This window comes from Phocoena sinus, chromosome 14, assembly GCF_008692025.1.
Source record: "Phocoena sinus isolate mPhoSin1 chromosome 14, mPhoSin1.pri, whole genome shotgun sequence".
In the NCBI taxonomy this organism is placed as follows: Eukaryota; Metazoa; Chordata; class Mammalia; order Artiodactyla; family Phocoenidae; genus Phocoena; species Phocoena sinus.
Window position 1 is genome coordinate 15,917,493 of NC_045776.1, and position 144,179 is coordinate 16,061,671.

The 144,179-nt window shown below is 42.9% G+C and overlaps 1 protein-coding gene and 1 pseudogene across 2 annotated transcripts; one reads left to right on the forward strand and one right to left on the reverse strand.

The window, feature by feature from the left end:
- Positions 1-40,179: 40,179 nt before the first annotated feature.
- On the reverse strand, positions 40,180-99,957 carry MALT1 (MALT1 paracaspase). Of its 2 annotated transcripts, XM_032654273.1 has the most exons (17): positions 99,546-99,957; positions 89,881-90,047; positions 80,777-80,898; positions 76,172-76,331; positions 74,540-74,718; positions 74,027-74,123; positions 73,401-73,433; positions 70,494-70,520; positions 68,728-68,760; positions 63,026-63,229; positions 54,895-55,072; positions 53,688-53,762; positions 53,022-53,149; positions 49,089-49,238; positions 47,779-47,936; positions 46,307-46,432; positions 40,180-45,057 (listed from the first exon to the last, which is right to left on the reverse strand). In XM_032654273.1, exons 1-17 carry the CDS (start codon positions 99,818-99,820, stop codon positions 44,617-44,619), a joined length of 2,553 nt encoding a protein of 850 aa, XP_032510164.1. In that variant the 5' UTR covers positions 99,821-99,957; the 3' UTR covers positions 40,180-44,616. The 2 variants fall into 2 exon arrangements, with proteins under 2 accessions (XP_032510164.1, XP_032510165.1); XM_032654274.1 differs by lacking the exon at positions 73,401-73,433.
- Positions 90,030-91,954, forward strand: LOC116765095 (annotated as a pseudogene).
- Positions 99,958-144,179: the final 44,222 nt, after the last annotated feature.

The window sequence follows — 144,179 nt, forward strand, 5'->3', positions numbered from 1 at the left end:
AATTCTCCAAGCGCTCGAAAGACTTCTCTCATTTGAGCTGTAGCTCCGTCTGCGGGCTCTTACTTCTAAAGAACCACTTCTGGATGCTCTTCTACAAAGCATTTTAAAATGCGGTGTTGGTCTCTTTTTTTCTGAACCACATCAAAGAGCACATATTGTTTCCTTTCTGAGAACAGAACTCTTTAATGACAAGAAAGAACAAGAGACGGAGCGGCCAACCATCCCTATCAGAAAAGATACTGGTTACCCTAACTGTGACAAAGGATCCTCTTCTCCAATTCGTAGTCACTTTTTGAAATGTAAGCCCAAGTATAGTAATTATGTCCTGGCATATATGTCTTTAAAATGCAATCACATTTTTCCACTTTAAACACTCTTTGTCAACCTGAATTAAAAATTAATCCTCACAGGGCAGTTTAGTAATACCTATCAAGTATTCAACATGAAATATTTAGCAAAATCACAAAGATTCTTGTTCTTTGATTCAGAAATGTCACTTGTAGGACTTTATACTACATATGTCTATACATAATATATAGCTTATGTGTATGCATATGTGCAAAATGACAGATATAAAAGGTCATTTGTTGCAGCACTATTTTTTTTAATTTTTTTTGTTTAACATGACAGCATTTCTTGGGTAGCACTCTTTTAAGAACAAAATATTGGAACCTACCTGAGGCTCAAATATGGCCTTCATGTTCCATCTATCCAGTGGAAAACTATGCAGCTGTTTTTTAGAAAGGGCATTCTCATACATTGGTATGGAAGGACCTTTGAAATATTGTGAGGTTAAAAAAAAAAGCAGGTTGGGCTTCCCTGGTGGCGCAGTGGTTGAGAGTCCGCCTGCCGATGCAGGGGACGCGGGTTCGAGCCCCAGTCTGGGAAGATCCCACATGCGGCGGGGCGGCTGGGCCGGTGAGCCATGGCCACTGAGCCTGCGCGTCCGGAGCCTGTGCTCCGCAACGGGAGAGGCCACAAAAGTGAGAGGCCCGCGTACAAAAAAAAAAAAAAAAAAAAAAAAAAAAAAAGCACGCTGCAGGGCAAAGCATATGCCATGGTTCTTGACTCCTCTGGATGCACAGTGGAATCACGTGAGGAATGTTTTAAATGCTGATGGCTGGGTCTCCCCCCGGAGAGTCTGATTTACGTGTTCTGGAAGGTTCACTGTATAGCCAAGGTGAAGAGAAGTTGATCTATAATATGCTTCCATTTGCTTAAAGAAAAAGAAAAGAAATACGGATTTGCTTTTATAAGCTAAAACTATCTCTAGAAGGATACCCAAGAAAGTAGTGTTCATGGCTACACCAAGGGTGGGAACTGGGTATAACTTTTCATCTGTATACTTTTCAACCATTTGGATTTCTTTTTTTTTTTTAATAACTATTTATTTATTTATTTTTGGCTGTGTTGGGTCTTTGTTGCTGCGCATGGGCTTTCTCTTGTTGCAGCAAGTGGGGGCTATTCTTCGTTGCGGTGTGCGGGCTTCTCATTGCGGTGGCTTCTCTTGTTGCAGAGCAGGGGCTCTAGGCACGCGGGCTTCAGTAGTTGTGGCACGCGGGCTCAGTAGTTGTGGCGCACGGGCTTAGTTGCTCCGCGTCATGTGAGATCTTCCCGGACCACGGCTTGAACCCGTGTCCCCTGTATTGGCAGGCGGCTTCTTAACCACTGCGCCACCAGGGAAGCCCACAATGTTCCTCCTCTTAAGGAGATGAGTCAGGCTGGGGAGAAAGAAATTTTAACCAATCATAACCATAATTCAAAGTGACGAGGGCTCCAACAGATATGCACAGCATATTTTGCTTTGTTAAATATTTGCAATTCTCCTGCACCTGATGAAGACGTAAAAGTAGGAAAATTCATGGATAGGGATTTTCAAGTTTACTGACACCACGTGTTTTCCTACTCGGGACAAGTACCAAGGGGGTTGGTATGTATGGGAGGGGGCATGCTCATAACAGGCAAGGAGCATGGGTGTTATTTCTACCTCAGAATATCTCCCCAATTCATCAATTGGCCTCTCAATGCTGACAGGATCTCCATGTTCATAAGTATGAATTAGATTAAGTTTATCACTGACTCCAACACAATTTCCTCTTCTCTCCTTTTTTCTGGGAATTCCAAATTCAGATGATTACTCCGTAATGCATTCTCAACAATTCATTTCTATTTAGCTCCCAGTTACTGAGTGTCTTTTTATTTGAGGCACTGTGCTGGACACTGGGAGAGGAAACTAAATAGGACATTGTCTTGTAGCAGGAGAGACGGGCAGTTAGGCACAATTCAATGTGCTGAATACGACACTCTAATCGTTCATTCTGCCCACATCCTCCTTCTGAGAAAACAGGCAGTTCTTAAAGCAGAGTTCATCCAAGGTACCAACAAACATGTCAGATGTCCTGAGGAGGGAGCGATTACTTTAGGGTAGAGAGTGAGTTTGGGGTAGAGGTCAGTGTGGGATCAACCAAGGTGGTATTTGAATTTGGGTTGAGGAGTGTACAATTTCATAAAGACATGCTACAAAGAGTGAAAAATATTTGTGAGAACTCGAAAGTATGCCTGTACAGGGAGTACTGGAGTCATGGTAAATGACTATTGAATATCATGTAAGGTTTGGGGGACAGAGAGCTGGAGATGAGGTAAGCTGGAAAAATAGGTTGGGGCCAGATTGTGAGGTAAATTTGGACGTATTCTATTGCAGTGAGGAGTCATCAATGCTTCATAGGCTTCAGACGACATTATAGATACACTCTTCCCTCGGTATGGGGGTGGGGGGGTACCAGGACCAGTGGCAGATACTCAAATCCGCGGATGCTCAAGTCCTGCCGTCGGCCTTCCTTCCGTATCCTCAGTTCGTATTAGCGGTTCCAACCCGCAGATTCAACCAACCGCGGATCTACTAGGTTTACAGTCCCAGGTTGGTTGAATCTGCGGACATCGAACCCACGGCTACCGAGTGCCGACTGTATGTTGTTTTTTTGTTTTTGTGGTACGCGGGCCTCTCTGTTGTGGCCTCTCCCGTTGCGGAGCACAGGCTCCGGACGCGCAGGCTCAGTGGCCATGGCTCACCGGCCCAGCCGCCCCGCCGCATGTGGGATCTTCCCAGACTGGGGCTCGAACCCGCGTCCCCTGCATCGGCAGGCGGACTCCCAACCACTGCGCCACCAGGGAAGCCCGCGACTGTATGTTTTTGAAAGAAAAGTCTAGTCTCAGTAAGAAGAAAGGAATGTAGTTTGTAGCTGTGAGGCACAAGGAGGCAAGATTAAAGGCTGAACAACCTGATGAGCTATTGTAGTAGTTTTGAGGACCTGGCCTGGAGTTTCATAAATGGGAAGAGATCAAGATAATCAACTGGACCTCGGAGAACTGTGAGGGACCAGTGTTCACTTTTGTGGCCTTGTGATGACCGACCACAAAGACGATGGAGCTGGGGCGCACTGCAGAAGTAAGCTTGAGGGGGAAGTCATTATCTTGGTTTTGATCCGGTCGAGTCTGAAATGTTTGTGAAACACCCAGGAGAGGGCTGTTAAGTATATGAGTGTACAGAGCGGCATGAACGACCCCCTCTTTCCAAGCAGCCTGTTAAGTCTTACATTGCACCCAATTGGAACGCACTTGCTTCTCTGCTTTCTCCGCTCACAGTAGATTTCAAAAATAAAACGACAAATTTGAAAGGAAATGCTGACCTGATGGAAGCAGGAAACTAGGGAGGAGACAGAGGAAAACTGGAAAAACAGACAGAAGCAATAGACAGCCAAGTAGGTGACTACATTTAGTAACTTATTGAACCAGTTTGGGGCTGGTAACTTTACAGGTCTGGCTGCACTTCATTCTAGATGATGATGTCGACCCTCAGGAGAGGTTTAGGTTATGACTGGTATGCTCTGTGTAAGAAAACAGGGCTGTGTGTCAATATGGTGGAGAAAGTTTCCATTAAAAACAAATATGTTCAAGATTTGGCACTTAAAGGGATAGAGCAAAAAATTTTTTAATTAATAATTTTATTGCAGTAAGTAAAGCATAACATTTACCATTTCTACCGTTTTAAGTGTACAGTTCAGTGGCATTAGGTACATTCACAGTGTTGAATTACCATCACCACTGTTTCCAGAACCTTTTCATCATCCCAAAGAAAAACTTTGTACCTATTAAACAATTACTTTCCATTTCCTCTCTCCCAATCCCCATTTCATTTTCTGTCTCTATGAACTAGACTCCTCTAGATAGCTCATATAAATGGAATCATACAATATTTGTCTTTTTTGTGATTGGCTTATTCACTTAGCATAATGTCCTCAAGCTTCATCCATGTCATAGAATGTATCAGAATTTCCTTCCTGAATAATAACTCTCTCTCTCTCCATATATATATATGATATACATAATAATCCTATATAAATATATATATCACATTCATCCATCGATGGACACTTGGGTTGCTTCCATTTTTTGGCTATTGTGAATAATGCTATGAATATTGGTGTACAAATATCTGAGTTTCTGCTTTCAGTTCTTTTTTTTTTTTTTTTTTTGCGGTACGCGGGCCTCTCACTGTTGTGTCCTCTCCCGTTGCAGAGCACAGGTTCCGGACGTGCAGGCTCAGCGCCCATGGCTTATGGGCCCAGCCGCTCCACCGCATGTGGGATCTTCCCGGACTGGGGCACGAACCTGTGTCCCCTGCATCGGCAGGCGGACTCTCAACCACTGCGCCACCAGGGAAGCCCTGCTTTCAGTTCTTTTGGATATGTAACCAGAAGTGAGATCGCTGGATATATGATAATTCTATTTTTAATTTTTTGCAGAATTGCCATACTACTGTCTAAAATAATTCCTTTGATCTTTTTCTGTACTGAACTGATCCCCATCCTTCAAGGTCCTCACTGAGTTCTGTCTATTCCAGGAGGTCCTCAATGGTCTCCTCCACTCCTTCTACTTGTATATTTTGTGCCACACGATTTGGCACCTGACTAAATACTCCCCTGTGTTCTTTGGTCTTGCTCCCCCCTGTGTTAGTTGTATATCCCAGTTTAGATAGTAAAGTCCCCATTTTCAATCATGTTGTGTGCAGGACTGTCCTCCTTCCCCACTGCATGTAGCCCAGAGAAGAAGATCTGGTAAATACTCAGGAAAAACCACTGACTGATTGTCTGAAGTACCTTTAGAAGGAAGTACAATACCATAAATCTTCATCTCTCATATTTTAGGGGATTTGCTGGACAGCAAAGCTGTTTTGGAAGAGAACCCAGGAGAAGCTCCCACACGAACAGTGAGGTGTAAATGGCAGGGGCTGAGACAAACAGATTGAGGTTGGGTTGACATGGGCATTGAGTATTAATGAAACAAAGCTTATTGCCTAGTAGTGTGGCTTTGTGGCCTTGGACAAATTATTAACTTCTCTGAGTCTTAGTTGCCCATCAGCAAAATGAGGTTGACATAGTATTACTTTATAAACCTTGATGAAGCTGGTCTGGAGAATGTCCAAAGTAGGAAAGCGTTGGTCGCCTGCCCTTCTTCACAGGTTCCCCCTTTCTCTGTCTTCTGGGTTGAAGTGGTAGTCATGGGTTTTAGTGTTTCTTCTTTCTTGCTTGCTTCCTGGGAGTGTGTCTGAGAGCAGTGTTGGTGTTTTAAAAAGTGTAGACTTTGCTATTATTCAGGGATGATGAGACCAAAAGATGTGGAGACGACTGCCATTGAAGTGATAGTTCATTACTCCAATTCCCTCAAAACAGGAGGCACGTGACGCCATGCAGGGCCACACAGGGAAGCACCAGGGTTGGTCAGGAGGGATAAAGAGTGAAGGCAAAGCATGGAGGAGAGCCTTTACTGTGGTTTTCCTGGGAAGGAAGGGTGGATGCAGGGTAAGCAGGACAGACAGCTTTTGGCCTAGCTAATCTGAACAATTTCCATGGGCTCTGTAATATAGGGGCTGTCTCTGGTCGTTTGGTACCTGACCCTGGGATGATTAGGGCAGAGAAATATCGCCTCCTGGAGGGTAAGAGCCACTTGGAGGAGGTGCTTTGATGTATAGGCTTGGGTTGGGTTAGTTGCATACGAAAGGACCCCTCCCAGATGAGTAGTTTGCTATCTCTAAGTAGTGGCTAGCCCTGGGAGAGGCTGTCTTTGCCCAGTCAGCAAAGCCTCAGATGCTAGAGCATCAAGAATACAGAAAATTAGGGCTTCCCTGGTGGCGCAGTGGTTGAGAGTCCGCCTGCCGATGCAGGGGACATGGGTTCGTGCCCCGGTCCGGGAAGATCCCACATGCTGTGGAGCGGCTGGGCCCGTGAGCCATGAGCTTGCGCGTCCGGAGCCTGTGCTCCGCAACGGGAGAGGCCACAACAGTGAGAGGCCCGCGTACCGCAAAAAAAAAAAAAAAAAAATCCTCCTGCCAATGCAGGGGACACGAGTTTGAGCCCTGGTCTGGGAAGATCCCACACGCCGCAGAGCACCTAAGCCTGTGTGCCACAACTACTGAGCTTGTGCTCTAGAGCTCGTGCGCCACAACTACTGAGCCCATGTGCTGCAACTACTGAAGCCCACGTGCCTAGAGTCCGAGGTCTGCAACAAGAGAAGCCACTGCAACGAGAAGCTTGCACACCACAATGAAGAGCAGCCCCTGCTCTCTGCAACTAGAGAAAGTCCGCGCACAGCAACGAAGACCCAATTCAGCCAAAAATTAAAAAAAAAAAAAGAATACAGAAAATTAGAAAATATACTACATTTGGTGTGTGAGGAATGCAGAGTAGCTCTCAAATACAGAGGTCATGATTCCTTTGCTCCCAGGACCCTTGGCCCAAACCTGCCCCTATGGCTAAGGAACCACTCAATCTACTGGCCTGAGAATAATAGTCATTAGAAAAATAGCCTTTCTTTCCCCCAAATCCCCAAGGATTCTGACTTTCCTAGGCCCTATCAGCTGTCTTCTCTAAGCTCCCTTTACACAGAAAGGTTTTAAAGTCTTAAAGATAAATATCTCTGAGCGGTTAAGAAAATGACCTCAATGGGAAGAAGTGAAATCCTCCCTGGAAAATTTCACGGCGGGAGAGGGATGGCTCTTTTCCAAAGAGGAAACCCGAAAAAAAAATTAACAAGAATACTCATAAACATCATACTATTTTCAAATGAGGGTTGCGACTCAGCTGTAAGACTTCACTGAAGTCTAATCTTGAAAAAAGACTTTGAAATAATAAACCTCGCTCCAAATTAGGAAGGCCTGCAAATGTAGTAATTTCTACCTAAGAGGCTTTGTGTCCAAACATGTCATTTGAGAGCCCAGGCAGACAAAGGAGAATGGCCTTGGAAACAAGGCTGCCATTCAGCCCGGCAGCCCCAGGGCATTGGATTTCCTCCCTGGGCTCCATAACATTTTCAGCCACATTAAGCACCAGCTTCAAACCTGGTGGGAAGCAAATTTAAGTGTCTCTTTTAGTGAAAAACAATGAGAATGCTGTATTTCACAAAAGAAAGGAATCCTATCACTCTTGGATTGGCAGATCTGGACTCCTAACAATTAAATTTGACAGTAGTTTGTGCTCCTAGATGTTGAATTTTAAAGCCGCCTTTGGGCTGGCAAAACTTACCCCAAGGGGGAAATGCCCTAGATCCTCTACTGAGCATGGGTTCTTCAATGACCTAGGGGAAAACCTTTATCCTGTTCATATTTATCTTTGTATTTCTAAGGATATGTGAACAAATGAAGGATCCTATAACCAGAAGGCAGCCTTGTGGTACTGATACTAAGGAATAATAGGAGATTAGAAAAGCATAGGTGACTCAAATTCACCCGTGTATTCATCCACTCACTCCTGCGTTCAAGTAACAGGTATATGCTGAATGCTACCGTGTGCCAGGCGCCTGAGGTACAGAATTAGATCTATGGTGAGCAATAGGAATAGTGGCATCTGGGGTGGAGAGTGGGAGACTCTCAAGCCTGCAGGTGGAGGAGAAAAAAGACTTTCAGGAGCTGCAGAAGAGACGAGAAGGGAGGGAGGGAGCCATGGGCACGGATTAAAGAACACAACGGGTAAAAGGAGATCAGATCGGGGGCGGTGGGATTTCTGGTCACAAAAAGAAAAGACTGAGAAACTAAGGGTTGAGGGGGAATTCCCTGGTGGTCCAGTGGTTAGGACTCTGCGCTTTCACTGCCGAGGGCGTGGGTTCGATCCCTAGTCGGGGAACTAAAATCCTACAAGCCATGCAAGCATGGCCCAAATAAAAACAAACAAAGGGTTGAGAAGTGAATGGAAAAGTTTTACTATCAAGCAAGGACCCCAATCCAGCCCAGGTCTAAGCTCTAGGGGAGGAGAAATGAGCATCTTTTAAAGCTGAAAGATCATGAACCATCTTGGTCTCAGTTTAGGAGAGCAAAGTCTCTGAGTGTGGCTGATGAGCTTGTCAGTTATATAAGCCCTGGACTTGCTAGAAGTGATCAGCTGTGGGTGTTGGGGACATCCAGTTTCCTCTGCCGTGTATGTGAGGTGCCCAAATTGGGATCATGCTGCCCAGTTAGGTCTACATAGTTGTCAGCAGGTCAGGAGGCCAGGTCAGCATTTGTCACGCTTAGGATGGGGGCAGAAACTGCATGGGTGGAGATCCTACCTCCAACAGTTTCTTGCTCCTTTGTGTATTCTGAGACCCTTGTGGTATGAGGAATCATAAAAATGCCCCTTCCCCCTGCCCCCACCGAGATTTCCTGTCCTAATCCCAGGGTCTGGGAATATGATGCAACACCTTGCCCTAATTGTGTTACATTACATGGCAAAAAGGGAGTTTGCAAATGTCATTAAGGTTACTGATCAGTTGACTTAGAGTTAACCCGGAGATTATCTGGGTGGCCTAACTGAGTCACAAAGGAGTGGTCATGCTGGGAAAAATGCAGAATGCTTTAGAGTAAAACCTCCTGAAAAGCACAGAGTTTTATCTGCTGAGCAGAGGGGAAAGTCAGAGAGACTGACAGTGTAAGAAGGAGTTGATGCACTTTGCTAGCTTGAAGATGGAGGGGGTCCCATGCAAGGACCAAAGAGCAGCCTCTAGGAGCAATTAGTGACCCCTAACTGACAGCCAACAAGGTAACAGGCACTTTAGTCTTACAGCTGCAAGGAGCTGAGTTTTGCCAACAATCTGAATGAACTTGGAAGTGACTTCTTCCCCAGAGCCCAGGAGAGGCTGACCTCTTGTTATCAGCCTTGTGGTACCCAGAGCAGAGAACTCAGTTGAGCCTATACTACAGAACTGTGAGTTAATATAGAGGTTGCTGTTCTAAGTGGCTAAGGTGTGGCATTTGTTACACAGCAATGGAAACGAGTACAACCTTGTCCAGTGGTGGACGCAGGGCTGCATAATATAAGACACTGTCGCTGCCTTCAAAATCTTTCATCTGTGGGGGACAACAAATGCAGGCTGGTGCGGAGAAATGCAGGATTAAATTGGGGCATGGAAAAATCACTACTGAGATGTTCTGAGAAGAGAGGGGGCTGTGGGCTGTGATGATGAGCCATGGCATCAGGGATGAGGTGGGTGGCTCCAGCTATAACATAAACCCCAACATTTAGGTGGTCCTGGGGCCCCAAAGGTGCTCTGGGAAGGGATGGCTATGCATATGGGAGCAATTTCCCTCTCTCTTTTTGCTGTCAAAATCAATGGGAAAACAATCAAGAAGTGAGAATTTAGTTAAGGAAAGGATACAAGGACGAAAATGCCACTTGTTGCTAAAAATGAATGGGTTATCCGCTACGGTGTTTATCACAGATACTATTACTATTAGTACTATTACTAATACTATGTCTCTATTTTGCTGTAAGAGATGACGCTACTGTCCAATTATCCAAAATTCTGTTTCTTTTCAACAGTACGTTATAAAAAGGTAGTACCTTAAAATAAAAGGAATGTTCAGGAACCCAGGGGAGATTAAGCTGTCAGCCAGCTGAGGCAGGTCCTCTCTTGGGGAGAGATTCATTCCTCCTCTTTTAATCTCTGCAGACTCTTCCCCAGGACCCCATTGGATGAGGATGTCAGTGAAGAAAATGCACCTCCTGCAGATTTCTCCCTCTCTGAAGGGTGGGAGGTAGGGGGTGGTGTGGGCAGTGGCAGATGGGAGGGGGAAGGGAAACAATGCTTATTAATGCGTGGCCTGAGAGGCCCCCAGAAACAACACTCTCCGAGGGGGTCATTTGCATCCTTCCAATTAGTGTCTCCAAAGATCTTGATAAATGAATGGGAAAACATCCATTGGCTTTTGTCTTGCAATGTTGCCACATTGACAGCCTGCCTTTTTTTTTTTTTTTGGCCATGCCATGTGGCTTATGGGATTTTAGTTCCCTGACCACAGATTGAACCCTGCCCCTAGGTGGTGAGTGCAAGGATTCCTAACCACTTAACAGTTTCCTTTGCCATGACTATGTATCTCCTTCAGATTCATTGAACGTTTGCCCTTTTCCTTCCCAGCCTAAGAGGTGAAGGATTGGAGACTCAGACCACGGAGAAATAATCCAGTGACAGAAAATATTTACAACTGCACAAATCCATTTCTTGGCTTTCATTCACTTGAGTATTGCTATGGGCTGAATGTTTGTGTCCCCCCCCCCCCCCCCCCCCCCCGCCACCGCCCTCAGCCAAATTCATATGTTGAAATCCTAACCCCCAAGATGATGGTGTCAGGAGGTGGGGCTTTGCGATGATTAGGTCATGAAGGTGCAGCCCTCGCAAGTAGGATTGGTATCCTTCTAGAGGAGACCTGAAATAGCTTCCTTGTCCCATCTGCCATGTGAGGACACAGCGAAAAGATGACTATCGGTGACATTGAATCTTCTGGGGCCTTGTTCTTTGACTTTCCAGCCTCCAGAACTGTGAAAAATAAACGTCTGTTGTTTATAAGCCACCTAGTCTGTGGTATTTTACTATAGCAGCCTGAACACACTAAGACAAGTACCATGGAACCTATCTTGGGGTTTGGATATGGGTGGGAAATTGAGGATGGACCTGGTGCTGATTCAGTCACTGTGGTATGATTATCTCCTTGAAGGTGCCCTTGCCTTCCCTTGAAGGCATCCTGTGAGTACTTTTGTGCAGGATGTGTGCTCAGCCTTGCTGCAATGGCTTGCTCATTTGCTACCTGCAGGGAAGTTTCTACATCGTGGGCCTGCCATCACTTGCACCTGGCCACCTGTCTGGTTTCATATTTGGAATTCTTCCCTCCATACTGATAGCTGCAGCCACTCCGGGCTGTTTTCTGCTTCCTAGATACCCTGGGCTCTCTCTTCTCCTTTGTTAGAGCATTCTCTCCGTCTAGAAGCCTCTGGACACCTCCTCCTCTCTCTTCTAGGCAACCTCCTTATTCTTCAAGTCTCAGTGCAAACTCCAGCTCTATTACACTTTCCGTGATGCTCTGAAACACTCAGGAACTGGTTTCTCCATGCTCCCACCACAGCTTGACTGGTACGTGGTACTGTAATTGTCTGTTTGCCTGAAAGGCTCTCCACTGGACTCAACTACTTGAGGGAGAGATTCTGTTTTGTTTTGCATATTTTCAAATTTGTATCACTAACATTATCTTACTTGCATAATAAATATTCGCTGACTGAGTATAGAGCTTACGGAGTGTTGTGTAGGTGTAAAGCGCCCTGTGGAATAGTGACCTCCTCCACCACAGGTGTTCATTCAGTGTTGGGCATCTTGTGGGAAAGGAGTGGTCATGCTGGGAAAAATGCAGAATGCTTTAGAGTAAAACCTCCTGAAATGCCAACATACCTGGGGGGGAGGGTTTACTTGAGGTGGAAAGAAAACAATGAAGACTTTGGAAAGTACTTGTGAGATATTCAACTTTTGAGAATTTTCAGTTGATGATCCAATTAGGGAAGAAAAAATCAGATACCAGTTTCCTGTTGGCGCTGGTACTCAGCGGCAGTCTTATTGATTTCAAATGCTGTCTATCTTTGGCAGGGCAAGCAGTTACATCGCCACATGAGCCTTCATGCACCCAAGAATGTTAGGTCCGTTTGTTTACTAAATCACAGTTCCTAGGCTCGTCAATGATGAGCACATAAATAGTGTGATAGGGTGTCTTTTTTTTTAACTTAACAGAAAGAATGGGAGATTTGGAGCCAGAAGACTCCCAAAGTCCCAGCCTTGACTCTGTTACTCTTTGCTTGTGTGAGCTTGTGTGATCTTAAGCTCTTTTTATTTAATTTTTTGGCCGTGCCCAGACCAGGCCCCTGCAGTGAAAGTGGCAAATCCTAACCACTAGACCACCAGGGAACTCCCAATCTTAAGTTCTTAGTTCCTCAGTGATGTCATCCTCAAAATGGGGTAAAACAATGACAGTAGTAATGGGCGTACAGGGTTATAGTGACTGTCAAATGAGGTGCCTTAGACTTCGCTAAAAGATCCATTTTTTAAGTGGTAAAATTATGACTTTCCTGCAACTATGAAATAGACAAGGGTCAACGATTTTTATTTAACTCATTGGTTAATGTGTACACTAGTAAGATGTTCAAACTGGCTCAAATGAGAATTTGACTTACAGAGATTTGTATTCTCCTCAGGACATAATTCCTTTGCATTGCCGTGAACAGAAAAAAAAAATTGTGTTGTCAGTTTTCTGCAACTTAACTTCTATCCCTATAGAGCTGTTAAGTAGCTTAGTCCATCAAAAACCAAGGTGCTCACTAAATGGAGTCAGATAATCCCTGGAAAGTGCTAGAAACCCCCCAGCACTCTACTGCAAGGACACCAGGATTCTCTTTTGCCCATTCCTAAGTCTAGCAATTTTTCCTGACACCCAGAAGCTGGGTATATCCTGCCCCTGGACAATCCTATCTAGTCCTTTTTTTTTTTTTTTTTTGGCAGTACACGGGCGTCTCACTGCTGTGGCCTCTCCCGTTGCGGAGCACAGGCTCCGGACGCGCAGGCTCAGCAGCCATGGCTCACGGGCCCAGCTGCTCTGCGGCATGCGGGATCTTCCCGGACCGGGGCACGAACCCGTGTCCCCTGCATCGGCAGGCGGACTCTCAACCACTGCGCCACCAGGGAAGCCCTAGTCCTTTCTTTCTCCTTGACAACATCACACCTGATCCCACCCCTCTCACCCCACCCTCTTCTCCACTGGACCAGATCTTTAGAGAAAAGGCTGGCCCCTCTCCTCCAAGACCATTCTCCCTTAAATAACTCCCCTCTCTTGTTTTTTCAGTGGTTCCCCTACTCCTCCGTCTTGGTTCCTACTCCGTGGCTTAGAAACAGCTTTAAATCCCTCTTAACTTAAAAACAAACACAAAACAAAACAACTGCCCCTCTGTTTGTGCAGTTATGCTATATAAAAACAACAACAACAACAAAAAAAAAACCCTTGACATTTTGATGGCTTACAGCAGAGATCAACAAACTTTTTCCTTAAAGGGCCAGGTAGTAAATATTTTAAGCTTTGTGGACCACATATAGTTTTCTGTTCCTATTCACTTTGTTTTTCCTTAAAACTCCTAAAAAATGTAAAAGCCATTCTTAGCTTGCAGACAGTACAAAAAGAGGCTGCAGGCTGGATTTGCTTTTGAGAAACAAGTGTTTATTTTTCACTCATGTCTCTGAGGCAGAATATATCTGTCCCTCCCCCCCACGGGGAGGGGGTGTGGGTGTGGCCATGTGCTGGCCCGGCCAATGGAATGTTAGCAAAGTGTGGCCTGAGGAGAACATACCTTGAGTACCTGCTGGTCTAAGAAAGATGAAAGACATGTGGAGCAGACCTGGACCCAGATCCCAGCTTGGAACCATGCCAGCTTAGATTAGCCAAACCTCAGCCAACCTGTGATGGGCAGTGTGGATGACTATTTAAGTGTGAACAAGCTGGGGAATTTGGTAGTTGTTATTTCTGTTTTGCTGGTGAAAATCTTAGACTAGTGTTCCTGAAAGTGTGATCAGGGACCACCTGCAAAGTGTGATCAGAACACCTGGGATACTTGTAAGTATCAGTTTCCTGGGGCCTCTCCTTGGAGGGACTAATTTGGTATATCTCGGGGGAAGACTTAATAACATGCATTATTACTAACCTCCCTGGGGAGTGTGAGAATGGCTGTCTCAGACTTCATGAGTTCCTTGGTTCATATTGGTAATAACTGCTTTCTCTGGGTACCGACCATGCACCAGATGCTTTGCATAAATGCGTGATCTTAGTTTTAAATCTTGCAACAACTCTAAGAGGTAGGCATGACTATCCCCATTTTTCAGCTGAGGAAACTGAGGCTTGGAGAGGTTAAATAAGCAACCTGAGATCACATGTGTATCAAGGAGCAGGGTCAGACTTACCCTGTGATTCTTCTGCTGTGCCTGCTGCCCACTGGCATAACTTAATTTGGTTTCCAGCTTTAGTCTAACTTGACATATATAATTATGCAAATCACCCTGTGCTGTCAGTTCTTCTAGCCAAAGACGAGTGTAGTGAAACAAAAGAGAAGACTAGAGCAAGGGGAAGAGGGGGATAATGGTGCTGGGAAGCTCTGCCTGTGGACTGTTTGTCCAGGGAAGGGGCAGGGCCAGGGCTACTCGGTCAGGGTTGATGGGCTGTTTCTGGTTCCTGAGGACCTAGAGAAAGGAGGGAGGGAGGGGAGAAGGGTCCGCCAGGACCGAAAGGTTGAGTGGTCCCACCTGAGATGGCTCACAGTGGAGCCAGAACCTTTAAAGAGAGCCGACATCCACACAGGTGGATTCCATTCCCTTAGAATTGCCTGGAGAGGGTGTTTAAAATGCTGGTTTTCAGGCTACACCCCTCCCCCGGCCCCATTCTGACCTGATAGGTCTGAATTACACCCAGGGATCTTCCTTTTCAGCAGGCTTTCTGAGTCTGATGTTGGTGTTTTTAGATCACATTTTGAAAAACACTGAACTAAAGAAATGATTCACAAACGTTAGATTTTCCGCTTTGAAAAAAATTAAGGAACATGAATAGTGTAAGTAAATTATAAAATGCAGAAAAATAAAAGGAAAAAAAAATCATTTGAAATTCTACCAGTAAAAGATACTACTACCAACATTTTGATGTGTATTCTCCCACATTTTCCCTGTGTGTGTGCGTAGATAGATGGGGCCATACACTATATAGTACTCTGTAGCTTGCTTTCTTGCCTTAACCATATGTTAACACACCATTGAAGTCAATAAATATACATGTACATCATATTTATGGTAGATTTTCGGGTATCAGTGGAGATGCTTGTCTTGGGGGACCGGTCTGGGACCTTTCACCTCCTCTTCAACTTGCACTATCAAGCAAACCCTACCCTTGGGTAAGGCCAGAGCTTGGGGTTCATCTCTGAACCGCAGTGCCCTTCATTCAGCTGCACTTTATAGAGTCCTGCCTGGGCTGGGCGGGGAGGAGCTCTTGGTTGGTTCTGGGCAAGGGGCATCCTTTACCGGCATTGTGGGCAAACGCTCCTGGGTTCCTGCAAGCAATCCGGGGATTTTTCAGCCTCTGAGGGTTTTCCGGCTCTGAAGCCACAAGGCTGGCAGCTTTGGGTTAAAGGAGTGTCCGTCCCGACCCCACCCCTTACCTCTCACCCACGGGAGCTCCTCAGGGATGGAGTTCAAGACTGACTCAAGGATTGAAACCATAAACCAAGCAAAGCTTTGCCTGAGCGGCTGCCTTTGAACTGCAGAGCTGGCCTCCCCCAGGCTCTCCCCTCCCCTGCAGCCCCCTACCGGGGGCCCCAGCAACAACGCAAAGTTCAAATCTATGGCTACATGGAAGTGCATTTGGGAACAATCAGGGGGCCCCTGACCTCTGACCCCAGGGCCGCCCTCCCTGCCTCAGAGACTGGGCTTGAGTCCTTGGAGCCAAAGAAAAAAATGTGCTGTAGAGTCCCATTTTTGAGAAGAAATGAACTTAGAATACAATCACTAGTAAGCTTTTTTTTAAAAAAAGTAATTGGTATAATTGGCTTCAGTCTGCGAGATAAACAAACAACACAGCAAATCCTTTAACCTCCTGTTCAGGGCTGTAAAGGGGCCTGTATTTGTATTTTCCTGGTGCTTTTATGACCTAGGGCCTGGCCTCTCTCCCCTCTGGACTGGGGCCGGCACAAAGCCGGGCTAATCCCAGAGCAGTTTCGGAAATAAGGGTCTAGAATGGAATTTCCTCCACACGCCCTCCAGGCCACAGCCTCTTCACTGTGCTTCCCCCCCACCCTGGATGGCTCTGAGCCCCACTTTGGGAAACAAAGGGACTGTTTCCGAGTTTTCCTTGGAGCCCAGCGAGCCTCGCGTGGTACAACAATTCAGTGAAAGCAGCTCTTATATTCCCTTCCCAGTGGCAGGGCTGTCAGAGGAAAGGAAATCGTGTGCTGCACATTTATGCGGTTTACTTTGTATAAATCTCTTGGGGGGGGGATACAAAAATGTATCTTGTAGCTAGGAGCCTTGCCCTCAAAGAGCTTACCGTTTAGTTGGAATATCATAACTAATCAGAGTACTGTTTAGTAAAGTCTACTCACAATTCAAGACGGCAATCCAAGCGATCCTTTGCTAGATGAATGTTCCAGGCCTTAAGAGTTCAGGAAATGTGAAATATTTGTTGAGCATCTCCTCTACTGGATAAGATAAGGGGTCGCAAAGACCCTTGTCTCAAAACGTGGATCCCATCCATTTTTTCCTTCTGTGCACAGGCCACGCCCTCTTGGAGAGGTGGAGTCTATTTCTTCACTTCCTTGAATCCGGGCTGGCCTATCACTGCTTTGACAAGAAGATCGTGGAAGTTATGCTGTGCTAGTTAGTTCCAGGCCTGGCCTTTAAGAAGACTGGCAATCTCTGCTTCTTTTCTCTTAGAACCCAGCAGACATGCTGTGAGGAAGTCCAAGAAGCCACATGGAAAGTCCAAATGGAGGCCAAATCAGGCTCCAGGACCGTCGTCCCAGCTGAGTTTCCGCCAATGGCACCCACTTGCTAGGTATGTGGTGAGCCATCTTGGCAGTAGACCCTTCAGCCCGATTGGTCCACCTCAGCTGACAGTACTTGGAGCCGATAGGCGCTGCTTTGCAGAGTTGTGTCCAGGTGCAATGCTGTGAGCAGATCAATGACAGTCGCGGCATTCATGCGTCAGCTTTGCTCTCAAAACAATCCTATAAAGCAGATATTACTAGTATTACCCCCACTTTGTGAATGAGGGGCAGAGATGGGCAAAGTATCCAAGATTACACAGCTAGTAAGTGGAGAAGGCATGAGAACACAGACTGTGTCCTGGGGTTGGTGCATATACCAATTGGAGTCAGGTATATTCATTAGGAAGCTGTGTGATATAAAACAGGAAGATGGATGGGTTGGGACTGAGTAAAGGAGGAACCCACATGCCAAGATAAAAAGTTAGCACTTCATTTAATAATGGCCCTTCAGGGCTTCCCTGGTGGCGCAGTGGTTGAGAGTCCGCCTGCCGATGCAGGGGACGTGGGTTCGTGCCCCGGTCCGGGAAGATCCCACATGCCGCGGAGCGGCTGGGCCCATGAGCCGTGGCCGCTGAGCCTGCGCGTCCGGAGCCTGTGCTCTGCAACGGGAGAGGCCACAGCAGTGGGAGGCCCGCGTACTGCAAAAAAAAAAAAAAAAATAATGGCCCTTCAAAAGTGGTCGTTGAAGGCTTTTGAGTAGAAGTGACAGGATAAAAAGAACTTACATAAGTGGTTGACATTGGGTGGTTTGAAGGGACAAGGGGCCATAAGCAGATGCGTCAGCAGAGGGATAGAATTGTTCAGGAGGGAAGTGACGGGGATGCTGCCTAGGGTGGCAGCAGTGGGAATGGAAAGACACATGCCAAGACTTGGAAAGAAAACCAGTGTTAGGATCCAATGACCAATGGTTCCAAAAATTTGCATCTGAGCGTCCCAAAGGAGAATGGTTTAGGTGATACCACTAAAGAATTGGTAATGCAGAAGGAGAGAAGCATGTCTTATGCACTCAGGAAGTTGTTAGTAGAAATGGATCAGAATTGAGGATGACAAATTGAGTTTTAGCTTTGCTGAAACCGAAGAGCTGGCAAAGAATGAAGATGTGGGAATCATGGCCTCTGTCCTCAAACAATTTATAATCCTGAGCTCTCTCTCTCTCTTACATATATATACACAACCACACATTCATACATGATACACATTCATACACATACACCAGATGGCAAGTAGAAGTAGTGCATAATAAATAATAATAAAAAGAATGAACTGCCAAAACGTTGGGTACTGAGAATAAATGCTATGGGCGATCAGGAAAGGGGAGATCGATGGCCCTGTGGCATCCAAAGGGGTCACCAGTAGAACCAGAGGTGGGATCTTCCTGTGAGACTCACTCAAAGACCAACATCCCAGGGTGTAGAGGGACCGTGGGAAAGAAAGATTATCACAGCCAGTACACATTCTTTGAAAACGTGATTTTTAACGACCATCAAGTATTCCATCTCATGAGTAACCACAATTTATTAAACTATCGCTGTAATACTGTACATTGATGAGGTTGATAGTCTTGGCGATTTTTTAAAAAAATATTTAAAAAAATTAATTAATCTTTGGCAGTGTTGGGTCTTCGTTGCTGCATGCGGGCTTTCTCTAGCTGTGGCGAGTGGAGGCTACTCTTTGTTGCAGTGCATGGGCTTCTCATTATGGTGGCTTCTGTTGCGAAGCACGGGCTCTAGGTGCATGGGCTTCAGTAGTTGTGGCACATGGGCTCAGTAGTTGTGGCTCATGGTCTCTAGAGTGCAGGCTCAGTAGTTGTGGCACAGGCTTAGTTGCCCCGTGGCATGTGGGATCTTTCTGGACCAGGGCTCGAACCTGTGTCCCCTGCATTGGCAGGTGGACTCTTAACCACTGCGCCACCAGGTAAGTCACCAGTTTTGGTGATTTTAAGTAACACTAACATTAAAGTCTCTGTAAAAAAAATTTTGCATGCATCTGATCATTCTTTGAAGAGCGATTCCTAGAAATGGAATAGTGGGCTGAAAGGTGAACATTAAAAAATATTCTTGATACTCGTTGCCAAGCACCCTGCTAAAATAATTGCCCACTCACACTTTGTCCAGCCGTGTCTAAGAAGCCCATGCCACCTTTCAGGTTATGAAGGAATTAAAAAGAAGGCATAAATCTGTATACTCGGGCTTCCCTGGTGGCGCAGTGGTTGAGAGTCTGCCTGCCGATGCAGGAGACACGGGTTCGTGCCCCGGTCGGGGAGGATCCCACATGCCGCGGAGCGGCTGGGCCCGTGAGCCGTGGCCGCTGAGCCTGAGCGTCCGGAGCCTGTGCTCCACAACGGGAGAGGCCACAACAGTGAGAGGCCCGCGTACCGCTAAAAAAAAAAAACAACTGTATACTCTGTCTAACCTTTTTGTAAATTAAATATGTGAAAATAGATGAAAAGATAACCCCAAATGGTAACAGTGTGTAACTCTGGATAATGAGGGTTTACGGGTGATCTAATGTTCTTCTTTATCCCTTTCTATATAAATTTCCTAAATAGTATGTGTGTTACTTTCAAGAAACATTTTTTTTAAAGCAGAAAAAGGAATATGACAGAAAGAACGCTGTGCTCAAGTCAAAGGAACTGTGTTGTCCAAGCTCTCCTGCTGGCAGTGTCCGCTCGGACAAGCCAGGCGGCCCTGCTGAGTTTCCGCTGGCTCATGTCAAACAGCCCCAGTGGTTCTCAGCCCAGAGAATCATTAAAATCACCTGGGCACTTAACATACCTTCCCTGGGACTTCCCTGGCGGTCCCGTGGTTAAGACTCCGCGCTTCCAACTGCAGGGGACACGGGTCCCATCCCTGGTCCTGGTCGGGGAACTAAGATCCCGCATGCCTCATGGGGCAAAAAAAACCCCAAAAAACCTTCCCTGAGTCCCACCCCAGACTCACTGAATCTGAATTTGCGGGGGGGGGGGTGGGGAGAGCGGGGGCGGGCATGGATATTTTGAAAACGTGACTCACGTCCCCCCATGAGCAGCTGAGGGGCAAGCAGCCCCCAGCAAAGGCTCTAAGGAAGGCCTCGCAGGCCCGTCCGCCATTTCTCCCCGCAGAGCTGCGCTCGCATCTCGGGAGCAGGGGCGCAGAGGGGAAGGGGCGATTGCCCGGACGGAGGCCCACCGCTTGTGTGCATTTGCCGCCCCTCAGCTACAGGTAGGTGCCCTGACTCACATGCAAGCACGTTTACAGCGAGTCAGGACCAAACAAAAGCGTGTCTCTCACTGAGGCAGCCAGTTCCTCCTTCATTCCAGGCGCCCGAGAGGTCAGAGGGGTGAAGCCGGGCAGCCCCCCGACTCATCCCGCGCGAGGGACAGAACCGGCGGTCTCGCCTCCGGGGCGTTTGTGGTCCAGGAGGGGCCGCGGAGGTGGGCCGGAAGGGAGCGCGGGACGAGGCTGCGTGCGGCCTCCTGCTGCCTCCGCGCCAATGGGGAGCCGCCACCTCACGCGGGCCGGGCCCGCGGCCTCCTCTGAAGCTGGCCGATTAGGGCGCTTTAATCCTTTGCTCTTGTCCTCGGGCTCCGTCGGCGGGGAAGGGGGCTGGGCCGGCTGCCGGTTCCCTCAGCAACGGGGCCTGGCCCGGTTCCATTGTGCGGCGGGCCCCCGCTGTGAAGGGCCGTGGGGAAGGAAGGGGGGGAGCGGCCTTGCCCGGGCTTTCCCTTCGCAGCCGCGGTGGAGCTGTGGACCCCCGGGCGCGTGCCGCCAGAAGGCGGTGGGACGCCCTCGGGGTCCTCGGACCCGCCCTGGGCGGGGACGGCCGCGGAGGGCCTGCGGGCAGAGCGGGGCTCACTGTTTACGCGCCGACACGAGGCTGCAGGCCGACTTGGCAGCGCGCAGCGGGAGGAGGCGTTCGAGAGCATTCGCGGGCGGGCGAGCTTTCCCTTGGATGCAGAGGAGGCGGCCGCTCCCCGACGGCCCTGCTTGGCGGCCGGTCCTGGCCTCCAGCCCCGAGAGCCCACACTTGGCATTTTCTGACCAGCCTGTCAAAACGACCGAGTCTTCTTAGCATTTCTATTTTCGGAGCTTCTTAATGCTTCTCCCACTACGGCCCCGTCTACCGCGAGGATTCGCTATCCTCCGCCCTCCGACTGCGCCATCTTCTATCCCCGTTTTACTGTGGTCCTTTCTCCCCCTCCCCTCTGCGCCTCATTCAACTCTCCCCACATTCCTTCTTCCCATTTATCTTTTATTTCCTTCACGCACGCACGCGTACACGCAAACACACACACATTGCTAAAACAAAGGAAAACCTCCCATCCTCTTTCTAGTCTCAGTTTTCTGTCAGGATAGTAAAAGTTCAGATGGCCTTGAGGGGGATCAATAAGACCATCCAGGGCTAAAGATATTAGCACACTTTGTGAACTAGATATGCCCTCCGCTTTAGAGAGCTTCTGTCGCTAGTAATGTTTGGATTCTTGGTACTTAAGGATGTGAGCTTCTAGATCTAGAGACACAGCTGCTACAAAAGTGACCACTTTTCCCTACCACACCCAAGGAGGAAGAAGCTCGTGTACTTTACAAACGCGATTTACATCCCTTAGAAATAAAATAAATGTCTTCTGGAGACACAACCTGCTGTTTTTAATAATTCCCACAACGCCGTTTCCTTACGGACTGTTGTTTCAGCCTGGAAGATGTCATGGTATTCAGTGTCACGTTGAGGAGACTGTCACCCATTCATGAGGTGCCTTTTTACTGTTGGAGCATCACTGACAGTACCCAGGGCCCAGGAGCACAGAGCATGCGAGCCCACATTGAACCTACCCCCCCAACCTGCCCACGAGTGAAAAGATCCCGGTTCATTTTTCACAGGGAGGAATGGTACCCTTAGACCAGCATCTTTCTCACGCCTGCCAGCACCACGGTCCTCAGACAGTTCAGTAGCCCACAAAGCCCTTCACTTCCAACTCCTGCAGGTATAGGGTTGTTATGAGGATTAAGATAATTCATGTGTGTTGAACATGGCACATAGGGCCCAGTGCTCAGTAAGAATTAGTAATACTGTCTTTGACCTTCTGGCCTTGGGAATGCACCTCTGTTATCTCCATGGCTCACCATAAGCTAGTGCACCAGGATTACTAACCTCGATTCACAGAGATGGAACCTCAGGCGGTTCAGTAATGTGCCCAGGGTCACCCAGCAGTTAGACGGTGCCGTCTGGATTCGAACTCAAAACACTCAGCAACATACAGGCTCTCTCCAAACATCCGCGGTCTCTCCTGCATCATGACAGTATTATAAATGGTCTGCCTAGCCTGAGTCCCCAGAGGTTTGTTCTGTGAAGACAAGTCCATTATGTCAATGCATTTGAAATCAGCTGGAGGCAGTCCTTCAGTGCACAGCTTTTAATGCCTATTAAGCAGGGTGGAGAAAGATCAATGAACAGGGGTGTTTTTGCAGCTCCACTAGGGCTCGCCGTCCTGACTGTACTGCCCAGGTTCTCTGGCAAGGCTGGAGTTTTAAAGCCTCCGAGGAGAACTACTTGAAACAAAGACGGAGGAGATGGCTGTTCCCATGCTCATGTAATTTTAGGGGAAAAGGAAAATTCCCTGCAGCGTATCCTCTAGATCCAGATGGTCTGACATGAAGTGTATCCGAAGAGCCATCATTAAGAATTATTCTCCTGAGGTCTTCACTCTGTTCAGAGTTCTCTTTTTGAAGGAAGATGCCTACAAGCATCTTCCCAGGGTGATGGGACCATCTTCTTGCAAAGCAATGAAGCATCGCCGTCAGGAGCTGGGGAGGCATGGGGGCGGGGGCACAGAAAGGGGATGGGGTAACAAAGGCGAGAGGCACGGCACCTCGGTGTTTTTCCCGAGGCGTCCTGGGGAATATCTTTTGATTCAATATTGGTTTCATGATCTTGCTGGGTTTTCTTGCTCCTCTCTGCTCCTTTCTGACCAAGAATGGGAAAGAGGGATGATGGAGGAGAGAGTGTGAGTAGATGGTGGAAGTCAAGGGAGGGGTTGGCTACCTGGCTGAGTGGAGGGGAGTGGATGAGAGGGAAGTTGTCTCTCACTCCAACACACGTGTGTGCATATATGTCACACACACACACACACTACCCCCTCCCTCCAGCAGCATTTTTAGAGAATAACAGTGCCCCCTGGTGGCCATTTACATGCAAGACTCCTCTAAACTTTCACTGAAGAATAACACAAGTTGTGTTATTCCATACTTATTTACTCTGGTTTCCCACAGTCGAAAGTCTCCCTTGTCCCTCTTGTCCTTTTCTTGGAAAATGAGCCAAGACATAAAGGTACTTCTGAGAAGCGCTTTGCAGCATTCCCGGTGGTACTTGGCGCGAGAGAGACAATACCCAGAAAACAGCTCCCAAACAGAAGGCCGTGTCCTTAGTGTCTTAAGGCCCTGGCCTTGTGCTTATTTGGGAAAGAAGCAGCAGGCTTGAGGAGCAGGGATCAGTGAAGAAGGTATTGATTTCAGGAATTGATTCCAGCCACGGTGCATTTTTTTAATCTGTACATTACCAGAAGAGCAGAGAACCCTGTATTATCAATATCATCAATTTCTGCTTCTCTGACCTAAGCTTGGTCTCTCCGGTAATGGCTCATTTCACTTTGCTATAATTAAAAGAAATGCCATCCATTTGCCTCACCGAGTTCCTACCCTGTACCAGGCTCTGTGCACAGGAGCTGGTGACATCAGGGTGGATGCAAACATACCTGTGGGACTTTGTTTTCCTCCCAGGAGCTCAGACAGCCCAGGTCACAGGTGATCTTGATCTCCCTAAATCAACGAGATCGTGTGCACGGTGAGCTTAACTCACCGCCTGGTACCTCGTAAGTGTTCTGTAACAGCAGCTCTGAATGTACCTGATATGTATGGAACTACATGTATGTATAGAACTGAAAGCTATTTCTAGGGAGCAACATGAATTTTTAAGTGCTTTGGGATTTTATAAGGACTCATTAAAAGGCATCAGGATTTCCAGCTGTGAGATTTTTTGTTTATGTAGGAGTTCAAAGAGTTCTTTCCAAATGCTAACTCATGAATCTTCGCAAGATGCCCTGGAAATGGCTGGCCAGAAAAGGGAACACGGACGAACCATTAATCGGAGTAATATGGCAGTAGAGTCAGGGCAGGGAACAAACAGTTCTTCGATGTGCGCCCCCCGCCCGCAAGTCTGGAGCAGTAAAACTCCCCTGTAAAAAACGTGGTTTTGTACTGTAAGTTCTAGGTAAGGGAGACTCCTTCTTTACCCCAAGGTGGGGAAGGAATAAAGCTCTGAAAAATAGTTCCGGATGAGCCGGGAGCAGGATAACAGGAAGGAGAGTGGAGGCCTCACGTTGTCCCTTCTCCTCCCCAACATTTGAATATGGGTGAATCAGGTGAAAGTAAGTAGCAAGAGAGCCTCCAAGGGGAGGACGCAGAGAGGAGTGCTAAAGGGGCATCAGGTGGGCTTGCAGGAGGCTTCCGGGGAGAATCCATTTCCTTGCCTTTTTTAGCTTCTACTGGCCACCTGGGTTCCTTGGCTTGTTGCCTCTTCCTCCACCTTCAAAGAGCATCTGTCAGTGTCTGCTCCATCATCACATGGCCTTTTCCTTTTGTCTCTAGCTCTCCCTATGTTCCTGTTATAAGAATCCTTGTGATGACGTTGGCTCACCCACGTAATGCAGGATAATCTCTCCATCTCAAGATTGTTAATCACTTCTGCAAAATCCCTCTTGCCATGTAGGGTAGCATTCCCAGGTCCTGGGGATTAGGATGTGGGTATTTTTGGGGGCCGTTATTCTGCCTCCCATGCTGGGAAATCAGGGCAGAGAGACTGAATGATATTTTGAAGAGGAACTTCTATAATATAGAAATCTTCCCATAACATCAACTTCCAAGGGCCGTGGACTGTTTCACCCACGAGTTGTCCATTGCGGTTCTGAAATGTGCAGATGGGAAGTGTGCTTCTCCACATGTCCCCCACCTTGGGGGCAAGGGAGGTCACACCTGGGACTCTCCTGAGCTAGGGGTGGTGAGACCCTAGAGCTGTACAAATTTCTTCCTCTGGAAAGCAGAGAAAGTCCTTTAAAGTCTAGCCACCCACCAAGCAGGCCCCACAGGTTGATAGGGAGATGCCCTTGGTCACAGCAGTTGTGGAGAATGGAAAAGAGATTTTATAACCAAAGCACATTGAGTCCTTTTGGACTGTCTCTGGCGAGACTGTTCCTGGCATTGGATTAGTAGGAGGAGTCTTGATGGGAGCCACATATCAAATTTCCTTCTGCTTTGCAAGGGAACCAGGTTCAAGGTAAGAATTCTCAGTGGAGGGCTTCCCTGGTGGCGCAGTGGTTGAGAGTCCGCCTGCCGATGCAGGGGACACGGGTTCGTGGCCCGGTCTGGGAAGATCCCACATGCCGCGGAGCAGCTGGGCCCGTGAGCCATGGCCACTGAGCCTGCGCGTCTGGAGCCTGCGCGTCTGGAGCCTGTGCTCCACAACGGGAGAGGCCACAGCAGTGAGAGGCCCGCGTACTGCCAAAAAAAAAAAAAAAAAAAAGAATTGTCAGTGGAGAAAGCTGGTTTCAGAACACCTTCAAGAAATCCCCCAGTCAGCGCCATTCAAAAGGAGTGGCGCCACACCTTGCCCAGAGAGTAAGACAATGAGTTGGCATCCATGTGGCCCAGAACCTCCCAGATGGGCACAAGTCTTCTGTCCTGTTGTCAGATCTTGTGGGAGCTTCTAGGACTTGATCTGGCTCCAGAGTACGCAGGCGCCTCTGACCCTCCCTGCCCCACAGCTGAACACACAGCCCTGAGCACAGCAGACTGACTGCCGCCTTTCTCTCTCAGTATTGAGGCTTTGGAGTCCCCAATGGGAGGCTCTTCACAAACCACAGTCTCTTGTGTCACTGCTGAGGTTACAATGACCATCACTCCCCCAGCCCTGCCGGCCAATCCTCTCGAGCCTCGATTCCTGCTGTCCTTTCCCTTCCAAGGGGTTAGCCCCATCTACAAAGTTTTGGATAGCCCCAAGTTTAGGATAAGCACACTTTCCCTCTTCCAAGCTTGTACTGTTTACAGAGCTCTTTCAATCCTTTGATTGTACCAGGGAGAACAATCTTAATGAGCGATGTATCAGATAGGAATTGGTTAAATGGCAAAACATGGCAGACTTGACTAACGCTGGATCAATCAGGGCAGTTTGAGGGTTTCTCAGCCTCAGCGCTGTTAACATCTGGAGCCAGATAATTCTTTGTTGGAGGGCTGTCCTGTGTGTTGTAGGATGTGTCACGGTGTCTTCAGCTTCTAACCACTAGATCAGTGATTCTCAATTGGGGAGGGGGCAATTTCGCCCCCAGAGGACGTTTGGCAATGTCTGGTTGTCACCACTGTGGAGGTAACTGGAGGGTGGTCTACTGGCATCTAGGGGGCTGCGGTCAGGGATGCTGCTAAATAATCCACAGTTCACAGCTCCCGACCACAAAGAATTATCTAGCCCCAAGTTTCAATCGTGCCATGACTGAGAAACCCTGGTTTAAAGAAACAGAAATGATGTTTAAGTTGGTCCAACAGGACGGGGAGAGAAAATCGCAAAAGAAATCTCCCCTCCCGCAGCAGGATTCTCATCCTATTCTCTCTGCTGATAAAGCCAGAAATAGTTCGTTTTAGCTGATAATTCCTGCGACGAAGTACCTCCCTGGAGGCACTTCCTGGCAAGAGACTCGGAGGGGACCTGGAGCAGGAGAGAGGGTGCTCGTTTCATTTGAAGGATGGCTGAGGAAGCGTGGGAGAGAGTTAATAGACGCATGCACCACTGATTGGGAAGAGGGACTGCAAAAATTCTAAAAGCCACCGAATGCAGCAGCATTTGGCAGAAGGAGCACTGACGGTACGTGGAAGAACGAAACGACAAATATTGAAAGGATCGGTTGCAGACACAGCCCACAGAAGACAGCAGGCAGGGCTCTTATCGTTTAGGATTATGTTTTTTTAGTACCCAGTGTCTGTTGAAATACTTACATCCCAAAGTGCATTCAACCATCACCTACTTGTACCTACATGTGAAAGCAGGCCTCCATTACAAAAGATAATGAACAGATAACACAGGGAAAATGGAAAGAGTGTGTTCATAAATGCCTCCGCTACAGATCAATCAACGCTGGGCACCGAAGGCTGTATTTTTTTTGTTCTGTGAGTGCAGCTAGGTGATAATAAATAGACGTAGGTTCTCACCAATTAGAGTAGCTGCTGGGTCCCTCCCCACACCCTCTCCCCATGACAATGAAGTGGGTACAGGTTGAGAGGGAAGGTCAGATGCGGAGCCAAAGGAAGGAGAGGTTAATTAAACTCACGGTGTGCTCAGCTGCCTGGTGCACGGGAATATTATTCTCAAACCTTTTTTCCCCCACCTACCACTAGCTCGAGATATAAGAGCGAAAATACATTCCAAAAAACCAAGTACGGGCAAATAGAAAACCATTCGATATTTTTTGTTCTACTTTTTCTTTCGGCTCTTTCAGATCAAGGGATAACGCAACTTCCTGGCCAGGTGCTCTCAGGTTCAAATCTCTTACAGAGCCGGCAGCAAAGCCAAGGATGAAGGGGAAGAAGGGACGGGCCGAGGAAGGTTTTCCTGCTGAAGTGTTCAAACATTCCGGACGTTCTCAGGTACTTTGGTGACATTTGTTGTTTCTTTTTGCACAAAGACCAGAACTGAGGGCGTGTGGTGGAAAGAGGGGGTGTGGCTCATGAGCATGTCTGTGAATGCCCCCGTTAAAGCTTTTACGTGAAAAGTCACCAATTAAAATGGAAAGATTTAGGGCAATTCTAGCTCATCAGGACTGGTGACTCTGACGTTGTTCAAAGATGGGGAACTCACCCTTCCACCCACTCCTGGCTTTCCTGGGGCTGGGAACTCCCACAGTCTGTCACTGCGCCCCGGCCCCAGCATGTCAGGCAAGGGCATGGTCATTAGGCCACGACCTGGAGCTAGTCTGCAGGGTCCAAATCCAGGCTCCACCATTTCCTTCCTCTGTGACCTTGAGCAAGTCAGCTAGCTCTGGGGGGCTTCGGTTTCCTCCTCTGTAAAATGGGCACAACAAACAGCACCTCCATTGCAAAAGCCTGAATGAGGAAAGTAGTTGGCATCGTGCCAGGCTCCTAGGAGCTGTTTAAATACCAGCCGTTATTATTATTAGGGGTTCAAGTTCTGTTTTGCTCAGCTTTGTAGCTTATCAAAGGCCAAACACCTGAAGGTATTTAATTGCTTAAAATGACATTGACATTCCATTTACATGCTGTACAGATTATTTTCAAAGCGATGTTTGAGAGAATTTTGAATAACCTTCGGTCCTGTTTCTGAACGTGGGCAGGGATCCCTTTGCGGGTGCTCTCTACCGCTTCCAGATGGGCTGCAGATTCTGTCCCGCCGATGTCTGGGGAAGGCCTGGGGGCAGATATGATTGAGATAGACAGGATACCTGCACCCAGCCCCTCGGGGCAGAGGGGTCTGGAAACTTTGTGGGTGCCTAATAGCCTGAGAAACCTCTCAGGCCCACCTTGGAATTCCTTCTGTATTTTTCTCAGCAAAATCATTCTCCAGGTCCCTGCCTTTTCTTTGAGGTTCACTGTATTTGTGCCTCGGGTTCTATATATGGAAAATCACGATTGAAATCTAGAGTGGGAACAAGATGCTTGCCCTTAACAGTTCTGAACTGTACACTTAAAATGGTTAAGATGGTAAATTTTAGGTTTAGGGATGTTTGACCACAGTTACAAGTAATTTAAAGAAAAGAACAGACTGGACTGGGAGGGATCTGAGGGCCTTCGTTCATGATCTGACACCCAGTTCCGTGAGGCTCAAGTCCAGGGTGGCGGCTTCTGGGGCGTCTTCTGCAATCCTGGCGTTTTCTCTCGCTGTGTGGGTAGGACTCAGAGGGCAGCTGGGACTCTTTAAGTCCTGTGGCTCCTGTGCCCTGACCCATCCCCAGAGGGGCCCTTGTTGACTGTTCCTCAAAGCAGGTGCCTCCCTGAGAGGAGGCCCGGTCGGTGTCCGAGGCCCCACCCAGGAGCAGTGCTTCTTACCGTTTCTCTGGGCTTTTGGGCACCAGGGTCATGGGGTGAGAGGTCAGGAGAGGAGGAGGCAGTGGCTACTTACAAGGCCTCATCGTGGCTTGGCTGCTCAGGCAGCCTTTTCCGAGGCTCCCGGCCTTCTCTGTGCCCTGGGTTGGAGGGGGAGGCCCGGAGGGTGTGCAAGCTCCCGGACTGTAAAAAAAACCCAGACCCAGAGCCAAGGACAAATGAGCCTCTACTGCCCTCTGCTGGGAATCCCAGCTCATGACCACCAGGACTCGAGAAAAGGAAACACAAGGCAAGGCCTGGCCCAGAGAGCCAGGCAGGCCCAGGAGGCCCAGGAGGCCCGTGCGGACCTGCAGTACTGAAACGGGGGCCTCGAATTTCCCCAGGGTCCCAGTTTCTCACCGAGCCCGCTGTGAGGGTGCATCACCACCAGCAAGCCAGCTCCAGGCGAGCACGACTGGGCGCTCTCCCCTCCGGGCCAGGTGAGCTTCAGCTCTCCCCGCAGCCCCCCGGGGGCGGGCTCTGGCTCCTAACCCCCTGAGGGGTGCGCCTCGCCCTGCTTGCTCCTCTAGGATGTGCCCTGTCCTGGGCTCGTCTTTGTCATTGCTGTTCCCCCATTTCCTTTCCAAAACAGAGTTCTAGATGCGCTGCCCAGTCCCCCCTTGTTGCAAGAGTCTCTGAAAAGCTTGCCTGCCCTAGGCCATTCCCGCCTGACCCTGCAACCAGACTGAATTTCCAGAATGTTGTTAAGGTGATGCTGTCACGCCCTTGTCTGACCTCCTTCAACGTCTGCCGAGAGGGTGATTACAAAACAGCGTGAAATACAACGCGCATCACGATCTGGACCCTGCCCTTCCTTTCCGGGTTTCACACCAACATTACCTCCTCTGGAAGCATCTTCTTTTCATTCAAACAAGAGGCAGCATAGTCTCTGCTGCCAAACAGCCCGGATTCCTAGACCAGCTGCACTATTTGCTAGCTGACCTTGGGCGCGTTACCGCTCTGCCTCAACTTCCTCCTCTATAAAATGGGGACGATAATAGTAATAGTACGCTTCGTAGGGCTGTCGTTAAGGTGAATGATAGAATCCGTGTAAAGCACATAGTAGGCACCTTATACGTGTTGCTTATTGTTTTCTTAAAGATGTTTTTTTGATGTGGACCATTTTTAAAGTCTTTATTGAATTTGTTACAATATTGCTTCTGTTTTATGTTTTTTTTTATTATGAATTTATTTATTTATTTTTGGCTGCGTTGGGTCTCTGTTGTTGTGCACGGGCTTTCTCTAGTCTCGGTGAGCAGGGGCTGCTCTTCATTGCGGTGCACGGGCTTCTCATTGCGGTGGCTTCTCTTGTTGCGGAGCACAGGGCTCTAGGCGCATGGGCTTCAGTAGCTGTGGCTCGTGGGCTCAGTAGCTGTTACGGGCTCTAGAGCGCAGTCTCAGTAGTTGTGGCACACGGGCTTAGTTGCTCCATGGCATGTGGGATCTTCCCGGACCAGGGCTCAAACCGGTGCCCACTGTATTGGCAGGCAGATTCTTAACCACTGCACCACCAGGGAAGCCCCCGGTTTGTTTGTTTGTTTGTTTGTTTGTGAGGCATGTGGGATCTTAGCTCCCTGACCAGGGATTGAACCCGCACCTCCTGTATTGGAAGGCGAAATCTTAACCATTGGACTGCCAGGGAATGGTGTTGGTTATTATTATTTGTTGAAAATCTTGGCAAAGTTGTCCCTTTGACTCCAACTCCTATTATCTATCTGATTGCCTGAATATTCATCTGAGCAAATTATCCAGCAACCTTAGATATATAAAAAAAAAAAATATATATATATATTTAAAAATATTTATTTATTTGGCTGCGTTGGGTCTTGGTTGTGGCACGCGGGATCTTTGTTGCGGCATGTGGGATCTTTAGTTGTGGCATGCGAAGTCTTAGTTGCAGTATGTGGGATCTAGTTCCCTGACCAGGGATCAAACCCGGGCCCCCTGCATTGGGAGCGTGGAGTCTTAGCCACTGGACCACCAGGGAAGTCCTGGCAGCAGATTTCTTAACAGAGATAGTGGACATCAGAGATTCCACCTACAACTTGGTATTTTGAAATTGTGCCATTTGGAAGAAGTATTTGAAGTGGAGTGTTTCTCTGGTTCAGGAACTCTGTTTTCACCAGCTTTATTTAAAAAGAACGATTTTGAATTCTCTTGCGTATTCATTCACGTATTCACTCAGTACACATCCACTAAGTGCCCTCTGTGTGCCAGGCACTGTGTCAGGGGTCGGGCACACACAGTCCCTGCCCTCAAAGCTTAGGGTCTAGAAGAAAAAGACAAAAAGTAGGTTGACAATTCTACATTTACAAACTGAAGAAAGTGCGAGGAACATAACCAAGGGGGCGGTAGGATGAAGAGGACCTACTTAGGGGGCGTCTTCAGGGCTGACAACACGCAATTATTCATTGAATTTGACCAAATAGAAACCATTGGTAACTTTGACAACGACAGTTTCAGGTATAAAGAGTTGGGATTTGAGCACTTAAGAGTTAAGGAGGGCTTCCCTGGTGGCGCAGTGGTTGAGAGTCCGCCTGCCGATGCAGGGGACATGGGTTCGTGCACTGGTCCGGGAAGATCCCACATGCCGCGGAACGGCTGGGCCCGTGAGCCATGGTCGCTGAGCCTGCGCGTCAGGAGCCTGTGCCCCGCAACAGGAGAGGCCACAACAGTGAGAGGCCCGCGTATCGCAGAAAAAACAAAACAAGAAAAACAACAACAAAATACAGAAGCAATATTGTAACAAATTCAGTAAAGACTTTAAAAATGGTCCACATCAAAAAAAAATCTTTAAAAAAAAAAAAAAAGAGGTGAGCTGCAGAGCTGGGCTTCAGACCCAGGGGAGCTGCCCTTTTAATCCCCGGCCTCTTAGTTTTATGCTGCCTCTTCTTGGTAGGATCACGTTTCTACCAGGAAGACTCCTGCAGTTAGAAGAATCTGAGTGGCTAAGGAAATCTGAAGTTTTGTACTACAGTGTAGAGAAAAGTGGGACTGCCTCTGGCTTCCCAGCTTAAACACTGTAACCCTGGAACATGACATGTCACCAGCGTCAGTTACAGAGAGTGACAGAGGATGCAAAATGTGGGATCCAGTACTCATTTGTCCTCCTGCGGAACTGCCTTCCCCCTATGAGGTGCCTGGTATCCTGGGTTTCAAGATGCGTCTGTGCCAGCGTGGAGATGATACTTCAGGGCAGAAGGCAGCCACCCAGATCCACGGTTGCCAGCAGAGCACACCTGCGCTCATCGGCTTGCATCAGGGTGGTGTGCAGGTGTACCTGGCGGGCCACGGCAGCTCGTGTTCATGAACAAGTACCACAGGCAGAAGCTGTGGGTGCAGAGCTTCAAGGAGGTGCCTTTCTGGTTCTTCCACAGCAGGCGGCACCTGCGCTGTGCGCCCGGGGGCCCTTTGCTTAGGAAGCTGGCTGAGCTCGGGCAGTGCTGGAGCGGCAGGGGTCCTCCCGCTTCTACTCTGGCTCTCGGCTGGTCATCCACGATGGCAAGGCGTATAACCAATTCCTAAAGGGGATTCTGGAGACCCCCAGTCTTCCCACTTAAGTGCCCCGGGCACCATAGCTTCCGCAGACTCAGGCAGCAGCATTGACCTTGGGCACGTTTGCATACTCTTTGGACCAGATGTGAAGCTTGGAGGAGTAGGTCCTGCAATGTCCCTTCTGTCCCTCACAGCCCTGCTGTCCTCACTTAGATTGCATTTCTGGGGATAGATCTAGGGAGCGGGGCTCTGGTGACCCCAGGCCTAAGGCATCTGGTCAGAGAGCTCCCACGCAGTGTGGGCCGACCCTAATCGTGTCCCTTTAAAGAGGCTTTTTGGAAGCCAGCTGCCCCTGTGGCCCTGCCGGAAACAGACCTCCCTTCCCTCGTTGCTCACCAGTGGGGACTGGTCAGCCTCCTTCCCCTTCCTCACTGTATTACTTGGTGACATTCTTTTCAGTCTATGGACAAATCAGTGCTATCTTACTACAGTTTCTGCAGCCACTGGCCCTCTCTGCTGGCCAGCTCCGACATGTGCCTTGGTCACCCATGTTGGTCACATCTGCCAACAAGGGTCCAGGGCATGAAAATGAGGGAAAAGGTAGTCCTGAGAGTCGCACCAAGATATTGACACTTCATGGGTCAGACCTGAGATGTGTGAGGTCAGTGGGTGTGGCTAGAATGGCTCCCAGACCAGCAAGGCGAGTCTCAAGCTGACTGGGTGTTCCTACCGCTGAAGAAGATCCTCTGTCAGAAAGGGGCGTTGGTAGCAGACGCAGGTACTGCGGACAGGGACTCTCACTGTTGTGGCCTCTCCCGTGGCGGAGCACAGGCTCCGGACACGCAGGCTCAGCGGCCATGGCTCACAGGCCCAGCCGCTCCGCGGCACGTGGGATAGTCCCGGACCAGGGCACAAACCCGTGTCCCCTTCATCGGCAGGCGGACTCTCAACCACTGCGCCACCAGGGAAGCCCTGGGACAGGGACTCTTGAAGCATCCAGGCTCATTGGCAAGGTTGGCTAATGAGATGGGTGTTTGGGTCAGCTCAGCCTGGCGTCCTTAACCACTGGATTCTTTACAGCGCCTCCCCTGGTTCCTATCATGCTTACAAAATGCTTTGTCCTTTCTACACAGGTGTGCTTCCAGGCAGGGTGCGTACAGGCGGGCTGACACTGGCGTGTCGCCCACCTGGCCTCCCCCAACAAGCACACTTTGCCCTGCTGGTGGGAATGCCACTGCATGCTCCGAAACCGTATGGTTCCTGGGATCACAACAAGGTCAGGTGACTCCAAAGTATAAAATCCGGTATTAAGAAACTTAATACCTAGTTAGCAATAACTGATTCCAGTGGGAAGGTTATCAGATGGTGTCTTGCCTTGTTAATAACACCTACCAGGAAGCCACATCTTGAATGACAAAGTTGATTTCAGGGCCAAGTTTTGTGCTGTTTGCCACAACTCCCGGTCAATACCTGCTCCTCTGGCCTGTACTTGTCATCTGCGGCTCAGACTGACTGCCCACTGACCTCCTCCCCTTGACGGGGAGGCTGGAAGCCCTTGCAGCTCAATGGGATTTTCTTCTTCCCCTTCTTTCTCAGCTCTGTAGTCTGCCTCAGGTCACCTAACTTATGGGGGCGGGGTCACCTAGCTGTGTGTGAGGGGAGGATCCCCCAGCAATGGTGGGATCTAGTGAGCAGAGACTAGATCCATTGTTTCTGGCTGAGAAACTTTTTATGCAAACCAAAGCTTACCTGGAAAGGCAGCATGTAAAATAGATAAAAGCAGAGCTGCTCCAGATGAAACAGAGGTGGGGAGCCCCAATCCCACCCTTCCAGAGAGAAGCTACTCTGAATAGTTTGAAAGGCAATGGACTCAGATGTGACGTCCACCATTATGGCAGGTCGTTGGGAAGGGAGACAAAGCCACTTACCCAAGCTGAGCACAGGACAGAGGATCCTGAGGTCAGAGAGTGATGTTGGAACCCAAGCGTGGCAGCAAAGGGGATAGGTGTTCGTAGAAGATGTATATTATAAAAATGATTGGTCTTTGGGGAAGGCACTAAATCTTCATAATAGAAAAATGACCATTCTACACAAAGTCGAATGTGGTAAAACTAAAGCTAATAAAATACTTTAAACAAATATTCTTTTTAACACCTTTCCCTGTCAGACTTTATTGAGCATAAAACAGCAACATTTCTGAATTTAGGTCAACTTCTTAGGAAAGTTTTGGAGTGTGACCTGTGACTTTCACACAGAGATGGTAAATTACCTTCTCTTTTAAGAATAATGTGTCAATATTTAGAAATTACTTTTCATGTTCTTAGAAGAGTGAAATATTAAGCCACTCTGTTAACACACATGTCATCAAAAATCATACTTGGCTCTTTCTCTGCTGTGTTAGAAAAACACCAAGATCAAGTTTATAAGATTCAAGATGCCATTCCTTCTGTTTTCCAAGTAGGATGGTTTCTTGCAAGCTTCATTCAAACAAAGATTTGTATCTTTGACACGATATTTAATACTCCATCAAATGTGAACATTTAATGTCATTTAACGTTAGCCCACTTTTGCATTGATTCCGCATTTATTATTCAACAAGGATTGTGTATCTCTTCATTACTGGGTAATAAGCAGCGGCATAGTGGAGAAAACAATGGGCTGTGTTCTGGGTCTGAGTCAACCTGCCCTTGCCACTTGCCAGTTGGGCTCTCCAGGTGAATTGAGAGATCTTGGGTCAGCCTAACAATCTGTTTCCTCATCTATAAATTGCAAAGATGTTGAGAGTTAAATGAGATGCTGTGTGTAAAACATTTGTACCCAGCACACAGAAAGTGGCACATCCCACTCCAAAGACTTTTTCCTTCCTTTGCATAAATATTTATGCTCCCATGTCTTCATTCAATAATATTGATGCTACTAAAATAGTAGATGCAAATTGCCTTTTAAAAAGTCAGTTTTGGGGTGGGATAGTGAATAGGAAGGGAAATAGTTTGCTCAGAAAGGTGTGAATTTTGAAACTGAGGGTAATCATTAGTTAGATCCATTACACTTGGAACCTTTCTTCACTATCAAGCTTGCTTTAGTGCTTGCTACAAGAACTTGTATGTCCTCCAAACAGCACGTAGCGTAAACAATAAGATGTTCTCCAGGAACTTGGAGTCAGCTGTGTCTAGTTGGAGCTGAGCTGGTTGAGACTGGTTAGGACCATCCACCCTCCAACTGGGCATGCGCGAGTGTCCGCTCAGTGACCTTTTGACGTCAGAGGGCCGAAAACTCCACCCTCAGATCGTGCGAAGAGCCTCCATTTTTGAACGTGGAGAGAGCAACTGCCTCACCTTTTTCTTATTTCCAATCACCCTTCCCCACCCTCCCCATGCCTGAGACCGTCCTGCTTCAATCTCATAAATACTCTGAGCCCCTGGCCTCTGGCGAGGCAGCTCTGAGGCTTGTTCTGTGGTCTGGTCGCTAGGCTGCGTCACGGAGAGACTTCCACAAACTGGGGTCTGGGTGTTTATGGCTGCTTGGGCTTTGGGCAAGGGAATTTGGTTCAGTAGCAAAAGCGGAGCAGTGGCAAGGGACAGACTCCCCGTTGTACTGAGTTTTACCCTCCGTTGATAGCAGTCTGCGGGGAAGGAGGGCCAGAGGGGGAGCCTGGGGAAAAGTGGGTTGCTGTAGTGGATTGAAAAGCATCCCCCAAGTTCATATGCACCTGGAACCTCAGAACGTGAGAGGAACTAAGGTCCTTGCAGATGTTGGTAGTTGAGGTCAAAAGATAAGGAAAGATTATTTCCTAGAGCCCCAAAATGGGGTGTGGCCCTGGGGACACCCTGATTTCAGACTTTTGGCTTCCAGAACTGAGAATGTGTTGTTTTAAGTTAACCAGTTTGTAGTAATTTATTTCCGAAGTCCTAGGAAGAAGCCTTAGTTGCCAACGGTGGGTACAGGGAATTACCAGAAAAAATTCTTGTCTCTCCACTTCTGCCTCAATTTTCTTCCAAAGCATCTTGGGCCTGGGGGGAGGGGGTGCCTTAGGGATGAGATGGGGATGGTGATTAGAGTTGTACGGAGGAAAGCAAACATAAAAAACAGGTGTTTGGCTTTATTTTCATTTAAGCAGGGCAGTAATCTTTAAAGTCAGGCTTTACTGAGTTTTCTAAGTTCCTTTTTCTTAGAACAGAGTCTTACCTGCACAATCGGAAATCGGGAGTGTGTGAGGGTGCGGACGAGGGGACCCGGCCCTCAGATGCTGGGACAAAACGGCTGACGGAGTCGGGGCTCATGGGGGCACATAGTAATCCCAACTCAGTTCCCCTAACTTCGGGGTTGGGTTAGAACAAACCGAGGGAAACCGTGAGGACGGGAGCTGTTTCCCTGCTTCCCTTCTGGGACACGGGGCCTAGCCAGTCCCCACCCACCTACCAGAGGCAGCTTAGTGAGAGAGAACTGTTCTCCACTCATCCCCCAAACCGCTACATGACTGGGGGCTTATGAGGAAGACATGATCAGTGCCAGAGAAAAAGCATAAAGGGAATGCGTTTGCTCACGCATGCAAGAAGTCCTATGTGTGAATCTTCGCCACAAGTACAAATACTAGCTCAGTATATTTTTGCTTTCTAGCTCCAAATCACTGTATTGAGTCCTAGACATTTTCTTTCTTGTTTTTTTTTTTTTTTTTTTTTTTTTTTGCAGTACGTGGGCCTCTCACTGCCGTGGCCTCTCTCGTTGCGGAGTCCAGGCTCCGGACGCACAGGCCCAGCGGCCATGGCTCACGGGCATAGCTGCTCCGCGGCATGTGGGATCTTCCCGGACCGGGGCACGAACCCGTGTCCCCTGCATCGGCAGGCGGACTCTCAACCACTGCGCCACCAGGGAAGCCCTTCTTTCTTGTTTTTAAAGTCTTTCCCCCAATAACTTCAGCTTTCCAGAAGCTTCTTTGTGAATCATTCTTTTTCTAGCTACAAGGGGAAAGTTGATTTCTGACGGCTCCATCAAAAGAGGTTCCTGAATTTCTAATCTGCACCTGCCCCTCCCCAGTCCCACCTTGCCTCTGACTGCCTTCATCTTTAAAGTACAGGTGTTTAAACTTAACACTTTGGTTGCATGTTGTAAATTCACAACCCAGTTCCCCCATCTTCAGTGCCTGTTGCCCATGTTACAACCATGCTGATGTCTTCTTTGGGGTTTGTATTGGGAACCTCATTTGCTCATAGATAAAACAAGAGACACTTCTTCTCAAAAGAGACCAAGGTGGCTTCCATTTCAATGGAAGATTTTAAAGATTGAGGCCAACACAGCACCAAGTCATTAGCGGTGAAGAAGAGTTAGTTTAGTGGCAAGTACATATTAACCAAAGCACAGGACCCTCGGGCAGGTTAGCGGGCAGAAGATCAATGTCTTGATAGAATTAGATGAGAACCAGACTCTGAAGGGATGGACAAACCCTCCCTGCTTCTGTCGGCAAAGGGACACGGGACCAAGAACAGACTGGTTGGATGTCCACTCCTTTGACCTATTTTTGAGCACCTACTATGTGCCTTGCACCACGATGAGTAAGACTAACCCTGTCCTCCACTCATGGATCTCACTGTCCAGGGAACTTTGATTCTCCTGTTGAAGAAGCTGTCTCTGAATCTAATCAGGTAACTGTTGCTGCCGGCTGGGTAACTGTGCCCTCCTGGAACTGTACTCTCTCGAGCCGCTTAAGACTGGTTAGGGCCACTGACCCTCCAGCTGGGCGTGTGTGAATGTCCTCTTGGTGACCTTTTGACATCAGAGAGCCGAGAACTCTACCCTCTGATGGTGCTGGTGCTACCATTTTCTCAACACTCTTCCTGTGAAGAAGCCTAGTTGCACCTGCACAGAATGACGACTACCTCACCGTTCTCTTGTCTCAGATCACCTTTCCCCACTCTCCCTCAGTTTTATCCCATAAAAGCCCCTTGCCTTCCAGGAGGCAGATTTGAGATTAGTTCTCTCGTCTCCTTGCTTGGCTGCCTTGCAAAGAAACCCTTTCTCTGCTGCAGACCTTGGTGTTTCAGGGTTGACTTGCTGTGCTTTGAGCAACGAACCCTGGTTTGGTAATAGTTTCTTGCAATATATGCAAACTCATCCAAAAGTATTTTTGAATATGTGATTAGTTTTAAAAATTATTTGCGAATGTTCACTTAGCCATGATGGAATGATAAGGCTGGAGGTACTGTCCCATCTTAAACAACCAGAATAGCAGACAAAATACAAGAAACAATAGTCTTTAGATACTGGACCAGGAGCACAGGATGGTGATCCCTGAGGGAAGGGAGACAAACAAGATAAGCCCTCGGTTCCTGGCGGTCAGGCCACAGCAGAGGGAGGTTCTGGAATCCTAAGTGTCATCTTGACAGTGTGTTACCAAGTATGTTTTTGTTTTTAGGCAATACACACCTAAGTATTTGCTTAGGGGCTAAAGGGTTACTTCCGAACAGCTCAGGAAAAAATGTCATACATATATGTATATAAATATACATACAAACATATACATTTGAGACAAAATGATACGATATGGGAAGATGTTAGTATTTAGAGAATCAGGGTGATGGGAATATGGGAATTCTTTGTATTAGTTTTGCAACTTTTCTCTTGCGTTTGGGAACATCTCAATTTTAAAATTTAAAAAAGCACCTATGTATGAGTTATGACATCAAAAACCACATGAGAGAACTTCCCTGGTATCACAGTGGTTAAGAATCTGCCTGCCAATGTAGGGGACACAGTTTCGAGCCCTGGTCCGGGAAGATTCCACATGCTGCACAGCAACTAAGCCCATGTGCCACAACTACTGAGCCTGCGCTCTAGACCCACGAGCCACAACTTCTGAGCCCGTGTGCCACAATTACTGAAGCTCGAGCACTTAGAGCCTCTGCTCCGCAACAAGAGAAGCCACCGCAATGAGAAGCCCATGCGCGCACCACAACAAGGAGTAGCCTCTGCTCGCCACAATTAGAGAAAGCCCGTGTGCAGCAATGAAGACCCAATGCAGCGAAAACTAAATAAATAAATTTACAAAAAAAACCCTATATGAGACCCTTTGCATTTTTAAACTTGATTGCATTTATGAAAAATTGTGATCAAAAACATTTATTGATGCTCAGAATATTAAACAATATATTTTAAAACTATACTTGTTCTCTGTATAAGAACTGGAAAATACAGGTAAGCAGAGACAAATAATCCCACCAATTAGAAACACTGCTAATCAAATTGTTTTTGCGTGTAAAGTACTTTATGTAACATTAACGGCTGGGGACGTTCAATTTCCATACTTTTTGCAAAGTGAATTTGGAGTGAACAAAATTCAGTTGCAACTTACTTTAGAAGCCAATATGCATTGCCAATACTATGAAAAGTGCATTGTAGGAAGTACCTTAATAACAGATACTACGCCCCGTGTAGGGACTGGTACGATTTTGAGAATGCCAGATGGAGAATGATGATCCTTTTAAAAAGGCTGGCCCTTTACGGGAATTTCTGGAGTATTGCCAACCCTGTAAAGTGTTATAAACCCTATGATATTATATCATCGTCCCTATTTTACAGATAAAGAAATAGAAAAAGCATACACAAGATAAATAACACACTCTAAGTCACACCACTTGGAGCGGACTCAGACTTTAGGAAAGCCAAACTTTGTGTCTGCTGAAATGTTTTTAATGCTGTCAAACAGAAAAAAAAAAATTACGTTTATACAAACATTATTTCTGGGTGTATTTTTCTTACAGCTTATCAATATGAGAAATATGTCATATAATTCAAGGGCAAGTATTGAAAACTTATTGTGGTTGGGCCTGGATAAAATTCACAATGTTAAGCTAGAAAAACAGGTTGAAATACATGAAAGTAATGTGTAAATCCTGAGTTTTTGGCAACAGTTGGTAGTTGAAAGCAACAGCATACAAATACCAGGGGAACGTTTAAACAACAGGAAACAACTTAAAATTTATTGGGCCTTAAAAAAAAAAAAATCAGATCTCATCCTGACACTGAACTGGTGCAGATCTATGTGTCAATATCTCAGTTATCTGAGCTATGGATACATAATTGAATTTCTTGAGTTTGACGAGTTGAAAAAAATTGTGATTACTGAGACCACTTCATTGTTGCTTCACGTGCAAGTTAGATTTGGAGATCAAGGGAAAACAAAAGGTCTAAATGCCCCTTTTCAGTATTCTTTAAAGACTTTCTTTCCTAAGGCTATACCTCTATTTACCTGTTCACCTCTGGAAGAACAACACTTTAATGTTTTACATTCAAATGATCCCATGTGTTGAGGTTTGATTTTTCTTTTATTAGAAAACATGTAACTTATAATTTTTATAATTTTTAAAGTTACTTTCCAGAAAATACCTTCTCTAGAATCAAGTATTAGCTTTGGATTTAGTGAGCCTTTACTATCCTAATCTCTTCCTCACTTTGTCATTGGTATGGATAGGTTACCTTTCCTAAATTCCACTGATGTATATAAAAAAAAAATCCTATGCTAATATTACAAAGCAACTGGTGTGTGAGATTCAAGTAAAATAAAAGCATGGCTGATGGAAAAGATGAAAAATCTGCACCATTCTTATTTTTTTAATGTTTTAAAATTATAAATACATGCTTGGTTTAAAAATTCAAATGTACAGAAAAATATAAGGTGAAAGGCAAAAAGTCCCTTTACCCTACCTAACTTCTAGCCCCATTCTCTACAGCTGCGCAGTTGAATATGGAAGCCCCTAGCTATATGTAGCTATTTAAAATTAAAACCAAAATTAAAAAAAAGTTCCTCACACCAGCTATATTGCAACTCCTCAGTGACCACATGGGACTAGAAGTTATCATATTGGAGAGTGAAGATATACAAGATTTCCATCATCACAGAAAGTCCATTGGTTACCGCTCCACAGAAACCATAATTAAGCACTAGCATATAAAAGGCTCATTATTATGAGTTATGAGTTCTTTATATATCCCAGATACAAACCCCTTATCAGATGTGATTTTCAAAAATTTTCTCTCATTCTGTGGGTTGTCTTTTTACTTTCTTGATGGTGTCCTTTAAAGCACAAAAGTTCATTTTGATTAAGTCCGATTTATTTTTTTCCCCTTGTTTGTACTTTTGGTGCTGTATCTAAGCTGTTGGTTAGCCCAAGGTCACAAAGATTTACTTCTATGTTTTCCTGTAAGAGTTTTATAGTTTTAGCTCTTATTTAGGTGTATGATCCATTTTGAGTTAAAATTTGTGTATGGTATAAGGAAGGGATAGCCTTCCTTATACCATAAGTGGCTATCCAGGGATAGCCACTGGATAGCATGTGGCTATCCAGTTGTCCTTGGATCATTTGTTGAAAAGACTACTCTTCCTCATTGAATGGTATTGGCACCCTTACCAAATATCAATTGATCATAAAATGTATGGGTTTATTTCTGGACTGTTATATTTTATATTCCTTTGTAATGTCTATCCTGTTTTGATTACTATAGCTTTGTAATAAGTTTTAAAATTGGTTAAGTGTGAATCTTCCCACTTTGTTCTCTTTCAAGATTGTTTTGGGTATTGTGGGTTTCTTGCATTTCCATGTGAATTTTATCAGCTTATCAATTTCTGTAAAAAAGCCAGCTGGAATTTTGATGGGAATTGCATTGAATCTGTAGACCAATTTGGGGAGCATTGCCATCTAAACAGTGTTAAGTCTTCCAATCCACCAACAAAGATGTCTTTCCATTTATTTACATCTTCTTTCTTTCAACAATGTTCTGTAGTTTTGTTTTATTCATCTAATGCTATTATAAACAGGAGTAAAAAAAAAAATCTCAATTTTAGAATGTCCATTGCTAGTATAGAAATAAAACTGATTTTTGTATGGTGATCTTTGTATCTATCCTGCAACCTGTTGAACTCATTAGTTTTGAAATGAATTCCTTATAATTTTCTATATACAACAAGATCATGTCATCTCTGAATACATATAGTCTTACTTCTTTTCCAATATGGTTGCCCTTTCTTTTTCTTGCCTAATCGCCCTGGCTAGTGCCTCAAGTACAGTGTTGAATAGAAGTGGTGAGAATGAAAATCCTTGTCTTATTTCTGATCTTAGGGGGAAAGCAGTCAGTATTCAGTCTGTCGCCATTAAGTATGATGTTTAAGTAGGTGTGTATTTTTGGTAGATGCCCTTTATCATCCTGAGGACGTTCCCCTTTTATTTCTAGTTTCTTGAGTATTTTTATTATGAAAGGGTGCTGAATTTTATCAAATGCTTTTTCTGTATACATTAAGACAAGACAATGTAATTTTGATCTTTAGGAACATGATCCTCATTCATGATTCTGTGTTTGTAAATTTGCCAATTTACTTATTTAAAATTTTTTATAACCCTAACGTCAATACTTGCAGCACTTTTATGACCATTCATGGACATGTGCAGACGGGTGAAAAAAACTGAGTTCCTTGAGGTGCATGGTCTCAGCTGAGGTCAAACAAGGCACTGCTTTGCCTTCTTGTTTCAGCTCTCCTGCAGAGATGACCAGAGGATGGAGAAGGCATGGGGAAAGGCAGTATAGTGCAAGAAGCTCTGGCTCTGGGGCCAGTTGGATGTGTCTGAATCCCAAGTCTGGCCCATTAGTTGGGTGGCCTCAGGCAAGTCACTTAATACTTCTGAACCTCATTTTGTCTCTTATAAAATAAATAGACTCTACCAGGATAAGCTGATTTTAGGATTTAAGGTTACAGTCTATTTGAGATACGTATATGTGTAAAACACACACATTTCCCCTAGGAGCAATGGCTCTGTATTCGCTAATTCAGTATTCATAGTGACATTATAGAATATAACTATTGTGAATAACAAGATAATTTACACATTATGTTTAATTTTGGATGTTAAACCAACCTTGCATTCCTGGGATAAATTTCACTTGGTCATGGTGTATGACCCTTTTTATATTTTGCTAGTATTTTGTTGATGATTTTTTGTGTCTATAGTCATCATAGATATTGCTCTGTAGTTTTCTTGCAATGTCTTTGGTTTTGTATTAGGGTAATACTGGCCTCAAAAGATTGAGTTGGGAAGTGTTCTCCTATTTTTGGAAAAAGGTTGCAAAGGATTGGTGCTACTTCTTTAAAAAATGTCTGGTAGAATACAGCAGTGAAGACATCTGGGCCTGGGATTTTCTTTGTGGGATGTTTTAAAATTACTAATTCAAGCTTTTTATTGCCAGCTGCTTTTTAAATTTGCTTTTAGGTAGAACCAAAGGTGACTGTCTCCTAAGGCCAATAAAATGAGAAAATATACCTTATTAAGGAAGACATGTCCAATATCTGTAAGATTCAGGTAAACAGCCACCAAGGTCATCCAGTAGCAAAATTATCCTGCTGTCTAGGGCTTTAACATAGACAAACATCTTGTCACTTCTCACGTGCTTTCATGACCTTAAGAAATTTCAGCCTGTTATACATAAGATTTACATACAAACCTCTTAACTGGCACTTGCAGCAAAGTCCTATAATCACAAACTAAAGTCCATACATTTCTAGATTATATACAGATATCCATATTTATATATCTTTAAATCTATCTACCAAAATACTGCCTGTCTCAGAACCTGTCAGGAAGGCAGTATGTAGTGGAATAAACACTGGAATAGAAGCCTGGAGGTCTCAGCTCTAACTTAAACAAGATGCCTCAATCTGTTTCTCCCACTGATAAAATTAGGTTAAGCCTGATGACCACCAAGGTACATTTTCTGGCTCTAAACATACAACGACTTATTCTACAGTAATGCCATTCCCACTGTTCTGACTTCAGAGTGGTCAAAATGAAAACACTTTTGTTATATACACATAAACATATACACATCCGTACTTCATACTTACAGAACAAATCAACCAATTCACAGAATCTTAGGAAGTCCGTAGTTAAATAATATAATTCCAGCATCTCAAAGTCCTGAGTTTGCCATGAAACAGCTGTTACTAATTTTTTCTTTCCACATGTATATATATTTGCTTTTCCCCAATACCTGACTTTATGTTAAGTACTGTTGGATGAGACATCTATTAATTATGATCACTTTCAAAAACAAAAAGGTCACTTTTCAGAAATTCTGAGCCCATCAGAGAAACCGAATGGTATTTCATCAGTTGTCTCTACTGGCACATTGCTTCTGCCAAACTGACAAGAATAATGGTGGGTATGATGACTTGAAATAAACGCATCTGCAGTCCGGCTGCAACGACAACTATCTGACGGCATCACATTACTTGAGTTACTAAGATGTGAATGGTAAACACCACAGAATGAGTCTTGGGATGAACGATAATGGCCAGCTCCCACGGACACAGCTGTTGAGCTCTGGTAAGGGCTGTTACACATAACACAAGTTTGGAAGCAAGTCTTCCGTCCGGAGCCTCGGTGAATGTCTAGTTTAGCAATGAGAGGTTTTCCGACATTCACTTCCTGCTTTTCCTCTACAGTATCTTCCAATCCTGAGTACTGATATGATAAACACACTGTGAAGACTAGATGTTCCTGAAAAGGAAAAGAAAAGGTTTGTTATCTTCATCAACCCTGAAAGTATATCAATCTTAGACTCTCATTCACACAACATACAGACAAAACCAAACAACAACAAAAACCCAGTCTCGGGCTTCCCTGGTGGCGCAGTGGTTGAGAGTCCACCTGCCGATGCAGGGGACACGGGTTCGTGCCCTGGTCCGGGAAGATCCCACATGCCGCGGAGCGGCTGGGCCCGTGAGCCATGGCCGCTGGGCCTGTGCGTCCGGAGCCTGTGCTCCGCAACGGGAGAGGCCACAACAGTGAGAGGCCTGCGTACGGCAAAAAAAAAAAAAAAAAAAAAACCCAGTCTCACTCCTGTTTCCCAGGTTCCAGACCCTCAAGGTATCCTTTACACCTTCCCTATACTAAGAAAGGCCGGCTAGAATTAGCTTCCTTTTCCCTCATTCAATGCTTTGAATTAGTATAGTCAAAATCATAGAGATCTGGTATTGTATTCCTGATGAACAGGGAAAAGGTATTTTCCAAGCAGTGGGGCTTGGGAAACGATATTTCCCTATGACTGGAGATGGGGAATAATCTTTTAATGAAACAATAACTGGCTTTACATCTAGGTCAAAATTTTGTTTAGCTGTTTTAAAAATACTACAGAATAATCACAACCATAGGTGGAGAAGTATAATTGAATCAGATAATGGACAGAAGTTCAAAGATACAAGGAGAGTGGAAGTAGATTAGCCACGGACGGGGCAACGGCAGGTTTATGACTGTCCTCGTCAACAGTGCTCACTTCATTCCCCAGGTTTTGGCTATAAATAAAAACTCAGCTTGGCAAGAATTTGGTTCTGTTAGAAAGTTCAACCCTATAGACCATGTACCATGTAGTTTCTGACTTAAGGTCAACGAGAGATGAAAAGAGATCAAAATAAATTCCAATTCTAATTTGTTAAGTTTTGTAGAAAGTCAGAAATAGGAAATGCTTGACTGAAAATGCTAAGATATTTACAAGTAGACTATGCTTTTTGTCTCTGTGGAGGGCAATTACTTGCATTCTCACACACCAATCCTCAGGCCATTATCAGGGACAGGATACAACATGCAAAAGGTCACTGAGACTTGCTGCACAGCCAGCCGTTCGCTCTACTTCAACTTAATACGCCAAGCAGCAGCACATCTATGGACCAATCCAAGGTTCACAGGCAAAAATGCATTTTCACTTTCATAAAGTTTTCCCTTAGTAGTTATAGACAGGAAAAGTAATAACCTTTAATTTTTGCAGTGAGCTGAGTCTAGTATAGAGGCAATGCTTGGGGAGATCTTTTGATACTAAATAGCTCCCAGTTTCTTCAGGCGTCCCTTTATTTGCATCTTTTGGGTCAATATCTAGGTCCTGTGAAAATCAGCAAATGTTATTAATGAAATCAATGGAAGTCACATCATCATCTGACCATAAAACATCTTAACAGGTACTGCTCTCTGATGAACTGTGGTCAGAGTAGATAATCCCTTACCTAGGGCTAGAGATACAATGAAAATATGACATTCTAGAGTCAATTCTAAATTCCTCACCAATACACTTAAGTTAGCTCTGAAAGGACAGTTACTTTCAAACTATTCCTACAAACACTACTAAGTGTCCTCAAGTTTCCTTTTGAGTTCGAGCCCCACTAGTGTTAGATTCCTGGGTTCTCTCCTTCCACATACATCACTTTTGGGAAGGTACAGGGGGGTTTATGTGATTTGTATGTTTAAGAGGAATAAGTAGACATGCCAAAGGCAGCTTTTCCCTTTTTTCTTTTAGAGGCAACGGCTGTCGAGAGCAGGGGATCTACTCTGTGACTCTATAGAGAGCAGCCCTCAGGCTCCGCCTGCCCAGTGCCCGGGGGCCAACCCGGGTCCAGAGCTGCCGGGACTGGTGCACAGACCCGTCTAATTCTGGGGGTCACACTGAGCAAATGTCCTCCATGAAGGAGAAGCAAAGATGTTTTGGATTGTTTGCCTTACTCCGTGCTTACGCCTCCATTTACTACAACTACGTAGGAAGGAGGGATATTGTTTAGTGGCTTCCGTAGGCCAATACGAAATACATGTTCTGGAAAGAACGAGGTTTCTATTCTTCCAATATACTACTACAGCTTGACAAATACGACTTACACTGTTGTAGTAACTTTTTCTGGAAACGTTTTTGGAAACGTTTTTAAAAGGAAGTGATTCGGGGCTTCCCTGGTGGCGCAGCGGTTGAGAGTCCGCCTGCCGATGCAGGGGACCCGGGTTCGTGCCCCGGTCCGCGAAGATCCCACGTGCCGCGGAGCGGCTGGGCCCGTGAGCCCTGGCCGCTGAGCCTGCGCGTCCGGAGCCTGTGCTCCGCAACGGGAGAGGCCGCAGCGGTGAGAGGCCCGCGTACCGCAAAAAAAAAAAAGCAAAAAGGAAGTGATTCTGGACATATGTATAGCACATTTTATTCCTTCACACTTGATATCCTATTTAGGGTAGAGGAAGCTAAAGCCTTCTTTTCTGGGTGAACTTCAGACATTCCTAAACTTAACAAATTTAAGGTATTCTGGCAATTAGTTTTTAAATACTACGACTATCGACTGAAATGCAAATATTTTTATAAGTGTAAATATATGTATATATATATAGCCTTTACACTTATCAACTTTTAAATTTTCAGAAACGTAGTTGTTAGTAAGTGAGGATATAGCATGATATTTTAAATAGAAGAAAAGGACTTACAAGTGGAAAATCGGTAACATAGGCGTCGCACATTGATATGTCAGGTGGTTTGTGGACTATACTCGTATAGATGATCATGACGTTGGAGAACTCAGCTGCAAATCCTAATTGGATCTGAACACCACATTGAAACTTAAGACACATACTCTCTGGAAGTTCTGAAAAAACAATTTATAAATATTTAAAGAATGCTTCGTAAGTTTTCTGATGTTAAGTGGCAAACAAATATTCTTCATGAGGCAAAATACAATTAGAGCTATTTCTGCCGCCTAGAAATGTTATATAAGTAACATTGTTTAAAGACACACACACACACACACACACACACTTAAAAAAAAGGGTGCAATATTCTACTGGTCAAGCAAGTATCTTTTGTTTTCTATTTTCTTACAGCTCTTGTCCCTCTGCATACATAGTTTTTATAGTGGTAATCAAAAGTATACATACAATTGTAGATATATTTTCACTGTTTCCTTACTCTTCATGAAAATAGTTTTATTTAATGTGCTTCAATGTGTTAATTTACCAAAAATATATCTTAGAGAACAGACTGTTACGAAAAATAAGACATTATATAGGAGTTCAACAAATACAATTAATTTTCAGTTATCACTTAATAATGTATCCACAGCATAGATATTTGGGATTCATAGACGATTCAACCAACTATTATTTCAGCCAATACTTTAAACTTACTTTTTCACTAAATCACATAGAATTACCAGAGGTGATTAAGTTGCAGATGATTTCTGCCTCACCTTCTTTCTCTTGCTCACCCACCCATGGATTCAAACGTCCAGGAGACAATGCTCAGCTATGCTCAGTAATATTTGTAAGCATTCAGTATTTGCTGACCATCACGTTTGTGTCTTTACATGTGATTTCATTCAGTATCAACAACCCTATCAAGTAAGCACTACTTCTTGTCCCCATTTTACAGAAAACATGTTTATCAGGTAGGGGACTGTCTGATTTTTGAAATGGCACGTTTCAACATCTCACAATACAGGAGAATCTAAGGGATTGTATGTTAGACAAATTGAATATAGTTTTAAAGATAGAATTTAAGAATGATCATTTTAATTTTACCAAAGGTGAAAATAATGGGTTAATTTAATATTTCCAACATCAAATAAATCAGTGTAATATCTATAACTGAAACCTTTGCTTAGTCTTGGGTTTACTCACTAGGCTAAAATATTTTCCTTACAGAATTCGGAGGAAAGCTGTATGTTCAGAAGGAAAAACACTTTACGATTTTATATAAACATATTATAGAAACAGCTCATAGAAAATAGACTTTACTGTACCATGTGCCTTGGCCCACTGGAGATTCCGCACCAGAGATTCCGCAGAATGTGCTGTTCCCTGTATTGGGTCAGTGAGTGCTCTCTTTTCAGATAAGCTACTTCGAATCTCTAGAGCCTGTTTGCCTTTGGTAAGGTGACATTTACCCATATCTAAAAGATAAGAAGTGAATATAGGTCTTAAGACCACATCCTTTCATTTAGACCAAGAACTCTTCTACAAATCACACTATATCCTCAATATCACTTATTCACTCAACAGACATTTACCAAGCACCTACTATGTGCCAGGCATGGTTCCAGGTGCTAGGGATATAGCAGTGAGCAAAAAGGTAAAAATACTGGGCCAGCTCACTTCTAAAGGCCCCTTTCTAGCTTTTATCTTCTATAATTCTATTAATGAATCCCCAATATTTTAAGCCTTGAAATTCACAAAGGGCTGAAAATGTATTTCTTTACTGTATGGGCAGTCATAATTTTATGTCTATACTCTGTTGAGAAATCCATTCTCAACATGATAAACAAATACATTCTCATAATAAATGATGACACAGCTATGAGCAAGTTAAAATATCATGCTGTCTTTACCTAAGATTTGTTTTTAAAAAAGGAAATAATGTGTTAAAACTACCAATATGTTAAAGCACCATCACTGTCCTCCCCCAACTCAAAGTAACCAAAGTACTCTGTATATTCTTATGCATATTTTAAGTTTCACTCATGTAGATATTGGTAAATAGTATGTGCGAACATTTTAGATTTTGTGCTTAACAAAAACGTTACACACATATTTTTGTAATACTATTTTCATTCAACATGATTTAGAGACTTATGAATAGTAACAAATCTCAATTTAAATTTATAAAACCAGATATTCTTTTGTATGAATACATTACAAGAAATGTATCCCATTTCTGTATATATTAATAAAAATAGATTAATATCTGTCTTGGGAAAGTAGTTACTTATCTGGGAAAAAGAGACATAAAACTCTAAGACTTTATCCCTTTTGCTCACAAAGAGATTCCAAATGTTTTTCTTTCACCAATAGTAAGGTCAGAGAGAGAGAGACAGAGTGTGATTTTATATATATGATTATTATAAACACACACACACACACACACAGAATGGGAGGAATATATCAAACAATTGAGAACTAAGTTATATCAACATATTGGGGGTTGCAGGGGAGCCTAAGGGTCATGAGCATATATAAAATTATATTGTTGTAGGAGAGAAGATGTAGAAATCAATTTTTTAAAAGAGGAAAAAGGAAGAATGAGCCAAATAAAAAATTAAATGGTTCAAACAGATACAAAAAGCCCACGGTAAAGGTAGCTGAACTAAATTTTCTAGCTGAAGGAGAAAGGTTATCACGTTGGATTTAAATTCATTGATTCTAAATGTGAAAATATTAGAAGCATTCCGTTTAAAATCAGAAATGAGGCAAGAATGTCTACCACTGCTACTTTTATTCAAGAATGTCTCAGAGGTCCTAGCTAGTGCGACATCAAGAACATATCAGAATTCCTCTAAATCAGTAAGAAGAGCAAAAACACCACAATAGAAAAATGGACCAAGGACACGAGCAGATTTTCATGAGAAGACATACGTATTGCCATTAAAAACATGTTCAATATCACTAACAATCAGGGAAACCCAAATCAAAACCACAATGAGATAGTATTTAACACATCTGATTGGCAAAAATAAAAAAGTCTGACATATGAAGTGATGAAAAGAGTGTGGATTTACACGACCTCTTGTACATTACGGGGAAGCGGGTAAGTGTAGATTGGTGCAACCACTTTGCAGAACGGTTTGGCATTATTTCTTAAAATTGAATACTGACATACCCCATGATCCAGTAATTCCAAATACTGGATTTATACCCCAAAGAAACTCTTGCATACATACTCCAGGAGACATATAAGAGATTGTTACAACGGTACTGTTCACGATAGCAAAAACTGGGATGTAACTCAAATGCTCAATAGGAGAGCAGCTGAAAAAACTAGTATGTTTGCACAGTAGAATATTATAATACAGTCAAAATGAATGAACCACAGTCATGCAACAATATGGATTACTCTTACCAATATAACATTAATTGAAAAACTTCAAGTCCCAAATACACAGCATAATATCTTTTGATAAAGTTAAAAACAACTAAAATTAAAATATACATACTTCTTGCAGACATAATATAAACTCAATTAAAACTATGTAAGAAGCAAATCAAGGGAATGATAAACAAGATTTAGAATGATGGTTACCGTGTAAGGGGGGGCAAGGAAAGAGAGAGAGGGAACATATAATTGGATGTAGATTACTGTCAAGGTCTGAGATTCATGCTAAACAACTAATTTCACAATAAAAACTGTCAGAAGTATGTTCTAAGGGACTTACATCATTAAAAATGAAATACTAATTAAATAATTTTTTCTAGCAGGTCTTGGAGTTTTATATAGTAAGATGGTTTTTGGGTCCCTTAAATGCCATACTGCTAAAACTAGATAGGAAAGAATTTATTTTGCAATTTCAAGCAACTGAACAATAATGCTGTCTGGAGTACAAAGATCAAAATCCGGGGTCACAGATTAACAACTGGAGCCTTGTAACAGCAGTCCGCTTATTTCATATTTTGTTTCACGGGTACACAACTAAAACTGGAAAGGTAGTTTTTCTGCCTTGACTATTTGGTCTATGATCTTTGAATACTTACATTTTTTTCTGAATATTTTTAAGTTATCCAGAAGATCCAAAGTTCAAATATATAATAAAAATATAATCCAGAAGTTCAGATATAAACTCATAGCACATACTGGGATGCCACTCATTGCCATAACAACAAAGTATATATCATATGTGGGTGAACTGGTGCTTTTTACTAAGTGTTAAGATAGTTAATATATCTTAAAGACTAAAATTAGAATAAAGCATTTTAGAGTCTTTGAAGCACCTTCACAGATCTCACTTTGAAAATAACTGACATACTCCAAAGGCTTTTTTTTTTTAAGCACCAGAACTTTGTCTTCAAATGAGAACTTAAATAGAAGCCCACATAATATGTAAAACAGATAAAAGCAGAACTTCTTTGGTTGAAGAAGGAGGGCCAAAGCTCTGACTGTTTACATTAAAGGGGAAAGTAGTTAAGTGATCCAGCTAAGGGATCTACACCAACAAAAATATGAAAATAAACGAATGTGACTAACAGCAGGTCGTGAAACACTCAGATACCATACACTCAAGCTGCCATCTTAGGAACATCCATGAAACTCCATTTGCTAGTGAGCCAGTGTGTAAAAGAACTGCCTTCTTTTTGATATGACTTGTAAAATGGCATTTCAAAAAACACATGTCAATCTACGGCTGTAACATGTGATTATTCAACACCTGACACGAGCACAGCATTATGCCAGGCAGGGAAGGAAGGAATAGAAGGGAATGGAAGACATGGTGTTAGACCTTTAGGATCCTGTCCTTAAAGCAGAATTTTAAAACTGCTAAGTTCATCAAGAAAAAAAAAAAAAAAGAACCCAGCTTTTCCCCATAGGGTCTCAGCATTTCTGTAAAGTTTATCTGTCTGATCCTGAAAGAGGATGCTCATTAGGCAATTTTTTTTTTTTTTTTGCAAATAAGCAGACCGGGCAGCAACAGGCACTAAGCATAGAAACAAGGTGAAGAGCTCTGAGGATTAAACTTCATTTATTTCACAACCACGTCTGGGGTCAGACTCGTACTTCAAGTAATACTGCACAGATGCATGTAGCTAAGCCAATAGGGGGGGAAGGAGGGAAACCTGAGTGTTGTGAACATTATATAAAAAAAAATTGTCTTATAAATACGAATTCCAAATCTGCACAGTAACAATAGGAATAAAATAATGACCCAACAGAGAACCCTGAGTAGCTTTCTCTTTAGTTTTTATTTTACCTTCCGCAACTTCATCCAGTAACACAGTTATTTTCTTTTCTTCTAATAATCTATCTTTTAAAAATTTCATGAAGATTCCATTTGCCAACCCAGAATGCTGTATTTCAAAGGCTTCTGCTCCTTGACACCTGAAAAAAGACATTTTTAAAAAAGCAAGCACTTGCCGCATGAGGCTTCTGCAAAAACTGAGGAGCCTCATGTACTCCCCGCCTCTCTCGTGGCATCCCAAATAAAGAGTTAATCTTTAAGCAAGAACTAAATGCTTTGCTGCTTAGTAAAAAGAAGATGCCAAGCTATGAAGTGCTGAAGTCAATTATTTAAAAATTTCTATCAAGAATATCGAGGCAGGGCTTCCCCGGTGGCGCAGTGGTTGAGAGTCCGCCTGCCATGCAGGGGACACGGGTTCGTGTCCCGGTCTGGGAAGATCCCACATGCCGTGGAGCGGCTGGGCCCGTGAGCCATGGCTGCTGAGCCTGCGCGTCCAGAGCCTGTGCTCCGCAACGGGAGAGGCCACAACAGTGAGAGGCCCGCGGTCCGCAAAAAAAAGAATATCGAGGCAAATTTATGCCTAGATGGCTATGGATATTTCTAGGCTTCTAATCTACAATCAAAAAGAAGTCAACAAAGAATGAAGGAATCCTCAACAAAAACATAAAAGTTTCTTACGTGGCATATCCAAACACAATATTGGCAGTGACTTTTAGTGCGTCCAAGATTGGGATGGTATCATCGTAGTCATTTCTATTTAAAAGGTAGGAGAGGAGAAGGACAGATATAAATATGAAAAGTTAAAACAGCATTCTTAAAAGAACATAAATGACAAACATGATACTATCCTATTACACATAACTTAAAATTATAGGTTCAAATTCCTTTATCTTATTAGCTACATATTTACCAAAAGTAATCCAGGGCTCCTAAACTATTGAGACAGCAGACTCACACCTTTTTTCTTGTTAGCTTTAAAACTGGAGTTACATTTGAATTCGGCCATTGGATTTTGACTGGTAAAAGCTGAGCAAGCAAAACACTAAACCTGAGTAGAATCATCATTGGCTCCACTCCTTAGTATCACAATGGCAGACAAATGGGATCCAAATCTTCAAACGTCTGCTTCAGCTAAACTTTTTCTGTCTGCAATACCATGACTAACTAGAGGCCCTCACTCCATGCATGGTGCCTCTGCTAATTCCTGGAGGAACAGCTGCAGGGATTGTTAGAAACGTTCTAAAGGCAGGCTGAAGAGCTGTATGTTTTCCTTTTTTTTTTAATTTTAATTTATATTATTTATTTTTGGCTGCGTTGGGTCTTCGTTGCTGCACTCAGGCTTTCTCTAGTTGGTGGCGAGCGGGAGCGACTCTTTGTTGTGGTGTGTGGGCTTCTCATTTCGGTGGCTTCTCTTGTTGCGGAGCACGGGCTCTAGGCGCGCGAGCTTCAGTAGTTACGGCACACAGGCTCAGCAGTTGTGGCTTGCGGGCTCTAGAGCACAGGCTCAGTAGTTGTGGCGCACGGGCTTAGGTGCTCCGTGGCATGTGGGATCTTCCCGGACCAGGGCTGGAAACCGTGTCCCCTGCACTGGCAGGTGGATTCTTAACCACTGCACCACCAGGGAAGCCCCTGTATCTTTTCTATTATGAGAAAATACCCATGCCCTTTTGTTCTTCACTTTTGTCCTAGAGCAGACAGGAAAAGGTAAAACACACACAGAAAATATATTTTCCTCTAGTTTTCTTCTTCATCACTTTCAGTCTATAAGCTAAAATTCACAAACTTGTGATTCCTACCATGCAGAGGTTTGCCTTTAGATTTAACTTCTCAAGGTTGATATTTAACTGACGAACAAGTTTCAGTATATAAAGAATGGACAGTTTACCTTTTCCTGCACATGTCCAACAGGAACACATTGAGTCCGGTTTCTTTTTCTTGCATCAATTTCAGTATATTTTGTACACACAGGCAATTTTCAGACCTATATGGATTTGGAGCATCAACAGGGACCATAAAGCTGTTCCCGAAGTTTTCATAACCATGTCCTGCATAATATAATAGTCCTGAAAAGCAAGAAAAAAGAGAAATCGCACTCTGAACATGTAGCACTCTTTAAGAAAAAAGGATGTTAATGCATGCTTATTTAAGATATGTGCAACTATAAACACAACTCAGTGTTAACTGAATTTGTATTAAATTATTTTGACAACCATCTTTATTTAAGTACTGAATTTTCAACCAACATCAAGATGCTATCCAGAAGTGTGTTTTAATTCATAAAGGTAATACATTTGTAACCAATGGTATCATATGGAATGCAGTTTTATCTCATGATCTTAAAATACAAAAAAAGGCTAAGGACTTCTTTGCTGACTCATCTGTCTCCTCTGTGAAACCAGAAACTTCTTCAGGGCAGGGCAGTCTTACATTTATCTGTGCATTCCTGGCACACAGCAGGAGTATAGTATTTAATGGATGAAGGAATAAACACAACTCAGACGAATAGCCACTGCAGTGTCAAGTATTCGAACCCATGTCCCCTGCATTGGCAGGTGGATTCTCAACCACTGCACCACCAGGGAGGCCCCTCTAACTCTTTGTAGTTACAGCCCTAACCCCTAGCAAGAATGTGGCTTTAAACGGCCACGAAAACTTGCTTCCTTTGGCCCTAGAGGGCAGGATCCAGGTTGCCTACTTTTCTTGAACTCCTATTTAAATGAGAAAAATGGGTCTTTCGTATGTATCACTTCGGGTAAAAAATGACAAAAGGGGCCCACCCATATATTCAGTTTGGGTTTATTCTACCTCAAGTGAGCCCTGAATATTATCATGTAGGCAGTGAGGACAATGAAAAAGAAATGAAGACAGAGTTCCTGGCCCTGAGGGTCTCGCAATTCATTCAGGCACGCTCATGTTATTAGTTAAAGAAGAGTCGGCATCTAATTAAATACCATATATCATGTGATGAGGGCAACCCTGTATGAAATGAATGAAGCGCAGAGAGGAATATCAGTGTAAGGTGAAGCAATAACGGACGGTCTTGAGAGAAAGGGTGCGATCTGGAAAGGCAGCGAGAAAGCAAGGTGTGTTACAGGCAGGATGCACAGAAACGAAGCTTGGGCCTGGAATGACAGCTAATGGAAAGGAGACTAGCCTGGCAAGGAATTAAATGATCACTGGAAATGAAAGTAAGAGTGCACAGATAGCATTTTGAAAATCACGACAAAGGGAGTGGGTTTAATTCGCTAAGCCGTGAAGATCAAGTGAAAAGACAACTCACAGAATGGGAGAAAATACTTATCTGTCTATAAGGACATATATATTTGTAAGGATGAATCCTGTATCTGTAAGGACACTTTGTATGCAGAATATAAAGAACCCTTCAAGGGCTTCCCTGGTGGCGCAGTGGTTGGGAGTCTGCCTGCCGATGCAGGGGACACGGGTTCGTGCCCTGGTCTGGGAAGATCCCACATGCCGCGGAGCGGTGGGCCCGTGAGCCATGGCCACTGAGCTTGCGCGTCTGGAGCCTGTGCTCCGCAATGGGAGAGGCCACAACAGTGAGAGACCCGTGTAGTGCAAAAAAAAAAAAAAAAAAAACCCTTCAATTCAACAATAAAAAGACAATCCAATTTTAAAACGGGCAAAGGATTTGAATAAACATTTCTCCGAAGACAATATACAAATGGCAAATAAGCACATGAAAAGATGCCCAACATCATTAACCATGCAAAACAAAACAATGAGATACCATTTCACACTTATTAGCATGGCTATAATCAAAAAGGCAGTAACAAATGCTGACAAGGATGTAGAGAAATTAGAAAGCTCATTTATTTCCGGCAGGAATATACAATAGCACAGGCGCTTTGGAGTCAAGCAGTTCGTCAAAAAACGAAACTCAGAATTATATGACCCAGCAATTCCACTCCAAGGGAAGTATCCAAGAGAACTGAAAACAAGTGTCCACAGAAGAATAGGCACACGAATGTTCATAGCAGTGCTATTCGCAATATCCAAAAACTGGAAAATGCCTAAATGCCAACCTGCTGATGAATGGATAAATAAAACGTTCTATATGCACACAACGGACGACTCATTAGCCATAAAAGTAACACTACCGCAGATGAACTTTAACTACACTGTGCTAAGTGAAAGAAGCCAGACGCAAAAGGACGCACATGGAGCGATTCCATTTATATGAAATGTCCTCAACAGACAAATCCAGAGACAGAAAGTGATCTGGTGTTGCCAGGAGTTTGGGGTATGGAGGACTGAGGTGTGACCGCTAATGGATATGGGTTTTTCTGTGGGCGTGATGAAAATGTTCTGGAATTAGGTGACTGCCCAGCTTTGTGCATATACTAAAAACCACTTGTATACTTTAAAAGAATTGTATACTTTATTTATTTATTTATTTTTTGGTACGTGCGCCTCTCACTGTTGTGGCCTCTCCCGTTGCGGAGCACAGGCTCCGGACGCGCAGGCTCAGCGGCCATGGCTCACGGGCCCAGCTGCTCCGCGGCACGTGGGATCTTCCCGGACTTGGGCACGAACCCGCATCCCCTGCATCGGCAGGAGGACCCTCAACCACTGCGCCACCAGGGAAGCCCAAGAATTGTATACTTTAAAAGAGTAAAATTTATACTCTGCCAAGTACTCAAAATCTGACTCTGCTCTCTCTTTCCTGCTTCCAGAGCAAGACATGCTTATCTGTAACCTCCATGACCCTGCTCAGGTCACGATCTCCTTTCCACCTACCCAAATCTTCACCAAGGCTCCAGGCTTATCTCAGGTTCAGAACCCTCAGCAACTTATCACCTGGTCTCTAGTTTTCTAACACACTTCAGCCTCACCCTGCTGGGAAATCCTACAGCAGCACTCTTGACACTTAAAGTCATATACAGTATTTGCTTTATTGACATTTTACGGTTCTACGTAGATATAGTTTCTCTGATAAAAGCGATCGTAATAAAAACAGGAATTTTATATTTGCGTAGCATTTTCATGGTTTTCAAAGCACCTTCATATACATGATCTGATTTTAACCCATATAACAATCTTTAAATGACCTATTTAATAAGTGAGGAAATCAAATTTTAAAAGATTAAACAATTTGTTTAAAATCATGTAGCTGATAGGTGTTTGGATTCCATTTACAGTCTTCTCCCCCTCCCATTATATTAAGGGACTTATAATTTTCTTTCCTTTTTTTGGTTGGGCCATGCGGCATGTGGGATCTCAGTTCTCCCACCAGGGATCAAACACACGCCCCCCCAGTGGAAGCTTGGAGTCTTAACCACTGGACCACCAGGGAAGTCCTGTAATTTTCTTGGAGTATAGATCATGTTCTTTATTTTCTGTATCTCCCTCAACACCTAGAATACTCTTTATCTGGGCTAGGGACATAACAGGAACTCAGTAATTAGTTCTTTTTTTTTTTTTTTTTTTTTTGCAGTACGTGGGCCTCTCACTGTTGTGGCCTCTCCTGTTGCGGAGCACAGGCTCCAGACGCGCAGGCTCAGCGGCCATGGCTCACGGGCCCAGCCTCTTCGCGGCATGTGGGATCCTCCCGGACCGGGGCACGAACCTGCGTCCCCTGCATCGGCAGGCGGACTCTCAACCACTGCGCCACCAGGGAAGCCCCAGTAATTACTTCTTGACTGTATTAAATTAACAGTGCAAACTGGTCAGGGCAGAGGTAGATCTGGAGACCTTTCTAGAAAGAGTCTGACTTTCAGTAGCAATGGTACCATTTCTACAACTGATATCATTAAGAGACAGCCAACCAGAAAGCATGGGTATTGCTCCCATTGTATCACTTAACACATTCTGGCTCAAGCAAGACTTGGCTTGGGAGAAGAAGCAACTTCAAGGGAAGGTTCAGCCTCCATCATCCAGGAAAAGCTAAGTGTGTGGTCCAGTGTTTCACTGCTGCATGCCCAGCTCTGCAATCATGGATATTAAGGCACTGACAACAAAATACCTTTTCTCCACTGCAGAATAATTCATGAAAAGTGTAATAAGAATTTTGTATCAAAGTCTACATACAAATTATACTGCAGGAGATTAAGCATTTTTATGTTAAATAACTAGACCAAATGACTGTATTTTAAAAATTCCATCTCTAGTACTACTTGTACGTTTAATTAACTACCCTCATTACTCAAGGATAGAAGGACAAAACAGATCTCTTTTAAAATGTCAAAGAATTCAATGTGGTTAAAAATACAATCTTATAAATTAGATCTTTTGGGAATTTTATTTCTTGGGAATATGATTTCTAAGAATATAGTCTGTCACAGATATTTATTTTTGCCTACAGAGAAAATAGTTGTTTAAATGGAAGATTTTCCCACTTGAGTTGAGCTGCAGTGCACCTGGCACAGGGCCTGATTAGAACATGCACCACCATGACCACCACCGCTGCCGCCATCGACCTACATAGCTCTTACTACACGCCAGGCACTGTTGGAAGAAGGCCCTTTACTTTTATTATCTTATAATGCTCACAACACATATCTCACAATAAGGTAGGCAATGTTATCATCTCCCTCTTACAGATGTAAAAGCTGAGACACCGGGAGGTTTAATGGCTCACCCACATTCACATGACTAATAAGCGATAGACTCGGAAGTGGGATGCCAGCCAGAGTAACTGCTGCGCTATGTTATACTGTCTCTTTATTATCTACTGCTGGCTTTCTAGTTAACTTTACTCTCAGAAAATATAAAATGTTGGTGTGCTGGTTTTCATCACTTCACCACACTATCACTTTAAAAACCCCTTCTTTTTTTTCAAATAAAATCTTAGACTGAACCGTAACACATAATAACAGATGAAAGCTGGGTTTCTCTGTTGAGGCCTGAAGTGGAATGTTGTCCAAATGCCCCATCTATCGGTGAAGGAAAATCTGAATTCAGAAAATCATGACAACAATAGCTACAGTATTTTGAGCGCTTTTAGTGTGCCAGACACAGGGATGATTATTTTATCTTACTTATTCTGGAACAACTTCATTAATTTAGCCTATCCATTTCAGAAGTTCTTTTTGGCTTAGAAAAGTGAATTAACTTCGTCATAGTCACACAGGTAGGAAGCAGAAAAGCCAGAGCGCCGAGCCTGGGGTTGGTTACTCTCAGGTTCGTTGCTTAACCACTGAGCTACAATGACGTGAATGATTCCCCTAGAGTGAATGAGGCTTTGGCCTTATTCTGACCAGACTCCTTTTTTCTTTTTCTTTTCAGGTTTGACATTAGCATTGTATTTTATTTATTTATTTTTAAAAACATCTTTATTGGAGTGTAATTGCTTTACAATGGTGTGTTAGTTTCTGCTTTATAACAAAGTGAATCAGCTATACATATACATATACCCTCATATCTCTTCCCTCTTGCGTCTCCCTCCCTCCCACCTTCCCTATCCCGCCCCTCTAGGTGGTCACAAAGCACCGAGCTGATCTCTCTGTGCTATGCGGCTGCTTCCCACTGGCTATCTATTTTACATTTGGTAGTGTATATATGTCCATGCCACTGTCTCACTTCGTCCCAGCTTACCCTTCCCTCTCCCTGTATCCTCAAGTCCATTCTCTAGTAGGTCTGTGTCTTTATTCCCATCCTGCCCCTAGGTTCTTCATGACCCTTTTTTTTTTTTTTTTAAAGATTCCCTACATATGTGTTAGCATACGGTATTTGTTTTTCTCTCTCTGACTTACTTCACTCTGTATGACAGACTCTAGGGGACTCCTTTAATCTTGTTTTCTATCAAAGCATATCTAAGCTGCAGCAAGTGACGAATGTCAAAAGGTGTTACGTAGGGTGGATATCAAGCCAAATATGTAGTTACTCTCCATCCTGGTTTATCTATACAACTGAAATCTTTATCCTTATTTATCTTCAAGGACATGTAGTATTTAAGTCAGTTATTCCTGTTCTTAGATTGTGTTTTTAATGTTTATATATGTTTAAAATTTGAGTTACTTATTTTCTGTTAATTTTTATTTCTCTTACAAACCCAAGGGCACTATAATACAAAAGGGCATAAACTTGAATGCCTGTGTTTCCCACATCTAATGGGAAATTCCTATGACTCTGCCTCGGCCTCCCCTACCCCCGAAGTACTCCTGGCCCCCCGGGGCTGTCAGCTGGACACAGGGCACAGTCCAGGGGAAACGCCTATGCCCTCAGGCCTCTACCACACTTACATGGAAAGTAGATGTGTCTGATGTTTGGGATATTCACAATACTTCAAAATATAATGCAGCCACCCTGTTAAGACATGAATCAGTAGTATTTAAACATCTTTTCCAGCTTTCTTAAGCTGCCATTTCGCTTTAATATACCTATTTATTCCATATTCCAAGTTGAGGTTTTCATACTGGGGCAAAGCTTCAGCATAAGCTGAACTCTTCTTGCCAGAACTTTAACTATTTCTGGTTCTCAAGCTTGCAGGGGCAATTAAAAGTTTTGATTTAAAAAGCCAAACCAAGGACTTAAAGCCAAGGTGATAATGTTAATAAGAAATGAGAACAAATAATCAAGTACATAATTCTTCATATAATTCCCTCACTCTTAAAATACTTCACCAATCCCAAAACCTAAGTCGGTAAATATTTTTTCCTTCTACCTCCTTACTTTTGGGGAAGTTTTAGAAGCCTTTTCCTGTTTAAGCCATCTATGCACTTAAAAATGGAGATAAATTATGTAATATAAAAATAATCAACCAACCACCTTATTAGAGACTAAAAATATAAACCAACTACCACAAAGGTACATTAGTATCATATATTCTACCATGTTTTCATAAGACAAATGAATGGATTCACCCAGATTCATCACTTTATATACTCATAAACAAGATTATGTTATTAAAACGTCACCGTAATAGTTGAAATCCCAAATCTGAGAGATTTAATTTGTCGATTCACCTGCCTAACAACTGTAATCCTTATTACTTAAGAAGAAACTCATTTAAAACTTATTTAGTGCGATTTTAAGACTGTCCCTCATCCCACATACAGTAATGTGTTAAATCTTGGAAAAAAATCTTTTCTTCCATTAAAAATTCTACTCTGAGAACCTTTAGCAGTTGTACCAAGCTTGCCTCATCGTATGACTCTAATTAGAAGTAAAAAGGCTACATTTAGAAATTATTGAAGTAAAATAATTGGAAAGGTATAGAAGCCAAATTGACGCTTTGTTTATCGGTGGCATCCTGACAACAGGCCTGGAGATGTCACTTTCCCAGCAGCTGAATGTTATTACACAACATCGTGGTGAGCACAACTCTGAGACACATGGCTCACAGCACAACATTTGGCCGTTCCATGCTCGTGGTTATGCCCACTAAAAGAAAGAAATTACCAAAGAAATTGCTTACTACTGACAGCATATTCTCTCTTTAAAGAATCACTGACATATATGTAGTGTTCTTAACATATTTAAAAGAATGAGAAAAACCATTACAAATTTACTGTTAGAATTTTTGTGGAGGTCCATCTTTAACTGCATCTGCATAAAACTTTAGTTTACTGATTGCTTTCACATGTCTCACTCCCCAACATTTTCTTGTTAAATTCTACTGTAGTTCCCACTAAAAGACCTGAAAATACTATGCAATAGTTAGAAAAAGGAAACAAACGTGAAATGTTCATTCGGTTACAGCATTTTGTACGCTAAACACACACACACACAGTAATATTTAACATATATGAATATACAATTTGCTATTTGGTCATTGAACTTTACTATACTGTAGATCTCGTAGTCAATAAAACAGAATCACGTAAGATAGGTAAGAATTCTAATAAGAACAACATTGTTTTGACACATGAAAGTAAAGACATCAAGCTAATTAGTCATATGGAACTATGGAATGAAGATCAAAATCCATCTTTTATTACAAGAATAAAACTTTTCAACAATCCGTTTACCATGCCTTTCTGTTTTTTAACTCTTAACCTAACTTATACAAGAAAAACAGTGGATAATTATAAAAGCAAAGATGACAAACATCTTACCATAGACTCCTTTGTCTAAAAGCAGTAAAAATTCATCCACGGCATTACGCATCTCATATTCAGTAAGATCCAGCAGTGAAACGACTTTGAAATCTAGCTGTCTTAACAAGTTGGTCAATTCATACACATCCACCAAAGGAGCTTTAAGCTTGGGGTGCTCCCAGTAATTCATATTTCCTATCAAAAGAGCAACCTTGTCCTTTGCTATTTAAAAAAAAAAGGGGGCGGGAGGGGGAGAAATTTAAAGGAGGATATAAAAATTAAACCTAATAAAATACTTTACAAATAAGATTTCATTATTTAATTTCATTTTAGAGTGAACACCTTACATAGCAGACCAATAAACTCTATTGAGGATACAGAGGCTGATGAATCAAACAACTGAAATTAATTGATGCTTTTGAGAACCAGGCAAAGGATATTAGCTGTATATGAAGCGTAATAGTAACTAATATTAAAGTAATACTTTTACTGATTCACAACAGAAGGAAAGAATATTCAATATAGACTTTTAGAGCAAATTTAAACAAAGAATGTTTGGAATTGGGTTCCCATCAAATTAGGTTCTGTTTTGCTGACAACGGAACAGGCTAGAAACAAAAGAAATACCAAAAAGAGGGAAAGGAAGAATTCCCATCAGAGCAGATAAGGGGAAATACCAAAGAGGAGGGAAAAGCAGGAGTTTAACAAGTACTGTACTTTTAAATTTTCAGTTGATGTACTGTCTCCCGTTAGCTTCTTTAAAAAAAATTTCGTGTTTGGGTGAGATGCGGTTACCTCAGGGCTGCATGAAGACTTTTTGTATGAATACCTTAGCAGTTCGGTCTGTGACCTTAGTGAACTGAGGCTCTGCTCAAGGACGTGGTCTCATACAAAAAGTGGTTCTGTTTGTAAGAGGCAAAAAGATCCACACCTGTGCCTTTAAAAGTACCAGCTGGCTTCATCTGGTATATAGCTTGTCCAAAAGAGTTGTGGAAGGCTGAGCATAGCTTAGTGCCTAAGAGGTCTTCAGAACTGTACTTCTGCTAGTCGCGGGTGGGGTTAAAGGTTAAAGACTTGAGACTGTGCCACGACAACAGGAACCTGTCATGATGTTTTTCTCAAGGGCTGGCAGTGGGGTGTGTGCAGCACGTTACGGTCTAAATCCATGATGGAGACACCAGAGAGCAGCAGAGAAGGTGTAACAGGAGCACGTGGCAGTCCCAGACTGACGCTGGCCAGGACTTGGTGACCAGCCTTTGTCACAGAGTGCTGTTAAGTAGCTTATTTATAAATTAATATGGATTCCACTCATGTGCGATTGAAACAGGCACAAATAATCCCATTGCTGACTTGATGGCTACAATACGTAATCTAATTTCAGATGCTTCAAATCGCCAAGATGATTAAAGTCACCAAAAATCTCTGGTGGAATTTCTTCTCTTTCCACAGAGCATTTAAGTCTAGGATTAAACAAGGTCTGGAGAAAAACTAGCACCAACTGAAAGAATGTGACCCTCTCAGAGTGGCAGAATACCCCACTTTGTGAAAATCCTCAATACTTCTGTCATGGTATCTTTTTTTTGTTTCTTTGGCCTCGCCGCGGCTTGTGCAACCAGGGATTGAACCCCGGCCCTCGGCAGTGAAAGCGCCGAGTCCTAACTGCTGGACGGCCAGGGAATTCCCCTTGTCATGGTATGTTTATCCTACACTGACATTTTCGGAGATTTCTTGCTAATTGCCTATTCTTATGAGCATACACATTTTTGAAAAAAAATGAAATGATACTTAAGCCACATTTCTAACTCAGTAAGTCACTTCAAGTCCTGTACAAATGATAATCTCTTCTTCTATTCCAAAGAAAAGGCCAATTTTCAAGACTGTTTAATAAATAAGTAAATTGAGACATAAAGCCTCTACTAAACTGCCTTTCGTTTTAAAACAATAAAAAAAGTTGACAATACTCAGGATGGACTTCAACTAGGAGGCAGTAGAAAATATGATCACTTGTATTTTTTTTTTTTTTTAAAGTTTCTTCTTAAATAAACTAGAAATGTACTCTTACCCCAATTTACCCACTATATAGGAACACTTCAGCTGGCTAATCCACGGAAAAATTTCAGAGCATGTTTTTCAGAGCCCATCAACCCTATCAGAGTTCAGAGCCAATGTCAATACATTGATGGACTCAGTTCAATCCGTTCCTAAGTGAGAGGAGGTGGAGGATGTGTGGTCACTGGCTGACATCATTACAGTCCAAATCATGGGGTTCCCAATGCGATTCAAGTAGTAAAGCGTCTGCAAAGCATCGTGGGTTTCGTGGTGGGATATTATGATAGTTTAGGATATATATTAGATTAAAATTTTCTGTTGGCAGAAAACAATTATAAAGGTATGTAATAAAAAAAAATCACTGGGGTTTTTGGTTGGGGGAACAGTTGTCAAACTAACCATACAGGCTGTTTCTGCTAAGATCGATTATTTATTCACTAGTTTTGTTATCTGTTTGGAAGGAACACTTGGCATTATTTATAGAATGCAAGGGTTCAGGGCTTCCCTGGTGGCGCAGTGGTTAAGAATCCGCCTGCCAATACAAGGGGCACGGGTTCAAGCCCTGGTCCGGGAAGATCCCACATGCCGTGGAGCAGCTAAGCCCGTGCGCCACAACTACTGAGCCTGAGCTCAAGAGCCCCCAAGCCACAGCTGCTGAGCCCACGTGCCACAACTACTGAAGCCTGTGCGCCTAGAGCCTGTGCTCCGCAACAAGAGAAGCCATGACAATGAGAAGCCCATGCACTGCAACGAAGAGTAGCCCCTGCTCGCCGCAACTAGAGAAAAGCCCGCGTACGGCAACGAAGACCCAACACAGCCAAAAATAAAGAAATAAATAAATTAAAAAGAAAAAAAAAGAATGCAAGGGTTCAGCAATTTGAGAACTATGGGCTTAGAATGTGTGTATCAATAATTGATCATAACGCTTCAAAAACTTTTCCCCAAGGATAATTTTTAACAGCTAGTTCCTAAACCGTCTTGGAGCATTTTGAGCTTGATGGTAATAAAGATGATGGGTAGGGAACTTACCTTGCCCACTCTACTTGTAAACCAGTTCCTGAACGATAGGTGAACTGGGGTGGATTTAGAATAGAGAAGCAGACTGCAGTGGTCGAAATGAGAGGTGACAAAGTCTCATTCCAGGAATTGGTTGTAGAAAGGGAAAGGAAAAGTCAGACTTTAGAGCTATGACCGAGAAAGAAACAGTAAAATCTGAAGTTGAGGAGATAAGAGTGAGGAATCAAAGAAAACTTTAAAATAGCAACTATATAAGCGACTTATGATGGTTTTCAAGTGATAAAATAAATGGAAGAAATTTTCTGTAGAAAAACATTTACTGTAAGAGCCACCCACAACTTCTTGAACACAAACCATTCACTGGAAAAAGGAAACACAAACACCAGTTGATTAAGCAACAGGATAAAACAACTTCAGAAAGAGATTTTAACTACATGATCCTAGACATCTTCCAAAGTTTAATGAAATGTATTCTTTAAAAACTGGTACAAGTTACATCAATAATTTTATGTCTGATTATTCTAATAGTGTATTACTCATCTCATCCAAAAAGAGTTAATATTCATAAGCAACTGGAAAAGGACCTGGTACATATTAAGTGCTATATAAGTGTTTAAATAAAAAACCCTTTGCGGCTTCCCTGGTGGCGCAGTGGTTGAGAGTCCGCCTGCTGAGGCAGAGGACATGGGTTCGTGCCCCGGTCCGGGAAGATCCCACATGCCGCAGAGAGGCTGGGCCCGTGAGCCATGGCCGCTGAGCCTGCGTGTCCGGAGCCTGTGCTCCACAGCGGGAGAGGCCACAACAGTGAGAGGCCCGTGTACCGCAAAACAAAAAAAAAAACAAAAAAAAACCTTTGGCCATCTATCAGTGATTGAGTATTAACATCAACTTTGACTGGGTGAATATACAGTCCTTGTTGGTTTCATGCATCAGATCTTTTAATCTCTATGTCCTACAAAATAAAGTCCAAGTTCCTTAGACAAAACCATTCATATTCTAATCCAGGATGCCTTTCCAGCTTGTGGTAAGAGGCAGCCCCTGCGGAACCATGGCTTCCTTGTCTTTAAGCAGTGTGGTCACCCTCACCCTGGCCCCTGCCCCCGGCTCCAAATCTGGGATGCCCTGTGGTTCTCTCTGAGCATAATGTAGTGTGACACTCTGCCAGTTCTGGGTCTCAACCTTAAGTCCAGAGAGTTTCCGGTTTGGGAATTCAGCCACCATGTAAAGAAATTTAACTACCTGGTGAGACCATGTGGGGAAGGAGGGGAGGAGAGAGAGGGAGAGAGTGAAGTAGACTGAGAATATTACATGACAGGAAAACAGGGGCACATGCCCTTTTACAGGGACAGCCACTGTTTAAGCACAACTGACAGCTCTCAATCAAAATCTACCATTTTCAGGAGAATCTAGAAACCTGAATTTATATATGCTATCTGATCAGTGACAACTGATTCTAATTGTTCAACACTGTGTGGGCCACCCCCCTTCCCCAGTCAGTGCCCTTTTCTCCATGGACTGAGCAATCCCACGTTACGCTACCCTTCACGGTGTCAGCCTCCACCTCTATGCTGATGACGCTCATAACTGTATCTCCGAGCCTGGCCTCTCCTTAAAGTTCCAGATCCACGTGCACAATTGCCTGCTGTGTATCTCCGCCTAGACGCGACACAGATACCTCAAACCGGTTAGGTCCCAAAATGAGGGTCATCTATCCTTTGGATCCTGCTTTTGATTCTGTATTCTCTAACTCAGTGGGCTGTATTACTACCTGCCTAGTGGTCCAGCAAGAATCTGGAGCAGGCATGGTGATTCCGCTGTACTTTTTATACCCTATGGTGAGGTGATGAAAACAGCTTACTGATTCCATCACCTCAAGGTCTTTTGAATTTGTTCTGTCTTCTTCTGCATGGTCTTGGTACTACTCTGGTTTAGATTCTCATTATTTCTTATCTAGACCATTGCAACAGTCTCGATTGTTCTCTTAACCTAAACAATGTCTCCCTCCAGTTTATTTTCTACACCGATACTAGACTGGCCTTTCAGAGGGACAAATCTCACCCCTCTATCAAGTTTTCTTCCAATAGCTTGTCTGAGAAACGGGGCTCCTCAAGACCTGGTCTCACCCTGCTTCTCCAGGCTCCTTCTCTTCATGTTCTAGAGAGTCGTTTGTTACCTGCAACTCCCCAGATACAACAGGCACCCTGTATTCCTTCTCTACAAAGTTTACTTAGGATTTCACGTTCCCTCTATCTGGAAGGCCCTTCTCCTATTCATCCTTCAACGTGTAGAGCTGCTATGGCAGCCTCTTTCGTGCTTTCCTAACCTCTAACTCCACCAAGATATAGTATTACTCATTTTTATGTGACCTATACATGTTTCTTATTGTCTATATGTATATTTGTTTGCACATTGACAAACACAGAAATCACTCCACAGAAGCTGATCTGGTCCCTGAAACTGAATTCATAATCTTTTAAAGCCTCCTATTCTATAATTTCTTGTATAAATATTCAAAGTAAAACATTTGGTTTCGATGTTATTCAAATATTTATAAAAGCTGTCAATTTAAAAAGTCTCAAATCCCTTCATGATCCCCATAAAAGAGTCACATGCTACAATTATATTTTGATGAAGCATTTTAAAGCTCTACTCACCCAAAGGTTGGTCAACTGTTTGCTCTTTATTATCTATAGAAAGGTAAAAATGCAAAAAGATAAGGAGCTGTTACCCACGATACATCTTCGGGGTTAGAGAGATACGGAAACAATGAACAATCGCATCTGTAGCACTGAAGGCCAGAGTGTGATTTCTAACAGCTAATTTATGATTTTTAAGGTTTTCAGGTTCTTGATTAAAAACACGTACCTAGATGGACAAGGGTTGGAATCGGGGCGGGAGAATGTCTCTGGTAACTGATTACCACAGCTGGGGGTGATACTCTTTAACACGTTAGGTAGAAATTACAATCTGAAAATGGTTGGTGGCGGCAAGCAGCAGCAGGAATTTAACATCTGCTGAACGATGGCGTGGGACTGCTGTACGTGCTGTAAATATGACTGATTTAAATCATCTCGGTTTATGAGGTATGTACTATTATTACCTCCATTATACAAATAAGGAATCTGAGGCAGAGAAAGACTGAGTCACTTGCCCAATGTTTTCAAGCTAGGAAATCTCATTCTGTGGTCACGCTCTTTGCCATCAACTATACATAAAATGAAATACCTCCCACTCTCAAGGACCATGCAGGAAGAGATGCAGGGAAAGATGGAGTTCAGTCAGTAATGTGTCTCTTACTATAGACAGAGTGTTTGCATTTTTAATAATATATATGCTACGAGAGTCCACTAAAAATATATTAAATTCTTTTTAGCTAAATTTCTTGGTGTTTCTAATTCTTGAGGAGTAACGATATAATGAAAGAGGAGGTCAGGAAAATTTTAGAAGCTTAGTGGTGCTGGTTTGCAAAAGTTTTCCTGAAATAGCTTTTCATAATATTCACTGAAGGGCATGAAATAACAGACAAACTTAGGAAAAGGGGATTCCTAACCAGATCAAGAGAAGCAACTAGCTACATGACAAGGGTGGTTCTCCAACACCACTTAGTTTTGGGTGCTTGAAGCACGTCTCACAGGGGCTTCCTGGAGCTCGAGGCTGGCACAGCAGGAATGACATGTGGGTAACAGTGGCGTTCTGGTTTGTCTCACTGGCTTATGTGTCATCACTCACAATAACAGATGTTTTTAACAAAATATGGGCACGAAACTAAGCAAACTAGTCACGGTGCTAAAACTATGAGAAATAACATGTCAAGAAATAAGAGGGATCTCTACATATATTAACTGATACATATAACTACCCTCTTATTGTACTCCTGTGAGGTTTTATTTTCAGATAGTCACAGGTTCCATCAGTGCCTTTCAGAATGCCCACAGCCTGGACTGATGTCCTCGGTCTTTATGGAGTCCTCATTATTACTACGCCTTTCATCTCAGGTAAGGCTTCCCTTCAGCTTAACTTGTTCAGAAATCTGTTCTGATTAAAACTGGCCAAAGAACGATAAATACTCCTGCCAACTGTCAGTCCCTTAATGGTCAATGACTAACTACTCATCTGTACAGCACTAACAATAATTTTACTTCCGTTACAGACACCCACCCAACTAGTTCAGATGTGTTCAATGACTGAGCAGCTTTGAACAAGGACCCAGGGGTCTGGTGAGTTCAGAGATGTTACTCCTGTCACTCTTTCAAAGGCTGCTTCTTGTCTTTCAAATTAAAGAGCAAGCATTTCCCCATTTAACTGCCTTTTGATGATACAGAGTTATTCACAATGATAGAGAATATCTATAGTATCTTTAAGTTACTGTATTCAATAACTAAATATCTAAAGCTAATGTTTTAATGTTTGTATTACTCACCGGGATGCCCGAGATTATTTAATTCATCTAAAATAAAATAAGAGAAAATAGATTAAATAATCTTTAAATAATTTAAATAGATTTAAATAACCTTTAAATAATCTGCCAATTTAGCACAGATAGTAAGACTGACAAAAGAAGTTGATTCTTGCACTGTTGAATCGTGTTATAATGTCTTATCAGGTTAGAACGTTTAAAATGCCATAAAGGAGAAGTCATGCAGTCAAATTGTGAAGAGGAGAGAACGTGGTGTGGACATCAGTTAGGACTCCTGAGCTATCACTACTTTCATTAAATGACAAAAAGCTAAACAGACTCATTCTTAATTTGATCAAAGTTTTAGATATGCTGGCCAATTACTGGATGAAAACCATCACGAGACAGGTTTGTCTGTGGCCTTGACTATACACTTCATGAAACTAATTAAAAACCTCAAACGATATTTTTGAGAATAAACTTTTAATTTTAGAACAGTTCAAGATTTTACAGAACTATCGTGAAGATACTACGGAGAGTTTCTACAGACACCCATACCTAGTTTCTCTATTCCTAACATCTGTTGTTAGTAAGACGTATTTGTCACAATTAATGAACTATTAATGTTCTTTTTTGTTCCAGGACCCCATTCGGGACACCACATCACGTTTACTTGTGTCTCCTTGGGCTCCTCTCTGCTGTGACAGTTTCTCAGACTTTCCTTGTTTTTGATAACACTGACAGTTTTGAGGATTATCGGTGAGGTATTTTGTAGAATGTCTGTAAATCGGGAGATGTCTGATGTTTTTCTCCTGGTTACACTGGTGGAATGTGTTTTTGGAGGTATAGTGGTTTCAGAATTGTTAGCCTGTAGAGCCTGGCTAACAGAAAGAAAATCATCTAAGCAAATACTTATGACATTATAGCCATCTATTTTTCCTTTACAAATTGTGTGAAGATAAAAATTAACATTCACAATAAATTATAAATGCTATACTATTCACAAAATAGTATGCAGTAACTTCTATGAGATATAAAATCAACTACAGAGTGGTATCAGCTAGAGTACAGGGTTCTGTACAATTTCTTCTGCCTTCTGTGTTCACTCATTCCCAGGTACTTAGGTTAGCACCTGTTCTTCCATCCCATAATCAGTGAGGTTGCTTCATACACTTGCAATAGGTTTAGATTCTTCTGTCATATTCTGTGTTCCATCCTGGGATCCCCCTCCTCTGACCTTCCTAAACGATTTAAAACCTGCATATATGTATTTACCACTACAGCTGCCATAGAGAATACTTTCACTGCCCTAAATAAATCCCCTGAGCTCCACCTATTCAACCCCCTACCCCTTCTCCTGATCAAGTATCTTTAACAAAGCACATAAAATAGGTCACATCATGTTCTACAGGTAAAAAAAGATACGGTATGTTGGGACATTGTTAACACGTGCCACTCCACCAACTATAAAATGCCTCAACTTTGAAGACTTTTTTAGAAAGAAGGGTTGGATCTAATTTTTCCATCTGAAATTTTTGGAGTAGTTTCATAGTTGGGTTTTCATCTGTGTTTGTAACAGATTTATCTGAAAGTTATTACTTAATAGTGTGTTTGCCACTGCAAAAATTATAGGAAGAATCTTGCAGGTAAAGAAGCAGCAAGGCGGTAATATACATGCATTACCCAGAAGCTGAACAGCAGTGCTAGTTTATGTTTATTCTTAGAGGTCTCCAATGTTAGGAGGTTTTAAAAATCATGCAATTAGCTGAAAAAGGAGAAGGAAGAAGAGTTTGGTTAGGATTTCTTTACATAGATTCCCTCATGTAGGGCTCATGGGCCACAGGATTAGAACTGCTTTATGCTAGAGAATTCCTGTCCGCAACTATGACTGGGATGAAAACAGTACTTATAGTATTTCAAAGTGACACCATAGCAGTATGAAGGACAGGAAAACCGGGAAACATAAGATTTAACATTATTTTTTTTACTTTGCTCAAGTAGAGCCTAAGGGTTTATAATAAAGAGGCAGAAATTGAAAAAATACTTTGCTATCCACAAACCTAATTTTCCAAAACAATGTAACATCACACTAGGGGAAGGTAATTTAAGTTTTAAAATTTACTCATTACAACTTATGTGCAAGGCTTTGGTTAATTAAAACAAGATAAAAGTTTATGTTAAAATAACTTTCAGTTCTCTTTAATCTACCATGTCACTTTTACCATAATATATAGTCTTCAGCCTTGTAGCTTCAAAAAATGGATCTTATAAATTTTATATTAAAACAGGATATTTAATATTTGGTAAGCATGCATTAAACAATAAATCTCCTGTCCTGAAACTGTTATAGAAATTACATTTGCATTTGAGAGGCATCTTACCATGGCTAAAGGATAGATAAAATAATCTAAACAACTATCCATGACAGTATAGTCATGTATTTTTACAAATTTTATGAAGATAATTAACATTAAGAATTAATTGCAACTGTTCACTATTCATAAGGTGTTGTACAGGAGCTTTATTTTATTTTTTGGCCACACCATGTGGCGTATGGCATCTTACTTCCCCCACCAGGGATCGCACCTACACCCCCTGCAGTGGAAGCGCAGAGTCTTAACCACTGGACGGTCAGGGAAGTCCCAGGAACTTTATTTTTATATACAATAGAAAATCAATTAAAAATTAGGGTTTTTTTTTTAACATCTTTATTGGGGTATAATTGCTTTACAATAAAAATTAGTTGTTTTAATTAATGTCAGTTTAATAGTGTCTCTGGTAATTTATTAACCCTCAAAGACTAAGATACAGTATCCTTCTATCAAAATTTTTCCTTATAGCTAGTATTTTTTCCATCACTGCACTCAGTAAACCAGGGCACGAGGAACCAGCATGCGGGATACTTGGTTTCAAACCAAAGGATTACACTACCTTCAGTGCACTCCACTGCCACATCTGTTCTTCCTTGTTTCAGAGAAAACAAATGTGAATATATTGTAATTCATGATCTTAGGAAGGGCAGCCATCAAGCAGAGATAAATAGCATAGAAGTATGTTGACAAACCAACATATGCATCAATATCTCCTCCTACCGACAACATAACTAAATGCATTAAGCTTGACTAGAACACCCTCCCCACATCATGCTCTTCATACAGGGATTGTTGGTTAATAATCATTCTTTTCTTTATATGCCTGTGATTTTTTTTGAAAAAATGGTTTATTAAAAATCTTTTTCCCCTAAATCAAGGGTTTTTTTTTTTTAGCTAAAGCTTTAAGGAATACATTTTTGCCATAAATGTTTAACATAAACTATAAAACTAAAAAAATTATGAAAACGGTCTCAATAAAATAGCCTTTTTTACAGTTCTTTCTGCTCTTTGTATGTGAATCCTGATTAGGAGTTTTAGTATGTATGCTCTCAAATTTCTACTTAAGCATCAGCAGTTATTTTGTTTAACATACCATTAAATTCAATGGGTGAACAGAATTTCCGCTGTTCAAACACTTCATTTTATACGGCTCCGTTTGTCAGAATACTGAGCGATACTGCTTACCTACGATGACTTCTACTTTCTTGCTGTTTTGACTGTCTCGATCATTATATACACGACACCAATAGGTTCCTTGATGCTCCAAATCCACATAAGGCACCTGTATCAATATTAGAACATGCTCACATTTCCTCAATTTTAATTTAAGTGGCTTGGAGAAAGTTGAGTTTTTTTTTTTTTTAAACCTATAAATCCTAACATTTCAGACATTCCTAGATTATTTCCATTCATTAGGTCAAATATTAGCAAGCAAATAATACAATGAGTCTAACAGTGGTGAGTCTGATGCAATACTCAGTCTGACATTTTTCATACAAGCACTTACATGTGGGCTGGTGTTCTAGCCCTTTTGCAAATATAAGAATCAATTAATATTAGATAATAAAGAACTTGAAAAAATACTGAAAACATTAAAACACCCCAGAGAATATGAATTTTAATATTCACTGTAATTTTCAATTATACTATTTTTTTACATATTAACCCCCCCAAATACCCCCAAGGCCAACTTCCTACCATGTATAGCTTTTTTGTCTCATGTGTTAATGGTGATTCATTTTTGAACCACTGGTAGTGAGGAATGGGGCTTCCAACAGCAACACACTGTAGGATCAACGTGCTGCCAGGCATCAACTTTTGGGACTTTGGTTCAATACAGATTTGCAACTTAGAGTCAGAGACGCCATCCAAACTTCCTTAAATTAAAAGAAAAATATCATGGAACATAAATAAAATCTCGAGGTTAAAAAATTTTTTTTTAATTAAAAAAATATTTTCAAGTTCATCCATCTTTTTTTTTTTTTTTTAACAATCTTCAATAGCATCTCCCAAATGATGTTTCATAAAACTGTAGCACATCTAGAAATATTAAGAGATGTTCTGTGGATATAAGGATGCTATAGACAAATAAGTTTAGAACATTCTGGGTTAAACAAAGTTAAACAGATGTCTTTATTGAAGGACTTCTCAGTTTTCCAAGTGTTAGTATGCACTGTGTATTTAAGGGGGGAAAATAGTTTAAGTGGTTTCTAAATGTGTTTGGCCACAGAGCCTTTTCGGTGGGAGCAAAGGACATAAACACCTTGAGCGATGTTTCCGTTCAAAACAGAAAGCTCTACGTTCTGCTGTTTCGTTTAACTTGCCTTCTTAAAATTAGGAGTTTTGTTATTAGCACTGAATAAATATGGATGGGTTAAGCGTTATCTATTGAATGCTCATCTGTTACTCTCTAAGGGCCTTGAGGACAGAAGGCTTGTCAATGTGATCCAGTAACAATGAAACTCAGTGTGTAGCACATTGCAGGTGATCAATAATGTTTGTTGAATGAATAAGATTCCATTTATAAACATATTAAAGTTAATTACATGCACAGAAATATTCTAGGAAAACATAAATCACTCAATTAATCATGACTATTTCTAGAGACTTTATTCGGGTGTAGGAAAAGCTAAATTGAGAGAAGAATGGAAGACAGACAAATTGGCAACAAAAAGTCTGTTTCCCTCATTCTTTTTGTCTAGCAAAAATGACAAATATGGTTCTTGACTGTTTGTGTGAAAAAATAATACCTGATGGCTACTCTTTAGAGTACACTGGGTTTTTCCCTTGATCAATACTAGTTATTGGACTAAAAAGATAGATGGCAAAAGTAGAAAACCAGTTGCATGAAATGCTTCACTGCAGCAAATGGTGCACTATATGCCCTGTCATGCCTACTTCAACTCTATACATAGTCTTTATTCCATGACACAATTTTTTAGAAGTAATACAATAGTTTGGGAGAAAAAGTATAGAAAGGAACTGAAAAGTGAGCAAGACGGCATTAGATTTCTCTTCTCCTCCAAAACCAGAGACCACAACAACATTCAGACCCATGAAAGGTGGCAAGTTTGAATAGGTCAGCAGCAGGGCCAGACTGAGAAAGGTCATGTCAGCCCAAGACATCTGCATGTCCGTCTTGTCTGTCTGTCTATCCATCACATGGGATATGGGATAAAATATTATCGACTGGTGACATTATACTGGGTGAAGTACATATGTGAGTACTATCTTTGATACTTTGAAATTATTTATTTAAAAGTAAACATTTAAAATAAAATTTAAAAAAGGCAATTCCCAATCCAGCATTCAAGTTACTTTATCACTTACTCTGGAAGCTTTCTGTTACTTCTGTGACATCACAAACATCCAACTGTGACCACTGGCTAAATTCGAAGGTGAAATTATTATTAACTCGACAGACATAAAAGCCTGCATCTTTTATATGCACTGTGTTAAAAATAAGTTCTGATGCATTTCCGTTTGGAATCTGTGAAAGAATCAATGAGAGGATAAAAATGAATGACTCATCAAAACACACCTTATAAAAATGTGCTGTGCAAAATGTATGATGCTCTTGGAACTTTGAAAAGTATATCTTTTTTTCCCCCAAGTTCTAAAATATCTGTTACTTAAAAAACAACAACATTTGGAGTAACTTGGGACTGAAGTCTTAGGAAATCAGTCTTCTACAAATCTGTTAACAAGAGAGTTAGGCTCTCTCTCTCCCTTATATCTTCCCAAAACTCACTAACAGAGAAGTATCTAATCTGTCATTTAAAATTGTTTGATCATTAGTATCTAAAGAATCTAGAATTGTAACATTTATGAGCTAAGTAGTCATACAACATGACCAACCCATGATGGAGTGAAGGGATCACAGAAAGTTAGGCCTGGCTCTTTATTTCTGTTCTGATCAAATTAGCTGTCAGTATAAGAGCAAGTTATTTTACCCCAAGGCCTCATTTCCTCATCTGCAAAATTCTATCCGAGGATAGATGCCGTGACCAATACGCTTCTCTCAAGGTCTGGGTGGAGAAGGGCTATGGGAAGCCTATCAGTGATGGGAAGGAAGGTCCATGCAAGGGTTTCCCAAGCTTTTACTCCTGGGCTCTGGTCACCACGTTAAGTTTTCTTTCACCTTAGCTGCTCCCATCAATTTATCAGCACCACCCAACTCTGGCATATTGTCAAAGGGCTTTGTCAAGTGACTCGTTATATAGTGGCTCCCTTGCAAAGTACTTTAACAAGCTCTCCGTCTCCAAACTCCAACCAATTGAATTTGGCTCTCTCTCCTCTCAGAACCTGCACCGGAGAGAGAGCATTTTGCTGAAGATCTGACAGCTGGGATGGAGGCTGCCTTAGCACTGCCTGACCATCCTACCACGTGAACCTACTAAGTCTGCTTTCCTACTAGGCTATTCCTGTGGACTTTCTCTCTCCTCAAACCTCCTGCAATCCCACTTCTCTCAGCCGTTGACTTTAGTCTGTGCTTATTTGTAACTCTCTTCCCTCCTGTTAAAATGGAAAGCGTGTCTTCCTAACAAAGGTGACCTGGGCTTGGGTTGCATGGGGATGCTAAACCACTCAGAATCCCAAAGCTGGTACGTAAACCAGCTCAAGATGAAGATGTTGAGGAATCGACAGATGCAGAAAGAAGCCTTATCGGAGCTTTCCTTATCTGACCCAAAGCAGAAACTTCTGGGAAATGAGGCTGCCATAAACTCCCTCTTCAGGGTGGCTTTTATTCCTAGGAAGAAGACCGAGAGGAAACCTACCATAAATCCCCTCTCCAGGGAAGTTTTATATAGCCATGAGGAAGATGGAAAGACCACTTGCACTTGCATGAATAGATATTACCACAAACTTTCTCATCTCCTGTTTATTCTCCTAGAAACCCCTCTGTATCTATTTCCTAAAGAAACCCATTTGTTCTTCCCAGAGAGGCTTTTTCTTCTTCCTCCCTTTTCCTCTAACTGTAACCAATCACAGGACTACTTCTTTTGTAATTTCCCATATGAATAAACGTCTCTTGTTAATCTGTATTTTGCCTGTTAATTCACGGGCCCCCAGGGACTGAGCATGAACGGGTGGGAGAAAGGTTTTTTTCTCTCCAACAATCCCCTCATCCTCTCTGACTTTGCTCCTGCAATTTTCTCTCTGCTTTAGCATCTATTCTCCCTTTTATTGTATCACTCCCCAAAACATACTCTAGTACCTTTATATCTTAAACAAAAGAATCCCAAGTATACCCCCCCCCTTGACCCACATACCTCTCAGCAGCACCGAAAATGCTGACCACCCCTTTCTTCTTGAAATACTTTCCCAAGGGCTTCATACCATTCTCCTGGTTTTCCTCTTATCTTGCAAATTCTTCTTAGTCTCTCTACTGGTTCCTCCTCCACTACACAAACTTTCTTTTCTTTTTTTTTTTTTAACACATTTATCTATGTATTTATTTATTTCGGCCGTGCTGCATGGCACGCGGGATCTTAGTTCCCTGACCAGGGATCAAACCTGTGCCCCCTGCAGTGGAAGTGTCGAGTCCTAACCACTGGACCGCCAGGGAAGTCCCAACAAACTTTCAATGTTGTCTCCTGAGGTATCCAAGCTGACTTAGATGCATTTAGACATCCAATAGGCACTTCGAACTTAACATGTCTAAAACCAAACTCTTAGAGTTTCTGCCCTTAATCTCTTCCTCTCCCAGTCTCTTAACACCTCAGTAAATAACAGGTCCCCAGATGCTTAAGTAGAAAATCTAGGGTCATCCTTGAGCTCTCTTCCTTTCCCCTCAGGCTCCACATTTAATCTGTCGGGTTTGATGAACTCTATCTCTAAAATAAAGTGACTTACCCACTTTGATCCGTCTCCACTGCCATGTCCTAATCCACACTACTGTTATTTCTAGTCCAGTGTAGGCATTAGATAACTGGTCTTTTTTTTTTTTTTTTTTTTTGTGGTACGCGGGCCTCTCACTGCTGTGGCCTCTCCCACCGCGGCGCAGGCTCAGCGGCCATGGCTCACGGGTGCAGCTGCTCTGCGGCATGTGGGATCCTCCTGGACCGGGGCACGAACCCGCGTCCCCTGCATCGGCAGGCGGACTCTCAACCACTGCGCCACCAGGGGAGCCCCTAACTGGTCTTCTTGCTTTGCTCTTGCTTCCCTTCAAGCAGCAAGTTGGTGTTTTAAAAACAAAAATTCTATCATGTTACTTCTCCTACTTAAGACCTTTAGTGGCTTCTCCCTTTGTATCACCCTGTTTATTTTCTCACAGCTCTTAACTCACAGAGTTATCTTATTTGCTCACTGTCTTTCCCCAGTGGAGCTGGCAGGGCCCCTGTGTGTCGGTGCTTCACCATCCTGGACTTAGAACCTGGCCTGGCACAAAACAGGTGTCCAACAAGTAGTTGTTAAGTTAGTATCTCCTGAAATAGACTACGAACCTAAGTGTGGTTTGACAAAACTCGACTGGTAAGGGCTTTAAAATCCATTGCAACTCCTCAGATCCATGATGCACTGCTCACCCTCTACATTCCTCCCCTTCTCAAGTCAGGACATAGTTCACAAATGATATACTTAATAGAGTAAGTTTCGTCCATGATTTCTTCCTCAAAAGGTGTTTATTAAGATGAAAGCCACTTTGCAATTGAGAAAATATGGTAAAAATAACTTTAGTTACCATCTCTTGAGAGCCTTGGCACATAAACTATCCCATCAATTAAGTTCTCTCGACCCCTGACGATAGGAATTCGAGTCGCTACTAAGAGTCAAGGATCCAACACAGGCCTGTCTGGTGCCAGTGCAGTCCTGTTACTGCAGTTCACATCTGCCTTACCTCACCTGTGTGTGAGGGACGGAAATTAAAAATTGTACAAATCCACACGTTTCTTTTTTTTTTTTTTTGCGGTATGCGGGCCTCTCACTGCCGCAGCCTCTCCCGCCGCGGAGCACAGGCTCCGGACGCGCAGGCGCAGCGGCCACGGCTCACGAGCCCAGCTGCTCCGTGGCATGTGGGATCTTCCCGGACCGGGGCACGAACCCGCGTCCCCTGCATCGGCAGGCGGACTCTCAACCACTGCGCCACCAGGGAAGCCCCCACACGTTTCTTCTAAGGCACAGGGTGATGCCATCAAAGGAAAGACTGTCATCTCGGAACAGCTCTTGAACTTAGTTTCAGATTTGCAAATGGAGTCTTAATGTTGAGTTGGAAAAAGTTTAGTTATGTGACTGACAGGCTGAAAAGAATAATGGAGTTTCAAGGTACCATCTAGGAGGGAAGGGAGCGAGGGGAGATGAATGAGGGAGAAGAGAGAAGCCCACCAGAGTGGGACACAACATGGCCAGACCACTGAGAAATCCCCAGCTCAAAGAGTGCTCAAAGAATGTTTAAGACAAGAGGATGCCAATATGCAATTTTAAATTATTTGTTGGCTGGCACAGGGATATAATTCTTCCACAAAAGGAATAAATGCCCCTTTCTACCGACCTGAGTTTTACTTCAGAATCTACCATAAAAGCCTAAATCTTTTGATATAATACAGTTACGGGGAATGCTTAAAATAATATTGCCTTCCGTGTTGCTTTGAAAATCTTTTAAAGATTTAGACTGGAACATAATCTGTTGTAAAGAATTTTGCGTAGATATTTTAGAATGTACTGGTGACGTTTCATGTTTGTTAACATTGTTGCCCCAAGTACTCCTGATTTTCCACAATTTTCAGAAAAGAGAACTGATTTTATTACTGCTTACCAAAGTAGTGATTACTGAATAAACACTTCAGTTATAACACAGATCCTTTGACAAGGACCTATCATATCCTCTAACAAAATTCCTAGAAACACACTGAAGACAACAGGCTAATTAATTTTTTATCTTTCTGTCTTCTCATGACAGAGGAATTAAAAGACATTTAAAAGACATTAAAAAATTACCTCTTTATTCATTTTGAACCATTGATACTGTACAAAAGGATGCCCAGTTGCCCGGCAACACAGCTTCACAAACTGTCCAGCCAAGACTGCCTTGGATTCTGGGTTTACAGTGATCTTTATTCCTTAAAAAAAAAAAAAAAAAAGTTATATAAAGTCAGAGAAGAGGGGTTTTCCTTGTTTATGTTTCTGAAACCAAAAGAAGAAATATTTTGGAAATAACCTGCATATTCATCCTGGTTATAAGTCATCCATTCACATCTCCTTCTCCATCAGATGATGAGTTTGTGAGCTCCAGGCTCTGTAAAACCTGGAGGAAAGGAACTCACCTGCAGAAGACTTTGATCTACTGTACTTCCCCACGATTGGGGGAAAAAATTGTTTGCCATATTTCTTCAATTCTGAGAAACATTTTTTCCACATTCTAACGCCTCTGAAATCAGAATGAACCTTATCATAGCTGTCTGCATACAGCAGTCACGATGCTTTCTCTGCGCCAGCTCTAGAAATACTTAGTCATAAAGGCTTATCCGGCCAGCACTTCAACTGAGTTAGGTGTGCTGTTAGTAAGACAACTTGAGTTTAAATACCACTTAAATGTCTTCAAAAGACATATGAGGGACTTCCCTGGTAGCCCAGTGGGTGAGACTCTGTGCTCCCAATGCAGGGGGCCCGGGTTCGATCCCTGGTCAGGGAACTAGATCCTGCCTGCCACAACCAAGAGCCTGTGTGTGGTAATTAAGACCTGCTGCACGGGGCTTCCCTGATGGCGCAGTGGTTAAGAATCCACCTGCCAATGCAGGGGACACGGGTTTGAGCCCTGGTCGGGGAAGATCCCACATGCTGCAGAGCAACTAAGCGCGTGCACCACAACTACTGAGCCTGCGCTCTAGAGCCCGCGAGCCACAACTACTGAGCCCACGTGCCACAACTACTGAAGCCTGTGCGCCTAGAGCCCGCGCTCCACAACAAAAGCCACGACAATGAGAAGCCTGTGCACCGCAACAAAGAGTAGCCCCCGCTCACCGCAACCAGAGAAAGCCTGTGCGCAGCAGTGAAGACCCAACACAGCCAAAAATAAAAACAAAACAAATAAACAAGTTAAAAAAAAAAGACCTGGCACAGCCTAAATAAATAAATATTAAAAAAGAAAGGGCATATGAATGTCAATGCTGTGATTTAGCATTAAAACTATTCTGTAACCAGAAAGGTACAGAAACACAACAGCAGGATATAAATTTGATACATGTGATGCAAACAGTTCTCATCTGAGAAATGACTACCAGCATCAAAACTTGGAAAACTTTTGACAGGAGCTTCCTGTCAAAGATCCTGGAGTTGGGCTTCCCTGGTGGTGCAGTGGTTGAGAGTCCACCTGCCGATGCAGGGGACGTGGGTTCGTGCCCCGGTCCGGGAAGATCCCACACAAGATCTCCTCCTCCACGAGAGCCCCCAGTCTTGTCCATCTCAGGGAAGATAAACCAGGCCCCAGCCTTGCCCCAAGCATCCAGTTACTCAGGACGGAAACTTAGCAGCCCCCCCAAACCCCTCCTGCCCACGTCCTCCTTCCCCACGTGTAATTTAGCTGCGAGGCCTGTCGCTTAAGCACTTCCACATCTCACCATCTTCAATGCCATGAGCTTAATCCAAGCTGCCGTCCCCTCCCAAACTGAACTATTGTCACAGCCTGCGAACTTTCTTTCCTTACTTCCAACCAGCAGCCCAATGTCTTTTTAAAACGTAAATTAATCCATGTCACTCCTCTGATAAAACCCTTTACTGACCTCCCATTGGATTTAGAATAAAACCCAAGCTCCTTACATGGCCAACGAGGCCCTCGTGCCCACCAGGCTCCAGCCGCGAGGGCCTCTTTCCTTCGGAAGACAAGCTCTTTCCTGCCTTTCCACCTCCTGGTCCTCTGCTGGATTCCCCCCTAACCCCCACTGTTTCCTGACACAGTCTCTCATCATCCAGGTCTCCAGCTGGTCCAGGAAACATGAGCTACCTCCCCCCTCCCACCCAGCATTACACTCATCCCACTTTCTGGGCTTCATTGCACTAATCACCCCAAGTCCCGTTTCTTATTATCTGTGTCACCTGCTAAAACAGAAGCTCTTGTCTCAGCCACCAGTTTACCAGATGCCTAGAATAGTGCCTGGTATATGTGAAACGGTGGGTGTTCAACACACATGTGTTGAACGAATGTGTAGAATAATAACAAAAATTACTATAACGGCAATTTACTGGCTGCTTTACATATGCCTGGCACTTTGATCTCTAACTTTCAAAATAATCACGTGAGTTAGATATTAACTAGATCTATGTTACAATGAGGAAAATGAACTCGCGTCATTTGCAGAAAGTCATCCAAATTACCCTGTGTAAATTATTAACTTCTCTGAGATTCCTTTTTTTTCTCATTGTAAAACAGCAGAACCAGGATGCAAAGCTAAGGTTTCTTGGGCTTTAAAACCCTTTTAAGCCTTGGGTTATCCCAGTGATTGTTCTTTTTTCCTTCCACCTTTATTGAGGTATAAGTGACAGATAAAAACTGCATATATATAAGGGTGAGCAACACGACCCAGTATAGTGTACATTTGTGAAATGGTTGTCACAATCAAGTCAATTAACACATCCGTCACCTCACATAGTTATCATTTTCTGATGGCTCTTAATGCATCTCCCAGGCTAATCCCATCTTCTGCCACAGTGAGCCTCTCTTACTGGAAGGAGGGTGTCAGGCACGGTGCAGTGTCTTGTGCTGTGGCAGTGCTGTGGCCAAGATCCTCTGCTGTTACACAAAGAGACGAGATGAGAAGGAAGGAAACCGAAAGCCTTTCTCTCTAGAGGGTCTTACGAAGAAATGAATGACTTCAGAGGAAGGCGCCCATGTGACCAGGATGTTCTAAAGGCTTCCTTTGTGGGAGACAAGACTGAATGATTTTTAACAGACATTCAGACTCACAGCTGCTACATCTGTCCTGTACCAACAGTTTTAGTAGTCTGAGTCTTCAAGAAGCAATCAAAGACATGTCTTTATTATCTACTGCTTCAAAGACTGAGAACTGAAAGGTACAGTGTGATTCGGAACCCGCCCGTGTCTTAACCACACATATTTCTTTCCACCCTGTCTCGTGTGCGACAGGGAACCACGGTCACCTCTAACCACCCTCGCGCAGCGCCCACTAGGCAGAATGTGCTGAACAGAGTAAAGAGGGAAGATGACACAGAGCTCTGGACGGTGTACCAAGGCAGACGAAAGTTCTGTTTTAAAGGTTGAATGCACAGCTTCCTGGCAAACGAGCCTATTTTCAGATAACATCTGCAAAGAAGTCAAAGAGGTTACTTGATTTCCTGTAAGCCGGAGAGAATCTGACTGGGTCTGATGGAACATGGGGATTGTGCTTTCAACACGTGTACACCTGTGTAGAGCAACGGGCTCAAGGTATTACACAATAAAACTACAACCCCCGCTGGAATCGCTAAACAGATAAATTAGGGTGATTCTTGACCTGACAAAAGGATTCATCATAGGTTCCCTTTGAGTTGTTGTCTCTTGCAATGCAGTTACTATCGAAGTAATTCACAGCTTTTCCAGGAACAGATCTATTGGGTACGTTTCAGCACATCTATTTTCAGAGGCCATGAACCAAAAAACTTTTTCTATCATCTTCCATCTAAAACTCTCCCTCAACGTTATTTTGAACATTTCAAAACTATTACTGAAAAGCACCCCAGAGAGTCCCAGAATAAATACCATTCCTCTTCCTCTAACAACTTCCCCTCATTACACAACCAGTGTACTGGTTGTGTACTTTCCTCTTACAGGTCAATTTACATTTGCATCTACTGTGGCTAAACCTGGTCTCCTACATCACACCCCTCATCCTTCTACATCATCGACAACTCCCTTTAACACCTTGGCATGGAAACCCATCCTTCCAGCCCTCACCACCACTCTCTTTCTAGCTCTCTTCTTTAATTTTACTCCCATTTATACGATCTTTGCCTCTTTTCACTTCTTAATATCTTGCTTTCAGGAATTTCTGTTGTTCATGGAACAAGATGAGTCCCTTATAAGTAAGGTCTAGCAGTTGAGTACTTTTTAATTTGGCAAGAAGAAAAAAATGGAAGTCTGTGGGTCAAAGAGAGAATTGAGGTAATAATCCATAACTAAGCCTCCCAAACAATCCAGAAACTTTCTAGTATTATGGAAATGACATTGAGTTCAGGTCAGGGTCAGGAGACCCGGATTCTGATACTACTTTTGTCAATAACCAACTGTGATTTTGGCCAAATGATAACTTCTGGTAATCTCTTTTTCCACATAAATGTGTGCTCACATTTAAAATTTAAATGTACAGGACATGGAAGCAACCTAAGTGTCCACTGACAGATGAATGGATAAAGAAGATGTGGCACATATATATAATGGGATATTACTCAGCCATAAAAAGAAACGAAATTGAGTTATTTGTAGTGAGGTGGATGGACCTAGAGTCTGTCATACAGAGTGAAGTAAGTCAGAAAGAGAAAAACAAACACCGTATGTTAACACATATATATGGAAGCTAAATTTAAAAAAAACCCCAAAAACCTAGGGGCAGGACAGGAATAAAGACTCAGACGTAGAGAATGGACTTGAGGACACAGGGAGGGGGAAGGGTAAGTGGTGACAAAGTGAGAGAGTGGCATGGACATATATACACTACCAAACGTAAAATCGATAGCTAGAGGGAAGCAGCCGCATAGCACAGGGAGATCAGCTCAGTGCTTTGTGACCACCTAGAGGGGTGGGATAGAGAGAGTGGGAGGGAGGTGCAAGAGGGAGGAGATATGGGGATATATGTATATGTATAGCTGATTCACTTTGTTATACAGCAGAAACTAACACACCATTGTAAAGCAATTATACTCCAATAAAGATGTTAAAAAAATAAAAGTAAAATAAAAAATAAAATAAAATTTAAATGTTCATAATAGTACTGTTCTGGGCTTTCACAGAATTGCGAAGATAAAATGTGAAGTAAAGCTATCCTGGAAACGAAAGAATAATATTCAACTATCTTTGCTCTTGTCTCAGAGACAATAAAAGTAATAAAAAATTGGTACCAGAAACATGAGTATAGTACAAGGAATTAAAGAAGAAAAATGAATTGATATGAAAAAGGGGTGGGGAAAAATGGAAATGACGTCAGTGAAATCACATGACTCTGCCAGCACTTCTGAAATGTATGCGCAGCAAAGCTCCTTTCATACAAGAATGAAATAAAATGGCAGCATCACAGAACCGGAGCAGAAAGAACCTTGGGATCCATCTAATGAAACCCACGTGTAACGTGTTAATTCTCTCTAAACATCCCCCACTGTCTAGTCTCTGCTTAGCCGATTCCAGGTCAGAGCACGGCTTCCTTGGCAACCAATCTCATGATGTGCGGGACTCTAGTTGATAGAGACTACTAGTCAGCACTCAAATGGTTTCTCTTAAACAAAACTCTAATTGATGGCGCTTATACATCTGCACTCAAATGGTTTCACTCAAAACAAAAACATCTCAAACGGCACATCTAAGTTTATCTGTATTTGCCAAGGTTACAGATGCCAATTTGGGTTGCTTTGAGATCAGAGTCTTTGACCCTTAAATAAAAAAAATAAATAAAGGTCTAAAAAAGTCATTACAGACCTCTGGTTCAAAACAATTTCAGCAAATTCATTTAACACCCCGCCCCTCTTCAATTCCCACTGAAATGACCACAGGAATAAAAATAGGGAAACAATGAGTCAGAGCTGGAAAATGCAGATGGACACCATCAATACATAAAAATTATAAGCCACTTTTCTAACAAAGGGCAGGCAAGACCAGTCTGAGAGGCAAGCTGGCCAACCCATGTGCTATGGAAAAGCCCAATCGGAGGGAAAGCAGAAGACAGTAAACCACAACCTTTTGAAAAATATATTAGGTGTCAGAGCTCATGGAGCACAAGAATTTGGGGGTGAGTTACCCTTGGCTTAGACCTCATGCTAAATGAGGGACCACTGAAGTTGGCTCCTAATCAAGGCAGGTGTTCCAGTTAGAAATGGGGGAACCCTCCCCAGCTACCTCTGAGCCACCAAAGCAAAGACATCCAAGAAACTTGGTACCACAGCTATCTTCTATGGTCATCTCTGGCTGTCATCCCACAAACAACTGGGACGGAATATGACAAAATCAGACTAAAATAAATCTGAAGTTTCCCCTTCTCCTTGTATTTAGGCCTGAAAGACCTGTTCAGAGGTTCACAGCATCTTAGTCACCCAAAACCAGGCTCTCTATAACGACAATCAGATAAAAGTCATCAGGCTCTTTGTGGAATAAGAACTAATGTCTTCTTATGAAACTGCGCTACCAAAAAAAAAAAGAGAGAAAATGTTAGATTATTCCTCCTTTTATTTTCACCAAGATTCAGGAATACACTCAAAAGGAAAAACGAGATTTAATATATACTTGTTCTTATGACTGTACTGGACGTGATGAGTTACATGTTTGTCTCCCCTACTAGATGATGAATTTTGAACATGCGGGAACTATTGTCTTAATTCATAGTACCAAGCACAATGCCTGGAATAGCAGAAGTATTAGAATACAGTAATGTTGATTGAATGAGCAAAACCCCAGATCAAGTTGATTCTATCAGAGCTTGCATTCTTAATATAATTACAGTAGTTTTTATTCTCAACGTCTTTATTGAAATATAAAAATTATTCTCAAATTCTTATATTTCTATATTCTAATGTATGTAAATACAGTAAGTTTTAGATTATCCAAGTAAGATTCCGGTAGAAAGCTAACTGTAAATTACTGAGTTTTATTAGATCCCCAAATATTTCCTCTTAAATCAATAATTAACATTCAAGTAACAACTGATTTCTAATGAATACTATAATGTGCCTAATATGACATAAAACTTCACAGAAATAGTGCATAAGTGGTCATGTAGAAACTGCTGTCTTTTTCCTATTCTCCCCTCAAATACGAGAGTGTCCCAGGGGACAACTGAAAACGCCTGTTGGCCCAACATCGGAACGATCTGCGCAGGGGAACACTGACGGTGAAGCGCTGATCCTACTATTTGGAGAGAAACACAAAGAGCAGGAACAGATTTTTCCCAAGAAGATGACTGATGTTTATCAGGATGGCACTGTACTCGCTGCTGGCCTATCACGTCAAAACAGAAAATACTGCTAAAAATTCCAGGCGCATCATTACACACACATAAACATGTGACTCAATTTCAGTCAAGCTCAGTTTCTTACGTGGGAAACTGTGAAAACTTGGAAACCTTTGATCTCAGGCCAGTGATCACACCACAGATCATGAGATGTGTGTGCAGCCTCCGTGGTCACCTAGATGCAACTGAACGCAGCATCATCTCAGCAGCTCCTCCAAGTCTGAGAGGTAGAGAACACTGACTCTCATTTTATTGACTTGGCAACAACGGTGGAGTAATTAAGTGCAATTATTGAAAAACGTAATGAGATAGTAAAGTTATAGTTAATTCCCAAAGAGGTTCCTTAGAGGCCCCGGTAAGTCTATAAAGTCTGAGAACTTAGTGGCTGAGTGCCCTAGACCAGCAGATTTCAATTGCCACAACTCTTGGGTACTTTTGAGACACTGGGGATACAAAAATTAATAAATGTCACCTGAAGAAATAATTTACTGTTTGGTGACAGAAAGCAATTGCATCTAGATGGGATCTGCATTATCCCAGGCCTCTTGTATGAAGAGGCATTGAGAAACATTTGTCAAGCATCAGATACAGTGGGTAACACAAGAGAGGCGTTTATAGAGGACCTACTTCCTCATCTACACTAGGCCTGGTAGAGCCAGGGATAACCTGAGAGTCCAGGTTTCCTGGCTCACAATCCAGGGTTCCTTCCATTTGTAGTAGACTTTTCAGGTGCTCCCCCTCACACGCCCAGCATCCAATTTTGTTTGGCGATCCATGAGGTTTCTGGAAAGCTAACTGAACCCACTCCACTCCTGGCTCTACGCCAGGGGAACTGGCACATTCCAACTCCCTGGCTGGTGACAGGTACAGGGGCAGGCACGTGGCCAAAATTAGTTAGCTTATTAAGGAATCTTACGATTTTTGCTGAGACGAAGATTAATGCAAGGAACAGCTGGTAGACATCCTATGACCAGGTAGAAAGTCAGCCTTGGGAGGAAGCCAATGACAAGAAAGGAAGAGCAAAGACAAAATACAACTCCTTGGAAACAGGGCTGCCCCCTGCCTTTCTCGAAGCCCAACCTGCTTCAAGACTTTTCTGTTGGAACCAGCATGCTCCCTTTATTACACCAACTTGAGTTGGGGTTTCTGCTACGTGTACTTGTCAGTACACCACTACAAGACGTGTCTCTAATTCCCCAAGCCCCCAAGAAAGAAGGTCTGCAGCGCCGCTGCCATCACGTGACTTGGATGACATGGTCCCTCCTGCTGACGTCATGGTAACTGACCAACTCCATCCACAGTTGTGGAAAGGAGGGACTGTTTCCTATTCCTCAAATCTGACCTTGGAAGTGAGCAACCTCACGCAATATTGGTATATTCAGGAAAAAAAAATCGTGGTTGAGTTACTCAACATTTCAAAAGCACCATGTTGGCAAAAAACTTCAACAATAAACATTTGTTACACTTTCTCTCATTCATATACATAAATAAATGTGTGTATTTACTTTCTTGGCTGCACTATTTTAACATAAGTTATAGAAACCTTTCCCCTCAACACTTTCACATGCACTTCCTTGGAATAAAGACATTCTTCTATAGAAGTACAGCACCATCGTCACATGGTAATTCCCTAACGTCTAATATGCAGGTTATACTCAAGTTATTCCAATTGTCCCCAAAATGTCTTCTATAGCTGTTTTTTTTGAAAAACAATCCAACAAATGTTTATACACTGCATTTGCTTTTTATGTGTTCTTTAGTCTCAACCTTGGGGGGGGGAAACGAGGCTCCATATGTGTACATGTTTCAAAAATACTTAACACAATTCATTTGGTCAAATGAGATATTTTCCTCTGTCTCCATGAACTCCTGGAGAACGTGACCCCGGGAAGCACGTACCTGGGGGGTTGAGGAGCTGAAGGACCTCAGTGTGCTCCATTGTCTGCAGGAAGTCGCTCAGCTCCACGACCGTACAGCCTTTCTCACCCAGCAGCTTCAGTAAACACAGGCTCGGGCTGCCTTCAGGCTCCAGGACCTTAAGACAACACTGCTCCAAGTCTAGACAACTGCAAACAACAAATTTAATTCAAGTCAACAGATTTTCTTCACTATGACCTGCCTGCTATGTGTTTGGCCCCGTCATGGGTGTTGTAGAGAATACACAGCAAGTTGTTGCGTGGTGGGGAAAACGGTTTACATTACGAATGCTGCTGTCCCTTTAGACACGGTCTCCTAATGATGCTCATCTTGGACAGCAGAAGTTGGCAAACTTTTCCTGTGAAGTGCCAGAGAGTAAATGTTTTAGGCTTCATACGGGCCACAATGTTTTAGGCTTCATATGTTTTATGCATATTCTTTTCTTGATTTTTGTTTTGTTTTATAATTTTTAAAATATAAAAAAACATTCTTAGCTATACAAAAACAGGCAGTGCCCTCAATATGGCCCACAGGCTGTTGTTTGCAGACTCCTGTTCTACATGTTTCGACACAATTTTGTCTTAAAATCATGAGCTTTTCTTTCACAAGCATGTCTTCTTTACCCAACTAGATAACAGTACTCCTTGCAAGCAGACACCCTATCATATATATATATATATATATATCTTTTTAAAATCCCTCAATATCTAAAATTTCTTGCCCATATGAATTATTTATAACTGAAATGCCTGGAAGCCTGGATGGAAGGGGTCAAACATAATGGTACCACAGCTGTGGCAGAGCCAAGATTAGTTAGCAAGCTTTCATACGACTTAAAATATTGTTGGTCCACATTCACTTTGATCAGTTTTAGTAAAAGGCTGCCACAGCATTTATATCATGGTCACCCAAGATTTATAATTCTGTGATAAAGTAGGTTATTTCATGAAGAAAATGGATTCAACCAAAATAACTTCAATACTAATATTCTATCTCAAAGAACTGTTAGAATTAAATTAGACAATCCACGTAAAAAGTACTTAGCGCAGTGTGCACCAAATAAGAAGCACTCAATAAAAGCCAGCTCTTATTATGCAATAAAAATATGGGAATATTAAAAGGAGACTAAGGCCGCTTATTTCTAAAACTGTTTTAGCTTTTCCTTAAAAACTGTTTTTGACCCTGGACACCAGCCTCTGCCTCTGGACCCGTAAGGCCGAGGAGCCGCGGTCCGCAACCCTGAGCGCCAACCATGGGCCCGCGCCGCCAGATCCGCAAGCTCATAGTCCCAAGGAGGCGCGCCGCAAGCCCGGCTCCCGCCGCCCGCCCCCCCACCCCCTCCGGCCGGGCCCATCCTTAGGCACTTCCTCCCGTCAACTTGCTCGCCGGAGACATCGGGTTCTGAAGGAGATCCGAACTCTTCAGAAGAGCACACACGTGTTGTTAAAGGAAGAACCCCTTCTGCCGCCTGGCAAGAGAAATACGTGTTAAATTCACTCGTGGTGTGGACTTCAATTGGGAAACCCAGGCCCTGCTGGCCCTACAAGAGGCAGCAGAAGCGTTTCTAGTTCGTCTCTTTGAGGATGCCTATCTCCTCTCCTTACATGCCGGCCGTGTCACTCTGTTCCCGAAGGATGTGCCGCTGGCCAGGAGGATCCGAGGCATCAGGAAGGGCTCGGCTGAGCTCCTGCCGCCCATGACTCTGGATGATACCGGGGACTCTGCCCGTAACTAGGGCCAGATCCACGGAGTACAAGGTGGTGCCTGGACTTGCTGTCTCTGAGCAGAGCGTGCGTGTTGCTTTTGTAATTAGGTTTTCTTTAAGAAGAATAAGACTGCATGGCTTTCCTCTGTAACAGAGGTAATACATCACAGAATCAACACATTCCAAAAGTCCTGAGAATAATTTTCAGATGAAGGGACTCCAAGTTTGACTTCGCTTTGCAAATTATTCATACACCTGATGATTTGGAAGACACCAGATTTTCTAGGTTGTGAGAGAAAAGGATATTTACTGATTATTTTAGATCTTTCTGTACCATTTAAATTTTTTACCATATGTATATTTACTTTTATTTAAAACATAAGGGAAAAAAATAAGAGAAGACCACTTCAACCAGTTGCATGGAAGAGCCTGGCACGTCCAGCATGCAAATCTCTGTCCTTCAGATTGATTTCATCATCAGTGGCTGTAGCAAGTTCCTGTGTGGACTGTGCCTGCCAACAGATTATACAGCTTTTCAAAAACTCAATTGGGATGAAAACAGGAAATCGTTAAGGTTTGATGTTCTGGCTCCTTCTGGTAAATTCCTATCAAAATCATTCAGAAATTCTAGCTTGTAGAATTTATTCTTATTTGCAAGTCATAGACGATGTATCGTAATTTATACTGCAGAATTTTTCATTCCAGGACTTTTAAGAGCCTTTTCAATGTTCTTACAGGTATTTTTTATAACTCCCTTGTGGAGAGATAATAAAAATAATTCTTAAATGAGAAAAAGTTGAAGCAAAGTCACGATTATACAGAGATTATACTGTGTCCTTTGTGCGTTAGCATTAAGTTCTTCATTTGAATGCTTTGCCAACAGCCACAATTTAAACGAGAATTCAGGGATGTGTTTTTGGCTCTGGTGGAGTAGAGTGAGAGCAGATAAAAACCTTGCCCATCTCTTGTAACTGAAAGCAACTTAAGAGATCTCCAGAGAAATGGGAAGTGCCACCCGAAGACTTTTAGATATTGTGTGTAGTGAAAATGATTAGTGAGGGCGGACACTAATAATGATGTGTCAGCCAACTGAACTGAGAGACAAACTAAAGGGAAAAGGACCAAGTTCTGTTGTGTGATAGACTTTAACCCTTTGGAAAAACCGTTTCCTGTTCGACATCAACTCATTTTTATGTAGACACTGGAATAAAGCTTACCTATCTATGACTAAAATAAACAAACAAACAAACAAAAACTGTTTTTGAGAGACTCCCCTGGTGGCGCAGTGGTTAAGGATCCGCCTGCCAGTGCAGGGGACATGGGTTCGAGCCCTGGTCCAGGAAGATCCCACGTGCCGCGATGCAACTAAGCCTGTGCACCACAACTACTGAGCCTGTGCTCTAAAGCCTGCGAGCCACAACTACTGAGCCCATGTGCCACAACTACTGAAGCCCACACGCCTAGAGCCCACGCTCCGCAACGAGAAGCCACCACAATGAGAAGCCCGCGCACCGCAAAGAAGAGTAGCCCCTGCGCACCGCAACAAAGACCCAATGCAGCCAAAAATAAATAAATAAAGTAAATTTGTTAAAAAATTGTTTTTGAGTAATTACTGTTTTGGTAACCAGATAGTGTCCTCCAAAGCCTCCAGTCACTAGGTATTCTTTTCTAGGTATTCTAGCTAAATTTGTATATTCAATAGTCTATCCTTGTTAAATGTCAATAATCATATTACAGATCAACCGTTCCCAATTCTGGGCTGTACACTCTGGCAACACAATCTGAAGTCCATGGCAAATTGATAAAGTAAGGACAATAAGACTGCCTTTTACTCTAAGATTATCTTTCCTATTTTTAAAAGTGTCAAAGTGTCCTTTCTTTTATGAAATAATGGTGATTGCGATGGTAGCAAAAACAAAAGCTGAAGGTGCTGCTACAGTATTTTGTAAAATTTTCTTTTACTAGTCTCTGGAATACCCAAGGAACCAGTATTAGACACAATATAAGGATTACCCATTTTTCAAATAATTATTAAATATGAAATTTATAAAAACAAGGATGCTGTATGCTATTTTTTTTATGATTCAGAAAGGTTATCAAGATCTGATAACATGAAATTAAGATGCCATCTTGTCAAATGCAACCAAACGGTGCTTTAATCTTTATATTAATATGGAGAAAACTAAAAACAATTTTACTTTCCCCCCACCAAATGAAGAAAGATCAAATTGAAATAGACAACGACTTCTCTTCCAGTACAAGAGGCACTGGAGAAAAACAAGGTGCTCTCTCTTCTTTCCTTTTACTGATTTTCCACATGGGCACCGGCTTTCAGCTAAGATGATGTTTATACATACTCAACTTTTCTTTCTTTCCTTTTTTAGTTACATTCCTGTCAGGCTGTGCTTTGAAGTGGTTTCTACCAGCTCTAATTTGAAATTTCTGATTTAATTAAAAAGACTGCTTTCTTACTGAAACAAATAGACTTTGCTTTAAAAATAACCCTACATTTATCTTTTAAAAATGTATAATCAAATAGAACATATTGATATTATACACCTTTTAGGGTACAAACCATGGCACTGCTTTTAGATTCTTTTGTTTCTCTTGGTACACTTACACTTCAGAATCCTTATTCATTAATTCAACAACTACTTATTAATCACCTAAAATAGGACAACCATTTTTTCTAGGTATTTTTCTAGCTGCAAACAAAATCGCCCATCCTCCTAGATTTTTCTACAGGAGAGGGACAGATATGTATACACACACAGAGATCTGTGCATCCATCCATCCAACTGTCCTAAGTGCTTTGGAGAAAAACAAAGCAAAGCAGAGGGATAGGTAAGGCTGGAGCAGACGTAGAGGGTGATTTTAAGTAGTGTGATCAGAGAAGACCTCACTGAGAAGGTGACCTTTTTAAAAAAAATGTAATCAATGTTGTTTATTTTTAAAATTTTTATTGAAATATAGTTGATTTACAATGCTGTGCTAGTTTCAAATGTATAGCAAAGTGATTCAATTATACATAAATATACAAATATATTCCTTTTTTACATTCTCCTCCATTATAGGTTATTACAAGATATTGAGTATAGTTCCCTCCGCTATATACTAGGCCCTTGTTGGTTAACTATTTTATATACAGTAGTGTGTATATTTTAGTCCCAAATTCCTAATTTATCGCTCCCTCCTTTCCCCTTTGGTAACCATAAGTCTGTTTTCTACATCTGTGAGTCTATTTGTTTTGTAAATAACTTCATTTGTATCATTCTTTTAGATTCTACATATAAGCAATATCATATGATATTTGTCATTCTCTGTGAGAAGGTGACTTTTAAGCAAACACCTGAAGAGGTAAAGGAGCCTGTCTCGTGGGTCATCCGTGGAAAACACCTCAGGTTGAGCAAACGGCAAGTCCAAAGGCCCTACTGTCTTCAAGGAAGGGCAAGAAAGCATGTGTGACTAGAGCTGAGAGAGGGAGGGAGACACTAACAGGATATCAGTTCCAAGAGCTCACTGGTAGCTAACTGGTGTTTTTACTCTGAGATGGAGAAACAATGGGAGGATTTTGAACACAGGGAGGATAAGACCTGATTTAATGTTTTAAAAGATTCTTACTGCTATATTGAGAATAGACTGGGATGGGAGCGAAGCAGGAGGCGGAGAAGTTAGGCGGCCATTGGAACAATGCAGGTGAGAGATAATGGTGGCCTGGACCAGGGTGGTCGCAGTGGATGTAGGATTCTAGACACATACTGGAGGTATGGCAGAAGGGATTTGCTGATGCAGTGGATGTGGTATATAAAAGTGGAGTCAGGAATGACTCTCAAGTTTCTGGCCTCAGCACCTGGACAGATGTAGTTGCCCTTCACTGAGATGCAGAAGACTGCAAGAGAAAGAGGTTATGGCGGAAGACGTGTTAAGTTTTGGACGTGTTGCATTTAGGATGTCTATTAGTCATTCAAGAGGAGATCTACATGAATGAATCCAGGAGTTCAAAGCAAAGACATGGGCTGAAGCTAGGAGGACTTAAGGATAACACCAAGGTGGGGATGAGGTGAAGAAGTCTAGACAAAGAGATACAACGCCTAAGCTCTAGGGCATTCCAAAAATCCAAAGATGAAGAGGTAGAGACTGAAGAGATAGGGACAGGAGGAAACCTTCCTATCATAAAGTGCTCGAGGGCAGGATTCCGTAGCTAAAAGAGCACCTTCTACACAGCAAGTATGCAGTGGCTGACTGTTTTCCCTGGTCCCAAAGCCCCATCTCTAAGCTCCCTCCTTCATGGAATTTACACACTGTTAGAGCCTCCTGAAAGTTCTGCCATCTTTGGGGCTTGAACGTTCCAAGCCTCCGCAGAATTCACACTGCTTGGGCAAGACACTCAGAACCTGTGCTTATCTACACTGACAGCAAAGGCCACTCAATATTCAGGCAGTCTGGAATGGAACTAGGGCTGAGTTTGTTTAGGGCACTCCCACATGTTCATGTTTTGGGAAACTAAACTATATGTAAGGATTTATCCTGAATCACCAATAACCATCTGGAAACACTCCTTATCCCTGATGGGGCAGTTCAGAAGGAACTCCTGTGGCTTATTTATTAAATTCTTACCTAGTCTGAGGAAAGTTGTATAGAGTGAGGAAAAAAAGTGAAAAGAAACAGAATAGGCAACCTTCTGGGATTTTAGGGCTGTGAATCCAGCGACTCTGCAGAAAGCACTGCACATCCTCGTGGGAACTGTCATCCATTTGGACTAGATTCACTATAATTCCTGTGTTTGACACTAGAGAAAAATGCCTTTTGGACCTTTTACTATTGTAGATGCTCTTTTGCCATCGGTATGAAATCGTTTTAAAATCACTGTTTTAGTCTTAAATAGAAAAAGCACCGCCAGCTTACCTTGCCCCCTCAGTTGTCACTCCCCAGCCTCCCAGTTCCCAGGGCTAACCTTTTGTTAGGTCAGTTTAATTCTTCTGATCTCAACAGGTATGTGAGCTTAATGTTCTCCAGTTATCCAACCTTCAGGGTGGCCTCCACTTTGCCCAGCACAACTAACCTACTCTGAGCTAACCTTCACCATCCTGGAAGGCTGGCCAAACTCATCTGTCTCCAGTAAACTTCCCACCCTGAAATCCCCAGCTTCCACAACTTCATGCCCTTTGTTGCTTGTCTCCTCTTGCTGGGCAACTGCCCTCTTTCCATACTACCTTCACCAGAGAAGTGGTCTCAAATTTTTCCATTAGTTCCTCAAACAAAGCTAATACCATTCTATAGCCTTTAACAAAACTTAACTGAAGGCTTAGGGAGGAAAACTGAACACCTGATGTCAGGTATCCACTACTTTTAGATTCCATCAGCCATGCCTCTTCAGTGGCAGGGCCTTACTGATGTTCTCCCTCCTTCATGGCCAAATAGGAGTGCTCACTTCAGGAGAACCTTCTTCAGGAAAGGCCAGAGCCTTCCCTAACTAGAGTAGTAGTTAATTTCACAAATTAACCAATCACAGATCTGGTAATCTGACCCCGCCCCCTGCCCACAAAGAAGACAACTGTTTATGTTATTTTAAGTCTAGAAATTCAGAAATCTATGGATGTAGAATAATAGTATGTATCTTGGATTTTCTTTGCACAGCCAAAAGCACAATGTATTCTTCCTAGAACAGAAAAAAAAAAAAAAGGGGTGTACTTCCCTGGCAGTCCGGTGGTTAAGACTCTGTGCTTCCAATGCAGGGAACATGGGTTCGATCCCTGGTTGGGGAACTAAGACCCCACGTGCCGTGCAGAGTAGCAAAAAATTAAAAATAAAAAGAGAAAGAAAGAAAGAAAAAAGTATGCCATCTGCTCAACTTTGCAAATTTACCACTTCTTGATTCCATCCTCACATCATTACTCCACTGAAGAGCCAAATAATCCCAAATCATTATTATTCTGGTTTAACCTCAAACTCTTTGAAACTCAAGGTTGTGGTGAGAATTAAATACTTACTACATTGTCTGTTATATATATTAAGTGATTAATAAATGATAAAAACCCACTGTGATTATTCACACCCAACATAGCATCTAACATATTATTTGTGATTGTCTCAGAATAACAGTCTATTACTGCATAAGCCCTTATAAGTAGGAGCTAAATATCTGACATCGTTTTATCTTCTGAAACATTTGCAAAAATCAGGCACTCAAAAAACTTAATTTTGAATGAATGGTTCCCCTCTCAATTCAAAATTATTTATAGAGTGTCTAAGATAGGTTCTATGCATAACATATAGGATCTTAAATCTTCTTGTTCTCGAGGAGTTTATAAAGACATGTACAAATAATTATACAAGACAAAGTTTGGTTATATGAGAAGTTAAAAAAACTGCTAAGGGGTTCAAAGGCAGACCCAAATCGTAACAGTGATCTAGAGCAGTGGTTCTAAGTGTAGTCTGGGAAGCCCTACTGCAGTTCCTGAGACCCTTTTCACAGGATGCCCAAGGTCAAAATGAGTTTTCATAATAATACTAAGATGTTATTTATTTTTTTCATTCATTCTCTCAAGAATGGACATTGGCATATCCAGTGTTACCTGACCTGTGACAGTGCAACAGACTGAGTGCAGAAGGACATAAAAGGTGCCGGTTCTCTGGGATTAAGCCAAGACATTAAAGAGATTTTCAAAATGTAAAACAATGCCACTTTTCTAACTAAATCTTTTGTTTTGGAAAAGGTTGTTCTTCCACAAAAACACGTCATTTCTGTTAACATGTAATGAATTATTCTCTTTAAATATTAAAAAATTGTTAATTTTAATTTCTAATACGGTAAATATCAGTATATGTTGTATGTATGTAACATATAGAACCCACGTTAAAAACTCTCGGGCAGGCGGGGGGGGGGGGGCGGTTTCCCTGGCAGCGCAGTGGTTAAGAATCCGCCTGCCTATGCAGGGGACACAGGTTCGAGCCCTGGTCCAGGAAGACCCCACATGCTGCGGAACAACTAAGCCCATGCGCCACAACTACTGAGTCTGCGCTCTAGAGCCCGTGAGCCACAACTACTGAAGCCCTCACGCCACAACTACTGAAGCCTGCGTGCCTAGAGCCCGTGCTCCACAATGAGAAGCTCACGCACCACAACCAAGAGTAGCCCCAGCTCGCCGCAACTAGAGAAAGCCCGCGTGCAGCAACGAAGACCCAACATAGCCAAAAATAAATAAATAAATAAATAAAACCCAAAAACTCTCTGGGGTTCTCAATAATTCGTAAGAGTGTAAACGAGTCCTGAGAGTCTTAAGCCCAGTTCCAAGCCTGGTAATAGGAAAATGGTTTAATGTTCATGGTGAAATCAGGAAGAAAACCTGGCAAGTTGGTTTGATGGAGGAAGACGGTGAGTTTAGTTTCTTTCTTTCCCACTATCCTTCTCTCTCTACATCTCCATTAAAACCTTCATGAATTCCTGCACCTCAAACCCTTCACCTTCATTATCTACCTGCACGTCCCCTTCCTAACCTCCCTTAGGTCTTCTAGGTCTGTGTATTTTAATCTTTTGGAATTACCGCCCTAACGTAATGGTCTCCGGATAGCTTTCTTTATATTCTCCTTGGTCAACCTCGATTTCTCTCTTTCAGCTAAAGGGAAGGAGAGTAGGAAAAGGATGTGCACTGCCGGAGTCCAACCTCGAATCTCTGCATTCCCAGGACTTTCCTGGGTTCAGGCTCTCTGTCTGGAAGGTTACTGAAGTTCTCCCACCTCCTTCCCCCCGCGCTCCTTACCCCCAGCGGCCCCAGCACCATCTCAAGTGGCCCAGCTGTTTTCCAACCTCACCCATCGCCGCGTCCGCCCTCCCTCTCCCGCGCCCACTTCACTCTCCCCGCGCGCCCCCCGCCCAAGTACGCCCCCACGTGACCCCGCCCCGCCCTTACACCCCACCCCACCCCGGGCCCCGGTGCCGCACCTGAGCCGGAGGCGCCCCCGACTCCCTGCCACCTCGGCCAGCCTCCTCCATCCCCGGCCCTCGGGCGCTCGGTCCAAGCTCCGGCCCAGCCTCCGCAGCAGCGGCTCCGGAAGGCGGTTGAGGGTCACGCCGGCAGCTGCGGGGAGCGGCGGCCCCGAGGGCGCGGCCGCCGGCGGCTGCGAGGCCAGGGGCGGCGGGGCCTGCAGCAGCTCCCCGCACAGCGACATGTCCCGCGCCGGCGACCCCGCGACAGCCGCTGCTCCCGCCGGCCGCATCGCGCACTTTCCGCTCGCCCCCTCGCTCGTCGCGGCGCCGCGGAGGCAGGGGCGGAAGGACTAATTGGACGGCGCTGCACCGTGCTCGGAGGAGGAAGCTCCGCTTCTCGCCCCGCAGAGCCAGGTTTGCCTGGGTGAGTCGGGCCGGCTGGCCGCGCTAGCGGCTCCGGGGGCGGGGCTGCCCACTGCGCGCGTGCGCGCGGCCGCGCACCTCCCCCCGCCCTTCGCGCCGCCTCTTCTGGGCCGCGGCGAGGCGCGCGCTTCAAACCCGGTTGGGAGGTGGAGTCGTTGCTGAGCAGGAAGGGTCGAATGGTGGCAGCTGGAGGAGGAAGCGGTGGAGGAACTACGGTCGGGCGGCACCACTATGGCGAGGAAGCCTGTGGCGTCGGGGCTTCCCGAGGCTGTGGGAGGAGGGTTGCCTCACGCCAAGGAGGGGAGCACGTGGCTTTCCATCGCCGGCGGGTCCGCTCCTCCGGAGGCGCGCTCTGCTGACTCAGTGGCTTGCGTGTGCCCGGCGACGCCACCAGTACCCGCGTTGGGCAGCCTCAGCGGAGGCTTCCTCGTTTTAGGATTAGATGTGTATGGCATTGCTAAGGGAAGTGGTGCTAGAGATCCAGATACTCAATGGAAATTGCCTGAAATCTGTGCCTAGACTTCAACAATAACAACAAAACTGGGCTATGGTGTATTTAAACCTAATTCGATCTTGGAAATGATTGTTTTTAGCAGGAATCACCTGGGTTCCTCCGAGTCAGACTGCCATCCAGAATCTTCATAAATCAGAGCAGACAGCTTTATAGAGGTTGCCCTTCCCTGGAAGGACGCAGAATAGATGAAATAACAAATGCAGACGCACCTGAGCTCACTCTCCCACTCTTAGCGATATTCGAGGCCACTGCCCCATTGAAAACTAGAGGATAGTTTGGGACAAAAGCGAGCAAGTAACTTATAAAGTGTGACTAGCCAGGTAGCCCCCAGACAGGTTTCCTGGCCCAGTTTCTGGTGGCATTAACTTTTTCATCACACGGGACAGCAGGATTTTCTGTAGCAATAATTTGGACACCCAAATTCTCACTACCTTTTTTCAGAGTGGTAGCTCCACACAGCCTCCACCACATTCTAGCACAGTTAGTCACTATCCAGTGATTTTTTTTAATCCAGTGTAAGTTCAAAGTTCAGAATGCGGTATAATGGCTAAGTGCACAAACTTTGGATCCAGGAAGATCTGCTGGGTTCTAGTTTTATGACTTTGAATAAGTTACTTAATTCTCTGCCTCATCTATTAAAATGGGACTGAAAATATAGTATATATAGAGTCGTTACCAGAATTAAAGGAGTTGATGTATGTCAATCACTTAGCTCTGCTTAGCAAGTAGTAGATAATAAATGCCAACTTATCAGCATTATTCTTACAAGTGCAAATGCTTGTTTCATACCCGGTTTGACCTTGGTAAACCTTTTCCAATTGCTTCTGGTGACTTCTGCTTTTGTCCTCAGTCAGTGAACAGATATTAGTCTATTACCTTCAGGTACCAAGCATGGAAATCAAGTCTTCTGGTCTTTATTGGTCTGGTCCTTATTAGTGTAGTCTTCTAGTCTGTTAAAATTGAGATTCAAGGGACTCTTTTCTAAGTGTATATACACAAGTTTTTGCTTGTGCGCCTGCTCATTCATTACCCTGTGAGTATCCTTCCCAATTTGACCAGGTGCATCTTAGCCAGTACAGCTCAGCTGGGTAATGATGATGTCAGAGCCCTCCCACCCCCTCCCCTGCTTCTCCTCTCTGCCTCAAGACAAGTGCCTCCCTCATTTCACTGGAGTCAGGGCCCTGTTTTTCACCTAGCAATTTTATATCCTATGCATTCACCTCACCTGTCACCCTCCAGCCTCTACCTTGGGCTAACATTACGTTTTATGACTGGTCTTTTTCTCCTCCCAATCAAATGTTAATATCTTTTAATGTAATTTCACTCCTGTGTTTCTCTTATGGGGGCTAATGGTACAGTAGAAAGAATGTGACCTTTAGAGTTAGCCCTGAATTTGAATCTTGATGCTGCCAGGCATTAATGGTGTGACTTTAGGCAAGTTAACCTCTCACCTGCAGTTTCCACATCTGTAAAGAGTAGAAGATGATAGTACCTGTTTTAAATGATTGTTACGAGAATTAAATGAGAGATAATTTCTATATGTACACATAGAAAGTGTCTGGGAGAAGTAGATGCAGAGTTTATTAGTACTCTCAAAGTTGCCAGGTTAATTTTGGAAAAACATAATAAACAGTAATTCAACATTGTAAATCAACTATGCTCCAGTAAAATTAAAATAATAAAAAAATAAATAAACAGTAAGTCACGTACCTTTTCTATATCAGCCATTACATTTCTATAAAGATAGGAGAAAAACAGAGTGGAGATGTGACTTTTAAATGCCCCTTGAAAGTTCATGCATGTCTACGGATAATATACTTGGGAGTTCTTCCTCCTTAGTTGAAAGTGACATAGGGCTTTGTGAATCCAGACAATTTGCAGGAAGCCTGTGGTTTCATTCTATAGAAATCCATTGATGTCATCTTTAAAACACACATCTGGAATCTGACCCATAGCTTTTTTTTCCTTTACGTGTTTTGACTAGAGTTGGTACTCTAACCAAAAGTGCCAGAATGCCATTATTTTATATCTGGACAGATTTTCAAAGGCCCAGTGCAGGAGAACACCCAGAGATCCTGGGATCTGTATACAAAAGAGGGAAAGGAAACAGGAGTCCTGTGACTTAAATGACATTCCTTGTCTCCCACCTTATTCCAATGTCATCACCCTTTGTGACCTCCAACTCAGCCTCTGTGTTGAGTCCACGCAAGCCACTTTCTGACACAAGGTTCTCCACTTTCCTTGCTGCCCCTTCTTGCCGCCATCTCTCAAAGGATTGGGGGGATTTTCCCATTTCAATTTCAACTTGGGAATAACAGCTAAGCATTGCATTAATATTCCATACCCTTCCTTCATGATGAATCATCCATGGCAGAGATTACATTTACTTGTCTCATTCATTCACAAATATTAATTGGATTCCTACCTTGTGCCAGGCTCTGTGCCAAATACTGTTAAGGGATGATTTTCATTTAGTTTTGTTTTTATTAAGCCTGTATTTTTTCTAGAGTTGTTTTAGGTTCACAGCAAAATTGAGAGGAAGGTACAGAGATATCTCATGTACCCTCTGCTCTCACCTACTTACAGCCTCCCCCATTATCAATATCCACCACCAGAGTGGTACATTTGTTACAACTGATGAACCTATATGGATACATAATAATCACCTTAAGTCCATAATTTACATTAGGGTTCATCCTGGTGTTGTACGTTCTGTGGGTTTAGACAAATGTATAATGATATGTATCCACCCATTAAGGTATACATAACAGAGTATTTTCACTGTCCTAAAAATCCTCTGTACTCTGCCTATTCATCTCTGCTCCCTCCCAACCCTTTTCAATCACTGGTCTTTTTACCGTCTCCATATTTTGACCCTTTTCAGAAAGTGATATAAGTGGAATCATACAGCCTTTTCAGATTGGCTTCTTTCACTTAATAATATGCATCTAAGATTCCTCCATGTCTTTTCATAGCTTGATAGCTCATTTCTTTTTAGTGCTAAATAATATTCTATTGTCTGGGTGTACCACAGTTTGTTTAGCCATTCACCTACTGAAGGACATCTGGGTCGTGTCTAAGTTTTGGCAACTGTGAATAAAGCTGCTGTAAAGATCTGTGTGTAGGTTTTGTGTGGACATACGTTTTCAGCTCCTCTGAGTAAATACCAAGGAGGGTGATTGCTAGATCATAGGGTAAGAGTATGCTTAGTTTTGTAAGAACCCCAAACTGTTTCCCACAGTGTCTGTGTCCTGCATTCCCATCATCAATGAATGAGAGTTCCTGTTGCCCACAACCTGGCCAACACTTGGTGTTTTTGGTGTTTCAGATTTTGGATAAGATGGTTTTTCAAAAAGAAAGTTAAAATCATGACTCTCAACGAATGTACAGTGAATACAAGTCAAAGGTTTTATTTAACACGTTAGTGAATGAGGGAACCAGAAAGGTGTTGTGACCACTTCAAAGGAAAATCCAAAAGTGAGATAAATATGTAAGCCCAGCAGGGAGCTGAGATGAATTATCTTAATAGATGCAAAACAACTTCTTCCACAGTGGAGGAGGGAAATCCATTGAACCTCCCCCGACAGAAGTTATCTATTTATAATCAAGAATTATTTGCATTAGTATCAGTTTTCTACAACTTCTATCTCTCGGAGTTGCAAGATACCTTAGTCAAAGGGTTGACTAAATCCAATCTCTGCTTATGGCAAAGAAAGGGAGTGGTGAGTACTCTGTTGGCAGCAAGAAGGAAGGCTGAAAACGTGGAGGAGAAAGTACCGTGTGGAGCAGCAAGAGAAAAAACAAAACAAAAACCTCCTCACATACAAGGGATTTCCCATGAGGCTGTCAGTGGCTAGTTTAGCAGTGCTTTATGAGATGGAAGACATTCCCGTGTACAGCACACTCCTGTATACATTGCCACTTTCCCCTTCCTATTCAAGAAAACGTATCTGAGGAATAATACCAGGTATCATGATAGATACAACATTACGATAGGAGAAGTCTTGAATCAGGTCTAATTTACTATCTAAAATGCCAATCATTTATTATCTACAAAGCAGATCAGAAACTCTGATACTTAAATGATCAGAAGTAGCAAATCACTGGGGACACATTTCAACTGAAGGCAGGAACTGCAGTTGACGTGATATTTCTCATGGCCGTGAGACACTTTGTTGGGGTTTTCAAAAGGGTGCTAACTACGTTAAGCCACCCAACAGTCTTTTTTTTTTTTTTTTTTTGCGGTACGCGGGCCTCTCACTGTTGGGGCCTCTCCCGTTGCGGAGCGCAGGCTCAGCGGCCATGGCTCACGGGCCCAGCCGCTCCGCGGCATGTGGGATCTTCCCGGACCGGGGCACGAACCCGTGTCCCCTGCATTGGCAGGCAGACTCTCAACCACTGCGCCACCAGGGAAGCCCTCCAACAGTCTTTTGACTTTGTGACACTAACAAACTGCATTGGGCTACGATGCAATTTATTAAGAAATTAATCCAATAATATTTACCAACCGCCAATCTGTACTCTCTTAGGATGTAACAGGGATGCTGGCCTCGCCAGTGTTCCTCATCCTTGACTGCACATAAGAATCACACGAGGGTAGCCCAGTTCCTCAAAAAGTTAAACATAGAATTATCATATGATCCGGCAATCCCACTCTGGAATATACCCAAAAGAATTGCAAGCAGCAACTCAAACAGATGCCTGTACATCAATATTTGTAGCAGCATTATTCACAGTAACCAAAGGTGGAAATAGCCCAAATGTCCAGTAACAGATGAATGGAAAAGCAAAACGTGCTACATACACACAATGGAATATTATGCAGCCTTAAAAAGGAAGGAAATTCTGACGCATGCTACAACCTGGAAAGCATATGCTTAGTGAAATACACCAGAAACAGAAGGACAAATATTGTATGATTCCGTTTATATAAGGTACCTAGAATGGGCAAATTCATAGAGACAGAAAGTAGAATAGGGTGGGGCTGGGGGGCTAGGGGAAATAAGGAGTCATTGTTTAATGGACACAAAGTTTCTGTTCGGGATGATGAAAAAGTTCTGGAAATGGATAGTGGTGATGGTTGCACAACATTGGGAATGTACTTAATGCCACTGAATTATATATTTAAAATGGTTAAAATGGTAAACTTTATGTGTATATGGTTTACCACATACACACAAAGGAACCTTAAAACCTGAGAAAACCTTAAAAACATACTGATACCTGCTCACAATCCCCAGAGATCTGATCTTAATTGGTCTGGGGTGTCTTTAGTTTTTCTTTCTTTTTTTTATTTTTAAAATTTATTTTATTTTTTATTTATTTATTTTTTACGGTACGCGGGCCTCTCACTGTTGTGGCCTCTTTCGTTGCAGAGCACGGGCTCCGGACGGCAGGCTCAGCAGCCATGGCTCACGCGCCCAGCCGCTCCGCGGCATGTGGGATCTTCCCGGACCGGGGCACGTACCCGTGTCCCCTGCATCGGCAGGCGGACTCTCAACCACTGCACCACCAGGGAAGCCCTTTCTTTCTTTTTTTTAATAGTAGTTTTAAAAGTCCCTGAAGTGATTCTAAGGTACAACCAGGTTTCAGAAGGGATGCTTAATCTCCAGGGTGGTGGTGCTCAGCCTTGACTATATATTAGACTCATTTGGGGAGTTTTAAGATACATTGGTGTCTGAGTCTCACACCCAAGATTCTTATTTAATTGGCTCGGGAATGCTGCCTGGTTACTGAGAATTTTTTCTTAGTTTCCCATCTGATTCTAATATGTAACCAAGGTGAGAACCACTGCTCTAGGGAGAGCCCAGAATCTCTGCCTTTCATTCCACCTTTGGAGAGCAAGTACTTCCTTGTATGTCAATGATGAAACCAAGGGCATAGTGGGAAAGGAACTACTGATGAGAGTCAGAGGCTCAACTTCTCCAAGGCCACTTGATTCTCTTTCCCTTTACAGTCAGAATGTTAAAAGTGGGAGAAGTGGGCTTTCCTGGTGGTGCAGTGGTTGAGAGTCCGCCTGCCGATGCAGGGGACACGGGTTCATACCCCGGTCCGGGAAGATCCCAGATGCCGCAGAGTGGCTGGGCCCGTGAGCCATGGCCGCTGAGCCTGCGTGTCCGGAGCCTGTGCTCCGCAACGGGAGAGGCCATGGCAGTGAGAGGCCCGTGTACCGCAAAAAAAAAAAAAAAAGTGGGAGAAGCAAAGCAGACCAGTAGAGGGTCCAGGAGAAAGGAGTGAAGATCTACCTATTAGGCTCATTCCTAAGGGAGAAAGGCTCTTTATTCTTCTGGCATCCAGCTCCTCCCAGCTTCTAACATGGGCACTGCTCCCTCACCATCCCTAGTCCCCACTTATTCCACTCCTTCCCCAAGAGGGGCTCAGAACTGACATGTCCAGCCAGGATTCCAAAGAGCCAGGGCCGTTAAGAGTATCTCGATCAAGGGACCATAGCTCTGGGACTTCCCTGGCGGCCCAGTGGTTAAGACTTTGTGCTTCCAATGCAAGGGGCGCGGGTTCAATCCCTGGTTGGGGGAACTAAGATCCCACATGTTGTGTGGTTCAGCCAAAAAAAGAGGGGGGGAACCATGGTGCTGGTGCCTGAAAAATGAGCTAGTTTACCTTTAAAGGGTCATCTAGATGGTGGACATGCATCATCCCTTGATTGATCCTGACTTACCTTCAGCCAATCTTTCATCACTTTTATCTTCCTTGGTATTTGTATTTATGTTCTTCTGTATAAATACTGGCTCAGTCTGCTTATTAGGTCCTGTTGCATCCTGCCATCTTGTTTGTGATCGCCCTACTCCAGCTCTCAGTCCTTGGAAGCAAGGCCAACTAGACCGGGTGGGGTGGATTTAGACACGCAGCTGAAAAGCAACGTGAGATCAGGGTGGCCCCCGGAAGACAGGAAGTATGGAGAGAGCAGATGAGGCCAGCTCTACTCTAAGCCTTGAGGTAAAGTAGTGGTTCCCCATTAGTCTATGCCATTCCATCAAGGTGGAGTCCCACCATGAGGATTTTGGCTGATGACTTACCCAGTTATAATGAGAACACATTGCAGGCAGTGTCCCCCATATAACATGTCCTTCTTCCATATATATGCCCCTTGGGAAACAAGCAGACATTGGCAAGGAGACTTGGGGTTCCAGATCCTGGCTGCCCATTCAGACACAGCAGACAAGGGACACAACATATAAAATAGAACCTGTGTTTTCTAGAAGCCTATGATCTAGCTGAGGAGAGAAATTTTATAAACATGAAAGAGTGGCAAAGCAAGATTTTGGACCTTAGGATTTCTATATTGGTGTGTACAGTTTAGAAGTTTTCCAGAGACTTTTATCAAAAGCCCTAGAGATGGGCCACGAATGAAGAGAAGTAAACTTCTAGGATTAGGGATGGTATACTCAGAGAGTGCAAGGAGTCTGAGCAGTGAAGGCATGATTATTTCCTGGATAATACTTATATAATTTTACTTTTTAAAAAATGTGACACCTATGACTCTTCCCAGTCGAATGACAGTATTAACCTTTGTAGGTGAGCACACTCAGTTGGAAAGGTGAAAATACACTAGTGCTGGCTCTGCTCCGTGCTTCCAAGGGTGACCTGTTCTCAGTTTCTTGGGGGTCACTGATGGAGGGATCTGACTGTGCACATGGTGTTATGTACCAAGAATTGATTCAAAACTCCTGGCAGCTTGGGCTGTGCATTGGAGCTTGGGACTTCCTAGGTGTGGTACCCTGAGGACATATTTGGTGGCTCAGATTGAGGGTATGGACTAGATGCTTTGTAAGCCCCTTTCAACATTACGGTTCTGAGTGGAAGGGCATGAGGTCTCAGAGGAGAGCACGTGATCAAAGACTAGCCCTGGATGGTGATCACAGCTCTTCCAGTATCCTGGACTACTTCTAGTTAAGCAAATTAACATATAAATAAGATTATTTGTTGGGGGGCAGAGGGGCAATATTTAAATGACTGAAGGTTTAAATTGTAACATATTAGTTATATGCTCAAATTAGATGTCGAGAACAAACAATGCTGTTTCAGGAGAATGGACACCGTATTAAATTAAAATGCAAGTAATATTTATTGGTTGAGGGAAAGGGGAGAAGGTGCATGTTTAGTCAAGCAACAGTTTAAATCATACTTAAGGCCTTTAAACATTAGTTATTTGCTAATCCTTACATGCTAATCATTCATTTGTTCTGTAAAGCTACGTCAATGAAAACTTTTCTTTGAAACATTTTTTGTAGGAGGCTAGTTGAAATTATGAGTAAAAGGGCATTTATTTAAAATATTCTCTAAGCTTTTCACTGAGTGACTCTAACAAATTTAAGTTACTGAGGCTTTGCTGTATATAGATCAGAGCACTGAAGCTACTGGAAATTTTTATGGCATCGTAATAAAGATAATCAATAATTATTTCATGATAATGAGAATAGCTTGAACAAGTATGTATGTGGTCACCTGTTCAACACGATATTCATGAAAAGTCAGCCCTAAAGAGCACCTCAGTTGACTTAGGCCAACACCTTCAATTTCAGATGAGAGCTCTGTGGCGTAGAGAGGTTTTCTGTCTCTTCTTAAGCCTCTACAGTAGTAGTTGTTAAAGTGAGGGCCCTGGCCCAACTGCATCAGCTTTTCGGAAATGCAAATTCTCTGGCCCCCCCCCCCACAAAACCTACTGAAAAAAACTCTGGGCGTGAGCCCAGGAAGATGTGGCTGAACCAGCCCTCCAGGTGATTCCAATCCACAGCAGTTTGAGAACTGCTCCCCCCAACTCTAGCTTTAAAATATCTTGAGACAATAACTTCTCCAGTGACATAGAGAATTACTTCCTGTTTTATGTCTAAATTTATCTCCCTAAAGCTTTGCAGGGCGTGGCACAGAGTCTGTACAAGTGCAGAGACACCTTTACGGGTAACAGCGCAGAGTGGGGCTCAGCAGAAGAGGGAGATGAAGACAGGGCTGGCGGTGGGCAGGGGCTGGGGAAACAAGGGCTGGTCTTTGCCCCTTCTTATTACTATTAATTGATAATCTCCTAATCTGAGATCCATTCCAAAGAGGGGCGCGGCACAGTTTCATTTGGGGTCTGGGTTTTTAAGACAAACAACACTGAGTCGAGGGAGTGCAGAGTTGGGGTAAAACTTAGGAGCGATGTGGTAGAGACATGGGTGTCTCAGACGCTGGCCAACATTGTCCCACAAGTTGTCTGAATAAAGCAACGTAGAATGGAGAAGGGTCTAGCCCTCTGGGAGCGGAGCACAGACAAGCTAAAAAAGGCTCCAGATGACTGGCTGGGATCCAGGGCAGGATTCTGCCCCTCCCCACCCACTCCTGCGAAACCAGTGTTAGGGGAGAAATCCAGGGATTCAGGGTACCCAAGAGATGGGGGTTCAGGATGCCGAGGGAGCCATGTAGGTGGCCTGTGTTTCTGAGGTCTTCACAATGCTGTTTGGAAGGACTGTTCTGTCTGCCTAGAGTGGCACTCTTTTCTCAGAAATATTGCTTTTCAATACATGGTTCATTGGGAGCCCCCAGTTTCTTACCAGTCTGCTTCCTCAACCCAGTGATTGGCCGGAGGCAGGCGTGTTGCCCAAGCTTGGCCAGTCCTGGGGATTTCTGACCTTCACCTTGATGAAGAGGGTCTCAGGCTCTCTCAGGTGGCAAACCTGTGAAGTATGAGCCTGAGCTGGCTGGTGGTCATGTCCCCACCGGCTGTGTGGACTTTTCCCATAGGGGGAGAAAGTGACCGGTACCCTGAGAGAAGCAGAAATGAGAGGTGGAGAAAGTAGTGTTCCATCCCTGGTTGTGGTTGCCGCCGAGGCCCAGCTCACTTTTCACCTTTCCTTTACTTGCAGTTGGCTGAGCCAACAAATTTGCTTTTTTGCTGTAGGGGAGGGAAAAAAAAAACCTTTTCCTCTACCCTCTTATGTTCAGTACCTGGGTCCTGCGAATTACACTGGTAAGCAACAGATGAGCCGGAGAAAATGTTTATTTCATGTGCACTGTGGGAACCATCAAAGGAGGTAGATGCCTCCTTAACTGGTTGGCCTTAAAGAATCGTATACCTAATTTCGTAGAAGAGGGGGAGGGGAGAGAAAAGGCTTCTTATGGGAAGAACAAATAGGTTTCTTTAAGAAAGGCCAGTGGGTTTTAGAAAACTAGATGGGAGAGGAGAAAGTTTGTGATAACGTTTGTCTATACAGGTATGGGTAGTCTTTCCATCTTCTTCAGGGTCATAACAATCCCCTGGAGAAGGGAATTGGGTTAGGTTTTATTTTTGTTCTTTCTTCTGGGAGTAGATCCACCCTGCAGAGGAATTTATGGCAGGCTTATTTCCCAGAAGTTACTGCTTTTAGTCAAATAAGGGAAGCTCCCAGAGGGCTTTGTGTGTGTGTGTGTGTGTGTGTGTGTGTGTGTGTGTGTATGTTTATCTGTTGAATCTCAAATGTCTTCAGCCTAAAATAATCATTATACAAAATATTTTGGTATCTTTTGGAGAGGCATATTCTGAACCCCTTCATTGCCTAAGCCAATTTCGTACCCTTTAGGTACTGTGCCTAGCTTCACGACATCTTTCTTGCTTTAACTAGCAAGACACCCAGTAGGTTTTCTAAAAAAATATTTTCTAAGTGGATAAGCAATCAATTCATACTAATTATTTGAGACTTAATTTTTTTTTTACAGTAGTGTTAGGTTTACAACAAAATTGAGAGGAAGATACATAGATTTCCCATATACCCCTGGTACCCACACATATATAGCCTTTCCCGTTATCAACATCACTCAGCAAAATGATACATTTCTTACAGTTGACAAACCTACACTGTCGCATCATAATTACCCAAAAGTCCACAGTTTACCTTAAAATTCACTCTTGGTGTTATACATTCATTCTATGGATTTAGACAAGTATACAATGACATATAGCCATCATTATAATACACAGTATTTTCACTGCCCTAAAAAATCTTCTGTGCGCCCCCTATTAACACCCTCCACCCTCATCCCTCACAACCACTGATATTTTTACTGTGTTCATAGTTTTTTCTTTTCCGTAATGTCATGTAGTTGGAATCATACAGACTTTCCAGACTGGTTTCTTTCACTTAGTAGTCTGCATTTAAGGTTCTTCCACGTCTTTTCATGGCTTGCTGGCTTATTTCTTTTTAGTGCTAAATAGTATTCCATTGTCTGCATGTACCAGTTTATTTACCCATTCACCTACTGAAGGACATCTGGGTTGCTTCCAAGTTTTGACAATTGTGAATAAAGCTGCTATAAACATCCGTGTGCAGATTTTTGTGTGGACATAAGTTTTCAACTCCTTTGTGTAAATACCAAGGAGTGTGATTGCTGGATTGTAGAGTTTGTTTAGTTTTGTAAGAACCCCAAACTGTTTCCCACAGTGTCTGTGTCCTTCTGCATTCCCACCAGCAATGAATGAGAGCTCCCGTTGCCCACAGCCTGGCCAACACTTGGTGTTGTCGAAGTTCCAAATTTTGGTCCTTCTAATCTGTGTGTAGTGGTTATTTTTAAAATTATGCCATCTGCTTTATAAATCCTGCATTGAGTATTCTTGTACCTCTTTAGAATGTGGTGTCTATTTCAGGGGCCTCAGCTGAAAATTTCATTTTACCATCCTGTTACACTTATCTTCCTTAACTTGGTATCTTCCCAAGCTCACTGATATCCATAAGCTTGTAGATTTCAAAGTTCACATATCTTCATGATATATAGCAACGACTTGAAAGGGCTATTACCTTCCTCTCTCGAGAAGCATTTCCCTTTATTCCTACCCTTCATTTACCGTCATTGAGCCAACACTTGAACCTTTGCACACTCTTTAATATAGTAATGACCACGTGGTTAGAAAAATTTGCTTGTGTAGAATTTTGCCGAAGAATTTTATCACTATAAATAATTTACATCCACTTATTTGTACAATTTTAATCAATTATGCTTTCTTTTTTCTGGAAAACATGTTGCCATTCACTCAATGGATTGATCGTTCTTGCATTTAGATGCTGCTACATTTTATGATAGATTCCTCTTAGGGTGTCCTCTGGAACAAATATATATATTTTTTGCATGGAAGTAGCATTGGCAGCTTGCTAGTCTCTAGCTCAGCGGTTATCTGTAACATCAGCTTTTTCAATAGTAACACAGTTTCATCCGTAGCTGTCTTCAGAGCTCTTCAAAGGATACTGCCTAATTCTGTTAACTTAATATTCAGGTGATTTCCCAAGTGAGTTTTAAATAGCTTCTGTTTAATCGAACGCCTTAGACCTATTTGCCTCAAAAGACATTTGGGAACAAGATTATCCCTAAACGATGGCATAAAGAAAAGACCAAGGCAGAGAAAGCTTCACTGCTGCAATCGTATCATTCCCGAGTGCACGTCTGCACTGCATTGGTCTAGTACACAACGAAATAACATGGACTCTACGTTTTGACTGTAAACTTCTGGTTTCACCTTGTTATGTTTCCTCCCTTTGTGGTTAGCCACTTGGGAGGGGATTTCCGGAGATGCAGGCTATATAGTTTGTTTCCCAAAATATTTTGTATTGTTTGAGGTAAGAGAGTATGTTGCCTACTCTGCAAAACCTAGGTCTCAGAGAGCTAATACGACTTATAGCCGTGATAACATGATCATAATTTGTCTCAGGGGTGAGGGGAGGTGCCCCTATTATGACACATTCTTTCATGAGAAAAGAAAACTTTAAAAAATATATTCCTTTTTTAAGTTGGTAAAATACACATAACATAAAATTTACCATTTTTTCTTCCAGTTCATATAACTGACATACGGCACTGTATGAGTTTCAGGTGTACAGCGTAATTATTTGACTTATATACACCACGAAATGATGATCACGATAAGTTCAGTGAACATCCGTCATCTCACAGAGACGCGAAATTAAAGAAATAGAAAAAAATTGTTTTCCTTGCGATGAGAACTCTTAGGATTTCCTCTCCTAACAACTGTCATGTAAAACACGCAGCAGTGCTCATTATATTTACCATAGTGTACATTACATCCCTAGTACTTCTTTATCTTATAACTGGAAGCTTGTGTCTTTTGACTGCTTTCCTCCAGTTCCCCCTCCCCCTATTCCCCATCTCTGGCATCCACAAATCTGAGGTCTTCTTCTGTGAGTTTGTTTGCACGTTTGTTTGTTTTCGAAGTATAACTGACCTATAATAATATGTTAATTTCTGTTAGGCAACATAGTAATTTTTTTTCTATACATTCCAAATGTGGTAAAATACACATAAAATTTACCCTTTTAACCAATTTTAATTGTACAATTAAGGGGCATTAAGTTCTCAGTGTTGTGCAACCATCATCACCACATATTCCCAGAACCTTTTCATCATCCCAAACAGACGCTCTATCCATTTGACAATAACTCCCCATTTCCCCCTTCCTCCAGTCCCTGGTAACCTCTATTCTACTTTCTGTTTCTGTGAATTTGCCTTTTCTAGGTACCTTGACATAAATGGAATCATACAATATTTGTCCTTTTGCTTCTGGTTTATTTCACCATAATGCTTTCTAGGTCCCTCCATGTTGTAGCATGTGTCAGAATTTCCTTCCTTTAGAAGGCTGCATCCATTGTATGGCTATAGAGCATTTTGTTTATCTGCTCATCTGATGATGGACATTTGGGCTGTTTCCACCTTTTGGCTATCGTGAATAATGCTGCTATGAACATTGCTATATAAGGATCTCTTTGTGTTCCCATTTGTAATTCTTCTTGGGTGTAATCTACCTAGGAGTGGAATCTTATGGTAATTTCACTTTCTGAGGAAATGAAGAAAGGAAAACTTTTGAAGTATTGTACTTTTTCTTCACTAACCACAAGTTGGCTCTGCAGTCCCCAAATATGATGTAACAGAATGTCTCAGAATACACTGTTGCCATTTAGAGCCATGAGGTTTGAGGTCATGGGTACACTCCCACAGCCTGTGAAATGCTCTAGAAACTGGTTTGGTATTCCTGATACGGGTTGGGGGAAGCAATTCACTTTGGGGTATCTTGTCTGAACCAATGATATCTCTTTACAGAAGAGCTCCAGGTCTTTTTCCAAGACCATCCCGCTTTTCAGGGCAACTCCCAAACTAACAGTGCATCCTTGGATTGATCCAGATTGGGGTCTTTATAGAACTGGACTAAATCCCAGGATTGCTCCGGGCAAGACTCGAAAACCACCTACCTCTTCCTAAACTGTCAAATCACATTCATCACCAAGTCCTGCCAATTTTAATTTTTCCGTATCACTTGATCCTACTTTCTCTCCATCTCTACTGTCACCCTCCTGGTCCAGGTTACCTTCACATCTCTTGTGAACTCGTGCACTAGCATTTCTCACTGGTCTTCCCTCATGTACCCTTGTTCTCCACACTGTAGCCAGAATGATTTTTCAGATTCAGATCTGATAATGTCAACAACAGGAGTTTGGTGGAGGGAGACCAGACAAGATGATTATAAAGTTCATATGGAAAAATAAACAGGTGATAACCAGGAAGTTTTTGAAAAACAAGAATAATGATAAAAAGACCAGCTCTAGCAAATATCAAAATAGATTTAAAAAGCCATAAGTACTAAAATGGTTTTACATCATTGCATGGCTAGACAGATCAGTTGAACAGAATGCAGAGCCATAAAAAAGAGACCCCAAATAGATGAGAACTTAAATTATAATGAAGATGGCATTTCCAATCACTGGGGAGATTTGATTTTGAATAACTGGGTGTTGAGACAAATGGTAAAATTGTTTCCTTAATTCATGTATCACACCAAAACAAGTTCCAAATGTATCAGAGATTTAGGTAATATTTTTAAAAATTGAAACCGCAAACATGGTACCATAAGGGAATTCAGGACAACATCTTCCCGCCCAGTATTCACTGAAAAACTCCCACCATCCCCACGAACTTTAAGAATTCGGGGAATTCAAAGTGTCAAAACAAATGAGTGACATACCCAGAGAAGGGAGGTTGAGGAAGGCTGGGATGGGAGCTGCCGGGAGGAGGTGGAAGGACAGATGTCAGCAAAGCTACACGGGAGAGATGATAATAGAGTGTGTTTGAGGAAAAGTGAAGAGATGGGCCGATAGGGGAGGAGCAGAGTTCAGGGAAGCGTTTCTACCTATGGGTCAAGATATTCTGGTCCTGGGAAGGAGCTCTCAGATGGTCCAGGTTCACACCAGTATAAAATATATTCTCTTTGAGAAGTCTCTGAAGTGCTGATGGCATGTGCCACCGACAGTCTGTGTCATTGATTAAGCTCTGATCCACACGTGTTACCAGCCGACGGAGGTGAAGGTATGGCTGAAAGTGACAAGAAAGTTGAGCCTGGGCAGGTCGAGTGCTTGAAGACAAGCCTGGCACGCTCCCTACACAAGAGCAGGAATAATTCGGAAACAAGACCTACATTTCCCTCAGAATTTGCTTCTGGGTCGGTTTCATCACAGGACAAGAGAGGACTCAGGAACGTCAGGCTGAGAGGTTTTTGCTTTATTCTGTTAATGATGGGGAATCATAGGAGATTTGTAAGCAAGGGAGACATCTGGAGAACAGCAGGGTTCCTAGAAGAGTGGTCTAGTGGCTCTCTGCTGGCAGGCTCAGGTGGCGCTGTGGTGCTGGGAAGTGGTGGTGATGGTGGTCGACCCGGTAAGGGGTGGTGAGTAGGCAGTTGCTGTGGTCCCATCGCTAGGGGGTGCGGGGGGCTGGGGAGAAACGAATGGACTCCAGTGAACGCTCATAAAGTAAATGAACGTGGGGAAGTGCTTGTGTGACACACGCAGATGCTAACTGGTTGTTCTACTGTCACGTGCAGCCACGTCTGCAGGTTGGGATGATATCTTCCTACCTGGAATGAGGTTCTCTTTTTGTCCTCAGGGAGACAGGTTTGGACAACTTATGAGAAAGAGGACTGTGAAATGTAAAGAGAAAGAAGGGCCATGTTCTCAAGGGTGTAGTCACGAGCCCTCTCATGGGGGCAGCAAAGACGGGAGTTTGCTGGGCTGGCAACACTGAGCCCAGAACTCAGCCACGGGAACCTTTTACACCAAGAGAGGGATCTAACTGCATGAAGCTTGGACACGACTCTGAAGTTCAAGAAAGGGAGAAAGGCAACTGGGGGTCAGCTGTGCTACAGAAAGCTGTGAGTTGGGGGGAACCTCCTTTGTGAAGTTTTGCTCCAGACAAGGAACGTACACTTTCCCTGCTGAATTTATCTGTTAAGTAGAATTAACTGGTCTCTTAATTGACCGTGTAAATATAAAAGTAAATGGTAGGAACAGGAAACGATATTTTGCCCAAAACCCTGATTTAAGATCAGCTTTACTATGCTTTAAAAATGCATGTTATTAATGCAGAATTTTGGGCATCAATGTCTGCAAGGCTACCTGACCAGTGGGTAACGCATGGTACAAGAGTTCAGGAGCTCTGTCCCCTGACTTTTGCAGAGCTCCTTAGGGCACACACAGTTTACATTTGCCTTTCACCTTTACATGTGCTGCAGGACGGGCTCTTGGGCTGTTTGGTTGCATAAGAGAGCAGCATGATGACACTGTCAAATGAGCAAGTATCACACGAGGTGAGGTGGCTGGTGATCATTCTTGTCTTAGACTTATGGCTCTCTGGATACGTGTCACAAGGAATACCACGTTCAGGAGCTTTTACTGCTGGGTATCTGCTTCTTGGGCTCATGGGAATTGAAATCCAAAGGAATCGTTCAAAGTCACAGGTTTACCAAATAGGTCCTATGGTTTTTGATGTCACTATGAAGGTCAGCTAAAAGGCATCCAAATTGGAAAGGAGAATATAAAATTATCTCTGTCTGCAGATGACACGGTGTAGGAAACCCTAAAGATTCCACAAAACAACTGGTAGAATAAATGAATTCAGGGAATTCGCAGCATACAAAATCAACATGCAAAGATCAGTTGAGTTTCTATACACCAAACAATGAACTATCTGAAAAGGAAATTAAGAAACAATCCCATTTACAATAGCATCAAAGAGAATAAAATACTTAGGAATAAATTTAACCAAGGGGATGAAAGATTTGTACTATGAGAACTATAAAACACTGATAAAAGAAATTAAAGGAGACACAAATAAATGGAAAGATATCCTGTATCCATGGATTAGAAGAATTAATATTGTTGAGATGTCCATACTTACCTAAAGCAATTTACAATTTCAATGCAATCTCTATAAAAATCCCAAAAACTTCTTTACACAAACAGAAGAAAATAATCCTAAGATTCATATGGAACCACAGAAGACCTGAATGGCCACAGTGATCTTGAGAAAGAACCAAAAAGCTGGACGCATTATACTTCCTGATTTCAAACTATATTATAAAGCAATAGTAATCAAAATAGTATCATACTGGCATAAAAACAGAGACCAATAGAACAGAATAGAGAGCCCAGAAATAAACCCATGCATACAGTGTCAACTAATTTTTCACAAGTAGGTGTCAAGAACACACAATGAGGAAAGGATATTCTTTTCAATAAATAGTGTCTGGAAACTGGATAACCACATGCAAAAGAATGAAACTGTACACTTATCTTTCACCATACACAAAAAGTAACTCAAAATGGACTAAAGATTTGAATGTAACATCTAAAACCATAAAACTCCTAGAAGAAAACATGGGGGAAAAACTTCTTGACATTGATCTTGACAATGATTTCTTGAATATGACACCAAAATCACAGGCAACAAAAGCAAAAATACACAAGTGAGATTATGTCAAACTAAAAAGCTTTTGCATAGCAAAGGAAACAATCAACAGGGTGAAAAGGCAACCTGCAGGATGGGAGAAAATATTTGCAAACCATATACAAATTATACCTCAAATAACCTGGAAAGTACATAAAGTACAAATTAAAAAAATTTTTAAAGGATAGGCGAGGGATCCATTAACTGTTTTTATTATACATTTTGAAAAGCTTTACTGAAATATAATTTACATAAAATAAAATGCTCCAAATGTTAGTGTATGATTCAACAATGTTGAATGTATTTATAGTCGTGCAGCCATTACCACAATCCAGTTTTAGAGCATTTCATCACCCCCAAAAGTTCCATCATGTCCCAGTCTGCGGTGTGTAATGATGTCTTTTGAAGCAGAAGAATTTTTAATTTTGATAAAACTCAATTTCCTAATTTTTATGCATCATGATTTTGGTGTCATATAGAAGAACTCTTTGCATAACTCAAAGACACAATTTTCTCCTATGTGTTTCTCTAGAAGTTTATCATTGTAGCACTTACATTTAGTTCTGTGATCCATTTTGAGTTAATTTTTGCGTATGGTATGAGGTAAGTTTCAAAGTTTGGATTTTTTGCATATGGATATCCAATTGTCCCAGCATCATTTATTGAAAAGACAATCCTGGACTTCCCCGGTGGCTCAGTGGTTAAGAATCTGCTGGCCAATGCAGGGGACACGGGTTCTATCCCTGGCCGGGGAAGATCCCACATGCTGTGGAGCAACTAAGCCCACGTGCCACAACTACTGAGACTGCACCCTAGAGCCCGAGAGCCACAACTACTGAGCCCACACACCTAGAGCCAGGGCTCCGCAACAAGAGAAGCCACAACAATGAGAAGCCGGCTCAACGCAATGAAGAGTATCCCCCACTCGCCAAAACTAGAGAAAGCCCACGCACAGCAACAAAGACCCAACGCGGCCAAAAATAAAAATAAGTAAATAAATAAATAAAATTTTTTAAAAAAGGGACTTCCTGGTGGTGCAGTGGTTAAGAATCCGCCTGCCGATGCAGGGGACACGGGTTCGAGCCCTGGTCTGGGAAGATCCCACATGCCACACAGCAACTAAGCCCGTGCGCCACAACTACTGAGCCTGCGCTCGAGAGCCCACAAGCCACAACTACTGAGCCCGCGTGCCTAGAGCCCCTGCTCCGCAACAAGAGAAGCCACCGTAATGGGAAGCCCGCTCACCGCAACAAAGAGTGGCCCCCGCTCGCTGCAACTAGAGAAAGCCTGCGCATGCAACAAAGACCCGATGCAGCCAAAAAATTAAAAAAAAAAAAAATAAATAAAATAAAAAAAGAAGACAATCCTTTCTTTTGTTGAATTACCTTGGTACCTTTGTCAAAAATCAATTGACATAAATGTGATTTTTATTATTTCTGGGCTTATTTCTGGACTCTCGATTCTGATACATATATAGCGACTGTCCATCTATATAATAGTGCGTCACCATTGCACTGTCTTGATTACGGTGGCTTTTTAACACGTTTTACAATCAGGTAGTATAAGTCCTCCAACTTTGCTGTTCTTTTTCAAAATTGTTTTAGCTATTCTAATTCCATTGCACTTCCATATAAAGTTTAGGATCAGCTTATCAATTTCTACAAAAGTACCACTGGAATTTTGATAGGCATTGCATTGAATATATAGATCAATTTGGGGAGAATTGCAATCTTGACAATACTGAGTCTTCCATTCCATAAATATAAAATATCTATTTAATCTTCTTTAATTTCTCTTTTCAATGTTTTATAATTTTCATTATATGTCTTTTAAGTTTATTTCTAAGTATTTTATTCTTATTGACACTATCGTGAATATAATTATTAATTCCATTTTTGAATTGTGTCGTTTGGGTTCTTCTGTACTATCTTACTGAAAAACTCAAACGAACTTTTTGGCCAACCCAATATATCGTGGTAGCTCTGAGTTCCAGTTATTTCCCCCGATCCCCAAGGCTGTTGTTGTTATTGCTGTTCGGTTTGGTTTTTAGTTTAGTAATTTACCTGAGATAAAATTGTGAAATCTGTCATGCCCAGAGTATGTGGGCACACATATTTCTGCTCAGTTTTCTTAAAAAAATATTTTTAAGCTTTGTTTCCTGGGAGTCACTCTTGTGTTTGCATGGCCTAGTGGGCAGCCAGTGAATGACTGGACAGAGGTTGTGTTTCAAATACCTTGAGCCAGTAAAACTTCCATCCTCTGCCAGTGTATCTGTGGGTAGGGGAATGCATTTAAGTTTCAGCCATGTTTGAGTCTGCCCTAATGTTTAGTTTCTGCTGGACCCTTTCATGTCTCCTCTGTGCATGCTGGGAATGTGTGGATGGAGAGCTGGGTCCCTCCTGGTCTCCACTGCAGATGAACGCAGCCCCAGCCAGACAGATGCCTACCCCAACCTCAAGCCCATCATGCTGCTAGAGCTGTTGGCCTTCTCCCCTCATCTGCTGCCAAGAGTTACTTCCATTGATAACACTGCTGGGCACAGGTGTTGTCCACTGCTCCAGATACAGTGAGCCCCCTTCAACCATGGCAATAAACATGGCAGTGCTCACAGCCTGCCCTGGCAGGACCTCTGTGACACTGGAGCTGGGTGGGGGAGTGAGAGCAGCTCTAGCCAAGAATGTCATAGAGACTCACTGTTAGTAGCCAAAGTTGAGATGTTTCTCAACCATAAATGCTTCTCCTGTTGTTGTATGCCTTTGGTTGATTTCCAGAGCATTAAAATGGTTGTCTATATTGTCTATCTTTTTTTTTTGTGGTACGCGTGCCTCTCACTGTTGTGGCCTCTCCCGTTGCGGAGCACAGGCTCCAGACGCGCAGGCTCAGCGGCCATGGCTCATGGGCCCAGCCGCTCCGCGGCATGTGGGATCTTCCCGGACCGGGGCACGAACCTGTGTCCCCTGCATCGGCAGGCAGACTCTCAACCACTGCGCCACCAGGGAAGCCCTATATTGTCTATCTTTATATTTGCTTTCTGGGGAGAAGATTTTCTAGCCTCCTCATTCAGTCATGGCTGAAAGTCCTAACTCCCATTTCATTCTGTTTTTAATGGGGGGAAAAAAATCTAGTTTTCAAACCAAAATCCTAACTATTATACCTATACGTATATCACTCTCTTAGTTGTAAAGGGTGGAAGCCCCTAAAGCAGCAAGGAAACTGAGAATCCTACATGTCTGGGAGTCTAAGGGAAAAGGCACAAGCTGATTCGGTACATTAGCACAGACCAAATAACATGACAAAGAGGGAGAAGGGCTCGATGTGAACTCTCATCTCTACTCTGCCTTGGGGCAGTATGGGATAGTGGATAAGTACAAATAGGGATGGGGCTTAATAAGCGAAGGAAGAAACCACAAGAAAGAGATAGCTTTTTAAAATTTGTGGTCCAAAAAACCCCATAAAATTCCTCACGTTCATCATTTTTAAGTGTGCAATGTGCTAATGGTAAGTATATTCACACTGTTGTCAAACAGGTCTCCAGAATGTTTTCATCTTGCAAAACTGAAACTCTGTACCCTTTAAAAAACAAATCCCTTTTCCTTCTTCCTGTGTAGTTTTTATTAAATAAAAATTCATAGCTTCTATATATCAGAACTTCACAAATTCATAACTTCTATGTATCAAAGCCACAAATTGGAAGGTAGAGCCTATTTGCAGGAAATTATATATGGAGGGCTTTTATATGTGCAAAAGGAAAATACTCAAATAGCAAAGTTGACCCCCGAAATTGAAAAGACAGACAATTCATGAAAGAAGAAGGTCCAAAGAACTTATAAAACACTATTTAACTTCATTAGCAATCAAAGAAATTGTGCTTCTAAGATGGCAAAAACATTGTCAGTGATAGTGTTCAGTGCCAAGAGTAATTACTCTCTCAGTAAGATGGGCGGGCTTACAACTACTGGTGGAAACATAGCACAATACAACTGATAGAGTTTTGTTTGGCAGTATATTTCAAAACCTTAAAATATTTGTAACTTCTGACTCACCAATACCACTTTTAACATCCTATCCTTAGACAAGAGTGATGTGCCCAAAGATTTATTTACAAGAATGTGTATCACATCATTGTTTATAAAAGCAAAAATATATAAGCAATCTAAATATCTAGCAGTAGAACACTGGCTACATAAAGTATAACACATTCATCTAACAGATTAGTATGTAGGCTTTCCTAAAGAATTCTTAATGAGAGGACTATGTTAAGTAAAAAACAAACAGACAAACAAACAAAAAACCAGAAAAGAAAACTGTATGTGTAAGCATGCACAAACGGAAAACAGAAGAGTAGAAGGAATACACAAAAATGGTGGTTATCTTTGGGTAGCGGGAGATTTGAAAATTTTGAACTCAAAATATTAAAAACTTTTAGTGATGGGGATGTAATTTTCAGTAATTAGTATGTATTGCTCTTATAATCAGAAGGAAAGCCTTAAAAATGAAACTTCTATAAAATACTATACATACTATACACAAATATGTTTTTTTAATTACAAATTTATTTTCACTAATGTCTCACTGAAGTTGAATGATTTTCTTTTAATTTATTTATTACTTTATATTTTTTATTTTTGGCTGCGTTGGGTCTTCGTTGCTGCTCGGGGGCTTTCTCTAGTTGCGGTGAGCAGGGGCTACTCTTCGTTGCGGTGCGCGGGCTTGTCATTGCAGTGGCTTCTCTTGTTGTGGAGCACGGGCTCTAGGCATGCGGGCTTCAGTAGTTGTGGCGTACAGGCTCAGTAGTTGTGGCTTGCGGGCTCCAGAGCACAGGCTCAGTAGTTATGGCACACGGGCTTAGTTGCTCCACAGCATGTGGGATCTTCCCGGACCAGGGCTCGAACCCGTGTACCCTGCATTGGCAGGCGGATTCTTAACCACTGCACCACCAGGGAAGTCCCACAAATATTTTTAAAAATTTAAATTTCCATACACCATTCAAGTAATTAATTTGACTTAGTATTTGTGAAATTGGACCTCGGGCTCAACCTACAAATTTGTAAAAATTGGAATTTTCTCCTGTTCTGACAGTTGTAGTGCTTTCTTGGTCGCTGTTTTAAAATGAAACTGAAGCACGGGAATAACTGTGCTGGAACTTTATCATGGAAGTTCGGGTTTTTTTTTTCAGATATTTAGACTGTCATATGCAGTTAAATTGAATTTTAACCTGGTTTCGATACTTGGGGTTTTAGGCAGCTGAAATAGGTACTTCAGGAACACGATGGATTAAATACAGTACTTCTGTAAGGTGTTCTGTGAACCTAACTACCATTTATGATTTTGATACCCTGGGGAAAAATGAATTCCAAATTCCAAACAACATTCATATGTTTGGAAAAGTTCCTCTTAAATAAATGAATTCTGAAAAATTGCATTTTTAATTTTTATTTTGCAAGTAGTTTAAAACTTCATATTCTCATGAAGAATTTTATAGAAATCTGTTCCCTGGGATGAAAAACGCTAAGAGAACAGAATCTTATTTACAGTACTAATTCTTTTGCCATTGTACCTGAGGGAAAGGAGTACCTGTGGAGTCGACCCACCTGAGTGACTAGCAGCCGTTTAATATACAGGGAACTGAATGAAGGTTGCAAAGGCCGATTTGGGTCATGGCCACTGAGCAAGGAACCACACATACTGCAGAAGCTCTGAGAAACTTGGACCCTGGATGGGGATGAACTGTCGCTCTCAGGGGTGGGGGACCCTCCCCAGACAGTGACCGCTCCCCGCAGCTGGACTGACCTGCCCAGTTCCAGCTTGGCCAAGGACCCTGGCAGAAAATCTGATCTGACCTGACACGTGGTTGGTACCAAAGCTCAGCTAAGAACGCGCTCTGCTGGGAAGGGCATTCAACACTCGTACCATTAGACGCGAGCATTCGAAGACCTTCTGTGCCAGGAGCAATAAAGTGAGTGATAAACCCCTCACGTACCAATCTCAGTTCAAGATATGGGAGCGAAGAGCAGTTTAAGAACCTAATGGATTTGCTTGAAATGCTCAGATGCGTTGGAAACTGACTAGATCCCAGTCCCTGGCAAGCCCAGAGTGGCTGGTGAATTGCACGGCACCCATTCTCATTCCAGACGCCAAGGAACTAACACAGCCCCAGAGGCCTTTCAGGGAAGCAATTAAATAAAAAATACATTTCCAGCTCTGATAAAAAAATACACTTCCAGCTCTGCTCCTTAGATGGAAAATCTCCTCTCAAATGAAACTTGTTTCCTTCTCCTGTAGCTTCAGAAAAAGAGATTACCTAAATATATTTTCTCTGTTCCACATTACTTCACTTGGAATGATGCCAAATATTTTTAGGTCTTTATTTTTAATCACAAACTCACATACTTTTTGATGCTATTAGAGGGACACATATAAATATATGCCCTTCTTTTTCTCTTCAACATCCCTCCTTCTATTCCTTCCTTCAAATAATCATAAAAAATTCAGAACCTGGCCTGAGTTTAATCCCAAGGTCTCTGTTTCTGATTTCCTTCCATTCCTGCTTCCCCAAATGTAAGAGTTAAAACAAAAATTATATGGCTGCAGGCTGTGAGATGACTAATCCATTATACATATAAATATATATATATTTATATAGGACTTGAGGGAGTTCATCTTTCAAATTGTTTGTGAAGAACAAAATTAAGTTTCATAAATGAGTGTCAACTTTTCCATTTAAGAACTCCCAGGCAACTCTTCTTTCACGATCACATCACATTTACCTACTGTGTTGGGACACTGGTTCCCTTCTGGCTTTATCCTGTCCTGCTGTGTGTGATAACATTTGTTTATTTTTTATCATCACAACCTTCTTCTCTCTTCAATCTCACCTTAAAGCTATCTCCTCTTATCTGGAAAGGACCTTCCTCTGTGAAGAGGATTGGGCTTTAAATAAATCCAATGGATATCTACAATCACAAAAGTTTGGTAATTTCTGCATTCTGCTGGAGTTCATAGAAACGTGTTCCAAAAGAGACCGTCCTTATTTTAAAGTCTCTCAGCTTCCACTATCTTTCTTCTCAAATGAAGGTAAAACTGAAATAAATAGAACACGTCCACAGTGCTCTTGATACCTAATAATTCTAGATGATGATTTTTCGTCTTGCGAGAAGTTTAATTCCATCAAGGTATAGTGATGCATGCCCTGTTCTGTGTTAAAACAATTTGCTTTTGAGGATTATAGTGCCCAGTAGGGAGTGAATATTTACAGTTATGCCCCTTTCAAAGTCACCCCACTCGAAGCTGCTAATTTTAGCTGTGAGCCTCCTAAGAGGTTTCCTTCTCAGCTGTCAGTTTCCAGGTATGGTACATTAAAATACTTTTGCAAAGAGGCAAAGTGGTTACAGAATGATACTCCTGGATTTTCTACATTCTTTCTTGGAATTGGACAAAATTCAAGAAAAGAAATGTCCACGTCACAAAACCTATTTTGCCAACACGAACGATTTGAAAAAAAAGGGCTCATGGTATTTCTCCTCTGGATTTCTTCGGGTCTTCCTCCCTTTTCTTCTTACTACTGCAGTCAAAATAGGAAGAGAGAGAATGTGTGTGAGTGTGTGTGTGTGTGTGTGTGTCTGAGAGAGACAGAAAGGGGTGTGTGGCGGGGAGAGGGGGGACCACTGTGGGAGGAGGGTGGATCCTGCCTTGCTGTGGCTTCTGCTTTTCTCAGAGAACTTCAGAGAAGGACTGTAATACCAGCTCTAAATGAACAACATATGACTCTTATTTTCACCACCCCTCCCCCTCAACCCCCCTTCAGGTTTCCTATGTGTATTTCAAGTGCCTGATAGCCTTGGTAGGAGAACTCTGGTGTTACTCTGACCTTAATCACTTTATAAGGCAGGGAGATTTTGCTTTTCTAAGAGGCAAGCACCTGAACCTGAGGTCCTGCGTGGGCCCTAACAAACGCTGCAGTCTCCAAGCCACCAGTGACAGCTCATCTGGGTTTCATCCGCTCTCCCCGGGCTGCATTTCATCAGGCCGCTTTGCCAGGGCCTCCCCAGCAGCGTCAACAAGTGTCGCACCTACTGCAGAAACAGCCCTCGAGTTTCATCACAGTGATGCTAAAAAATATTCTCCAGCTTCAGCAATGATCTAGTTCATTCAAGGGCAGGGAAAAAAATGCTCTGCTTCCAGAACTTCCCTGGGCACGGAATTTTCCCTCTTAGGAAGATAGGAGCTTTTCTGGAAACAGACCCAACTGCGCTTTGAAAAACTTTGGAAAAGACCCTGAACCCTGTAACTCCTCTGAATCCCCAATCCCAGGAACAGGGACACCCAATCAATGCCTCACACACAGCCTGGGGAGCCCACAGCTGAGCCGGCCCTCTTATCTCATCTCTTGGACAAAAAGTATTGAAAAGTAAGTATCTAGATTTTGGGTTTTACCTGAGGAATGGCTGTGCTTTATATATGTAGTTGTTTACATTTTCTACAACAGGGAACAAAGCAGATTGTTTCCTTATGAACTAGAACGAGATGAAACAAGTGGGGTCTATTTGAGCATATTTGGGTACATTACAGGGGTCTATTTGAGCATATTTGGGTACATTACAGGGTTTTAAAGTGGCCAAATTCTCCTTTTTCAGTTTTGGTCCATTCTGGCCCTTTTGAGAAACCATTATTATTTTTTAATGTCTGTTTATTTATTTTGGCTTGACAATAATTTTAAAACATTCTTTCAACTCATGGCTGTCTCAATAATTAGAAAAAATAAACATCTAGGATGGCTCAAAGGAGTGATCTGTGAAGGCTTTGCAAAGTAAAGTGTCATGAAAATCTGAGGTAATGACCCAGGTAACTCAGGCCCTAGGTCCTTCTGCCTGAAATATTTTAGAGTTTTAGTCAAAAGTTATTCCTTTTATTTGGACTATCTGGATGATTGAAAATCTCCACATTTTGAGGGGACACAGCAGCATCTTGTCTGACAGTGGGAATGAAAGCTGCTGAAAAGCTATCAGGCATTTCAAAATGGCTGATGCAAACATCCACTGAGTCATGAAAATATTTTCTTTCCTTTTTTTTAAAATTGGGTTAAGAACACTTAACCTGAGATCTACTGTCCTAATAAATTTTTCAGTGTACAATACAGTATTGTTAACTATAGGCAAGGCATTATACTTGAGTTGTTAAATAGCTTTTTGAAAAAATTTAAGGCAAAAAAGTCAACCGCAGAAAGATCGATAAAACAGCAGCAGTGTCATGTTACATTTTGACGACCACATCCAAACTTTGAAACTACCGATTCAGGGTGTCAGTTGCAGACATCTGGCAATCATTTAAAAATAGATAAAAGCAACAGCAGCATTCAGAGCTGCTTCTGCGCTGATTATTTCCCTTCCACAACCTTTTCCTTAGGTAGCCTTCATTTTTGAAGATTAGTTAACCAGGAACGGTCAGAAACGTTTTATAACAGCATACTAGGTAAGGGTAGATCGAACGAGCTTCTTTGCTGTAATCCTTCTTAACTGAAACCCCGGATGTTGTGAGCTGCCTTCTGAATGGACAAATTGACAGATGCTGTAGTAAAAGGCAACTGATGGTCAAGAAACATGATCAGATTTTGGAAATCCAGATTTAAAACCAATTTAAATGTAATTTAGCTCCCAAACTCCACTGTCCTTTCAAGTTTTTGCAAAACATGTAATCACAATTTGGGGAAGATTTTTAGGTAGGGTGGAATTCCTATTTTCATCACTTGCAAAGACACCCCCCCCAATTTAATTCATTTTTCATCACCCCCCCCCCCACACACACACACTCTTACCTGTGGATATCAGCCTATGGAAAGAGGACGTAGTCGAGTATCTTAATCCAGATGGAGGGTGGGGAAGCAGGGTGCAGCTGAGGAACAAAGCCCAGGCTCTGGTGCAGCTGAGGAACAAAGCCCAGGTTCCAGATTTGGAACCAGATCCTGAATTTAGCACAGTTTCCAGCCTGTCTGAACTCCAGTGTTCTCACCTGTAAAATGAAGATAACATCCACTTTGACAGGATTGATGGGGGAATTACATGAATAAATATACCTAAAGTGTCTTGTCACATCGTAGTTTCTCCACAAAGACTAGTTCCCTCCCCTTAGTTAATTAAAAAGCTTCTCTCTTTTTTTTGCTACAATTTCAGAATGCTTTCATAACATAAATCATTAAAGTAATAAAAACTACATATTTTGACACCAGTGCAACGATTAAACAAAAGTAGCATAGAAAATTAGATATTTTGAAGAAAATTCTATACTTGAAAACATTTGAGAGCAAAAGAAAAACCATTATATTTTAGAATGCATCTGCAATAATAAGAAAAATTATTTTTGCCTGAAAATGATTGATGGTGTACTTGTTATCTAAAAAGCAGATTTATCAACATCATCTGATAATGCTTTTTAATACATATTAGTATGATATTTAAATAGGAGTTTTCACATATCCATAGGAATGGAAGGTAAAGGTAGATCCATGCATACAAGATGATGTCTGTGATTATTGTGAAAACTTAGGCACAAACCTGCCTTTCCTCAAAGATTATAGTTGAGCCTTGCATTGATTCCCTTTTTCGCTCAGACATGAGCATTGTAGAGTGGGGGGATTGGGAGTAGGGGGGCGGTAAGGATGCTCGGGAAATGGGCTCGCCATTGGGGGAGCTGAGTGGAGATGGCAGCTGGGTGGGCCATCTCAGGAGCCATGGCTGGAATTTCAAGGTCAGTGATAAAGGTTCATAATGAACAGGGTGCTCCCTTGTTCTGGGGTGAGGGCGAGACAGGCACAGAGGGATGGAGAAGACAAGAATCACAAGCAGGGCTCGTGGGACGGCTCTGAAGCGCTATACCAACGTCTTTATTATTGCCCTTGTGGTCTTGACTGAGATAGCACGCAGCTTTTGTCCAGGCACCTCGGGTATCTGGATAAATTCTTTGCTTGAGTTACTGAGAGGTTTGCAAGGAACCCTGTTAATCTGTGCTTAATTCTGCAAAAAGGAAATTTGGAAATTCAGAACTGTAAACAAACTTGGAAGAAAGTAATCATGTCGTCTTAGGAGGCAAAAATGAAAGAATAAGTGCCCAACCTATATGAGAGAAAAGAGCATTTAAAAATGTTGGAGCCTTCATTGAGGTTTCTGCCAATGCACACCCACCTGGCCCATCCTACTGTCCGCCAGCAGACTTTGGACATCAGGTTGAAGAGATGTCAGTCTGGAGAGTTCACTTCTGAATACACAGTACCCTACCCCTCCCAGGGCCATTTCCTCCATAGCTGCTACCAGCACATCTGGGGCCACCCAGCTCACCTTGATCGTCACTTGGCCTTCATTCCTGCTCTTAGAAAACAAGGTTCATTCGCTCCTCAGTCAGTAGTTCAAGACCTTTCTCTAGTCCAGTGGTTTTCAAACTTCAAAGTGCAACAGAATCTAGAGAGCTTGTTAAAACACATTTTCCTGGGTCCCACACCCAGAGCTTCTCATTCTGAAGGTCCCAAGAATTTGCATTTCTGACTAGTTCCCAGGTGATGCTGATGGTGTGGTCCAGGGACCAGCACTCTGAGAACCACTTTAGCCATTTCTTTGGTCTCTAATTCCTGAAGAAAACCTATTTGCGCTTGTTCTTTTCAACACTAAAGTTGCCTACTTCTCAGAGATGCAGAAGGCCCAGCCACAACATGCAACAGCTGTGGAGAACACAAAAGCTAAACCTATCAGGTGTCTTGCAGGCAAACAGCCTGCAGCGGAGCATGGCTGCTGGGAATACTGAGTGTGGAGAGGACACACTGAGGTGAGCAGTCCATTATTTGGGAGGGGGCTGTTTTTTCCAGCTGAGGCTATGGGAGAGGTGTCAAGGACAAGTCAGCACTTGAGCTGGGGTTTGAAACTGGTGGGATATGAACATATAGAGATGGAAGGTGGTCTTTTTCCGTAAAGGAAACAACAGTAACAAAAACCAAGACAAAATACGGAGGTCAAAAAGAGACAGGATGCCAGTGGAAATCAGAAATTTGTTTGGTTGGTTTGGTTAGTTGTTCCTAGAACTTTCTTGCAGAAGCATTCTTTGATTAAGCCGTCTATACTTAAATCGTTTACTTCTGTCTGTAACTTGGTGAAGGCATGTCCGACATAGCAATCTGGAACGGAGGGCTAATGGTAGGAATTTCAGATACCATGGGGAAGTATGTATGCATCGGTATGCTTTTTAGAAGTAACAATCAAAAAATCAACTCTCCTTTGCTCCCGCAACTAAAAAATCCAAGAAGTTTGGTCAGGATCCCAGGTCCGGTCTCTGCATTTCTGGAGACTCTGCTCTTTTGTGTGCTTTGGTTTCAACCTCAGGCTGGCTTTTTCAGTCTCAGCTGTTATCAACCTCCCTTGGAGTCAGCACGCTTTCTTCTTCCTGGTTAGAGGAGTTAAGCTTTGCATTGATTGGATAAACGCGGAATTTACTTTCTGCAGAAAGCCATGTGCTGATTGGCGTAGACCTTGGTTAGTGAACCCATCCCCGAGCAAGAGTGCTGGATCAGTTTAGACCAATCAGAACCCACAGAGCAGGAAGGACGAAGTCCAGCCCACCCGTCACCAGGTTTGAGTGATGCGAGAGGCGTGGAATGGAGTTAAGAAGACAAGCGAAATGGCTGCTTCGGGAGGTTTTGCATATTTTGGAGAAAGGCCTCTAAAGTCACACGAACTCCCCCCTTAGTCATAAGTTTAGCAATGGGCAGCATTCTTACTTCAAAGATTTAGGATGGGCCTACCTTATACTTCAGCGCAGACAAGTTATTCTCCCACAGAATAGTGCTGCCTTTGAGTGGAATGAAGCTACTTATCTCTTACCTTACTAAAAAAAAAAAAAAAAAAAATTAGATAAAGAACGATTAAAAAATTCTTCTGAAAACGAGACAATTGGAGGCAAAAATAAAAGGTTTTCTCCTAAGACCCTCTGACTGGCTGGGTTGAAGGATGGTGGTAGGAGGGGGTTGAGGTAATATTGACCCTCTCCACAGCACCGTGTCCCCGGTCCCCCCCACCGGCTTTCTTTGTGCTGGCTCACTGAGAGGTGGTTTGTTCAGCATAATTAATCCAGGCTCAGTTCATTACACCAGGGGCAGTGTTGTTCCTGCCCATTACAGGGCAAGGAGTGGGACAGAAGAGAAACTAGCATTTCCCAGGTCCCTCCCTACACTGGCTGATGCCTGAAATTTCACAGGATGCCACCTCTAGGTCCATTAATAATAAACAGTCTCCAAAGAGGGATGACTCAGAGTTGCTCTGGGTTTTACGTTGTAGGGAAAGCGAGCATGAGGACACAGGGAGTCTGGGAGAAATGTGGAGGACCAGCCAGAGAGGGGATTTCTTTATCACATGTGTCCTTAGTGATGACCTTGATGACACTTGCCTAGATTGGACACAATGGTCAGTTCACCTCATTCAACTTCAAACCAAAGTGATTTTAACCAATTAATTCACCGAAGTTGGTCTCATTAAAACATGGTCATGAACTGTGTGTTTATATCATCATGATCTTTCCTCTCTTCCCTTTACCCTGAGGGAGGAGGACACGTTTAAGAAAGGCAGAGACATGCATCCTTTCAATAAGCTGAAAATCAGAATCAAGAAACCTGGATTCTGCCATTAACAAGCTGTGTGACCTTGGAAAAGTAACTTGACCTGCCTGTGATTCAGGGGTGTTTTTCAATTGTAAAATCAGGGGAGTTACTAAACTCTCTCACAGGTTTCATTTAACCTTGAGCTATTTTTTTTCTTTTTTCTTTTTTTAACATCTTTATTGGCGTATAATTGCTTTACAATGGTGTGTTAGTTTCTGCTTCATAACAAAGTGAATCAGTTATACATATACATATGTTCCCATATCTCTTCCCTCTTGCGTCTCTCTCCCTCCCACCCTCCCTATCCCACCCCTCCAGGCGGCCACAAAGCTCCGAGCTGATCTCCCTGTGCTATGCGGCTGCTTCCCACTAGCTATCTACCTTACGTTTGTTAGTGTGTATATGTCCATGACTCTCTCTCACCCTGTCACAGCAACCTTGAGCTATTTTTTTACCCTCCTGTAAAGAATTTCAAACTGCCACAGATTTTAAGGAGAGGGGAATGGGAAGACTCTCTAGCGCACCAAAAAAAAAAAAAAAAAGTTCAAAACAAATCCAGAGAGAGCGAAGTAGCAGCTATAGCTCAGTGTGTTCACGTATCTATGTGCCAGGCACAGTCTCGGGCACATGGAGTCACTCACTGTTAATATTTAAAAATTAAATTATATTACATAACATCTATACATTTAAAATATTCAAAAGGATATGCAAAGACAAGCAATGTTCCCAACTAGCATCCCCTCCTTTCCCCAGGTACTCAGGCCTCTTCCCAGGGGCAACCAGGTTACCAGTTTCTTGTCTATTTCTAGAATCATTATGTGTATAAATAAGCATATTATAATATTCTTCCTTTTTTTGCTTATGCAAGTGATAGCATACGCTACGCTCTCTTCTATACTTTGTTTATTTCACTCAACAATATATCTTGGAGATCATTCCATATCAGTGCATACAGAACTGCCTTATTCTTTTTTAATGCTCATTGCTCTTAGAAATGTAAAATTCCATTGTATAGTTATACTGTAACCAGGTACCTGTTGATGGACATTTAGGTTACTTTCAGTCTTCTGCTATCACAGGCAATGCTGCAACGAATATTAGGTGCTTACTTGTTTGTCTCCTTCTTGTCTGTATTTAAAAAATTAACTATTGAAGCATGTTTTGCATATTGTACAATTCACCCTTTCTAAGTGTTCAATGATGTTGTTAAATTTATCTAGTTGAACAACCATCTTTATAGATCAGTTTTAAAACATTTTTCTCACCCACCAAAGATTCCTCATGCAGAACATTTGGAGGTTCCTTAAAAAATTAAAAATAGAGCTATTATATGATCCTGCAATCCCACGCCTGGGCATATATCCGGAGAAAGACATGGTCTGAAAGGATACATCCCCCCCAATGTTCATTGCAGCATTGTTACAATAGCCAAGACATGGAAGCAACCTAAATGTCCACCAACAGAGGAATGGATAAAGAAGATGTGGTACATACCTACAATGGAATATTACTCAGCCATTAAAAAGAATGAAATAATGCCATTTGCAGCAACATGGATGGACCTAGAGATTGTCATACCGAGTGTAGTCAGACAAAGAGAAATATCATATGATATCGCTTATATGCAGAATCTAAAAAGAAATGACACAAATGAACTTATTTACAAAATGGAAACAGACTCACAGACTTAGAGAACAAATTTATGGTCAGCGGGGAAGGGTCGGGGAAAGGGACAGTTGGGGGTTTGGGATTGACATGTACACACTGCTATATTTAAAATAGATAACCAACAAGGACCTACTGTATAGCACAGGGAACTCTGCTCAATATTCTGTAATAACCTAAATGGGAAAAGAATTTGAAAAAGAATAGATACATGTATATGTATAACTGAATCACTTTACTGTACACCTGAAACTATCACAACGTTGTTAATCAACTATACTCCAATATAAAATAAAAAGTTAAAAAAAAAGATTCCGCATGCATGTTTATTGTGAATTAGCGTTCTCCCCACTGCCTGCACCTTCAGCAACCACTAATCTACTTTTGGCCTCAATAGCTTTTTTTGGACGTTTCATATAAATGAAATCATATACTATGTGGTGTCTTGTTTCTGGCTTCTTTCACTGAGTATAATGAGAATTCTTTTTAGGTTCATCTGTGTTGTACCATGTATCCTACTTTGTTTCTTTTCATTATCCATAGTATTTCGTTGTATGGCTAGACCACATTTTGTCTGTCAATTCACTAGTTGGACATCTAGGTTGTTTCCAATGGACATTTAGGTTATTTCCAATTTTTGATTATTATGAGTAATCCTGCTAAGAATATTTATGTACAAGTCTTTGTGTGGACGTATGTTTTCATTACTCTTGGGTGGATACCTAGGAATGGAATTTCTGGGTCTTTTGGTAAATTTATGTGTAACTTTTGAAGAAACTGTCAAGTTGTTTTCCAAAGCATCTGTACCATTTTACATTCCCACCTGCCATGTCTGAGGGTTGTTTTTTTCCATAGCCTCGCCCACATTTGACTCTCTGTTTTGTAATAGCCATCCTAGTGGGTGTGAAATGCTATCTCATTGTGGTTTTGATTTGTATTTCCCTAATGACTAATGATGTTGAGCGTTTCTTCATGGGTTTATTTATTCATTTATTTAGCCTCTATTTCTCACATACAACCCTAAAATCATACCCAAGAAAGAGCACGACACTTGCGCTCCAACAAATCTGGACTCATATCCCAGCCCTGCCACTTGCAGGCAGTGAGGAATTAGGTTTGTTACATCAACTCTTTAAAGTCACCTTAAGCTTCCAAGTCATTATCTGTGAAACAAGATAGAACACCTTCCTGGTAGTTTCACTGCGAGGATTAAATGAGATAATGTTTATGAAGTGCCCAGCCTGGGGGCTGACACATACAAGGCATCCCAAACATGTTAACTGTCTCTCCACACCTGGTCTGCCTCTCCAGATTTCCAGAACCCATCTTTGTGAAGGGTGCTTTTCGCTAACATGGGACTGGGTACTAAGTGACAGCGGGTGTGGCATCCAAATCTGGGGTAACTGACAATGGCCAATTCGGGAACCCAACTGCCCTTGGATTAGGCTGAGTTGTCAGGATTAATCCCTCCTGTCCCCAGTGAGAAAGCACGGACAGCTAGCTTTCCTGCAAGCCCCAGAAGAGCTGCTTACCCATTATCTGCAAATGGGCTGAGAGCTCTTCCCTGACCCCTTCAGTTGATAACAGCTTTCCTGCTGACAGCAGCCATGCCACTGGCTATCTGTGTGAGGGCAGATTGGCCAAAACAAAACTTGGCATCAGTCGAGGGCTTGAAATGTTCAAAGAGTTCTCCTATTACCTCTTACCTGTTCTCCACCAACGTGAGAGGGAGATGTTTTTGTAATTTTGCTGATATTAAACCCAAAGCTCTCGCTAGCAGCTTACACTAACATAGTACTTGCTATGCTATTCAGAAGAGTTTGTACATATACTCAATTTTCCTAACGACCAAATGAAGCAGATACTGCTCTTCTCTTCATTTTACAGTTGAAACTGAGGAAGAGAGAAGTTAAGCTAGTATGTGGCAGAGCTAAGATTTGAACCCAGGAATCCGGGCCCTTCATCATCACATCCTTCTCCTATTCTCTTAAGGGGTAGATACTCCATCGTGGAGTATCTGTCGAAATGTAACATGTGAATATTCTTATCCAGCAATTCCATTTCTTGGTATTTAGTCTAGAGAACCACTTACGTGCCCGAGGAGGCATGTACCAGGAAGTATTTTGAAACACGTTTGTAAGTCTGAAAAACTCCAGCCAAGCTACGCGTCATCAACACAAGAAGAGACAGATTAAGCATGGTATTGCCATTTTATGCAATACTGATATCATCAAGCATTTAAAAAAAATAATGCAGCCCTTTATGGATTGGACTGACCTTGTAAGACTGCCGAAACTTGATAAGTAAGATAAGCCAACTAAATGGCAAGTATGTACAATTTAATGACGTATGTACAACAACAGAAAAAAAAAGATATATATATTTAGATGACTCATATGTAAATGGATGGAAAAATGCCTGAAAGGATGGCAAATCCTTCCTCTTGAGAAAGTACTGAGATAGAGGGATAGTGCTTGTGGGAGACCATCTTTTGTGTATTTTAAAGAATACAAATGTACGTATTTAGGCTCTAATTAAAGGTAAACAAAAATTTTTAAAAAGAAAGCAACTTGCTTTGGACTACACAGCTAAAAAAAACAAAAACTAAAACATGCAAATCTTGTGTTCATTCCAGTTGATATGTTATCACTCCAGGACTGTCCATGAACCCCACCTTGGCCCCCTCTGCTAATTTCAGTATTTCGTTAGTTATCCATCTGTAGCAGAGAATGCTAAATCTGTCTTCAAGGGTTCTCGCCTTCGGAGAAGCAAGGAAACATGAACCACAGCCTGACTTAACTGTCCTTTCCTTTATAGTCAGTGCCCTGTGGCCAGGATATGTGGTGACTGAACCAACTATGTGAGTCAAATAGCGTGTTTGTCAGTGTTGTAACCTGTGGGACTTTGCCATCAGGGAGCCGTCAGCTGGGAGGAGTCACGGATGGCACACAAGGTCTTCGACGTCACCCCAGCTCTTGACGTTTCATTTGTCCTTTCTTCTCTCTCCATCCACAGCAGTGGCCTCTGGGAATGGGAATAGTCATGTCTTGTAAATTGCTATTACAGGTGAATATTATACTAGGAGAAATTTTTAGACATGAATTGGTATATCACTTAAAAAAAAAATCATTGTGGTAACCCACAGCAGAAAAGGAACTTGATGAAATGAGTGAAATCTTTCCTTAAAGCCTACCGATTACCATCTTGAAAACCAATTATGTAACAGATTCTTCCTAGGCTATTTACATACATTAGAGGATTAAGTGCTTTACAGGCAATAGCTCATTTAATCTTCACAACCACCTCTGAAGAATATACAACTATTATGCCTTCATTTTACAGATGAGGAAATTGAGGCACCAAATAATTGTGACACGCTTATTGAGTGAGAAAGGGGTGGAGCCGGAATCTGAACTCAGAGTATCTGGCTCTAGAACTCTTAGCCACCTGTGTTATGTTGCTTCTCAAAAATGTTAAATGGAGGGACTTCCCTGATGGTCCGGTGGTTAGGACTCCACTGCAGGGGGCCCAGGTTCAATCTCTGGTCAGGGAACTAAGATCCCACAAGCTGCACGGCATCAAAAGTGACAAATGGAAATGTTAGAACTAAAACTTCTGACTTGTAGTCTGCTGCTTTTCTGGGATGACCCTAACTATATACCACGTCCAAATCGGTGTACTAGTTGGAGATACAAAACGTGTAAGTTGCATAGTTCTCATCTTTGGGAAATTTACCACACCGGAAATAAATACACAAAATACATTTACGTGGAAGATGATTCTAAATCTAAGACTGTCTCTAAATTTCCACTGTTTGGATAGAGCGAAATGTTATTTCCAAGCCTGGGGCTCCACAAAGGATAGGCATGAAGCTAGCACTATACCCAGAGGACAGAGTAGAGAGGGTCCTCTGGGTTCAGACAGGCTGGTTCCTAGGGCCGCTGTGAGGTGGGCGCTGCTCAGCTCCAGGGCTGCCTCGCACACTGAAGATGTCAGCCCTTGTGGCTCTGAGGGGCCCCGGGGGATTGGCCACTGCCTCGCACACTGAAGATGTCAGCCCTTGTGGCTCTGAGGGGGCCCCGGGGGATTGGCCACTGCCTCGCACACTGAAGATGTCAGCCCTTGTGGCTCTGAGGGGGCCCCGGGGGATTGGCCACTGGAGCTAGGTGATCTGGAACACACTGCCGAACCTTTCTGAGTCTCAGGTTTCTCATCTGTAGGATGTAAGTGGTATTAATAACCGTTTAGGTCACTTAAAGGAGATTAAGTGAAATAACATACCTGGTGACGAACCAAGCATTTAATGCCGACTTGATGAATTCGCGCTTACTCAAAAATGCCAGCCCACTCACCGCCCTCCCCGGGGTACCTGCCTGCTTCTCAGAAGGAGCTGTAGTTTCCCAGTTTCACCTGGAGAAATACCTCCCACCTGGCGATTCCTTTGTATTGAATCAACTCTTTTGGGAGGCAAATATGCACACACTTTTTGAGTGCAATAGGAAAAAAACTTTGAAAGAGGTGGCATTGGCCGTAGGCTCATGCAGTCTTCCCTCTCCGACTGGGCTGTGACCGCCCTGCCGTCCACTAGGACTTGAGGTTAAAACCATGGCTGCCCTCCCTGGGGCACTGGCAACATCTGCAGACAATTTGGATTGTGACCACTTGGGGAAGGGGTGCTATCCCTTCTAGTGGGTCGAAGCCAGGATGCTGCTAAACATCCTATGATGCCCAGGACCGCCCCCCATAACAACGTTTCTGGCCCGAATGTCAGCAGTGGTGGGTGAGAAAGCCTGCCCGAGGACTCCCAACCCACCCGCCAGACCGAGTGCGGCACCCAGCCAAGGGACCATGCTCCTTCTCTCCCTAAGTACCACTCATGGGGTGGTGGGGTTTCTCAAATTCCTGAGAAAAGTCATAGACGTCCCAGAACAAATGGTGATGTTGGGGATTTTTATTTTTCAGGTTCATGTGGCATGGAAAGATGACAGACTCAGGAGGGCCCCAGAGGTGCACACTTTGATTTTTATCTACTTTGCTTTCCCAGAAAGTTCCTGAGAAGTCAGACGCTGTGCTTCGTTGCATAATATCGGGTAGGCATCTCTAGCTCATCACCCTCTGAAATCTACCTGCAGACCAGGTTATTTGGTTCACAAGGGCATTGTTAAAGCATCACCTGGGAAAATAACCTGGGAAGTTAGTTCTGAGTAACTGATTGAACAACTGAATCCTCTATGATTTTTTTTCTAGAAGATTTCTTTGAATACCTTTTTGGACACGTTTTAGTGATCTCCTTTACTACCCATTGTGATTCTTGGTTAGGCAACTCCCACACTGGTTCTTTTTTCAGATAATTCACTCTTTTTTGTTTTGTTTTTGTTTTTTGCACACACATATATTTATTAATCACACCTTTTGTGCAAAGCATTTCATCCTTAATAAGAATATAAATATATATAAAAGGTATGTTTTGTTCCCTTTTTTTAAAAAAAACATCTTTATTGGGGTATAATTGCTTTACAATGTTGTGTTAGTTTCTGCTGTATAACAAAGTGATCAGCTATATGTATACATATATCCCCATATCCCCTCCTTCTTGAGCCTCCCTCCCACCCTCCCTATCCCACCCCTCTAGGTGGTCACAAAGCACTGAGCTGATCTCCCTGTGCGATGCAGCTGCTTCTGACTAGCTATCTATGTTACACTTGGTAGCGTATATATGTCAATGCCACTCTCTTACTTCGTCCCAGCTTCCCCTTCCCCCTCCCCATGTCCTCAAGTCCATTCTCTACGTCTGCGTCTTTATTCCTGTCCTGCCCCTAGGTTCATCAGAACTTTTTTTTTTTTAGACTCCACTCTTAATTTCCTGTGGTGCATGGGAACGGCATGAATAACTTCACTTTAGACAATTTACTGAACTCTTCTTTATCACCTTTTACTGATATCCCCAGCCTGCCTAAATTCATCTCCCCACTGCTTGCCTTCTTCAGCTATGCTGGTCAGCAGTGAAAACGTTAAAACCAAGACAGACATGCCCAGTGGAGGGAAAGCAGAGGGCTGGAGTTCCCCCTGACTGGAGAATAAATAACCCAGAACTCCAGAACTGGTGCCCACCGTGGGAAAAGGGATTTATTATTAAAAGAAAATAGAAGTAAAATAATTGGGTAGGGAAGTGGTATCTTGTAACTTGTGAGTTGTTTTCTTTTCTTTCTTGGATTATGTCTACCCTTGAAAACATGGAGGGCACTGATAGACTTTCCTGAGGGATGACAGAAAACTTTTTGCTCCCGATCCCTTTTTCTAAGTCCAGAGAGGAGAAGAGCCAGCCTCTGAAATGGCTGCGCTTCCTTAGCAGAAGTCAAAATAAAATCTCACCTTCCAATGTGGATGTTTGGGTGTAGGACTGTGCACCCAGACTCCCCAGGCCGAGAGCACAGCCCCCCCTCTTTCTCGGTGTTTGTCCGTAGGCATCCAGATAGAGGAATGGGCTCAAGTCCACTACAGAGCCTTCAGAGTAGCCCCCTGTCTCCCTAGGAAGCCCCGGTGTTTGGGTGGACCCTAACCTTGGCTACCGGCCCCCTCACACATTAGCCAGATACTTGTGAAACGTTCTGAAAGCGGCTCTCAATATGCAACCTGCAGGTAGGCTTAAAAAACAAGGGTAGGGACTTCCCTGGTGGCGCAGTGGTTAAGAATCTGCCTGCCAGTGCAGGGGACAAGGGTTTGAGCCCTGGTCCAGGAAGATCCCACATGCCGCAGAGCAACTAAGTCCATGCGCCACAACTACTGAGCCTGCGCTCTAGAGCCCGCGAACCACAACTACTGAGCTCACGTGCCACAACTACTGAAGCCCATGCACCTAGAGCCCATGCTGTGCAATAAGAGAAGCCACTGCAATGAGAAGCCCACGCGCCACAACGAAGAGTAGCCCCCGCTCACCGCAACTAGAGAAAGCCCATGTGCAGCAATGAAGACCAATGCAGCCAAAATAAATAACTAATAAAATTGACTCTTTTAAAAAAAAAAACAAGGGTAGGATTTTTGGGTGAGATTTCCAGCAAGCAGAGGGAGAAAAGAGAACCACCCACAAGGTACAAGATACCACTTCCCTGTGCAAGTCTCATTTGCAGCTGATTGTTCAGCTCTACACCACATGAAGGGAAAAAAACCAGTCAGCCAGTAAGAAACCAGGGGGCTTAATCAGCCCTGCTCTGGCTGAAATGAAACACTGGAGCCCAAGAGATCAGAATGAGTTCCCCAGGCTCAGCTCATGCATACTTGATATAACGGCTTCCATAAAAGTCAGGAACACACACACGAGGAGCAATTAAATGCTTCCTGAGAAGGAATCTGATCAAACTGATGGGAATGGGAACCCAGGTCTGCTAAGAACAGGGCAGGAAATGAAATATGATCAGCAGCTTCCTTGATAGGTTTTCAGGGAAGCTTATTTTTGGTGGTTTAGTCATTTGTTTGAAAGAGACTCAGGTAAGCAGCTCTTGGAGATGTGTCCCTGCACGCAGGTCTGTCTGCTCCTGGAGCCAGGGATCAACTAATGCAGGTGCTTACCTGGAGGAGAAGGAAAGAGGTAGCGCAGCTGGGAGACCCCAAATTAGAAGAGACATAGAGAGGAAGTGAGAGGGTCCCTGAGCCCCCCTCAGGTCCTGTCCATGGTACAGGTGTCACTGACTTTCTTGTTACTCCCGCCCCTGACATTTTTAGCTCTCCCCCTTCTAAGCCTTAGGAGAACATGGAGTTTTTCTCTTAATGATCTCCGGGGTTGCTCGCCAAAGATCGTGTGATAAGACAGAAACACAAGAATGTTCCTGGGATGGATTCAGAATGGTGTATTGCTCCCAAATACTGGGCTTTCCTCCGGTATAGATGGTACATTTTATACATTTTCAATGACATGGAAGCTAGTGAGAAAGCTCGGTTGGCACACACTGGAAACCTTCCTGCCCTGTCTGTCACAAGGGGAAAAAAGATCCCAAGGGGTGAATGGATTAGCCCCTTAGCATTACTTCCGGTTAATGATCACCAGGGGAGGATGAACCCCTTCTGAGGGAGAAAACGTAGGTCAATTTTGTGATGATGTCACTCACATGTGTACAGTACCAGGCTGGGAAACCTACATTCCAAACTCCTTTATCCTTAGGAAGACATGGTTTTAGCTAATCTACTTTGTTCTTCCCTCTTCTGTACCGTAACATACACTCAACTCTGAGCACTGTTAAAGTATAATTTTCACTCCCGTGCAAATACAGAGTGAACTTCAAAGATTTTATTCAATTCTTTGAATAAGGAGGGAACCAGAAAATATTAAGGCCTGGTCAAAGAACGTTTGAGGAATTGGGTATTTATAGGCAACTTAATAAAGGAATGTTAGGATAAGATTGCTGCATTAGATAAAACACTGGTTAATGTCCTATAGGGCAATAAACCATAATTTGTGGGTTATCTTGTCTGCTAGACAGAGATTATTTGCATCTCCATTGAATGCAAATCTACAGGCTTATATGTAACTTCACTAAATCTGGGAATTTTAATCAATAGTAATCATTGATGAAACAAAGTACATTCCCCTACATAACTCTTAGATGGACCTTTGCTCCCATGTGACACTGAAATAGGATACCATCCACATTTTTGGCTTCTTTTTAAGTTTTAGATAGTTTTTCTTAATAGCATCTTAAGATTAGGAGCAACATTTTTCATTTTGTCTGCCCCACTCTCACCCCAGCACTGCATAATCTTAGGCATGTCACATGCCCAATAGTGTTTATTGAAGGATGCATTTTTTTAAATTAATTTATTTGTTTTGACTGTGTTGGGTCTTCGTTGCTGCATGCGGGCTTTCTCTAGTTGCGGCGAGCAGGGCTACTCTTCGTTGCAATGTGTGGACTTATTGCGGTGGCTTCTCTTGTTGCAGAGCACGGGCTCAGTAGCTGTGCTCACAGGCTCTAGATCGCAGGCTCAGTAGTTGTGGCGCCGGTCTTAGTTGCTCCGTGGCATGTGGGATCTTCCCGGACCAGGGCTCGAACCTGTGTACCCTGCATTGGAGGCAGATTCTTAACCACTGTGCCACCAGGAAGTCCAAAGGATGCATTTTTATCAATGAGAGGAAGCTTTTCTAGTTCCCCAAGTGACATATACAGCATGTTTATCCCTATTGTTTATCACACCATTCTTTTTTTTATCACCCATTCTTATTCATAGCTTATGATTTTTTTTCTAAAGATGCTTCACATAATAAGAATATTCTTATTTCTTTATCGTCCAGGTCAGCCCAAGCCAGAGGTAACTTCGTATAAGAATGGTCAAACCATAGATGCGTGTGGCATTGTCTCCAGTTGTGAATTCTTTGAGAATCAATATGTTCATCTATTACATCTCTATTGGTAAGTGGATGTGCCTCTGTGGACTGTTCACTAAGATACCCATGTTCTGTCACGTGCTGGTTACTATGAGGTAAGGCCAAAAGATCGGCTCCTGTTTGGTTTTTGAGTTCTGCTGGATGCGATTAGCAGTCATCAAACAAGGCATCCAGCAATGACTCTGCTGAGCTCTGCCTGGTAACTCATCACACTCCTCTAATTTGCTGTCATTGATGGAATTACAACTTTATCTAGAATTTTACTCAAGGTGGCCCAGCCATTTTCATTCATTAAATGGGCTCTTCATTTAATCTTATTCTCTCTGGAAAGTTAAGAAGCTTCATGGGATTTCAGTATCTGTCGCGGAACATTTCTTGTGTAAGAATGGAAGGAAGGAGTAGTGATGGACCCTGACCCCATAGCAAGTTGGTGGTGGAGTTAAGGCTAGAAACTGTACCTCCTGGCTTGGTTTGAGGAAGTAGCGTGGTCCAGTATAGTGGTTTCTCATTCTTTTTCGTTCCCCCAAGAACTATGTGTTTGGATGAAATCAGGAAGCTCCATGTGTGAAGTAGAGAAATGAAAACTCCTCTGGTTGAAGCTGGGCGGGGAGTCTGTGCTCTTGGTCACCAGTGCTGCTGGATTGATCTTCATGTCACTTATGGTGGCTCTGAGGAGACTGAGGTCTGCAGAGCATGGTATGAAAATGACTGGTAGGCATGGATGTGTGTACATAGCCTCGGAGCTGAAAATAACAAAGTGAAGACTTGGGTTTGCATTTTAGTTCTGCCAGTTTTTTGGCTGTGTGACCTTGGCCAGTTACTTAACCTCTCTGAAACTCAATCTCTTTATCCCTAAAATGGTGGCTGAGAGAATTAAATGATTTAGTGTTTGTAAAAGGCTTGTTATAGAGTAGTTGCTCAATAAAAGCTTTCTTATCTCCTCATCTATGCCTTTGTTTCAAAGTAAGGTCAGAGGTCATTTCACCGTGGTTGAAATGCCTGACTCAATTGGCTTATGGCATATCAACCTGGTAATTCCAGACATCCGTTTATTCATTCATTTTTTACTTTTTAAATTATATTCATCAAGCAGCTACTATACGGCAGGCATGTTGCTTAATGCTGGGGTCGAAATGAACAATGTGAACATTGTCTGCACCCTCATAAAACCTCAAGTCCATCAAGGAAGACAAGTGGTAAACAAATCATGCCCTCATGCTCCAACAGACTGGGAAGCAGCCCAACTGCTACGGCTGCCCCTCAGCCATGGATTGGACTTCCTGCCTCTTCATTCCAATT

Coding starts and splice junctions, on each gene's coding strand:
- MALT1 (XM_032654273.1), bottom strand. CDS start 99,820: ATGCGGCCGGCGGGAGCAGCGGCTGTCGCGGGGTCGCCGGCGCGGGAC. Junction 70,521..73,400: donor GGCAGTGGAGTGCACTGAAG/GTAGTGTAATCC, acceptor ATTTTATTTTAG/ATGAATTAAATAATCTCGGG. Junction 49,239..53,021: donor ACTGGATGAAGTTGCGGAAG/GTAAAATAAAAA, acceptor CTTATCTTTTAG/ATATGGGTAAATGTCACCTT.